Genomic DNA, 144,179 nt, shown 5'->3' with positions numbered 1-144,179 from the left:
TTAGGTATGTCACTCTTTTAGGTATATCACTTTTTTTAGGTATAACACTCTTTTAGGCATATCACTCTTTTAGGTATATCACTCTTTTACTAGGTATATCACTCTTTTAGGTATATCACTATTTTAGGTATATCACTCTTTTAGGTATATCACTCTTTTATGTATATCACTCTTTTAGGTATATCACTCTTTTAGGTATGTCACTCTTTTAGGTATATCACTCTTTTAGATATATCAGTCTTTTAGGTATATCACTCTTTTAGGTATATCACTCTTTTATGTATATCACTCTTTTGGGTATATCACTCTTTTAGGTATGTCACTCTTTTAGGTATATCACTTTTTTTAGGTATAACACTCTTTTAGGCATATCACTCTTTTAGGTATATCACTCTTTTACTAGGTATATCACTCTTTTAGGTATATCACTATTTTAGGTATATCACTCTTTTAGGTATATCACTCTTTTATGTATATCACTCTTTTAGGTATATCACTCTTTTATGTATATCTGTCTTTAAGGTATATCACTCTTTTATGTATATCACTCTTTTATGTATATCACTCTTTTAGGTATATCACTCTTTAAGGTATATCACTCTTTTAGATATATCACTCTTTTAGGTATATCACTCTTTTAGGTATGTCACTCTTTTATGTATATCACTCTTTTAGGTATATCACTCTTTTACTAGGTATATCACTCTTTTAGGTATATCACTCTTTTAGGTATATCACTCTTTTCGGTATATCACTCTTTTAGGTATATCACTCTTTTAGGTATAACACTCTTTTAGGTATGTCACTCTTTTATGTATATCACTCTTTTAGGTATATCACTCTTTTAGGTATGTCACTCTTTTAGGTATATCACTCTTTTACTAGGTATAACACTCCTTTAGGTATATCACTCTTTTAGGTATATCACTCTTTTCGGTATATCACTCTTTTAGGTATATCACTCTTTTAGGTATAACACTCCTTTAGGTATATCACTCTTTTAGGTATGTCACTCTTTTATGTATATCACTCTTTTAGGTATATCACTCTTTTAGGTATGTCACTCTTTTAGGTATATCACTTTTTTTAGGTATAACACTCTTTTAGGCATATCACTCTTTTAGGTATATCACTCTTTTACTAGGTATATCACTCTTTTAGGTATATCACTATTTTAGGTATATCACTCTTTTAGGTATATCACTCTTTTATGTATATCACTCTTTTAGGTATATCACTCTTTTAGGTATGTCACTCTTTTAGGTATATCACTCTTTTAGATATATCAGTCTTTTAGGTATATCACTCTTTTAGGTATATCACTCTTTTATGTATATCACTCTTTTAGGTATATCACTCTTTTAGGTATGTCACTCTTTTAGGTATATCACTTTTTTTTAGGTATAACACTCTTTTAGGCATATCACTCTTTTAGGTATATCACTCTTTTACTAGGTATATCACTATTTTAGGTATATCACTCTTTTAGGTATATCACTCTTTTATGTATATCACTCTTTTAGGTATATCACTCTTTTAGGTATGTCACTCTTTTAGGTATATCACTCTTTTAGATATATCAGTCTTTTAGGTATATCACTCTTTTAGGTATATCACTCTTTTATGTATATCACTCTTTTAGGTATGTCACTCTTTTATGTATATCACTCTTTTAGGTATATCACTCTTTTAGGTATGTCACTCTTTTAGGTATATCACTTTTTTTAGGTATAACACTCTTTTAGGCATATCACTCTTTTAGGTATATCACTCTTTTACTAGGTATATCACTCTTTTAGGTATATCACTATTTTAGGTATATCACTCTTTTAGGTATATCACTCTTTTATGTATATCACTCTTTTAGGTATATCACTCTTTTAGGTATGTCACTCTTTTAGGTATATCACTCTTTTAGATATATCAGTCTTTTAGGTATATCACTCTTTTAGGTATATCACTCTTTTATGTATATCACTCTTTTAGGTATATCACTCTTTTAGGTATGTCACTCTTTTAGGTATATCACTTTTTTTAGGTATAACACTCTTTTAGGCATATCACTCTTTTAGGTATATCACTCTTTTACTAGGTATATCACTATTTTAGGTATATCACTCTTTTAGGTATATCACTCTTTTATGTATATCACTCTTTTAGGTATATCACTCTTTTAGGTATGTCACTCTTTTAGGTGTATCACTCTTTTAGATATATCAGTCTTTTAGGTATATCACTCTTTTAGGTATATCACTCTTTTATGTATATCACTCTTTTAGGTATGTCACTCTTTTATGTATATCACTCTTTTAGGTATATCACTATTTTAGGTATATCACTCTTTTAGGTATATCACTCTTTTAGGTATATCACTCTTTTAGGTATATCACTCTTTTAGGTATGTCACTCTTTTAGGTATATCACTCTTTTAGATATATCAGTCTTTTAGGTATATCACTCTTTTAGGTATATCACTCTTTTATGTATATCACTCTTTTAGGTATGTCACTCTTTTATGTATATCACTCTTTTAGGTATATCACTATTTTAGGTATATCACTCTTTTAGGTATATCACTCTTTTATGTATATCACTCTTTTAGGTATATCACTCTTTTAGGTATATCACTCTTTTAGGTATATCACTCTTTTACTAGATATATCAGTCTTTTAGGTATATCACTCTTTTAGGTATATCACTCTTTTATGTATATCACTCTTTTAGGTATGTCACTCTTTTATGTATATCACTCTTTTAGGTATATCACTATTTTAGATATATCACTCTTTTAGGTATATCACTCTTTTATGTATATCACTCTTTTAGGTATATCACTCTTTTATGTATAACACTCCTTTAGGTATATCACTCTTTTAGGTATATCACTCTTTAAGGTATATCACTCTTTTATGTATATCACTCTTTAAGGTATATCACTCTTTTAGGTATATCACTCTTTTAGGTATAACACTCTTTTAGGTATATCACTCTTTTATGTATATCACTCTTTTAGGTATGTCACTCTTTTAGGTATATCACTCTTTTAGGTATATCACTCTTTTAGGTATATCACTCTTTTAGGTATATCACTCTTTTAGGTATATCACTTTTTTTAGGTATAACACTCTTTTAGGCATATCACTCTTTAAGGTATATCACTCTTTTATGTATATCACTCTTTTAGGTATATCACTCTTTTAGGTATAACACTCTTTTAGGTATATCACTCTTTTATGTATATCACTCTTTTAGGTATATCACTCTTTTAGGTATATCACTCTTTTAGGTATAACACTCTTTAAGGTATATCACTCTTTTATGTATATCACTCTTTAAGGTATATCACTCTTTTATGTATATCACTCTTTTAGGTATATCACTCTTTTAGGTATAACACTCTTTTATGTATATCACTCTTTTAGGTATATCACTCTTTTAGGTATATCACTCTTTTATGTATATCACTCTTTTAGGTATATCACTCTTTTAGATATATCACTCTTTTAGGTATATCACTCTTTTACTAGGTATATCACTCTTTTAGGTATATCACTATTTTAGGTATATCACTCTTTTAGGTATATCACTCTTTTATGTATATCACTCTTTTAGGTATATCACTCTTTTAGGTATATCACTCTTTTATGTATATCACTCTTTTAGGTATATCACTCTTTTAGGTATGTCACTCTTTTAGGTATATCACTCTTTTAGATATATCACTCTTTTAGATATATCAGTCTTTTAGGTATGTCACTCTTGTAGGTATATCACTCGTTTAGGTATATCCGTCTTTTAGGTATATCACTGAATGTACTTTCACAATTTCACAACATTGTTCCTATATATATACATCTTACAATTGCCTTTCATGCAGAGAACAACCACCGATATTTACAAGGGAACTCTATTCAATATAGCAGACTTGTAAGTCTGAGACAGATTACTTTAATGATTAGGTTTAAAAAGCCTTTTACCAACGCGACAGCAACCAAACCAATCTGATTTAAATAAGTTCTCATCACTTGCTCCTCGATTTTTTATATGTCACACGGCGACATATAAAAAATCGAGGAGCAAGTGATCAGTGTATGTAAAGTGCGGATCCTAAAATATCATTTTTACTGTATATGCCATAAATGTCTAATGTAGAATGATAAATAAACAGACGAACTTTTTTTAATTTTTGAAGAAAATCAAGAAAATTAGTTAAAATGTATATGTTCAGAAATACATAATTCTAATAAAACAAAGTAAGAGATGCGAGCGGGGTTTTATCGCGCCTAAAGCCATCCAGCTGTGAAATATATACCAAAATAGGTGAATATTTAGGACATTTCACGAACAGATCGTGCAGGTGCTTTATAACTAATAGGTTAGATGTTGTTGCAGTAAAAAATATTCATTTTAATATAATTATTAAAGTTGTATAACGTAGAATATGTTTTGTCATTCAGTTTCTTCATATTTAACTAAATTCCACTATGATGATTTCGTAATGCTAGTCATGTTTACTGTCGAATAATGATACTATTCTTTCATTTTCACTATGGAGCGAATCATTATTATTGTATATGCGGTGCATTTTCACTGTATAATTTATTTATTTTTTATCTATTTCAGCTCATTTCTTTGAGCATGTAGAGCAAGACTTTAGTTGATTTGCTTGCTTTTTTTTATTGGATAATCATTATGATAACACCCAATTTAATTCAAATACTAAAAATACAGGTTAAACTATGCCTATTCATATTGTTTAAAAATGTCAATCTTATTTACAAAGTTTGTATAAACAATTATACAAACAAAGTAAGCAAGCCAACCAAAGTTTTGCTTTACATGCATTAGGAAATTAGCTGTTAAGCCTTAATTTAGCCGACTTGCTCAAACAATAGATAAAGTAAGAGAAAGATTTGATAAAATTTAACTTACGGAGGAAAGTTTGGTTTTAAAACACTCTAATAAATTCAATAGAAATAACATTTATTTCAAATGTATTCCATTTAGTTTCTTATAAAGCGTAGAGGGATCTTTATCCTTATTTTTTTTTTATCCATTTCCATGACACTTCACCACTAATTACGTACATCTTGATATAGATTGCACCTTTGTTTTCCCGTTTAAAAGGTTTACACTGGAGCCCTTTATAACTTGCTGTTCGGTGTGAGCCAAGACTCCATGTTGAAGACCGTATTTTGAGGTATAATGGTCTACTTTTATAAATTGTGACTCGGATGGAGAGTTGTCTCATTGTCACATACGACATCTATATATGGCTCAAAAACGAGACGGGATAAAAAGGGATAAAAAAACCTACGCTACTTTTTTAATATATTAATAATGGGCCTAATATGAGTCAAAATAGAGTAAAATAGTGGGTCGCATTTGGGTATAAGCGTCACGCCGGATTGCCGATTTTTTGCAAGCGTGACAGGTGAAAGTCAACTGATTGTGTAGTGAAAAACGGGAAATGAAGTCTAGCGGGACACGGATAAAAATTGGAACTGCATAGTATAAGCGGGATACTGGAATCTGACAAAACAATAAACTGAATAATGAGACCCAAGAATAAGATATTTTTGTATATTCATTCTATTGTTGCAGTAATGCCTTCAATAACAAATGTATCCGATGCATGCATTTTTTTTTTACATTTTTGGTCCCTTTTTCAATTTTGTGTGGTCCAAATTTATAGACAAAAGTCCTTTAATATAGATATTTGGAATTCGTTGACATGCTGAATCTAACCGTGTATCAAGTTTGGGGATTTTTTGCCTAGTTGCTGATATAGCCCACATAGAGTTCCAAAGGGTCTAAAATCAACAAAAATGAATTGTAGCATGCATTTCGTGTACAATAACCCAAATGTGCATGGTTTTACCTCTGCGGCAGTATCCATTCGCGGATCTAGAATTTTTCATAAGTAGGGGCCCACTGACTGCCTAAGAGGGCCCGCTGCTGTCACCTTCCAGTGATTCCCTATATAAGTTAAAATCAAGGAGAAACGTAATCTGAAGAATACAATATGACATTTTGAGAATCGCTTTTGTTACAAGTTTGAAAAGCTATATATTTGATGAAGAATGAATGAGGAGTTTGTAATTCAATTTGAAAATACATGTATCATAAATCCTAAAGTCATCAACTAAGTTTTTTTTCATTTGTTGCAAGTACATTTATCACATAATTCTACAATAAAAATTCCTCGCATCTTTGAAAATTCTACATTAATAATGACTGCACTAACAGTGATAATTCATCGCATCTATTCACGCCTGGTAAACCATCTTATCACAACCAAAATGTTGAGACGGAAAAAAGTATTCTGGCACTTCCTGTTGAGTCTTTCTGGTTCAAAATATCCAAAATAAACACAGGGTAGGTCGACTTTTCGTCATAATACTGAAAATCGATGACTTTTTTGTAAAATAGGAGAATGTCATGCCATATATAATTGAACTAGGATTTGTTTCGTGTATAACACGGACCAATATGATTTAAAATGACATCGGAATGACTTTTCTCCTGCAGGTAAATGTGGCCAGTGCACTCGGCTATTGACAAAATGACAGTGAAATCATTAATAAAACTAACGTATATATCAGTAAATAAGTATTTTTCTAAAACCTCTTAAACATAAAATTACAGTTTGCTCTTTTTCTTTACTAATATAATTTCATTAAGCTAAATATGTTATAAAGTATATCATGTTGAGATTTTCTGGTATCGGTTGAGATATTCTGGAACAATGTTGAGATCTTCTGGTGATTGAAATTTTCAACTAGTTAAGTATCAATTATACATAAAAAATGTACAACCACCAAAATTCCTAAGCTTGCCGTATACTGTTTGACATTTCAACTGTCATCTCAATCTTGTCTTTTTCAACTGTGATTTTGTATCGTGTCTATATAGTTATGGCAGCAGCTTCTTAAGAGACTGTTGGTTGTAATAAAGTAAATACTGGTAGTGAATAGTGAATAGCTGTGTTTTTTCTGTATTTCAGTTCTAGCGCTGGAATCTAATAGTCTAGTGCTGAATATTAATAGTCTAGCTCTGGAGATTAATAGTCTAGCGTTTGATAAGCAGTTTTGCACAGAAGCTATAAAGTCAATAATGTTGTGATTGATATCTCCAGCTCTAGAATTTATTCATACAAAGCTTAACTTGACATCTCAATAGCTAGCTTTTCAAAATCTACATCGCTATACTTTACCTTTGCAGTGCTGGGGTTTACATCAGTACTAAACTTTATCTACAGAACTGAGTTTTAAAACTGGACAATTTGCATCCCCTGTGCTATATTTACATATTCAGTGCTTAACTTTGAATCTTCAACTCTAGACCTTTATTCTGCCTCATACCGTGGTAAAGGATTCCTTCTTTACAAAGAATACATAGACGTACCGCAGGAATGGGTCTCTTTATTCAAAGATTAGTCAAATTATATATCAACTGGTAGCAATTTCACAAAGTAAAATGTCAGTGGGTCAGTTATTTTTCAATTACGTTTTTTTCTATGTTTATAATCAACAAGAACAGGAGTAAAACTGTGCAGATTGTAGTATTGATGGTTTAATGAGTCATTAAAATACTCATTGTTTAACTAAATGCATATTCAGGACGAGTACATGAAATGTAAACATGAATGTTATATGAACATAAACCCTCCTTTGTACTAGATTGACACGTGTGTGCTTTTGAAATGAAATTGATATAAACGTCCTCTTGTATTTTTTCTCAATCTGATGAATTAAGCATTTTCCAACTGATTTTTATAGTTTGTTCCTATGTTGTACTGTTATTCTACTTTCCAATGTTAGGGGAGGGTTGGGATCCCACTAACATGTTTAACCCCGTAATATTATGTATGTATGTACCAAGTTTAGAGCTTGTAATTCAGTGGTTGTCGTTTGTTTATGTGTTACATATTTGTTTTTCGTTCATTTTTTTATATATAAATAAGGCCGTTAGTTTTTTCGTTACAATTGTCATTTCGGGGCCTTCTATAGCTGACTATGCAGTTTGAGCTTTGTTCATTGTTGAAGGCCGTACGGTGACCTATAGTTGTTAATCTCTGTGTCTTTTAGGTCATTTGTGAAGAGTTGTCTCATTGGTATCATGCTTCATTTATATATATAAAAATTATATTTATAGTATACATATAGATTCTTACATTGATACCAGTGGATTATCGGATTTATCCAATCGAGATAGTTAAATTATCAATTTTAAAGTCCGAGCCGCCTCGGCGAGGACTTTAAAATTTATAATTTAACTATCGAGATTGGATAAATCCGGTAATCCACGAGTAACTATGTAAGAATCTGTTTCTCTAATGATTAAAAAGACATTTTCTCTTTTTGTTAACCTAAAATCCCCTTCGAGTGCCTTTCACATCGCACGAAGTTGTCAATTTCATTAACACCTGTAATCAAATTTTGATTCATCCAGTTAGCTAAAAAGGTCATGACCCTTAAAATCATCCAATGATCTTTTGAGATCACCAGCAACCACACGTTGATTAAATTTTTTTATACAATGGGTTCGGAAAGGGATAAATTTCAATAGAATTAGAGAAAAGGTATTACTTAGTATCCCGCAGTTAAGATTTGTCACTTTTTAAGAACGCATGCACATCCGTAAAAAAAACCAGACGACTACCGGACGTGCAACGGACACTTCATCCGTTGAACGTTGAAGTTTTGAACATGCTCGAAATTGTCCACCGGACAGAAGGGTATATCACGAATGTTTAACGGACATGAAACGAAAATTAACGGACGTCTTACGTACATGAACAGATTGTAAAAAGTAATCCGTTCGGCGTCCGTTTGCGCTATCCGTTAAGGTGTAACATGTGCTTAAATCTCCGGTCACACCTTACCAGATAGCGCGAATGGACGCCGAACGGATATTTTTTTTCAATCCGTCCGTTCTGTGAAACGAGTGTTGTTATCCGTTAGACGTCCGTCCATATCTGTTTTTATATCGTTCAGTATCCACTTTATCAGTCGACGTCCGGTTGGTCCCGTGGAAAAATTTGAGCATGTTAAAAACCTGTGAACGGACTCGTCGGATTTTTTTTTTCAATATTCGTCCGTTTTGTGTTCGTTTTGTATCTTTTACTTGTCCGTTATACATCCGTTGGAGGTCCGGTAGACAGGTTTACTAACGGATTTTATCGGACATATAAAGGATAAAACGGATGTGAGACGGACATGCACAGAAGGATAACAGAACGATAATTGATTATAAAACGGATACATACCAATTGAAAATCGCGTCAGAAAAAACAGTTATTGGTATGTTGGTTTCCTTTAGTAACATGAATATTTATGGCTTTTTATAGCTGACTACATGTATGCGGTATGGGCTTTGATAATTGATGAAGGCTGTATGGTTACCTATAGTTGTTAATTTCTGTGTCATGTTGGTCTCTTGTGGAGAGTTATCTCATTAGCAATCATACCACATCTTCTTTTTTGTATGATTTTCTAAATCATAATCAGGCAAAGTTATTGGCTTTTTATTCTGACATTTAGTTCTTTTTCACCCCTACCATTTTTCGGCATACTACACGTCCGTTTAATTTGTTCATAACATCGCGGACTCCTAACGGATGAAAATGGAGTAAATTGAAAAGTTTTGTCCATCCTTTCGGTGTCCGTTCAAGCTATCTGGTAAAGTGTGACCACAGTTTTAAGCAGGACTTGCATGCTTAGCATAGACACACACACATATGTTTAGCCTTTTTCTGTATCATTGGAACAAAAACATACTAGTAGAAGTAGTAGTAATATATATATAGTGGTAGAGACAGAGGTCCTCGGGCGTTATCCGCCTGATCCAGTAAAAATGTTGGACCGACCAATCCAACCTGAATCACAACATATTGCTGGTCAATGTAGATTAAATAACGATGTTTTAATGAAAGATAGTTGAAACGACACAATGAAATGTGTAATGCATGGTTGGGCCCATTGGAAAAAAGAGACATTATGTGAATTAAGTTTTTTATCCTCCATTGAACTTTTGATGTTGTCCCTTAGACATGATTTCGCAACGACATATCACGATTGTTTTGAACATGTTGGCTACTATCAATACGAACTGCAAGACCTCAAGACCGTACCACGACAATACTGCGATCTACACAATCGACACAATCGCAGTACAATCGTCAAAAGCATTGTAGAGATCGTAGTGCGATCATGGCCTAGTGTGACGGGGCCTGGATTATACTATAAATGTTGCTGAATATTACCAAATATTAAGGATGTGCTCTGAATGCAGTTGTGAACAAACAATCTAAGTTATAATCATTTCAATACAATGAGTGCGAATACACTAAGTTGGACGTCACTTTATATAGTACTTGTGTAAAGCAGTTTCAAAATCGTAATTTTTTTTTGTGATAAGTAATATATAATATTTTACTGATAATTAGATTATCACCACCATTATGAAGTCATCCTGTATGAAAAATTAAACCTAGAAAAGGGTTCGAAAAGTTCGATTGTTTAGATTGTAACTATTTTCTTTCTTATAAAATTTTAATGTAAGCATTTTCGACATTAAATAAAGTCTGTTACAGTTAGGAATCGAAATCATCTGAATAAAAACATAATAATAAATAAATATTATAAAATAATCTTATTTATACTTATAAAGCATACATTTTTCTATCGGCAATTCTAGAAATTGTATCAGTATTTAGATTTTAACTTACCACATACAGAAAACATATATCAGGTGAACTGCAAAAAGGTAAACTCGAATAGTATCGCTCACTGATACAGTTTCGTTGTTCATTTTGGGAAAAACAACATTTATTTTTACAAAAGAAATTACATTTAATTATTTAAATTAAACTTTAGCATAGCTGTTTTAGTAGTTTTTGTCTTTATATAGTAATATTATAAAAAACCACAAATAATTGACATATTTTCTTGCTAGGTCATTAAAACCATAGCAGTTTTATCGGATTCAAAGAAAGTAAACATGATAATCCGTAGGAGAAAAGTGATTGTGACTTCAATTTCAGATATTTTGAACCAAACAGAGACATATTAGCTACAATTGTCATTTATCTATGGCATGACATTCTCCTATTTTACAAAAAAGTCATTGATTTTCAGTAAATTGACGAAAAGTCGACCTACCCTGTGTTTATTTTGAATATTTTGAACCAGAAAGACTCAACAGGAAGTGCCAGAATACTTTTTTCCGTCTCAACATTTTGGTTGAGATTAGATGGTTTACCAGGCGTGTATAGTTAAAATGGATCGCTTTCAATAATCGATATGCTATATTATGATGCTTTTATAACACTTATTTGAACTGTAATGCTATGTTTGTATATTATAAAGACATATCACAATGAAAATATGTTAAAACTTAACTTAAAATCCTTTAACTTGATATTTTCAAAACGTAAACAAATACAGTTTTCCCATGATCCTTTATTCTACAATAGACATACCCGCATATAACAGTAAAAATGAACTAGATGGATTCGCACTTTATATACACTGGTGATGAGAACTTATTTTAATAAGATTGCAACCAAACGACATATATACAGTGTAGTACAACTTCCAGTCTTCGACAATAGCCAGATGTTTATGCAGTATGGAATCTTTACACAGTACCGAGTCAAACAATGTGAAACTGATGCGGAAATAATTGTTTACATTTTTATCAAATAACGTACTTTCACAAGTTCACAACAATTGTAGAAAATACTTGAACTTTGACAATTGTTTGATTTTAATATGAATGAAAATCCCATGACAGAAAACAATTGAAATCACGAGATAGTACTTATACACGAGGGTCTGATGGGGTTAACAGAATAAAGGATGATTTGGCAAATCTACAGAAAAATAAAGAATAGAGAAAAATATGGCAAAAATAAAAAAAAATTAATGAAAATAAAAAAATGTAGAAAAATTTGCGGCTATAACATAAAGAATAGTGAAAAATGACCTAAAAATTAAGAATACAGAACTGAAGGACACTGGAGCCAGACCCTCAGAGACGGATACAGAACTGAAGGACACTGGAGCCAGACCCTCAGAGACGGATACAGAACTGAAGGACACTGTAACCAGACCCTCAGAGACGGATACAGAACTGAAGGACACTGGCGCCAGACCCTCAGAGACGGATACAGAACTGAAGGACACTGGAGCCAACCCCTCAGAGACGGAAATGTTATAAGTATTTATCTATAATGAATGACAAAAATAGAATTCAATAAATGTTACATATAAGTCAAGTATCGAGAACAGATGTATTAACTTAAACTTAATTCTAACAAAACAGACACCAATTGAAAGCTAATGTTTGCTACAATGTATCTGAAAAAATGGAGAGCTTATTAATGTTGTAACATTTATTTAAATAGGGGGAGGTTGACTTTGTTTTTGTTCTGTGTGTTAGTCCTTTCCGTATCAGCCTCAGGTTCAAGTAGTCTATCATGAAGGTGTGGTCACATCCACTTGAAAATTTAGAACAATTGTTCATTATAATGTGAACTTTTCAGATGGTATAGCAGATGACGATTTTGATCCCGATTACATGGTTCACTGAACTAAGAACTGTGATAGTTTGAAATTAGTACACTCTCAGGTTAAACTTGAAACTTAGTACCAAATAAAATCATAACTTAGTTTAGAGCTGATTTCACGGTTCACCGAACATGGACACAGGATAGAGTTATGGGGCATTGTGTCCTATAAAGACATATTCTTGTAAATGTATACCAATGTCAATAAACCGTACGTATTGCTATTTAGTCCAATACATAGACAACTTCCTGTTGGGGTCACGTGTTACAAAAACAAAGGTCATCAGTAATGAGCTGTTTGCGGAAAATGTTTAGAAAGAGAACATTTTGAAATTTTGATAGTTTATGAACCAATTGTTTTTTTAAAGACAGATTCAAGTCCTAAAAAAGCACCTCCTGTCAGTGTTTTTTTTTTATGTTTTTCTGCTTTGCATCGATCTGATGAGTTAAGCCTTTTTCAACTGATTTTTATAGTTTGTTCTTATGTTGTGTTGTGACACAACTGTCCCAGGTTAAGGGAGGGTTAAGCGCTCACAAAAATGTTTAACACCGCCACATTCTATAAATGCCTGTCCCAAGTCAGGGGACAGTAGAATTGTTTGATATTTTTCATGTCGAGGTCTTTTATAGCCAACTGTACGGTATGGGTTTTCCCCATTGTTGACGGCCGTACGGTTGCCCATAATTGCTTACATCCACTTCATTTGAACTTTGGTTGATAGTTGTCTCGTTGGCAAGCATACCACATCTAATTATTTTCATATTGTTTAAAGTATTTACGATGGTTTAAATATTTCTCTTTTTTAAATTTTATGCACAGCACAAAGAGAAAAATTGTCTATAGTTATGTTTGCTTTGGCTTTACATTATTCATGTCAGAGCCTTTACAGCTTGGCTTTCAGTGTGGATTTTAATCATTATTGAAGGATGTGGTGTGTTCTATGATTGCATGTATCCACTTCTATTGAACTCTGGTTGAAAGCACTCATAAGCAATCATACCACATCTCCTTATTTTTGTATGGCTACATACTAATATCAGCTTGTTTTCCCCCTACCTAAATTGGTCTCTGGTGGAAAGTTGTCGCATTAGCAATCATACCACATCTCCTAATTTTTATATGGTTACGTACTAATATCAGATTGTTGTCCCCCTACGTTAATTGGTCTTTGATGGTTAAAAGTTGTTGCATAAGCAATCATACCACATCTCCTTATTTTTATATGGCTACATTCTAGTATTAGATTGTTGTCCCCCTACGTCAATTGGTTTCTTGTGTAAAGTGTCTTATTAGCAATCATACCACATCTCCTTAATTTTTATATGGTTACATACTAGTATCAGATGGTTGTCCCCCTACGTCAATTAATCTCTGGTGGAAAGTTGTCGCATAAGCAATCATACCACATCTCCTTATTTTTATATGGTTACATTCTAGTTTCAGATTGTTTCCCCCCTACGTTAATTGGTCTCTGGTGGAAAGTTGTTTCATTCGAAATCTTACCACATCTTCTTAATTTCTAAATAAAACTCGTGTCTCCAGTAACAATTTATGATATGACGGGATGAGTCATGACCTCAAGTAAAAAAAAATATGGTGAAGTAGAAAGGTCTTTATATCAATGCATCTAATATTATATATGGTTTAAAGTGGGGATCTGGTGGAAAGTTGTCGCATAAGCAATCATACCACATCTCCTTATTTTTATATGGTTACATTCTAGTTTCAGATTGTTTCCCCCCTACGTTAATTGGTCTCTGGTGGAAAGTTGTTTCATTCGAAATCTTACCACATCTTCTTAATTTCTAAATAAAACTCGTGTCTCCAGTAACAATTTATGATATGACGGGATGAGTCATGACCTCAAGTAAAAAAACATATGGTGAAGTAGAAAGGTCTTTATATCAATGCATCTAATATTATATATGGTTTAAAGTGGGGATCTGAACTATTTTGGGGATATTCAACTATATGTTATATGAGGGTGCGGGGCATGATTTCCAATGCCAAACCCTTATAGTTAAATTGAAAAGGTCTTGCCATAGCAATTAAGCATAATATATGATTTTTGGTGTTATATAAAATAAAATAATTTATTTGTCAATGGTAATGGTCAGAGATAATCTTCAATGGTAAACGACACATATATAGTCTTGATATGTTGCCCCCAAATATAAAAAATCATATGTAAATATAAAAAAGAAGATGTGGTATGATTGCCAATGAGACAACTATCCACAAAATACCAAAATGACATAGACATTAACAACTATAGGTCACCGTACGGCCTGCAACAATGAGCAAAGCCCATACCGCATAGTCAGCTATAAAAGGCCCAGATAAGACAATGTAAAACAATTCAAACGAGAGAACAAACGGCTATATTTATGTAAAAATGAACGAAAAACAAATATGTACATGATGTAACACATAAACAAACGACAACCACTGAATTGCAGGCTCCGGACTTGGGACAGGCACATACATAAATAATGTGGCGGGGGTAAACATGTACGTGGGATCCCAATCCTCCCCCTAACCTGGGATAGTGGTATACAAGTTCTGGACATGGAAATAAAAAATGAAATAATCCCGTATTTTGATATAGAGGTCAAAGGTCAAACAAAGTCACACGAAGGTCACGATGATATGCAACATTTCGTCTTAAAGTACTACACGTTCAAGCCAAATATCTTGGTTAGAAGCAAAATAATCCTGGCCGGACATGGTTGTACAAATGACCAAGACGAAAAGAGAAAAAACCTTTTGAATAATACGAAAGCGTGGAAATAATATTTTTTTCTAAAATATCTAACCCCAAACCACTCCATCGTCTTAAAAATGAATGTTATATTTGCTACTGGACCTTCAACCAATCAACAAACGCACTTCAATCTGAAGGATAATGGGATAACATTAATTTCATTAGTGGTCAACAATCATGAACGTTCACAGTTTTTTCGTTGTGTTTGCCAAGAGCGTGTCGTCGATTTGAAAGAAAAACACTGGTCAAGGAGTAGAACCTCTTTGAATACAACGTAAGAGTTTTTATGGCGAATTTTCGTTGTAAAGTTTTAGTATTCGCTTAAATAAGCTTTGAATATTTGTCACGCAGTGGTGACATTCATGCTCCTATCACATAAATCAGCTTTGAATAGTCAAAACGACCAGTACACTTTGACCGGTACTAAAACAAACAAGCTTAAGACAACGAACCGTAGTGATTGAAATTCAGAGGTCAGTCTTTAAACATCTGTAAAAGAATTACAACAACGGATTTATCATTCGTTGTTACCATCTTAAGGTGGCACCCTACAGATATAGCAATTTTTTTCCCCCCATTGATTTTTTTTTTAAATTTGCATACATATACTATGCAATGGCCTCTATAAAAATTTGAGTTAAAAATAGTATGTCACCAGACTCGTTTCCATGGTAACGGTCGCCAAAGTTGGTATATCACGTGTATGCATAAAAACATACCTGATGTAGAAACTCTGGATTTTTTTTAAGCCTTTGAAAGTATTTTGAAAGGTTTGTTTTACATTTATTACAAAATTATTATTTAAAATGAAAATAAAACACAAATAATGGCAGTTTTATTCATTTTAATTGATTTCAGCTCCAATTTCATCAACATTGCACCACCAAAAAAAACACAGATTTTGTTAAAAATTTCTATTTTTCTTAAATTTCCAAAAAATGGTCCAATGAATATTTTTTTAAATTTGACATAAGATGGTCATTACAATGAGCTTTGAAAAAAAATCAAAAAAAATATGGGTCACCAGACTATTTTTTGCCCCAAAAACGTTTTTGTGACCCCTAACGAAACAGTGATCAACAGCAGTTTTTTGTATATCATTCATCATCGGTGACCAAACTTCACCAAAGTGTGACATATGTTGTCATATCCTTTGTTAAACTTTCACAGAATAATAGTTTCACAAGGCAATGAAATGAGAACATTTATTTTGTTTCTATGAACAACGGTTACCATGGCAACAGGACACGAAGTTGGAAAATTCAAGTTTGTGCATTGTTCTGATGTGCAAGAGTTACAACCAAACAGACAATAGAAGATCAAATCCCATGATTTTAGAGCAACAACACATGGCTTCTATGAAAATGTGAACAAATACTATGATACATTATAATGCAGCTTACATTAGCATTACTGTGGTATTAAATGAGCAAAATAAATTAGTCAGAAGTTAGCAAAAATCACCAAATATTATTTTTTTTAATTTATTGAGATAACAGTCATGCAAGTAAATGGATAAAAAGACTTTGTCACCTTTTCCACAATAAATGATTTAAGTTGATGAAGCATAATGATAATACATTATATATTTCAGTTGTCATAGTAACATAACCAAAAAATTATGAAATTATAACTTTTTCAAAGGTTTTTCAACTTTCTTTATTTTGAATGCCTCAATAATCAAGCAAACATATAATTGTTATATTTACAAATATGTAAATAGTTTACTCCTCTGATTCAGTCAAGTATTGATTGATAGTCATAGCATTATTAAAGTTCACTTTGTTCTCAGTCAAAATTGTCAATCCTTCTATATTGAATAGTACATGTTGCTCCCAGTCAGATATATCACATTACTATTAGTTGCAATTCTTTTTTTTTTAAAATCTTTGTTTTCTGGTTATCTGTAAGTGTTTTCCTCTCTAATTTCTTATTCATACTTTCCCAAACTCTCTGGGTAAACTTTCCTGGGGAATATTCTGATGCTGCATTTACCTGAAAGGTTAATTTATTTATTTGTAATGAAAAGGTGTAATATATACAAATAAACTACTTAATCTATATATTATTTCAGTGAGTGCAAAATTAATCCAATCATGCATTACATAATCAATTTAAAAAGATTATATTATACCTGACTAACAAAGGTACTCCCTAAGTGTTTTATACATTTTGTAATATGAGATATGGCCAGGTTTTTGAAGTGATTGCAATAATTAGGTCAGCTGATGGGTATGCATTTTATATTGCTTCTGCATATGATGGACATCCTTTTGAGTGGTTTTTGTTATGTGTACAATGACACTTTGGACACTTGACAATATATATGCTATAGGCAGCATTATAGTTTCCAATGCAAATTCAAGGTCTGCATGTATATTAAATAGGTGTGACCTTTACTGTCTACCTTAAATCAATACAGTTGAACTGTTCTTTTTGGTATAAATTTACATATACAGCATGTGACAAAGTTTGTGATAAACATAAGTAATCTACATCACATAGTTATCTTCATTTTCATTATTTTGGCACATAAGAACCATTGGCAGTCTTGATAATATACTTTGTATTTGAATTATAAAATACAGTACAAATCAATAGTGTAAAATGTGAATCATTGTGACCTTCTTTTGCCTGGAAGCTGAGTTACTAACTGAGACTCTGAGAGTGTATATATAAGTTTGCATGATCTGACACCTTTTAGTTGCTGAGATATACATTTGTTGTATATGAAATTGGATGTTTAATGTTACCAAAGTCAATGAAGTGGAAAATGTAGGTCAGTGACATATGTGTACAAGTTTACATGATCCTTCATTTTATAGTTGAGTCTACTAAATATATTGTCCAAAAAGAAATGTTATAAATGCCTGCAAAACACCATTATTAGATTAAACTTAAAGTATCAAATGAAATCTCAAGTTTTTTCTCAAAGGTAACTACATGTAATCATCCTAAAATGTATGTATTTACCATTGACAGCCATCCTTCATTTTTCTGCATAACTGCTGTTAAAAACCTGCTGTTAAATGATTACCATGGGACCTACAATTGATAACAAATATAAAAAAACTTAAATAAGTAAATTTATATTATATAGATTTATAATAAGTGAGAGTTTTAAATTACTTGTTATCAATGTTGGTTGTTCAATATCAAAATAATGAAAATAATGATAAAAAAAGCCATTCCTTTTAATGAAAAAACTATTAAAATAAATCCACTCACATTGAAACTCAATATCATATTCAATTATATTCCATATAATAACAAGATCATTGCTAAGTATGGCATCCTCTCACCATAGAAGACTGTTGCTTTCACATGGTTGTTTAGAATCTACAATGTCCACTTTCACCTTGACATTTGGGAATATCTTTTCTATTAATAAAGTTTAAGCCTAAATTCTTTAAATTTACCTGTATCACTTTCATAGTTTCAACCAGTACCAAACATTTGCCATTCTGCAACAAAACTAGCTTCAACCTAATGAAAAAAAGTAGTAACAAAATTTACAAATATATATAAATGAAAGTGCATGCAGTGTTCAAATACTATAGCTGAAACATATTACATTTAAAATTAGCTGGAAACTCAGACGGTTAACAATGAAATTTGTAATAATAATATGTATAAAGGCTTTCAAAACCAAATAGGTTTCATTAAATTTGTTGAAATTATACATTAACATGATTAATATAGATTTCATTTAATAAATACAAATGTTACTAATTCTAGTTCAATATTTTTTGTTGAAACAAATTCTGACATGTTTTATACATAAAAGTCTTTAAGTATATATATAACAATGCTTTTCCACAAAATTGATTTAAAAAATTTACCCTAAACTTGAAATTATTTCCAAGATCTTTTAAATCATTTTTATGACTGCTTAAGTGCAAATATGAATATAATTATGGTCCTCATTATACTTTATATCCACTTAGGAAAATTATAAAAAAAACAATTTTGAAATTATATGACTAAAGATTTAATTACCTTCCAATTATTCATTAAATTAACCATGTTTAAAACTGTTTCTTCTTTTGAATTTATTTACAGCATTCTTTTGCAACTGCAAATATTTTCTTTCCAGTTTCATTCTCCTTTTTCTTTTTAAGTATGGCTGATGAATTCACATAAAGTACATTCAATCCATTAAGGAAATTGTTGAAATGTGTGGCACAAATTCCTGCATGTATCATTCCTGAAAAATATGATATGAAATGTCATTCTGCACATCATGGCACATGTATTGGTTAATTAGATAAACTATAAACTATTTAGACTTAGTTCATAATTTTATTACAATTGATTTTTTCAATTTATATTTATATAATATGATTGTGAATTCATGTTTATCTATTTTCTTATAGATCACAGACTCATATTTATTTCTAATAATGTGGAATGAGGGTGGGTGCCCCCCCCTTCTTCTTGATTTTCTTTTTTTCCTTCATGCATTATTCTGCATTCTACACATTATTCTAGGTGTTTTAAATGACTAAACATGTAAGGTATCAGACCACTTGGTCTCTGATCACATGCAAAAGAAGACTTATTAAATATGAAAATTCTGATGATAAAATAAAGAAAACTAATATTTTAAGTTTGTAAAACATTATTTTTGTGAATGAATCATTATGACTGCATTTGTTTACTTTTTCAATTCTAATTTTATTTATGGTTATATAATTGCTACCAAATAAGTATTTACAAAAGAATCCTCCCCTTTTGGATGCAAAACTAAAAAGTCCCTTATGTATAGATGTCTTTGTGTTCATTGCAAAAATGATAAATAACTTCCAGGGGCAAAATTCCAGAAAAATTACTAAGTCCAGCTTCATAAAAAATTTGAGCAGCACTTCCCCTCAAAATAAAGCTTTTTACCCTCAAACTACATAAACCCCAGACCATAATAGAGGGGAATTGAAGAAAGAAAAAGAGAGGTGTGGGGCAGGTTCATTTATTCAAGACATGAAACCATACACCTTCTCCACCCAGTAAAATTAAAATGTTTAAAGAGAAAATTGAACTCTTACCATGTACAGCTTTTGAATTGATAACAATTCACCAGTTCCATTTCTTTCCTCGTTTCAACACTGTTACACATGTATGATAAGCAGGTTACATTCACTGCAGCTACAACGATATGGTATGGACAAAATGATCCACGGCCTCCGCCTCGGCTCCTGGTCCAAGCCTTGGCGGTCGTATTTCCGTTCACAGACAGTATCCGCAGGGGACAGTTTTATATCTTAACGAACTTATTCTGCACTAGGTGATCAACTAGAGCTATCCTTCGACCTTCTTTCCAGGTTTCGTCAAACGGAGAGTCACTGTCTGTGATCGGACGCCGAATTTCTCCAACTTCCAAAAACTTATATTATATGATCTTATAAGTTGAGAATCATTTAAGACTGTGTGAACTTTCAAGATGAAGCTATTCATATTCTTTATTTTAAAAGAACGCATGCATTTCTCCTTTCTGATAAACCTTCCTTTCTTCTGAGCGATGGGCTGTAACTTAGAAGTTGTTTACACACGTTGTCAACAGACGACATTGGAACTGTTACCGTGACCTAGATATATAGGCAATATATCCTATTTTTTTTAATAAACTATAAATTAAGCATGGTACTGGTGTCGGTTTAATACAAGTACTTAGTAATATAAAATGGTTAGCAGAAAGCAATTCACTATGTTTTTAAATACATTGAAAAATTACTTTTATGCCTAGGTCACACATTCACGGATCACCTCGCCGGATCCACTACGGAATAAATATCACGGATGATCCCGGAAATGCAGTTCCCGTAGTCAGATACGGATGCACAACGGTTTGACTACGGGTTTTGACGCTAATACCATGGATAATGAAGGACAAGGGTAATTTGGCGACATGAGTGATACGGCTTCTTACGGTGAGACACGGCTTAATACGGAAATGACACGGTTTTAGTACGCAACGACACGTGTCGGGGGTATGTACTGCGGATAAACAGCGGTTTGCTACGGTATAAGCAAGGGTTAGTAAGGGTTAGTACGAATGAGAACAGCCTGAAACAGAATAGTACGAACCGCCACATTTTCTAAAAGCCGTAAATCATTTCTATAATTAAGCTTGTGATTTATCATTTCTTTATGGGAGTGAATCGTAGATTTTTGTTTTCTTTTGTTAAATAAATTATTTATCCGTCTATCTGTACCATGTATTGTTCTTCATAATCCTCGGACCAACGACATGTAGTAATTATTGATTATTTGGGACTATTCTTACAAAGTTCTTGAATGTAACTGGATTTTTCTCACAAAATTAAGTCATGAGGGGCTCATACTGGGCCTGGCCATTTTTAGGTAGACAGTCCCTAGTCCACCATCAACTCTGCCTCCGGTCACCTCTACGTCTGTCATCAACATGATCAAGTAGCTCGACCACTACCCTGGCATTTTGTGCCATATCAATATCCTAATATCCAATTAATTGCAAGCAGAAGTTATGGATCATTAATGTTGAAAAAGTTAACGTTATGTATACCTCCACGGCAAGACAAAGAATACGTTGGACCCTGTAAGTAGCAAATATTTATACAGAATACTTATGTCAGTTTTTCGTGGACCGTAATATTCCTTATCGTGTCGTATTGTTACGTAGTAAAAAGTAACAGACTGTCAGAACCCTGGCTGATCCCTGGCTATCCGTATTGCAACTTAATGAAATCCTGCCGTTCCGTGACAAACTCGTAACAAATCGTATTGTATCCTTAACGAATACATGTTGTAACCGTACTATTACGTAGGTCTCCGGAACTATAACCGTAGACATCATTCGGGCCTACGAATAAGTACGGATTAGTACGGTTTTGATAGGACTAAAACGGATTTGTACGTTCTTCTACGGTTTAGTAAGGTTTACTACGGTTGTTTTATCCGTGGTCAAATTTTGCACCACGCTGAAGTACGTTCATTATTCATTTTTCATTATTCAAAATTCAATTACGAATAATGAAATAGTTCATTATTCATTATTCACCGTTAAGTGATGAATAATGAATAATGAAATAGTTCATATTTCAGTATTCATGCTGAAAAGTGAATAATGAAATCGAAAATTTATTTTTTGACTGTGACACTATATCCCGTATATCTGAATTCGTCATTTTGGTGTTATTTAACAAATATTCAAATTATTATAAGAAAAGAAAATGAAAACACTCTTCGAAATTTTCATACTAATCTATTTAGTTTCGGAGGAAAAACTATTATTTCTACTGGATCTTTGCTATTCTTCATCCCCTGATTATAGATATAGCTTATCGATTGTGCCGCAATGCCCATTTGAGGGGTTACGGAGGACCTTAATGCCAAAATACGCGTGAAAATTAAGAAATAGCGAATTTTGAATAATGAAATGGATATTTTGAATAATGGAATGAACTGCTGAGACCCTTCAACCCCTAATTACAGATAAACCGTATACGTCATTCGAAAGCTTATCAATAGAGGAACAAAAGGTATATAGTCAATATGTCCCGCAACGCCTATTAGAGGAATTTCGGACAAGGTTGGCAAAAACGCGATCAATACTAGTATTGACCATGCCAGTGGTAAATACCGGTATTTACCGGCAAATACTGGCAAATGTCTCTATTAATTTTATGATGTCTATTTACCATGAATTTATTAACCCCAAGTTGTGGAAATCGATTAAATAATTTTTACCCTTAATTCACCTTAAAATGTTGTATTGTCGCAAGTAATGTACTTGAAGGAAGGAAAAATACGACAGAAGTATACGGTTTTCAATAAATGAATTATAATAACAAAACTTTACTCGCAGGCTGCTAAAATTGCATGGTGCATATCATCTGTCATTGTAAATTTTCCATATCTTGATTCAACCCTAATACAAATATATTCGACACTCAGCAAGTAAATAAAAACATATTTACCCTTGATTAATTTGAATTGAGTTGTATTAAAAATTTGCTTGACACATAACTTGTCGAAATACAACCATTAAATAAAACTATTTTAAGTTAAGTCAACGAAAAACGTCATTGGACATTTTTCTTTTTCCAGCTTAATATACAGCCACCGAGTCAAACGAAATTCGACAAAAGAACGGCTTTAATTTAACCAAGAACTGACACACTTCGTTGCTACTGCCAAGTTTCGGGAAGATGAGAGAATAAGAAATAGGATCACTAAATACATAAGAGATAGAACAGTTGTTCAAAAATGTAACGTTGGACATCCGTTTTTTTCACATAGTTTTGTTGTATTAATCCTCAAATATACTAGATATTACTAAGCATATGACCAAGAGCTATAGGAACATAAAGGAAAACATATACTGAATTAGTTTTTATAGTGGTTAGTGTTTGTTAACATTTTATTTTGTTTTGCGGAGGAAATTTCGAAGATTCTGTTTTAAGTCATTGGGGTTGTAGGAACAGCGTGCGTGACGTTCCATGCACAAAGATTTGTCTGCCATAGTCCCACATGTGTTCAATGAACACGATCACTGCAATGTACGATGGTGTAGATATTTAAAAAATCCAGAAAATTATACCCCGACCATTCAATTGTCAAATCTGGATTTGAAATCTAAGCATTAATCAAAATATTTCAAGAATATGTTGAAAATGGACAAACTCGTCCCTTGTGCTTCTACAAAAGAGAACGAGTCGTTTAACAACTTTTTGACAGTAAAGGCACCAAAAAATAAAAAAAAAATCTGCTTCAACAAGCTTAGACCCACGAGTAAATTGTACTGTCGCACAAAAAAATTAGTCTTTCAATTATGTATCAATTGTAAATGTAGAATGTGGGTTGTCTCCCGGAAAAGTAACAGAAAACTCAAGCAATCAACTCATTAGAAAGAGGAAACTGCATTCAAGCTATTGTAATTCCAAAGAATTTAAGAAAAAGAAATTAGATAAAAAGCGTTTAGCTAGAAATGAAAACAATGTTCTAGAGATAAGAGAAGGGGATACTTACAAAACAGAAATTGATATGCTTTGTCAAAACATGCAAGAAACAGACGTTATATCCAATCCTTTGATTATAGAAGAGCTTACTCAAGTCCAAAATATCCAACCCTCCATTCCATGTGTTTATTTCGACCTGGAAACAACTTCATTATCTCTGAACTGTGACATCGTTCAAATTTCAGCTGTAAACGATATGAATGTATTTGATCAATATATTACCCCTTTTTCAGGGATAAGTAAATATGCCTCTGAGGTAACTGGATTGTCTATATGTAACAACATACTATGTAACAATGGCCGTAGAGTCAATTCATGTTCACCACAACAAGGTTTACAGAATTGTATCATTTGGTTACAGGAAACGATACCAGAAAAATGCATGTTGATAGGACATAACGCAAAAATTTTCGATGCACCAAGATTAGTTCTCTGTATACAGAAATTTCAACTCTACTCATCGTTTGAGGAAAAGGTTCTTGGTTTCATTGACACAATACATTTTTTTCCGAAATCAGTATCCAGAATTGAAATCACATAAACAAGAAGTGCTTGTTTCTATACCTTCTTTTACAGTGCCCATAATGCATCCGCTGATGTACAAATGCTGAAAGAATTAGTTGAGTTTACCAAATGTAAACGCTGACTGACCTAAGGGGGAGCCCGCTCCAGTCATGCTTCATACATGTCATATATTCCCTATATAATCAAACAATTTGTTCCCACGAAAGGGGGGGGGGGGGGGGGCTTTGATATTTTTCATTCATTTAAAATTACTTATTTTTTGTTTACTTTTTTTATGATAAAGGCCGATCGTTAACAAAGAGAAAATGACTCCTGAGCTAGTACTAGTATATTTTATATGGTCTTTCTGGTGGTTGTAATACTAGATTTTCATCTGTGCTGTATGACTTCCTTAATTTACTTCAATCTAATTCAAGTTGTATCGCCTCCTTGTGGTTTTGACAGTGGAAGGATAAACGCACCCAAATTAATTGTTATGGTCATTTACAGTACCTCAAAATGCACCTAATAATGCTGCTATAAAAATAGAAGATTTGATATGATTACCGATGAGATAAATACATTTTTGATAATTTACTAAAGTGTTATAATTTTAGGTCACCGTACGGCATTCAACAACGAACAAAAACCCACACCGTACAGTAAACTATAATTTTAGACAAAGTAGTGTTATAGCACACCCAAAAAATTAACTGGAAAAATCAGTTGAAAAAGGTGACTTTAAGATCGGCACAAAGCAACAAAATAATTATTACCAAAAAAATAAACCTCCACTTGAGTCATGAGATATTAATGAGTTCATCATAAGGGTTTAATTAAGGGTAAGGCCGTGCGGTTGCTAAAATTGCTTACATGCACTTTATTTGAACTTTGGTGGATAGTTGTCTGATTGACTGACAACTATACCACATCTCCTTATTTTTATACTAAACCAAAGAATACCACATATATCTGCTACTTACACTTCAACAACATCTAGAAATAATGTAACGTGAACTTTCTAGTTTAGTAAAATAACACACTCCAGTAGCGCTTTCGTATGGAGTGTATATCTCTCAGTTGATACTATATTCAAAGGTTTTTATTTTCTGTCCTGAAAGAGTGTTGTTGTTCAAAAGGCAACAATGAAACCACGGTTTTCAAATGATTGGCGTGAAGTGATCCTTTTGAATGTTTTACGGACAACACTTTGATTTATTTGACCGTTATGGAAAATATATCTGTCTTAGCTGCAATTTTCTCATCAATTTTGACATATACCGCCTCGACATACCTTATGACGCGGAATTAGGGTCATAAACATCGAATTTGGCATATGCTAAAATCATTTTAGCATATGCTATATTATAATTTAGCATAAGCTAAATTCATTTTAGCATAAGCTGAATTCATTTTTGCATAAGCTAAAATTAATTTAGCATATGCTGAATTGTTTAGCTTATACATAAATGTTGACGCGGAATCAAGGTCATAAATATTATAATTAACGTTTATTTAGCATATACTTAATGAATTTAGCTTATGCTAAAATGATTTTAGCTTATGCTTAAATGAATTTAGCTTATGCTAAAATGATAAGCTAAAATGAACTCAGCTAATGCTTAATGAATAGTTTTATTCAATGAAAATGTCGCTTCCTTAACTACTTTTATACTTTGCTCTGGCATGTCTGGTATAAATAAATAACCACTTTTCTCAAATAAATAAATGATTTTCTTAATGTAAAAATTGGGGACTACGGCCCTCTGCCATCCCGCTAAATCCGCGTCTGCTACCAATTAAGCCGATTTTGTATAACAATTAAGGTTTCGCATGTTAGAAAATATTTCAAATTCTTGACACGTGTTTGGTGTTTAAATAAACTTCTTTGTGTAATTATTTATACATTGTTTTCGATCTTTCAACCCTTAACGATGCTATAGATATACAATGTGCACATTTGTTGCCGAATGCATGAATGAAAATGTCACTACTGTGTGGGATTAAAAGGTCGAATACAATGTATTATACATTAAAAAAGATGACAAGTTGAGATTGGAACAAATGATGTTTTTCAATCTTGTTCATTGATTTAGCACTATCAGAAATACAGGTAGAGGGAGCTATGGATCTTCTTGATAAGTTTGATTCAAGCTTTTGGAAGAAAAAAATGTTTTTTAAGATGAGAAAAAATCACTCGAGAAGAATAAATGCATCCAAGCAAGCGGTTCATGAGAGACTAGCAAATTTGACTTCTCGGCCATTCACGAAAAACTTTGGATCCCGTTGTTTAACTTGGTAAATGGCCAAAAACGTTCCTATTATATCGAGCGTAGCAAGAATTTTCCCCTTTGAATCAAACACTGATCAATTGATTTGTTTAAAAACTGTGCACAGTGTTGTATTGCTTAAAAAAAGATCAAGCACAGTCACTTTTTTCAGAAAAAAATATAACTGATACCTTATTTTTTTCTATCACGAGTGCTTGTGAGGCCAAGTAAATTTTCAGCTCAATTGCATTTGTAGTTTTAGATCGAGTGCTGTTTTCAATTTATGCTTTCCCCTTTTTTAGCGATATAAAAGAGGGGGGGGGGGGGGTAAATCGAGTCGAATTCAATTAAATGTACATTTTTTTGTACGTGTGAACGAGGCATTAGACAGTGAATCCTACTTAGAGCTTGAAAAAAAAACTGAAAAACAAACCATATGCAATATAAGATATGGTGAGCTTCCCGTCATTTTATGGCTTTCATCTAGACTATTGGGATATCAACAATTATAGGCGACCATACGGCCTTCAATAATGACAAAAACCCATACCGTATGGTCGGCTATATTTTGTTTTACAAAAAATCAAAAATAAGTCGACAGACATGAACCATCGACAACAACGGAACTATAGGCTTATAACTTGGGAAAGTCACATACAAAATATGCATGCAAATAGAGTTAAACATGTTTGTGAGTGTTCAACCCATCCTTGAACTTGGACAGTGGTGTACTAGTACAATATAAGAACAAACTGTAAACTCAATTGAAAATAGATTAACTTAAAAGCTCGGTACGAAACCCCTAAAGAAAACCACACTAACATTACTTTAAGCCAATAGCTATAGACACAAATCATCGAAACAAGAATATGTACAAATATAAATCAATTGCTTTTAAAAAGCAATTGTGCATGGTCTTTCCCCCTTTGAAATTGATTTTATGGGGGTGCTGGGGGGGGGGGGGTTGTTCGTTTGTTTGTTTCGGTATGGGGTCTATATTATTGTGTTACCGGAGAAGTTTCATGTTTATTTTGGAAAGTTTTTATTTTATTTTAGGTACAGCGCGCGCCAGATTGACGAGACATCACGTGACACGGGTTTATAATAACGAAAAGTTAGTCTTTTTATTTCTTTTTAGGTCGGGACGTTGAACAGACAACATGTATAGAGATGGAATGTACACAATGTAATTTCTTTTGTCATTGTAGGAAATTGACATCTTGATGACAGTTCACGGGCAGTGCATGTTTTGGATTTAATTGATCCGGTGTAACTTTATTTTCTGATATTGTACATTTTTCAGCACCTGTTTGTAACACAGATTAGTATTTCAATCTCGGAGCGGACATTTTATTGTAGGTTTTTACTCAGATTTACGGACCTAGCAAGCGATTTTTACGGCATTGCCATTTCTTTTCTGTAGGAAAAGCTTTAAAAGATATCTGCATCAAGTTTTTTTTATAAATTTTTAGTACATGTATGCCCTACTGACTGCAAATTTTGAGGTCGATTGTACTCGTAGTTTCAGAGTACATGTGGATTTTTTTTTCAGAAGTGACGCAAGAACAATATTAAATTTCAGTTTTTCATGAAACATGATTGCTTGATCATGATCATGATTGATTGATTGATTGGTTGATTGATTGATTGATTGATTAATTGATTGATTGATTGATTGATTGATTGATTGATTAGTTGGTTGGTTGGTTGGTTGGTTGGTTAGTTAAACACGTTGGATAGGGTCAATTGAAACAGCGAAAAAGAAACAAAGAAGATCTTGAGCTCTATAATAAACACATGAGACGGAAACTTGATTGATTGATTGATAATGATCATTATTGGTTGATTGATCATGATCATGATTGGTTGATTGATCATGATCATGATTGGTTGATTGATCATGCTCATGATTGATTGATTGATTGATTGATCGGTTGGTTGGTTGGCAAACACATAAAACTCTTCAAGTAGTGCCCCAAATCACATATGTACATGACCTTGACCTTTGACATTGTGACCTTTGTCAAGGTCATTGCTTCACAATGTCATTGCAAAAGACCCTATGGGTCAAGGACATTTGGTTAAAAGTTTTGCCTAAAAATTGCTTTATATAAACCATTAATGGGGATTATGTCCCTTACACAATGGTAAAATCAATACAGTCATAATGTAACAAAGTTGCCCCTTGGAGTACCAAGCATTTTTCACTATCTAAATTTTCTGTATCTATAACAATTCTAAAGTTATAGGGAAATCAAAGACAAATAAAAATCTAAAATACGACCTTGACCTTTGACCTTGACCTAAATTTCATTTTTTTGGACCAAGGATCTCAAATCAAAAGACCCTTGGTCCCTATCACTTATGGTTTTCCAGTTTAAAATACATTTCAAAATTTCAAATACAAAAGGGGGAATAACTCTCATATGGAATCTCTATACGGCTTCGGTCCAAATGAATATCCTAATCCTGAAGAAGTAACGAGCAATTTGGTAAAATAAATTTGTCGTCCTTTTTAACGGTTGCGAAGGAGTAGTGGCCACAAGAAAAACAGTGTTTGGGGAGATAACTCTTACAGCGTAAAGTATTTTGTTACGCAGTTGTAAAATTTTAAAGCGTATAAACTATACGACATCATATTCCAAATTTGTAAGCGACATTTTTTGAAACATCAATATTATATAAGCAAGAAAAAAATTTAGGCGGAAGAAAAAAAAATAAAAAATAATAATAATAATTAAAAACCAATTGTTCAAAGAACAATTGAAGGTCTTTCCACAAGTAAAGATCTATTTTATTATCAAAATATTAAAAATCAATCTAAAATGTCAGTTCCTATAACTTTATAATGTATAAATATGAATTTAAAGCAAAGGTCAAAATCTAGAACGTCCTATTAACCTTTGACCTTGACCTCAATTTCAATGTCACCAACCAAGGACCTCAAACAAAAAGACCCTAGGTCTGTAATATGTATGGTTAATGAGATATATCACTATAGGCATGATTTTAAATATAAGATGGGCGAAAACTCTCATTTATTGTTTACGCACCCTTCCAACCCAAATTTATAAGTTACAACATGTCGCAACTCACAATTTAGTAAAAAGAATTTGTCGATATCTTTCACGGTTGTTGAAAATAAGAGAAAATAAGCCAAAATCAAAATTTAGAATATGACCTTGACCTTATTTTCATTTTTTTGGACCAAGGACCTCAAATCTAAAGACCCTAGGCCTATATCACTGATGGTTTACCAGTAAGAAACACATATCACTTATATCAAATGCATAAGGGGAAATAACTCTCATATGGAGTCTCCGGATAGCTTTGGTCCAAATGAATATTCTAATCCTAAAGACATAACGAGCAATTTGGTAAAATAAATTTGTTGTAATCTTTTACGGTTGCGAAGGAGTAGTGGCCACAAGAATAACAGTGTTTGGGGAGATAACTCTTACAACATTAAGTATTTTGTTACGCAGTTGTAAATTTTTAAAGCGTATAAACTATACGACATCATATTCCAAATATCTAAGCGACATCTTTTGAAATATCAATACTACGCAAGAAAAAAATTTAGGCAGAAGAAAAAAAAAAAAAAAAATAATAATAATAATAATAATTAAAAACCAATTGTTCAAAGAACAATTGAAGGTCTTTCCACAAGTGAAGATCTATTTTATTATCAAAATATTAAAAATCAATCTAAAATGTCAGTTCCTATGACTTTATAATATAAAAATATGAATTTAAAGCAAAGGTCAAAATCTAGAACGTCCTATTTACCTTTGACCTTGACCTCAATTTCAAGGTCACCAACCAAGGACCTCAAACAAAAAGACCCTAGGTATGTAATATGTATGGTTAATGAGTTATACCACTATAGGCATGATTTTAAATATAAGATGGGCGAAAACTCTCATTTTTTGTTTACGCACACTTCCAACCAAAATTTATAAGTTACAAAATGTCGCAACTCACAATATAGTAAACAGAATTTGTCAATATCTTTCAAGGTTGTTGAAAATAAGAGAAAATAAGCCAAAATCAAAATTTAGAATATGACCTTGACCTTTGACCTTGACCTTATTTTCATTTTTTTGGACAAAGGACCTCAAATCTAAAGACCCTAGGCCTATATCACTGATGGTTTACCAATAAGAAACGCATATCACTTATATCAAATGCATAAGGGGAAATAACTCTCATATGCAGTCTCCAGATAGCTTCGGTCCAAATTAATATCCTAATCCTGAAGAAGTAACGAGCAATTTGATAAAATAAATTTGTCGTAATCTTTTACGGTTGCGAAGGAGTAGTGGCCACAAGAAAAACAGTGTTTGGGGAGATAACTCTTACAACGTAAAGTATTTTGTTATGCAGTTGTAAATTTTTAAAGCGTATAAACTATACGACATCATTTTCCAAATATCTAAGCGACATCTTTTGAAACAGCAATACTACGCAAGAAAAAAATTAGGCGGAAGAAAAAAAAAAAAAAAAAAAATTAAAAACCAATTGTTCAGAGAACAATTGTAGGTCTTTCCACTAGTAAACTATTTTGATATTGAAATATGAAAAATCAGTTTAAAATGTTAGTTCCTATGGCTTTATGATGTATTTATATGAATTTAAAGCAAAGGTCAAAATCTAGAACGTCATCTTAACCTATGACCTTGACCTCAATGTCAAGTTCACAAACCAAGGACCTTAAATCAAAAGACCCTAGGTCTTTAATATGTTTGGTTTATTAGTAATATCACTTTACGAGTAATTCTAAATGTAAGATGGGCAAAAACTCCCATTTATTGTCTGCGCACCCTTTCAACCAAAATATACAAGTAAGGACATGTCGCAACTAACAATTTATTAAAAATTATTTGTTGATATGTCAAAAGGTATTTGAAAATAATGAAAATAAGCCAAAATCAAAATTTAGAATATGACCTTGACCTTTGACCTTGACCTCATTTTTATTTTTTTGGACCAAGGACCTCGAATCAATAGACCCTATGTCTTTATAACTTATCGTTTACCATTTAGAAATGCATATCACTTAATTAAATGGAAAAGGGGGAATAACTCTCATATGGAGTCTCCGTAAAGCTTCGGTCCAAATGAATATCCTAATCCTGAAGATGTAACGAGCAATTTGGTAAAATAAATTTGACGTAATCTTTAATGGGTGCGAAGGAGTAGTGGCCACAAGAAAAACAGTGTTTGGGGAGATAACTCTTACAACGTAAAATATTTTGTTACGCAGTTGTAAATTTTTAAAGGGTATAAACTATACGATACCATATTCCAAATATCTAAGCGACATCTTTTGAAACATCAATAATACGCAAGAAAAAAAATTAGGCGGAAGAAAAAAAAAAAAAATAATAATAATAATAATCAGAACAAATTCAATAGGTCTTTCCACGGAAAGGTGGAAAGACCTAATAATAATAATCAGAACAAATTCAATAGGTCTTTCCACGGAAAGGTGGAAAGACCTAATTAAAAACCAATTGTTCAAAGAACAATTGAAGGTCTTTCCACAAGTAAAGATCTATTTTATTATCAAAATATTAAAAATCAATCTAAAATGTCAGTTCCTATAACTTTATAATGTATAAAACATGAATTTAAAGCAAAGGTCAAAATCTAGAACGTCCTATTAACCTTTGACCTTGACCTCAATTTCAAGGTCACCAACCAAGGACCTCAAACAAAAAGACCCTAGGTCTGTAATATGTATGGTTAATGAGTTATATCACTATAGGCATGATTTTAAATATAAGATGGGCGAAAACTCTCATTTATTGTTTACGCACCCTTCCAACCCAAATTTATAAGTTACAACATGTCGCAACTCACAATTTAGTGAAAAGAATTTGTCGATATCTTTCACGGTTGTTGAAAATAAGAGAAAATAAGCCAAAATAAAAATTTAGAATATGACCTTGACCTTTGACCTTGACCTTATTTTCATTTTTTTGGACCAAGGACCTCAAATCTAAAGACCCTAGGCCTATATCACTGATGGTTTACCAGTAAGAAACACATATCACTTATATCAAATGCATAAGGGGAAATAACTCTCATGTGGAGTCTCCGGATAGCTTCGGTCCAAATAAATATTCTAATCCTGAAGACGTAACGAGCAATTTGGTAAAATAAATTTGTCGTAATCTTTTACGGTTGCGAAGGAGTAGTGGCCACAAGAATAACAGTGTTTGGGGAGATAACTCTTACAACGTAAAGTATTTTGTTACGCAGTTGTAAATTTTTAAAGCGTATAAACTATACGAGATCATATTCCAAATATCTAAGCGACATCTTTTGAAATATCAATACTACGCAAGAAAAAAATTTAGGCGGAAGAAAAAAAATAAATAAAATAATAATAATAATTAAAAACCAATTGTTCAAAGAACAATTGAAGGTCTTTCCACAAGTAAAGATCTATTTTATTATCAAAATATTAAAAATCAATCTAAAATGTCAGTTCCTATAACTTTATAATGTATAAATATGAATTTAAAGCAAAGGTCAAAATCTAGAACGTCCTATTAACCTTTGACCTTGACCTCAATTTCAATGTCACCAACCAAGGACCTCAAACAAAAAGACCCTAGGTCTTAAAAATCAATGGTTAATGAGTTATATCACTATAGGCATGATTTTAAATATAAGATGGGCGAAAACTCTCATTTATTGTTTACGCACCCTTCCAACCCAAATTTATAAGTTACAACATGTCGCAACTCACAATTTAGTAAAAAGAATTTGACAATATCTTTCACGGTTGTTGAAAATAAGAGAAAATAAGCCAAAATAAAAATTTAGAATATGACCTTCACCTTTGACCTTGACCTTATTTTCATTTTTTTGGACCAAGGAACTTTAATCCAAAGACCCTAGGGCTATATCACTGATAGTTTACCAATTAGAAACTCATATCACTTATATCAAATGCATAAGGGGAAATAACTCTCATATGGAGTCTCCGGATAACTTCGGTCCAAATGAATATCCTAATCCTGAAGATGTAACGAGCAATTTGGTAAAATAAATTTGTCGTAATCTTTTACGGTTGCGAAGGAGTAGTGGCCACAAGAAAAACAGTGTTTAGGGAGATAACTCTTACAACGTAAAGTATTTTGTTACGCAGTTGTGAATTTTTAAAGCGTATAAACTATACGACATCATAATCCAAATATCTGAGCGACATCTTTTGAAACATCAATACTACGCAAGAAAAAAATTTAGGCGGAAGAAAAAAAAAAAAAAAAAATTAAAAACCAATTGTTCAGAGAACAATTGAAGGTCTTTTTACAAGTCAAGATCTATTTTTTTTTCAAAATATTAAAAATCAATCTAAAATGTCAGTTCCTATGACTTTATAATGTATAAATATGAATTTAAAGCAAAGGTCAAAATCTAGAACGTCCTATTAACCTTTGACCTTGACCTCAATTTCAAGGTCACCAACCAAGGACCTCAAATAAAAAGATCCTAGGTCTGTAATATGTATGGTTAATGAGTTATATCACTTTAGGCATGATTTTAAATATAAGATGGGCGAAAACTCTCATTTATTGTTTACGCACCCTTCCAACCAAAATTTATAAGTTACAACATGTCGCAACTCACAATTTAGTTAAAATTATTTGTCAATATCTTTCACGGTTTTTTAAAATAGAGAAAATAAGCCAAAATCAAAATTTAGAATATGACCTTGACCTTTGCCCTTGACCTTATTTTCATTTTTTTGAAACAAGGAACGTTAATCCAAAGACCCTAGGCCTATATCACTGATGGTTTACCAGTTAGAAACGCATATCACTTATATCAAATGCATAAGGGGAAATAACTCTCATATGGAGTCTCCGGATAACTTCGGTCCAAATGAATATCCTAATCCTGAAGTAGTAACGAGCAATTTGGTAAAATAAATTTGTCGTAATCTTTTACGGTTGCGAAGGAGTAGTGGCCACAAGAAAAACAGTATTTGGGAAGATAACTCTTACAACGTAAAGTATTTTGTGATGCAGTTGTAATTTTTTAAAGCGTATAAACTATACGACATCATATTCCAAATATCTAAGCGACATCTTTTGAAACATCAATACTGCGCAAGAATAAAATTTAGGCGGAAGAAAAAAAAAAAATAAAATAATAATAATAATAATTAAAAACCAATTGTTCAGAGAACAATTGAAGGTCTTTCCACAAGTAAAGGTCTATTTTGATATTGAAATATGAAAAATCAGTTTAAAATGTTAGTTCCTATGGCTTTATGATGTATTTATATGAATTTAAAGCAAAGGTCAAAATCTAGAACGTCCTTTTAACCTATGACCTTGACCTAAATTTCAAGGTCACAATTCAAGGACCTTAAATCATAAGACCCTAGGTCTTTAATATGTTTGGTTAATGAGTAATACCACTTTACGCGTAATTCTAAATGTAAGATGGACAAAAACTCCAATTTATTGTATGCGCACCCTTTCAACCAAAATATACAAGTAAGGACTTGTCGCAACTAACAATTTAGGAAAAAATATTTGTCAATATGTCATACAGTATTTGAAAATAAGTGAAAATAAGCCAAAATCAAATTTTAGAATATGACCTTGACCTTTGACCTTGACCTTATTTTCATTTTTTTGGACCAAAGATCTCAAATCAAGAGACCCTAGGTCTCTATCACTTATGGTTTACCAGTTAGAAATGCATATCACTTATATCAAATGCATAAGGGGAAATAACTCTCATATGGAGTCTCCAGATAGCTTCGGTCCAAATGAATTGCCTAATCCTGAAGAAGTAATGAGCAATTTGGTAAAATAAATTTGTCGTAATCTTTTACGGTTGCGAAGGAGTAGTGGCCACAAGAAAAACAGTGTTTGGGGAGATAACTCTTACAACGTAAAGTATTTTGTTACGCAGTTGTAAATTTTTAAAGCGTATAAACTATACGACATCATATTCCAAATATCTAAGCGACATCTTCTGAAACATCAATACTACACAAGAAAAAAATTTAGGCGGAAGAAAAAAAATAAAAAAAATAATAATAATCAGAACAAATACAATAGGTCTTTCCACGGAAAAGTGGAAAGACCTAATAATCAGAACAAATTCAATAGGTCTTTCCACGGAAAGGTGGAAAGACCTAATAATAATAATAATAATCAGAACAATTTCAATAGGTCTTTCCACGGAAAGGTGGAAAGACCTAATAATAATCAGAACAAATTCAATAGGTCTTTCCACGGAAAGGTGGAAAGACCTAATAATCAGAACAAAAACAATAGGTCTTTCATCTGAAAGGTGAAAGACCTAATTACTGAAAGTTTGTCCAAAGCATTTCATTAAGACTGAAATAAATCTTGTTCTCTAAGACTCAAGTATCAATCACTACATAACCAACATATTTAGTCAAAACAGTCTGAAGGACGCCTCCGGGTGTGGGAATTTCTCGATCTGCGTTGAATTCTCATATTAATGAGAAACGATATGGCCTTGTATTCTACAATTCAGGTTTTTGAAAATTAGTGATCCAAAGGTTTTTGACCATCGGAAATTTGCAATAAAAATAAAAGTTAGGACTAGCAGAGGTTCACAATCATCTACATATCATATACAAGACGAAAATCGACAAAATTATTGTATAGTTTAAGAGAGCCGTGGTGTAGTGGTTAGCGCATCGGACTACTAACACAAAGGTTCCTGGTTCGATTCCCGTTTGGGATGAAAATTTCAGGAACTCAATTTTCGGCTCTCCCTTGACACCATTTGCGAGTATGGTCTTGAGGAAACGATGATAGTCCGTCGGACGGGGACGATAAATGGCTGACCCGTGTTAAGAGAGAGCCATATCTCTTGCACGTTAAAGACACCCTTGTAGATTTCGAAAAAGAGTAGGCTAATGCCGCTACAAGGCAGCACTCGCACCCGCAAAGTGGAAAGGGATTAATATAAGTTGTAAAACTTGTTTCCCAATCCACTATAAATAAATATGTTTAAACTAACTAGTTTAAGACTATACCTAAAAAAATCAAATGGTCCAGGCTTGAATTCCGACTGCTTAAGCAAAATTAACTTTGGAAAGCAGAAAGAAAAAATGTCACGAACACAGCGATTTTTTCCTACCAATTGACTTTGTTTTTACACTTATGCAAAAACAGAGCACAGTTCCAATGATCATAAAGGCCCAGGTGGTACAACTCGTGTTTTGTTCTCACCATAGGTCCCAACTTATGTCTGCAGGGTCTAACATGCCTATCCCTAATTTTTAAAAGTCTGTTAAATACGTTTGAATCTTATGCAACCTTTGGGTTTATAGACATATCTGAACATAGGCTCCTTTAAGAGTTGAAACTGACGTGTCTTAATTTTCTAATAATCATCGTAAACTTCATTAATGTCATACAATATAAAAAAAATCTACAATATTAGACGGCAGATTTAATTTTCATTTTAATGATTCTTCTACAAAATATCTTTAGAGGAGTTCCTGGAGTCGCATGGATATAGCCGGGAACCAATCATTATATTGTTATCCGAGAAACGCAAACACTAAACATATTTTTTTCTGAAACATCTCAAAACATTCTGGTGACAAGTTTTATTGTGAACGAATGAAATATGCTTTAGTAGTATATAGTAGAGATAACTTCTAACCTCTCTTTAAATCAGTAAGTAACTGTCAAGAAAACTGTTCTGGAACATAAAGTAGTTCGCATGACACCTTTGTGGCACCGTTAAAGTCCACAATAATAATTTCTGCTTAACAAAAAACGCCGTTCAAGTCCACACAAAAAAAATCCACGTTTTTTGTACCTATACTGGTCACATTTCAATTTATCATGATATTTAAGAAGCGCTTCATACTGAAAATGTGCACACGTTCAACGCTTTACAACCCTATGAAGTTACAAAAAGAAGCTTCCCATACATAGCTAGGATCATGCAAACACGAATTTTATCATTTTTTTTTATTCAATTCACTTGTGCGCTTTATTGTGGGACCTCGTGTCATCATGAAGGATAAGGTTTATTGTGTAATGCAATTACTTAAGGAATAACACGTGATGTACAGTTAGTCAATCAGAATACCGCTTTTTGAAGACCGTTTTTTGAACATCGTGAAAGATCTGATGATACGAAGACTTAAAATCATTCTTCAATTATATGATTATTTATAATTGTTATAGGTAAAGATAAAAAATAAGATTTGCATGTCTAACACGGGTCTCTTTTGTTGGTGAATAGGGATAAAATCGTGCAATGCCCTTGAATAATACCACACAGACTAGGTGAATTATAGCAATATCAGTCTATTTATCTCACCTTTATAACTTTTATTTCTATAAATACAAATGTAAGATTGTTTTATTTTGTATCAATAATTTTCATTTTTCATTTTTATGCCCAGTATATTTTTAAAGCGAACAATACGGTGCTTTTTGTCTACAATTTTTTTTTCGACACTTTTGCTTTTTGTCCGTTTTGTTTTTTGTCCGATAATTTTGCTTATTGTCCGTTGCTTTTTGTCCGTTTTGCTTTTTGTCCGCTGATTTTCTCAACTTTTTCATCCAAGTCACCGGCATGTTTCTAGAATCAGACAAATGGAAATGTTTGGATATAAAACACTTTTTGGCACTGGCAGAGTTTCCGAGTGGATGTCTTTGGGTCTGCTGCTATATCCCACCTAACAATCCATCGTTCAACTTCCTTGCGAATTTGTGCATCATTGTTAACATTAAGGTCATTTATATACGTCTCAAATAATATGCTAATTGCTTCCTAATTAATCCTATTTGGCTCTGTTGATATCAAATACGGGGCATAAAACCGCTCTTCGTTAGACACCAATCTACGTGTAAGTTCTTGTATCAAGTAATCAAGAAATGGTATGAACATTGCAGTTTCATGGCCAGTACTGACGCGATGTAGCTGTCTACCGGCATCTCTCGACATGGAAAAGACACAAACAGTATCGGAACGTTTAACAAATATCTGTACATTATAGATAATAGATGCATCACTCTGTCTCTCTGTCTCTCTCTCTCTCCTTCTTTTTTTTTTCTTTCTCTCTCTCTTTTTGTTGTTTTTGTGTGTGTGTGTGTGTGTGAAAACGACGTGGATGCACGTGCTGTCGTGCCTCCAGGTAGCAACGTCCCTGATTCATCTTTGGATACAATACAAATTCTTCCGATGAATTTACGACCCAATCAGACATTGATTATTTTATTAAAGTGAAGAGAATTTATCTCAACGGAAAAGAAATGGAAAAACAGAATACCGTGTGCAATTTAAAGGCGAACCGACACAAAATGCATTATGAATACCATTCGAACAGTTTAATTAGCACACACAAAAGATAGTTCAAACAAAACAAGCGCCATGTGCAGACTAGTAGTGTATTTTATTATAAACATTATTGAATTATGTTTTGTGACGTTTTATGACAATGTTGGTTTGTTTTTCGTAATACACAGATGTCACAGATGTTATTTTGTGACAAGAAATATTTGAAGGACTAAATTCTTCAAAAGAACAATGTGTCTGGTTTTGTAAAATTTGTCTAAAAGTCCTAAAATGTGTATTTATGAATAGAAAGTAATAATTTTGTGAGAAAAGAAAAAGAAAGTAATAATTGACAGTGTAAGGGTGTCAGTTAAGCGGAAAAGGTGTTTTGAATTGATTTGTTTTACTTATAAAATATCGAGAGGTTATTTGCTTCAGTTTTGCTATGATAGCAGTTTTCAAAAGATTTCAAATTTACTGTTCTTGTATTTTTGTTGACGTTTGATTCTTCATTGTATATATGTTGTCAGTCTCTGAGTGAAGAGAGGTTAATTTAGTAGTAACAGTTTGGAATTTTAGTAATTCATTTTGTTGAATATGAAATTATATCTTAGAGATTGCTTTCATTTCTTGAAGTTTGATAAATAGCAATTAGTTGATTAGGCATTTAGGCGATAAAGAGAAAAAAGTACTGCGTTTTAATAAGCATTTATAGTGTTTTCATTTGTAACGACGGATTGTGTGCTCAATACCAGAAATAACATATTTTTATGGTTGTATTTGATGAAGCAGCGTTTCTGGCTAGTGTTTTGCTTTAATATAATTCCATTTATTAAAGTTTGCTAGATATATAACAAATTTTATAGTGGAATATGCAGAAGATAGGGGTTTTATTAGTATAATATGCAAAGATTGAATAATTGATTGAGGACGCAAAAAGCCAAATTGTTATGGCATTATTGAATTTAATTGAATTCGACTCGATTTATCCCCTCCCCCAATATATTGCTAAAAAGGGGAATGCATAAATTGAAAACAGAATAACTCGATCTAAAACTACAAATGCAATTTAGCTGAAAATTTACTTGGCCTCACAGGCACTTGTGTTAGAAAAAAATATCTCTATACGTTAGATTTAGGTATCAGTTATATTTTTTTTCTGAAAAAAGTGCCTGTGCTTGACATTTTTTCAAGCACTTCGACTTTGTGCACTGTTTTTAAACAAATAAGTTGATCAGTGTTTGATTCAGGGGGAGACATTCTTGCTAGCCTTAATATAATAGGAACAACGGGATCTTGCAACTAAGTCAGCAACCATTTGATTTTCTAGGCGGGGGGCTATGGATTTTGTTTCCGGACTACAAGTCGAAAGCAATTTTTTAGCATAACATATAGTGGTAGGTGAGGGTGAAAACACACTCAGATAATCAAATGGTTGCTGTCTAATTTCAATTTTGCATATTTTTAAAAGTTCTTTTTGGAGATTTTCTTTAGTCACTATGTTTTACTTGATTTTGGTACATTGTTATTTTGAAATCTGAAATTAATATATAGATGGTCGAAACCGGCCGGTGAGGTGGGTGGAGGTCCCCGGAGGTTTGGCACTTACCTCTTCTGCTATTACAGGTAAAAAAGATTGGCAAAAGTTAAGAACTATATCAAAAACAGAACTACTCAAAAGCTACAAATGGGATTGTGCTGCAAATAGAAATTGACCTGTATTTCTTATAGTGCTAAATCAATGAACAAGATTGAAAAACATCATTTGTTCTAATCTCAACTTGTCACCGATTTTAATGTATACATTGTATTCGACCTTTTAACACCAAACCGTAGTTAAGTTTTCATTCATGCAATCGGCAACAAATGTGCACGTTGTATATCTATAGCTCCGTTAAGGGTTAAAAAGTCGAATACAATGTATACACAATTACACATATAATTTAATTTAAACAACAAACACGTGTCAAGAATTTGAAAATTTTTCAACATGTGAGACCTAATTTTTTATACAAAATCGGCTTAATTGGTAGCAGAGACTGATTAAGTGGGATGTCAGAGGGCCATAGTCCCCACTTTTTATATATGTATTTATATTAAGAAAAACATTTATTAATTTGAGAAAGTGGTTATTTATTGATACCAGAGGAAAGTATAAAGTAGTTCAGAAAGCGAGATTTTGATTGGATAAAACAATTAATTAAGCATAAGCTGAATTCATTTTAGCATAAACTAAAATCATTTTAGCATAAGCTAAAATCATTTTAGCATAAGCTAAAATCATTTTAGCATAAGCTAAAATCATTTTAGCATAAGCTAAATTCATTTAAGCATAAGCTAAAATCATTTTAGCATAAGCTAAATTCATTAAGTATATGCTAAATAAAATTCAATTTTAATATTTATGACCTTGATTCCGCGCCAACATTTATGTATAAGCTAAACAATTCAGCATATACTAAATTGATTTTAGCTTATGTAAAAATGAATTCAGCTTATGCTAAAATCATTTTAGTATATGCTAAATTATAATATAGCATATGCTAAAATGATTTAAGCTTATGCTAAATTCGATGTTTATGACCCAAATTCCGCGTCATAATACCTTCGTGATGACGGGCTCGCCTCAGATACAGGGGCTGGTGGGTTCGATCCCTGCTCGGGTCGAATTAAAGACTTTGATTTTCCATTTAGCGCGTTCACTTAGGAGTAATAGAAAAGCCTGTTAGGCTTGGAGTTAAAATAATGTGTCCAGGTAGATGACATGTCTTTCTGATGGCTGTTACCATGTGAACTAGTACGTTAAAGATCAACGTGTTGGCCTAGTGCAAAAAAGAGTCATATGTATGTAATATTTGCCACTGCATGGATGTTACACACATATCCATCATCATTATTTTCAGCGATTGTGCCATTACCCAATGCAAATAATCACTCATAATGTACAATTCATGAGCGCCACGACGGGTACTACTAGTTGTGAAAGAATTGATCCCTTTTTCAGAGATGAATCTGTTTTTTTCTGTGTATTGTTTCGTGGATTGTTGTTGTTCATTTCGACGCCTAATTCTTTTTGGACATGGTGTTGTTCTTCTATGATTTATGATTTTTAATGGACTCCATTCTCAATTTAATTTACCATTGGCATGTTCCATCTTTTTAAGAACCTGTCGATTGGATTTACAGCTATTTATTCTCATCCTGAGTATACATGAAATACTTTCCACTGGATATATATATAAAAAAAAATCAATCAGGCAATAAAAAGATCGGGGCAATTTATCCAGAATTTATTACACAAGTGCGCCAAGGCAAATTTGAAAGGTTGTTTACTAACATTAACACAGCTTCATCAGTACAATTGGAGTTTCTACTAACATTAACACAGCTTCATGAGTACAATTGGAGTATCTACTAACATTAACACAGCTTCATGAGTACAATTGGAGTTTCTACTAACATTAACACAGCTTCATGAGTACAATTGGAGTTTCTACTAACATTAACACAGCTTCATGAGTACAATTGGAGTTTCTACTAACATTAACACAGCTTCATGAGTACAATTGGAGTTTCTACTAACATTAACACAGCTGCATGAGTACAATTGGAGTTTCTACTAACATAAACACAGCTTCATGAGTACAATTGGAGTTTCTAACACCTTTTCAGTCGCATCTTTCAACATAGATTATAGAATTATAGTTCTGCCCACTTCATTAAACGATACTACTTTTACCATCGTTCGTGTACATCGTGCAAACGATTCTACTTTAAAAGAAAAATGGCAAATACTATCAATTTGGAAAAAGTATCTGACAAGTATCAATATTTAAACAATAAATTAATATCTATTAAATATATCTTATAAATGTTTGATCAATATTTTACAATCTATCTACATTGTACTTTGAAATCAATCACTTCATTATGCGAATTTCAGCTATGTAACGTAAATTACATATAATTTATTACGTGTGTAATACTGCCTTCATCCAATTACTAGCTATTGACGATTTCTACCGAAGTATGGTATTAAAAGTTTTACTTGCAAATGCATAATGTTGATAATATTTATTTGATTTACTTCAAAAATCTGTAGATAAAAATCCAATGCTGTGTTTAAAAATATTGAAAATAAAAGCACCAAGTCTTGACCATCCCACTTTTAGCAAGACGCACGGAATAATTACGCTTTGTTCTATAAACCTTTGCCAACTGTTGGAAAACCTTTACGAAACGTCTGGTTGTCTGGACGGTAAATTTGATTCCTTGTACTGAAACACCACAGTTCCGCTTTTTTACTAATGTCATTCCAAATCTACTAACTTTAGTTTGCAGTTTTTACGTAAGTCTGGTTTAATTTTTTTTCGCCCTGAACATGACCGCACTGAAGTACGTCCATTATTCATTGTTCATTATTCAAAATTCAAAAATGAATAATGAAATAGTTCACTATTCACTATTCAGTATTTAAAAAATGAATAATGAATAATGAAATAGGTTATGTTTCATTATTCAACTTGGAGCGGTGAAAAGTGACATAAATAAAAAAAAATTGACTGTGACACTATAGCTATATCCTAAGCCGTAATGACCATTAGAGGGTTTACAGAGGACCTAAATACCAAAATAACGTGTAAAAATGAAGAAATAGCTAATTTTGAATAAGGAAATGGATAATTTGAATCATGGAATGGACTGCTAGGACCCTTCAGCCCCTAATTACAGATATATATTATAACTTAATCGAAAGCTTATCAAGAGAGGAACACAAGGTTTATAGTCAATATGTTCAGCAACGGATATTAGAGCAGTAATGAAGGACTTAAACATCGAAATACGCGTGAACATTGAAAAATAGCCAATTTTGAATAATGAATGGGATATTTTGAATAATGGAATGGACTGCTAGGACCCTTCAGCCCCTAATTACAGATATATATTATACCTCAATCGAAAGCTTATCAAGAGGGAACAAAAGGTATATAGTCAGTATGTTACGCAACGGATATTTCAGGAGTAAGGAAGGACTTAAATATCGAAATACGCGTGAACATTTAGAAATAGCCAATTTTGAATAATGAAATGGATATTTTGATTATTCAAAATATCCATTTCATTATTCAAAATTGGCTCTAATTTCCCAATGTATATGAAACATAACCTATTTCATTATTCATTATTCATTTTTCAAATACTGAATAGTGAATAGTGAACTATTTCATTATTCATTTTTGAATTTTGAATAATGAACTATGAATAATGGACGTACTTCAGCGCGGTCTGAACATGCACGAAATATTTTCCACTGACAGTTGAGCAAAACAAATATTAACCAATCAGTGGCGGATCCAGAACTTTTGACAAGGGGGCCCCTCTGACTGACCTAAGGGGGGCCCGCTCTAGTAATGCGTCAGTGATTCCCTATATAATCAACCAAATTTTTCCAACCCCCCCCCCCCCCCCCCAAACAGAAAAATAAATGAACAAATTGCTTTCAAATCGTATTCAAATCTCTTTCAAATCGTGATTCTGCGATTTGTTAGTACCATTTGCTTGCGATTCATTAAACAAATCATAGACAAATCAGAATTTCCCAATTACTTAAATCTGATTTCTATGTGATTTCTTTCTATTGTATGATTTGTAAGCCATTTGTTTCTGTTTTTGTGTGATTTCTTTATGATTTATTTACTTAGAATATCCTATGAAATGATTTGAAAGAAATTTGTTAACTTTGTTAGCTAGAACGTTGTGATTTCGTTATGATTTGTTAACTTTGAATTTCATATGAAACGATTTAAAAATGATTTGTTAACTTTCTTAGCTATCTTGTGTGATTCATTGATGATTTGCTACAATGAATAAAATGTTAATGCATTCCAGATTTCTTTGTTTATCTATCTCTCTGACTTCCGGTTGAGGTCAAATTCATTTTTCAAATACTGTCCTATATTGAAACTGAACAAAGAAGGTTGCAAGATGAGGAGTTTTATTCAGTCTATGAAAGATGACGGTGGTAAGGAATCTTTATATTTATAATTTCACATATTTAACTAATACTATTCAAATGTTAACCTTTAAAATTCAGAAAATGTGCATTTCAGTATCTCCTTATAATCATGATAGTTTAGTGCTGTCTGAATTAATTTTTAAAATAAAGATGTGTAAAAGATGTGTAAACAGATCAAAACATTTTAGGACTAGCTTCCCGAGCCAGCAGATAAAATTCATTGGCAAGTTTAGTGTTTTAATTGTTGTTTACTGACCAGGTCCCGGGCAAAATGGACAAAGCTATATATATATATATATATATATTACAATGTAGCAGATTTGGACCAAGACTAAGACCCATCACCTATTCGACATTATTCTACTAAGTACACGTGGTTGCCTATGTTTTGTTTTCAAATTTCGTTTTAGTCAAATTCAGGTAAAAGGTACGAGAAACTTCACAAAGAACAATTTGTCCCTCATCGCAACCAAAGATAGTACTCCTTTTTATAATTAGTGGAGTAGCTATGAAAGGTAAAATGAAGACACTTGCGCTTCAAAGTTTGGGGGTTTCAGGGCAGAACGTATTTTTGATCTGGATGTTAATCATATGATCTGTGAATTGATGATTGAAGCCAATTTATTTACGATTTGCTTGAGGTAGGAATATATGATTTACTTCTGATTTGTTAAAGATTTGATAACAATTTCTTAGCGATTTGAAAACAATTTGCTTTTGATTTGTAAATGATTTCAAAACAATTTCTTAGCAATTTGTTTATGATTTGTTTATGATTTGTAAGCAATTTGTTCGTGATTTGTTATTGTGATTTGTTAGCTCATTTGCTATGAAATTTTATCACTCTCAAGTCACAAAGAAATCATAAGATTTGTTTATCATTTGTTACCCTGATTTGCTTATGATTTGAAAGCAATTTCTTAGTGATTTGTTAGCTCATTTGCATATGAAATTTTATCACTTTCAAATCACAAAGAAATCATACGATTTGTTTATCATTTGTTACCATGATTTGTTCCTCAATTTTTTTTGTTTGGGGCCCCCCCTGGATTCGCCTATGTCAATCATTCTACTCTTGACGGGTCGGTCTTTTCACCATAGCATACTACCGAACACAACCGACCAATAAAATACAACCCACCAACCCATAGGGAAACAGTAATATGATTAAATAACATATTATAATATCATTTTGTTCATATATGTATGTGCATAATAGTTAAGAACCAATTGACAAAACACGTTTTCGTTTAAGATTCTGTCAAAATACTTTCCCCTGATTAACACTGTATATTATCTTTATGTTTACTTTTAAATTATAAACAAACAGCTGCGCCATGAACGCATGATATGCCCTTCGTCTTGTGTGAGAAGTCAAAATGTTTGACGGGCGTATAAAAATTAAATTATGCTAGTGAAACATTTTATATAATTTGAGATTGATAATTGTTAGACTTGTAAGAGCAGTTGAGAAAACCGTTCTTGTTGGTTATCTGATTATTAGTTCTTATTAATCTATAATGTTCAAAATATTCATCCTCGTTCAGAGAGTAAGTGAAATATATAAATAAAGATAAAAACAATATAGTTAGATGTGTGACCGTGCGAGTAAAAAAAGGGGAAACTGGCAATTACTATCTCCTAAGAATGGAATTGACTCAAACATATACTAATGATAGAAAAGAAAGAATATGGGGTATACTTCCTTCCACGACAATAATCAGTACAAAAAAAAACACAGCAAAAACACTAAAAGCAAAGGAACATTGCCTTTTTTGCTGTTCTTCATCTTAGTCACAGTGAAACCATCATCACGGTGCAAACAAACAACATAACTCTAACATCACTACAAGTTTAAGATGGCCCCTTACACCAGTTTGAGCATCCTTGGAAAAAATATCCTACACCCCCATATATAACTTTTCTTATTTTACAATAAAAAAAAATAATACATTTAGCAATACAAATTAACACACTATATTTACTGAAACAATTGAAGTAAAAAAAACCTCCCTTACAGGGCCGTTAATTAAGATTACTGGCTCTACTCCTTTGATAATAGTAACTGTCTTACTATATCAAGTTCTCTTCTCTTTCAGAGAACCATGCTGGATTTGCATTTGATATCGGCCGCTGGACTTTAAACAACTATCATGCAATTGAACATGATAACCATAAATTGTCTTATAATCCTAATTTTAAGCTTCATAACAAGTAAAAATTAGATATCGCTTGATATAAACTTAAGTAATTCAATTTCAAAATAATATTAAACGAGGCTGTGACGAGTTCATTATAACTACTTGGACTAAATAAAAAGAATTGATATCAAGCGATATCAAATTCTTACGAGTTGTTAGACCTATATCTCGTATGGTTAACATTTTCTTTGTGTTGAATAGAAAAGTCCGGTATTCTTATTGGTCCCTAGAACATGATAACCATATAATGTCTGATAATGGTCACTTCCAATAGGTCTCTATCTAGAAAATGATAGCCATATATTGTCTAAGAATGGTGATTTCCCATTTTCCCTACAACATGATAACCATATATTGTCTGAGAATGGTGATTTCCAATTTTCCCTACAACATATAATAGCAAGACATTGTCTTATAATGGTAATTTCCGATTTTCCATAGAACAGTATAACCGTACATTGTCTAATAAAGGTGATTTCAAATGTTCCCTAGTACAGTATGACCATACATTGTCTAATAATGGTGATTTTCAATCTGCCCTAGAACAGTTTGACCATATATAGTCTTATAGAGGTGATTTCCAATTTTCACCAGAATAGTATGACCATACATTGTCTGATAATGATGGTGATTTCCAATTTTCCCTAGAATAGTATGACCATATATTTTCTGATGATGGTGATTTCCAATTTTCCTTAGAAAATGATCACCATATGTTGTCTAATAATGGTGATATTTATTGATCCTGATAAAACATGACAATTATATATTGTTTGATAATGGTGATTTCTAATTGGTCACACGAACATAATAGCCAGATATTTTTTGACAATTGAGATTTCTGATTAATCATCATATCATGATAGCTATATATTGTCTGATAATGGTGATTTCTGATCGGTCCCCAGAACATGATAATCAGATATTGTCTGATATCAGTGTTTTCTGATTATTCCCTCGATTATGATAATCATATATGTCTATAACGGTGATTTACGATTGGTCCCAATAACATGATAACCAGGTATAATTGTCAGATTACGGTGATTTCTGATCGGTCCCTAGAACATGACAGCTAGATATTGTGTAATAACTGCGATTTCTTATTTTAACTAGGTAATTAGCTAATGTCTAATAATGGCGATTTCAGATTCATGATAAACGGATATTGTCTCATACTGGTGATTTTAGATTGACAATGAGACAAAGTCTGAAAAGGTCTTGACTGATATCTATTTTGCATATGACACAAATACAATGTAAATCTTCTAATTAAGAATTACACACATTTCACCTGTTTTAAGTAAATGTTAACACATGGTTAAAATAGGATTAATTGATCAACAGTCTAACAAAGTACCACTAAAACAATATGTTAATTTACACCCTTTCAAAATATTAAAAATTGTAATAAATTTATCCATTCATGGAATTTACAAAACTTTGAATTTTTCGAAACATTAAGGATTTTCTTATCCCAGGCATATATTACCTTAGCCGTATTTGGCATAACTTTTTTGGAATTTTGGATCCTCAATGCTCTTCAACTTTTGACTTGTTTGGCTTTATAAATACTTTGATATGAGCATCACTGATGAGTCTTATGTAGACGAAACGCGCGTCTGGCGTACTAAATTATAATCCTGGTACATTTGATAACTTTTACACCACTGGGTCGATGCCACTGCTGGTGGACGTTTCGTCCCCAAGGGTATCACCAGCCCCGTAGTCAACACTCCGGTGTTGACATGAAAATCAATAATGTGGTCATTTTTCTAAATTTTCTGTTTACAAAACTTTGAATTTTTCGAAACACTAAGGATTTTCTTATCCCAGGCATAGATTACCTTAGCCGTATTTGGCACAACCTTTTGGAATTTTGGATCCTCAATGCTTTTCAACTTTTTACTTGTTTGGCTTTATAAATGTTTTGATGTGAGCGTCACTGATGAGTCGTATGTAGACGAAACGCGCGTCTGGCGTACTAAATTATAATCCTGGTACCTTTGATAACTTTTATTGCTCTGTGATTTGATCAACATACAAATTTTTGAAATAATACATGAAAATACTAAGACTATATAATTCTTATAAATTATTTTGTTTTTATTTTCCTTATATGTATGAAAAAAGATAACCTAAAAGATCTCAAGGACAAGAAACTGAAAGAAATTTGAAGATTCAAATACATTTTCTTTTTCTGCGACAGACAAATAACTAGGAAATATGGCAATCGTTAAGTCGTACCAAGTAACGAAGAGCAGTGACAATATCAAACAAAAACTAACAAATTCTCTCATATACACTAGATCCCGTAAGGAAACAAAGATTAAGATAATTCATATATACATAAATACATATGTAAAACAAGTATTTATTTTTGGTACATAATTAATATGGTACAAGAAAAGATTCGTAATATTTTCATAACATTATTTACTGCATTCGATTATTGTTTTAAAAATAATACTGAAGCAGTCCAATATTGGTCAATTTTCTAACTAAAGTCCATAATTTCACTTTTGTCCACTTTTTCATCTTGCCCGTTACTGTCTGGAATTCTATGAATAATCAGCAGCATTACATCCCTACTAAAGATGATCCTTTCTATACATAAAGGATAGATTTTTCAGGGAATCTGTTGCTATGGTAGTATGTGTACTTTTCACAAAGTGCATAAATAACTGTTTGTTAGAAAAAAAACAAGCAAATAAGGTTATTTCTCTATTGTGTTGGAACATTAACCTGGTGTTCAATTTCAACTTCAATAGCCATTCCTGAAATAACACAAAATATATCACAACATATTCCAGTTTGAAATTTACGGAAATTCACTAATCAAAGTTTTAAAATATTTGGATCTGTACAAAAAGAAGCCTTAGTGATTATCAGACAATGGAACCCGAAATATGGTCAGAGTCAACAGGCATAACCAAGCTGTTTAATAAATACTAAATATATATAAGAAGATGTTGTATGAGTGCCAATGAGACAACTCCCAATCCAAGTTACAATTTGTAAAAGAAAACATATTTTAAAGTCTGCATACATGTACACTCATGTTTTAGTACACACAATTCTGGATAATTGAGCACAAAAAGAAACACAATTGAAAAAGATCAAGAAATCCAAATGTTAAAAGCATATTTACCTAATTCGTTTTCAATTGATTTCACGTCCTCTGCAGAAACTGTTTTTGCCAAAATATCATTTAGTTGATCTGTATACAGCTTTGTTGGTTTATTATGCTGATCAAAACGTTTTAAAAGGTCGGTTAATATGTTACATAATTCATTAAAACGTTTATCATCAAGTTGAAATATTCTAGAGTGTTGTAATTCGTTTCTTGTCAGTCTTATGCGCTCAATATCATCTCCAATAGCTATGTCAGTATTTTGAATTATATGCCACGGACAACCCCATGAATGACTAGGAATGTGTTTATTAAGATTTCTGTGCTCCCTGTACAAATGTGTTATATCACAATCACTTCTTGGACGTAGATTTGGTTTATCTGGTTTTAATAGGTCATATGAAGCATCAGCTAAAATATTCAACACAACAATGCCCATCTTTGTAAAATTGATTTCCTCTTTTGTGAACTAAAAAACAGATAAAAGTATAGAATTGTGATGTGAACTATGCAAAAGGTTAAAACATTTCATAATAAAGCTCAACTTCACTTTTGGTTGATTAGAGTGTCAGTAAACTTGGTCAAGAACTGAAAAAAACTTCTTGCAAATAACAATTTTTAACTTGAAAACAAAACGTGGAGATGGTTTGATTGATTGATTTGTGTTGATGCCAATTTCAACACTTAACTGTTTTATTCATGGTGGTAGATTTTTATTAGTTTAGGAAGCTGGAATGCCGCTGATAATCACTGACCTTCGAAAAGAAAACTTTTAATCCTAGTCAATAAAGATTGCTCGTTCAAGTTTCAAACTCACAACCTCAGTGTTGAAAGGTTAGTGACGCAGTTGTTCAACTATTTCGACCACTTGATCACCTAGGTCACAAGGAGATATATAGGACCTATCATTTTTGCTCAAGTAAACTTTTCAAAAACAATATTAAGGGATGCTGTCAAAGATAATTATGAAAACAAGAGTGCAGACACTGGAATGTCTTACCTATTTCACTGATCATGACTGAATTCAGGTCCTAGACAAACAGTTTTTACAACAAGTACTACTTTCAACTGATTTTATCAATCATCAATGTAAATGATTGCAATTGTTCCATACATAAATTATACATGTTATAGCTAACATATTGCCTATAGTATTTCAGAAGCAACCTACTGTTTACAGTTTCTGAGTATCAACTGTACCATGGACATAATATCACTTTACTTTTGAAACCATGAAAATGATGTAAGGGTCAGATGAACCTACCAGAAAGACATTCACATCATACAGTCATTTTACACACCAAATAGAGTTAGCCGAGAGTACACGAGAAACAGACATTTCCGTGGAGATATAACAGTGATCTTAAAGTCAGAAGAACTTTTCAAGGTAGCCACGTACACTCGTAAGTATTCCATAACCAAAAATAGTTAATATATTAATATAATAGTAGTATGTTTTATAGTATCTCAGAAACGGACTTGACCATTAAAACATAACATTGCAAAACAATAGGTATATAATATAAAATTGGTAAACAAATATTTATTTTAAGCCATTATCATGAATCGTGCGGAAATTTTGGTATTTATAAAGAGTTAGTCATAGTTGTTCTTGGGTCTCAACATACAAAACATTTTAACCACTACAAGATGTTCTCTATCTCTAATATGATACGATGTTCGACAATCAATTGTATTTGACTTAATTGTGTGTCTGTCAGTCATATAACTAATTCAAAACGTCTATAGAATCAACAACATTTTTTATGTGTATAGCTCTAAATTGTTCACCTCAAGTTTAACTTCATGAAACCCATGTATTCTTAATTGTGTATGAATCATGGCACTATTTACCTCTCTGTATGCCAATGTTCAACCAATGTGTAAGCCTTGTAGTGAAACATAATGTCCTGGGAGCAAACTATTATTAAAAATAGTACTTAGGAAGAAAACCTTACTTTAGCAAACTATGTAACACGTGTACCCTTAAACTGAAATGCAAATTCACGGACAAATAAATATGGGCTCAAAATTGTATAATTTTTTGTTTACAGTCATCAACAGTTTCCTTCATAGTTTTGTCTTTTTAGAAAAAAAGTCTAATCACTATGTTTTGTCAGAGAAGGGTAACATGTTCTCATTACTGAAATTGGTATGTAAAAAAAAGGCTTTAAGATTCAAGTCACACCAATTTGAAAGATCCAATACAATGATGTCAAACTTCAATGTAGAAAGACAGTGCACCTTATGTGTAGGCCAACTTATAGTTAATACGAAATAAGGTCCTACAATTATTTTGTACACCAATCATTGATTATTGCTTACAGTAAGTGCAAATGTGACCATATCACCAAAACTTAACCCGGTTAAGGTCAGGTGAAACCTGTCTGTTGGATATGTACACTTTGCAATATTTCAATATAGCTAATATATTTTTCATATAACTCATAATGACCATACCATATACATATAGTTACAAAAAAAATGAAAACAAAAATTAATATGAAAATGAGGAAAAACAATGGCCATATACCATGTATACTGGACAAAAAATTCAGAACATAATGGATACATGTATGTATAAATTATTAAGGCAATAAGGTATTTAACTATCTGAAATATAAAGCTTGTACAAATAGCTTAAACTCAGCTACCACCAGATAAGCATCCATTTGTTTTGCGAAAACAAATACAAATAATGAACATGATTTACAGCAACATGTATAATTTTTTTTGTAGGAGTTAATCCATTCTTCAATGATAGATCTTAGAAAAACTGTATCCATCAAATGTTGATATGCCTGTCTCATCAGATGCTGTCTTCATCTTACTGTGTCTGTAGATGATGGTTTTATATAGACATAAGATGTGGATGTTTATCCAATACTGAACACATAAAGAACAAAACATGTAATGTAAGTCTTAAAGAAATGGTGTGTGTCTTATATAATGTTTCCTAATTATTTCATAAACATCTCCGCTTTAATCAATTTCATTTTTAAACAATGGAATATGGCATGGTAAGGTTTTAAGCATGTATAATATATCTAGTTTCAAAAAAGGAAATTAGTGTGATATCATATCCATGTACCTCTGTCAAACTGCGTTTTCTTGGAGGCTCTTCAGATAGATTTGAATAATCTCTCTTAACACTAACACGCACCTGCATTTAATAAAGCATGTCTATTATAACCATTAAAACATAATCTCATGAAATTATTCAATTTTAACAGATATATTAGTAATTGTGTTGGTACTCATTATTATTTTGATAAATTTAGGAGTAAGATACTCATAAGTGTAAAATAAACTGACAATTTCAAGGCAAAAAAAGAAGAAAAAACAACAAAAAGACAAACAACAGTTCACAAAACACAACATAGAAAACTAGACTGAGCAACACGAACCCCACCAAAAAGCAGGAGTGATATCAGGTTTTCCGGAAGGGCAAGAGTAACAAATCAAATACAGAGTCTATTATCTAGTACATGTATGCAACCTCTATTTTGTTTCCTCTATTATGAAAAGAAGATAGGCAACTCGTACATGTCATAAAAAACAGTAGAATTAATAGCGGGGGTGAGAAAACATACTGGCTATAAATTCATGTTTCGCTCACCTCGATGTATAAACAGTAGTCATTCTTCAACTAGGAATGTCGTTTTTCCTGACGAAGTTAGCTATTTTGGCTAATCGGTCGTTGTCTTTTTTTCTGTGTAGTTATCTCCTTAACCCATTATGATACGTTTCATGTACTTTCGTCTATAAACAGTAAAATATCTGTTCAGCTTTAACAGGTAAGATGTTTGTGTGTCAGCTACAGATTTATTTACGAAATAATTTTAAAACTTAAAAAAAAAAGTCTTTAGGTGTCAGACTCACAACAAAAATGCAAAAATGCAAAATCCCTATGTATTCAGCCATTGGTTTTTCAAGTCTCACAGCGCCATATAGAGTTTACCTGTGTTTAACTTCAAGAAAACAATTTAAGTATATCGTACATTATACATGTATCACATTTCTATATGCCAATTTTCAAAAGATGTTAAAGTATTACATAATTTTTATTCTACCTTCACATATGTACACATTAGCCTTGAGTAAATTATGTTTATAATTCATTGTTTTATCATCACCTGTTTGTCATTATAACGCATTGATACATTCCTTTACTTATTATGTTCCTTTGAAACGAACCTTTTTGGATAGCAACAACATATACATTTCACACAATCCACTTAAAAAAGTTAGCACCCTGGTTTAAAAAAAATCTCATTATAGAATTTATAGTGTGTGATAACATTTTGTGAGGGAGGTCGAGGTTTCTATTATACCACGGTTCATTTCAATAGACGTTATGACAAAACGCTATACCAATCAGAATGATTTTTGTTTGCAGTGTTTTAAGAAAACGATTTTTTATTTATATCTTGTGTATTATTATTTATAACATGATTTAAAGGGATAATTTGCAGTATACAGTCAATAATCATGTAGACTTTTGAAGCTCAAGCTTTCAATTGCTTTAAATGCGCAAATGTCCAAACACTATAGCAATACAGACCGACATGATTTCGAATTTATAGCAAAACTTTTGGTTGACAAATTTGCATTCGTTATTCAACTAGAGGCTCTAAAGAGCCTCACGGCGTGTCGCTCACCTTGGTCTATGTGCATATTAAACAAACGACACACATGAAATCATGACAATATTGTGTTTTGGTGATGGTGATGATTTTGTAGATCTTACTTGACTGAACATTCTTGCTGCTTACAATTATCTCTATCTATAATGAACATGTCCCCGTAGTTTCAAAGGAAAATATTTTGTAAAAATTTACAAAATTTACGAAAATTGTTAAAAATTGACTATAAAGGGCAATAACTCCTTCAGAGGTCAACTGACCATTTTGGTCATTTTGACTTATTTGTAGATCTTACTTTGCTGTACATTATTGTTGTTTACATTTATCTCTATCTATAATAATATAAACTTGACTTGATTTTTGGTGTTTTATCGCCACCTTTAAGCACCACATTTAGGCTATTTTGTAGCAGTCAGTTTTTATTGGTGGAGGCAGCCGGAGTGCCCGGAGAAAACCACTGACCTTCGATAAGAAAACTGACAATCCTAGTCAATTAAGATTGGAATCGAGTGCACCCGCACAAGCGAGTTCGAACTCACAACCTCAGTGTTGACTGGCTAGTGATTACAGTAGTAACTACTTAGACCACTCGCCACTGATGCTCCTAATAATATTGAAGATTGAAGATAATAACAAAAAGCTGCAAAATTTCAGATTTTCTCTTAATGCTTTGGTTTCAGAGATATGATCCAAAAACTGCATTTTATCCTTATGTACTATTTTTAGCCATGTCGGCCATCTTGGTTAGCAGGCGAAAAAAATGACTATAAAGGGCAATAACTCCTTAAGGGGTCAACTGACTATTTTGGTCATGTTGACTTATTTGTAGATCTTACTTTACTGAACATTATTGCTGTTTACAGTTTATCTCTATATATAATGATATTCAAGATAATAATGCAAAACTGCAAAATTTCCATAAAATTACCATATCAGGGGCAGCAACGGGGTTTATGATTCATCTGAAAATATGAGAGCAGATAGATCTTGACCTGATGATCATTTTTAACCCGTCAGTTTTGCTCTTAATGCTTTATTTTAAAGATATAAACCAAAAACTACATTTTACCCCTATGTTCTATTTTTAGCAATGTCGGCCATCTTGGTTGTCGGGCGGGGTCATCAGACACATTTTTAAAACTAGATACCCTAGTGATGATTGTGGCCAAGTTTAGTTAAATTTGGCCTAGTAGTTTTAGAGGAGAAGATTTTCGTAAAATTTAACGGACGACGGGTGCCAAGTGATGAGAAAAGCTCACCTGGGCCTTTTAAAAATGAACTTACAATATGTTTCATTTTCTCATTACCCGGTTTACCTCTATTAATAATTATGTCCCAGGCTTGACAAAAAAAGCAACACAAATCCTACAATCGTTCTTATAGATTAAACAATTTGTATTTCTTATGATTTATGACATTATGCAAGTCTTTCAACACAGCTTGATAAATCTAGATAAACACAAAACATTCACAGTAGAGGTCAAAATAATGAACTATTCACTGGAAAATGATAAATCTTTGGAAACGTCGCCATGCGACGTCCACAAAAGTCATCTTTCAACGTAAGCAATATGTTACAGGCATCCATTTCTTAAAACTAGAGGCTCTAAAGAGCCTGTGTCGCTCACCTTGGTCTATGTTAATATTAAACATTGTACACAAATGAATTCATGACAAAATTGTGTTTTGGTGATGGTGATGTGTTTGAAGATCTTACTTTACTAAACATTTTTGCTGCTTACAATTATCTCTATCTATAACAGTAGTTTCTGTGGAAAATGTTAGTGAAAATCTACAAATTTTGTGAAAATTGTTAAAAAATGACTATGAAGGGCAATAACTCCTCAGGGGGTCAATTGACTATTTTGGTCATGTTGACTCATTTTTAGTTCTTACTTTACTGTACATTATTGCTGTTTACAGTTTATCTCTATTTATAATAATATTCAAGATAATAACAAAAAAACAGAAAAATTTCCTCAAAATTACCAATTTAGGGGCAGCAACCTAACAACCAATTATCCAATTCATCTGAAAATTCCTGGGCAGATAGATCTTGACCTGATCAACAATTTTAACTCTGTCAGATTTGCTCTTAATGCTTTGTTTTTTGGGTTATAAGCCAAAAACTGCATTTTACTCCCATGTTCTATTTTTAGCCAAGGCCGCCATCTTGGTTGGTTGGCCAAGTTACCGGACACAATTTTTATACTAGATATCCCAAAGATGATTGTGGCCAAGTTTCAATTAATTTGGCCCAGTAGTTTCAGAGGAGAAGATTTTTCTAAAAGATAACTAAGATTTACTTAAAATGGTTAAAAATTGACTATAAAGGGCAATAACTCCTACAGTGGTCAACTGACCATTTTGGTCATGTTGACTTATTTGTAGATCTTACTTTGCTGAACATTATTGCTGTTTACAGTTTTTCTCTATCTATAATAATATGCAAGATAATAACCAAAAACAGCAAAATTTCCTTAATATTACTGATTCAGGGGCAGAAACCTAACAACGGAATGTCAGATTCATCTGAAAATTTCAAGGTAGATAGATCTTGACCTGATAAACAATTTTACCCCATGTCAGATTTGCTCTAAATGCTTTGGTTTTTGAGTTATAAGCCAAAAACTGCATTTTACCCCTATGTTCTATTTTTAGCCATGGCGGCCATCTTGGTTGGTTGGCAAGGTCACCGGACACAATTTTCAAACTAGATACCTCAATGATGATTGTGGCCAAGTTTGGTTAAATTTGGCCCAGTAGTTTCAGAGGAGAAGATTTTTGTAAAAGTTAACGCCGGACGCAGGACGACGACGGACGACGGACGCCAAGTGATGAGAAAAGCTCACTTGGCCCTTCGGGCCAGGTGAGCTAAAAAAGGAATGGTAATCATAAAATATTGTCGAGTTGTTTTAAATATTTGTAGAAATTATACAAATCTTCATTTATCCAATTTTTATGGAAGTGAATTTAAGCATGGATGCAATTTGGGTACTCCACATTACATAATCATGTATAGTTTAGAGTCGGTTCCAACCAATTATTCTATGTATGGATTCATATTTAAAATATAAAATTAATGGTGATACATCTACAAAATGGTAACTTGTGTCTGAATCATAACCTTCGATCGGATCCTTTTGAATATATATAATTTCATCTATGTGTGGTTAATATAGGCTGTGTGGTATAAGAAAAAGAAAAATTAACCGACACGACACCAATGGAGGGCCAGGTGAGCTAAAAAAGGAATGGTAATCATAAAATATTGTCGAGTTGTTTTAAATATTTGTAGAAATTATACAAATCTTCATTTATCCAATTTTTATGGAAGTGAATTTAAGCATGGATGCAATTTGGGTACTCCACATTACATAATCATGTATAGTTTAGAGTCGGTTTCAACCAATTATTCTATGTATGGATTCATATTTAAAATATAAAATTAATGGTGATACATCTACAAAATGGTAACTTGTGTCTGAATCATAACCTTCGATCGGATCCTTTTGAATATATATAATTTCATCTATGTGTGGTTAATATAGGCTGTGTGGTATAAGAAAAAGAAAAATTAACCGACACGACACCAATGGAGGGCCAGGTGAGCTAAAAAAGGAATGGTAATCATAAAATATTGTCGAGTTGTTTTAAATATTTGTAGAAATTATACAAATCTTCATTTATCCAATTTTTATGGAAGTGAATTTAAGCATGGATGCAATTTGGGTACTCCACATTACATAATCATGTATAGTTTAGAGTCGGTTTCAACCAATTATTCTATGTATGGATTCATATTTAAAATATAAAATTAATGGTGATACATCTACAAAATGGTAACTTGTGTCTGAATCATAACCTTCGATCGGATCCTTTTGAATATATATAATTTCATCTATGTGTGGTTAATATAGGCTGTGTGGTATAAGAAAAAGAAAAATTAACCGACACGACACCAATGGCACCCTCACAACAATATAAAAAATCTCTACAACACATGTGGGAAAAAACGTGCATGGTATCCAGATATCAAGACCAATACTGGTGTGATGAAAAATTTCCTTGATCAATGAGCAGTTAAATTTCAAACTTACAGCAAACAAAAAGTTGATGTACTTTAGATCTAACAAGATGTATTGAAACGACATGAAAATCTGTTACAGCAGAACGGAACATAAACTCATCGTGGAAGACTCACATTTACAAAAATCAGCTGAAAAGCTGAATGCATATAGAAAAAAAGTCTGTATAACTGTGATTTTCATCACCAAAACCCATAATTTTAGCAAAAATCATCAGAGCGGAATTTGACTTAAACTCAATCTGCAAAACATCATGGTTAACTTTCATACCCAAAATTAGCCCAATATCTGAAGGCTTTTAGAAAAAAAGTCAGAACAATTATGATTTTCAACAATTTATCCAAAGCCCGTAATTTTGGCCAAAAATAGCAGAGCGGAACCAAATTTAATATGTAACTCAGCATGGTTAACTAACATACTAAAAAATAGCCTAATATCTGCAGGCGTTAAGAAAAAAGTCCTGTGTAACTCTGATTTCAACAATTTATAAAAGTCCAAAGCCCATTATTTCGGCAAAAAATAACAGAGCGGAACGAAACTTAAACTAGATCTGTAACTCATCATGGTTAACTCACATACCAAAACACAGTGCAATATCAGAAGGTGTTTAGAAAAAAAAAAATGGTTTGTTGCAGAATGATTGATTGATTGTTGGTTGCTTTACGCCGCATTAGCACTGTTGCAGAATGACCGAGAGACGGACAAGGGTAACACTATATGGCCCCGATAATTTGTTGCGGATAAAAGACACTGATAAATGAAGAGAAACTAAATTCAGGAATGACAGAAACCAGACGCAAAGTCAAATCAAGATCACATGGTCAGATAAGCTATAAATGCTCATGTGAAACAGTTTGATTCATATTAGATTTATATGATTGGACTCAGTTGTTTTCATTTCAACAGCAATCGATAGTTCACAATCATTGTCACAATAGCCCTTATTAATTTAAACAAAGATGCTGGAATTGACAAAATAATGGTGTGTTGTATAAGTAATACAAATGATCATAATTAATCTATAACATCCAACATCTTTACCTAATAATATTTGCAAAATAATTAGCATAATGCTTACTTATATATTCGTATTAAAAACAGAAGTTTGTTACCTTTGTAGAAAAAGCTGGATTCTGACTAAAGCTTTCTATGTAAGGGTCCGATCTTTGCATTTTTTCAGAACTCTGTGACACCTACAAAAATAGGTTGCAAAAAAAGTTGTTTTTGAAAGATCACCACTGTTTTAAAAAGACAGCATTCTTCTAGGTTTAAGATTTAAAAGTCTCTAATTGGTTATCAAAAGTACCAGGATTATAATTTTATACGCCAGATGCGCGTTTCGTCTACATAAGACTCATCAGTGACGCTCTGATCAAAATAGTTAAAAAGCCAAACAAATACAAAGTTGAAGAGCATTGAGGACCCAAAATTCCAAAAAGTTGTGCCAAATACTGCTAAGGTAATCTTCTCCTGGGGTAAGAACATCCTTAGCTTTTCGAATAATTCAAAGTATAGAAGCCCATTCAGCCAGACCAAAGACATATATCGAGATACACGTAGTTTGACTCAAACGAAAACCAGCAGTTTGACAGCCAAATGAACACCATTCTTGCTTAGCTTGGTCAGACTAAAATAAATCTGGGTGAATATGGGTAGGGAATCGATACTCAGTCTCAGGTCGATGTATTTGTATGTTAGGGTCTTTTTTAATCATAATACTATTGTATGTCTCTTTTTTTTTATCTTTTTGTACAGTGACCATTTGTTTCCTTGGCTAAATATAGTTGAAGCAGATAAAACAATCATTTTATCCCAAAACAGTCTTTGAACATGCTAAACTAAGAAAAGAAGAACAATGGGCATATGTCATCTCCATGCACAATGTGGATTATGCAGTTCTTATATATATATTGAAATATCAAGTTTAGGACATCATGGCAGAATTAGGATACATTTTTTGCTTTCAGTTTTCAGCAGAGATGAAATTGAAATGTGAGTCCTTTAATTAAAAACAATACTCTGCTAGAAATATTCAGCTATCTGAATGCTGATGAGAGGCAGATTTTAAAATATGCCACATGGTTCACCTCTTACCCTCTCCACCCATCATACAGGGAGTTGTTATTGAAACAGTACTCAACTTGCTCAAACTGATACAGCTGCACAACAAAGAGTTCAATTGTGCAATTCATTGACTCATAAACCCTTTATATGTGTGTTTTACAATAATATGGCAGTTAAAAATTGGAAAACTGTAAAAAAAAAACCCAGCCAAAATCAGGTTCGGTCGGAGTCATTTGTTGTAAATCATAATAGTAAATATGAACGGCCTTTACAATTAAGACCGTTCATATTTACTATGTATCCCTAATGCATTCTTAAATAGTTTAGAAACACAAAAAGGTAAACGTACAACATGGTCAGATACATTTTTGTCTGTTAAAACAAGGTCACTGTTTTGTTAAAAATCTGTAACAAGAGTGCACAGGGTGAAATGTCTTGATTACCTTACTTAGAGTGTATGGTTTCATATTAATTATCCTCAAGATTAAGTTTTACTACAAGTATCACCTAAACTCAACTGTATCAAATATCCATTAAAAAGAGGTCAAGGTCATATAAACCAAGCCAGACATTAATGTGCATCTTACAATTATTTCATACACCAAATATCATTGTCTTATAGTAAAAGAACCAAACCAAACCATAAAAACTTAATTTTGAACAATGAATCATTAAAAGACGGTCATCATCAGATAAACCCGGCTAGACATACACTTACACCTTACAATTATTCCATATATCCCATACAGTTGACTTTGTGACTTATAGTATCTTAGAAACAGACTTCACCATGACAACAATAACATTGATCAATGAACCAAGAACATGGGTCAGATTAACGCAGTCTTTACAACTGTTCCATAAACCAAATATAGGTGACCTACTATCTAGTGTATCTGAGAAACAAACATAATCAACTGTAATCTTGAATAATGATCTACAACATGAGGTCTAAGACAGGTAAACCCTGTTTTACGGACATGTAGACCTTGCAAGAAACTCATAAACAAAACATCCTATAACTCATAATAAGGGAACAATTTACATTACAAAAACATTTTTTTAAGCATCTACATGAGTTACTGAACCATGACAATGAAGTCAAGACTCAAAGACAACGGAAACATGACAGATAGGAATGTCAGACATGAGGTATCTATATGCAAGATATGGAGATTCCATGTCTTATTTCCTTTAAAAAAAATAGCTCAATACAAATAGTTTTCGTCACCACTGGATTGTCATTCATATTTCTCGCATTATTTAACTTTCTTTGCAAAATACAAAACAACAAAAAACCAGTCCTGGCTTGACAGTAATGTTTTCCTAAGACAATAAAGTCTCTTTTAATTCCTGTTAACATGAATGGTTTGCTGTAACTACATGTACAAGGTTATAACTTAATAATAAAGAAACACAAGAATGTCAATGTATCCTTTAAAGTTCTAATGAACATTGAATAAGAGTGCACATGCTGAAATGTCTCGCCTGCTTTACTAATCGTTAAAATGTGTCCTAAACATAAAGTTTTCCTAAAAGTATCACATAAAAATTAACATTATCCAAGAAATTGAGGTCAAGGTCGGATAAACCAAACCGGAAATACATGTACACCTTTAAATCATTCCATACACCGATATTGCTTATATTTTCTAAGAAACAAACTAAACCATAAGAATTTAACATTGACCAATAAAACAAGAAAGTAAGGTCAAGGTCAGATAGAGATGTACACCTAGCAACCAGTCCATTCATCAACAATAGTATCCTATTGCTTATGGCAGTCAGGGGTGCTACTTACATTGACTTAAACAAGTGATTTCATAATGACCTATTTCAGTGATTTTTTTTATATTCAGTTATCACATACATGACATATATTCAAGAGATTTTGGTGTTTCCTTTAATCTTCAAAAGCTAATTTCATTAATTTTCCATCTGTTGACAAACTTCTCTATAATTTTCCTACATTATTAAGATCAATTATCCCTTTATCTTTAGGTATCAATTTCACCAGTGCGCTTGGGCAGTAAGTTAGTGCGCTAAAGCTTTTAAAGGTACCCGTAGGAATTGTTCTGTAATCAAATATTCATTAACTACTTCTCTTACTATCAGACTAAGAGTTAGAATGATCTTTTTCAAGGTTATGTCTTGTTTTGCAAATTATTCCAGTTTTTGCATATTAAAATAAACTGTAAAAACTGACAGGCTTATCAAGCAATAGACAATTTCTGTACTTACATAGTTGTTTTTTCAATGGAATCCTTGTCTTTTTATCAATAAAAAAAGTAAACTTGAGGGAAAAATATCAAAAAAATGTTATAAACACTTACATGACTTATTCAAGTGATTATACATTCTAACTACTTAAATTACTTTTTTCAGTGATCTAAAAAAGTTTGTGTGAAAATTCTTAATATTTCACAGCCCAAAATCACTCAAAGAAGTGAGTCTGAATCACTTGTTTAATTAGTACCCTGACTGTATGGCATCTAAGAAGAAAACATAACAAGGAAAACTCAAAATTAATAAACATGAACATGAGGTCAACGTCAAATGATACCTGTCAGATAGACATATACACCCCACAACCATTCCATACGCCAAACATATTGCTTTAAGTTAAAGACAAGAGTACACGTTGATATATCTCTTTGCTTTACTGACCATTTTATGTTGAAAGTCTTTAAAATTTTACTACAAATATCATAAAAACAAAATTTCAACAGATTCATGAAAATGAAGTAACGTCAGGTGGACATGCAATTGGTTATATCCAGTTTTGTAAATACCAAATCTCCTTATTCTAATATGTACACTTACACCTATACAATACATCAAATATAAGTAACAGTTGTCTGATGGTTATTGACAATAGTTAAAACACAACAATTTAACATTGACCAATGACTATTGAAAATTAGCCTAAGGTCAGATGATACCTGCTAGACCGACATTCACATGTTACAATTATCATGATTATGCCATACATCAAATAAAGTTGCTTTTGCTTATAATACTTGAATGATAGATAAAAACACAATCTAATTTTGACTTATGAACCAAACAAATGATAATAAGGTCAGATGATACCAGCTAGACGGACATGTTCACGTTACAATAATTCCATACACCACCTATCATGCCTATAGTGTATATAGTGCTTATAGTACTTGATAAATAGAGCAAATCACAGACTTTTAACATTGACCAATGAGCCATACAAATGAGGTCTAGGTCATACAAAACCTGCCAGACTGACAATTACAAAAATTGTAACCATTGCAATCATTCCATACACCACATATTCATTGATATTGTTGATTTTAGTATCTGTGAAACAGGTCTTAATTTTAACCTTGATCACTGATCAAGGTTAGGTGAATTCATTATGACAGACATGTAGTCATTGCAAGGAACCCATATATTGCATTGAACTACATGACTGTAAATTAACTATGTGTAAATATCTGTTTTGATTGTATTGTAATTTGTATTTGAGGGCCTCAGGGACGATTAGTTTATTGTAACTAACTCTTTAAATAAATTTTTATTATTATTATATACAAAATATATTTTTCCTTCTACTCGCGATCAGTGAGAAATTTGCATGACAACATTTTTTTTTCAGACAGTCACAGAACCATGAACACGAGGTCAAGAACAATGGACAGATGACAGATGAAAACTTCGTAATATAAGGTATCTGTATACAAGGTATGAATCATCAAGGTCTTCTATCATCTGAAATATAACGCTTTATACAAATATTTTACATCGCTGACGCTGATAATAATACCTATGTCTTGCATACTGCGACTTTCTGACGAGACAAACATCACATTTTCTTGAAAGTCTCTTAAATACATTGATGCAAATAAGTGTTAAATTACATGTCTGCCATTTATAGTAGTCTTTACTATTCATGACAAACTGTCTTAAGTCTCGGGTGTCTTCCTCCAGCTTGGATTTTGAAGTAGCAGATAACAGTTGGTCTATTTCTTTAAATAAATGTGCAAATTTTGAAAGTAGTATGCAATTTATGTGTAAGACCTTTGATATAAATATAGAAAACTATCTATTACGGCTGTAATTTCTAAAAGACACCATATTTGTGTTTGATTAATTTTTTTCAACTTTGCAAAATAAGGGGAGATAACTCAGATAGTGGGGGAGATAACTCAGATAAAGTAATGTTATAATCATGATAATAGAAAGTGTTGTGAATATACCTATTTTAATATGCAGCAAGAAAACAAGTTAAGTGACCCCATTTTTTCTTTTACTTATCTGAAAGCATGTTACAAGGGCTATCTTCTCACATTTTTTTTTAAATTGTACAATGTATCATGTAGTTTTCTTTTTATTACACATAATTTGATTTTCCTTGCATTACCTATACAATACAAAACCTAACAATTTTGCACAACCTGTAGCACGATAAAAATTCCAGTGACTCATACTTTTTATTATATTTTTGAAAAAAGCACGATTCAAACTTTATTTTGACAAATTATTAAAAAATTCTATGGATTCTAATTAAAACGCCCCAGCCTCCTTAAGGGGAGATTATTCAAACATTGAACAGAAAATTAAAATCGAAGTAAATAGTTCTTAAATTGTCAAGTAAATAAACATGAGATGTATTAGAAATATCCCTGACTGACAATGCCTATTGTGTTTTTGAAAGTTACTAGCTAATATGTTTATATTACATTTAAATATTTCACTTACAGAGAGTGCTTTATTTTGTTCCTCTGACCATTCACCAATAAATTTGTGCGGTGTTATACATGTCTCACAGAAATATTCTGTAATCTCCTCTCCACTAAAGTCATTACAACCTGTCACAAACTCAGGTTTTGTAAGGCCACATTCCCATTTTTTATCAAATTCAACATTTGACATCTTGAATCTTTTAAGTATTATATTTTCTAATTCCAACTTAACAAAGTCAGCAATGTCTTTGTACAATTCTTTTTCCATTCCTTTCCCAAATTCCAAAACCTGAATCTGAATTGAGTTTGGACATGTCGAAACAAGCAATTTTCTCAATTTCGTCTTCTGTAACTCAAAGACCGCACTATCCTTAAAAAGGGCAATTTGTCGTTTCTTATTTTCAGGGACAGCAACTTCTGCGATATCATACTTCCTGCACAGTGTAGCAATCAAATGATGCTTAAGATGTGGCGGTAGAAACTTAAATTTGAAACACAACCATGTCGATCTGTTACGGGCATCTTCTGGCACTTTAAACATTTTGTAAATATCCTGCACAGGTTCTGCTTTAATAAGGCAAGGTACATAGTAACATGGCTTTTCACCAGAACCCTCACTTTTGTTTGGGCATATAACAATATCAAATTTCTCCATTACGTTAAGGATATAGTCTTTATGTTTATTTAAAATGTTTTTCTCATTTTCAAAAATATCTTCTAATACTTCTTTATCTAATTTTCCTCTGTGGTAAAATTCTTCCCAGCTTTTTTGATTTCTAATATTGGCAGCTCGAAATTTTTTGGCCGTTACTATACATTTAAAAGCATCAGACAACCATTGCGTATCTAAAATAATATAATCTGGAAGATCTTTAAAATAAACCAAAGCTCTTATTTCGTGGTGAAAATCCAAGAATAACCTCAGTTCTTCCTCACTTAGAGGTTTTGGAGTAGCAGTAGACATGTGCATAATTTCCTGATAGGAAATGATTGGTAACTCCTTCTTCTTCTCTTGCAGTCGTTGTTCCAGCTGAATGAATTTCAAAGGATAATCTGTGTTCCATGTTCTCATTGATCTGGCTAAGTTTAAAATGTCTTGTCGTATTTGCAGGAAAACATGGTTATCATCTTTTTTATTTGAAATAAAGTATTTACTTCTTATATGTCCACGTTCATCTTCTGACAGATTCTCGGTATACTGCCAAAGGTTTTCATGGCATGCATTCTCAAGCTACAAAATACAATATTTTCTTTGTTTACCACAATAAAATAGATAAATGAGTGCTATAAATGAAATTATATCTATGATTTTATATATAATATGGTATTTTTTGTTGAACATGTTGAAAGAACACAGTTTCTATTTTAGATGATACTGAACACATTGTGTTTGGATTTGACTGTCTTAAAATGTTTTAGAAAATTAATCTGATGATTCATTTGATATTTTAACAAGCATTCTAAGAGTATTTCATGGCAATACATAGTCCCCTACCGGTTAAAAAATCATTGTACTGGAACAAAATGCAAACTTTGATCTATAACTTGACATGGTGTAAACTATGTAACAAATATCAAATCAAAATCTTCATAAGCATGATGGAATAAATTGTGGAAAAAATTTATTATTTGTCTTAAGGCTGCAGAAAACCAATAACACTGCAAAACAAGAGTGCACACACTGAAATGTCTCGCCTTCTTTACTAATCATTGATATTATGTTGATAGTCCTAAGTATAAAGCTTTATTACAACTGTCACATAAACTTAACATTAACCAAGATAGCTAAACAAAGACTATGAAAATGAGGTCAAGGTTAGATGAACCATGCCAGGCAGACATGTACAGCTAACAATGCTTCCATACAACAAATATAGTTGACCTATTACTTAAAGTTTTAGAAAAACAGACCAAAACACAAAAACTTAACACTGTGCGATAAACCGTGAAATTGAGGTCATGGTCAAATAAAATCTGCGGGACTGACATTTAGATCATAATATATTTCAGTACACCAAATATAGTTGACCTTTGGCATATAATATTAGATAAAAAGACCAAAACTTAAAAAAATAACTTTGACCACTGAACCATGAAAATGAGGTCAAGGTCAGATAACATCTGCCCACTAGATATGTACACCTTACAATCATTCCATACAACACATATAGTAGACCTATTGCATAAAGTATGAGAAAAACAAACCAAAACACAAAAACTTAACTATAACCACTGAACCATGAAAATAAGGTCAAGGTCAGATGACATCTGCCCGCTAGACATGTACACCTTACAATCATTCCATACAACAAATATAGTAGACCTATTGCATAAAGTATGAGAAAAACAGACCAAAACACAAAAATTAACAATAACCACTGAACCATGAAAATGAGGTCAAGCTCAGGTGACACCTGCCAGTTGGACATGTACACCTTACAGTCCTTCCATACACCGAATATACTAGCCCTATTGCTTATAATATCTGAGATATGGACTTGACCACCACAACTTAACCTTGTTCACTGATCCATGAAATGAGGTCGAGGTCAAGTGTGAAAACTGTCTGACGGGCATGAGGACCTTGCAAGGTACGCACATACCAAATATAGTTATCCTATTACTTATAATAAGAGAGAATTCAAGATTACAAAAATTCTGAACTTTTTTTTCAAGTGGTCACTGAACCATGAAAATGAGGTCAAGGACATTGGACATGTGACTGACGGAAACTTCGTATCATGAGGCATCTATATACAAAGTATGAAGCATCCAGGTCTTTCACCTTCTAAAATATAAATCTTTTAAGAAGTGAGCTAACACCGCCGCCGCCGGATCACTATCCCTATGTCGAGCTTTCTGTAACAAAAGTTGCAGGCTCGACAAAAATCATCCAAACTGAACATAATTCCCATTTATATAGTGAATATCAAACCAATATATTTCAGTTTGAGGAAAAAAGCGCAAATCATCAGACAGGAACAAAATTTAAACTTGATTAAACTGGCCATAATTGAACTATATGAAAATATAAAACCAATTTATTCAAACATGAAGAAATAGAAAAGAAAAAAAAATTGCTGGAATGATGGATAGACAGACAGACAGACAAGTGCAAAACAAACATAAAGTTCCCTTCCACATAATGTCGGTAGGGGACTACTAATACTGATATGAAATTTCTACCATGACCAGTAGGACAACCAGAAGGGTCTGAGTAAGGATTTCGGTGCTCAGTGATATGATTCAGATGGACGACGATGTGAACACGAAATGGCGGCCATTGTTTGACGTTGGATTTTGCATTCCACATTGTAAAGTTGCATTTATGACATTCTAGGATTCTTAAACTTTATGCCACACAATGGTAAAGGCTTATTTCAGATATTCAGTTCATTATTTTCAAATAAATTTGAATTTATATAGGGTGAACCAACACCTGAAGTGTTAATTCTGCGGTTGGGTAATAGCGGTTGGATACCATAAGGTATTCACAGTTTTCTTTCACTATATAAGTAAAATAAATGACAATAAAGACAACAACACCCTATTACCAACGCAATTGGAAGCAGTACCTCCCTTGGAGCAAATTCAGTTCAATTGGTACGGGATGGCTAGTGGGGTGTTGTCCAATTTGGAAATGAACTGACATTTTATGATCTACTTTCATCATTTCTACAATAATACCACTAGAAACCTCCATGAGAACAACGACACAGACGTGTGAGGAAAGCAGCTAACCACATCATTAATAAATTTATTGACTTCACTTCTAACTTAACTAGATTATTTTACTTTCACTTTCTGTTTAGATCTATAACGTCATCATCACAACCTCTATTGTTACGTTACTTTCGGCGAACCACACAACCGCAAAATGTGTACTTCACTGTTTGATTCCATATGTAATATTGTCCTGAAGAGGCCATGCTTATTGGCGAAACATGTCGACCACATTAAATTAATACCTTGCGGTAATTGATGGGTGTTGTTGTCTTTATTGTCGTTTATTTTCAAATAAGTGTTATCCCAAAAAATTATTTAAAAGCCAATAAAAGGTGTTAAATGATATGAAACATAAAAATTGAAATCCCATTTTCATAATTTTTGACATTTCCTATTCATATATTGAATCCATCATTGACACCAACCACTGATGGATAACATTCGGATTTTGGTCTTAGGTACCTGCTCTGTCTCCGGAAAAATGATAACCACACAACTTCTGAACAAAAGACTACTCTCTACCAGATACTAAAAGACGAAAAGGTTAATGAGTGACGGCCTTCAACTAAGAGCAATAACCAATACAGCATAGTAAGCTACATGTATAAAAGGCTCCTAAATAACATGACACAAGACAGACTGAAAATTAATAGGCTGCATCTGTATGCCAAAGTGAAAATATATTTAGAAATAAAAGCATTTGTATATGTAGCAATGGTATTATGGATGCAAATAAATTAAGTTTATCCAGAAAAAAATCTTACTACCTCCCATGTTATGACTTATGCGGTTTATTCACAAAATTGTCAACAAACTTTTACATACTTTATTCAAATAATTTACATCAAACAAGACAGCTAAACAAAATAAAAGAACAGGGTCAATGGGTATCAGGGCAAAATAACCCAGGGCGAAGAGGTACTAGTGCGAACGGACCCGGATCCCCCTCCCGCCACCTACCTATAATAGCAAATTGTATTACCCCTATGCATAGATATATCAATATTCATGCCACAAGAGATGGAATGCTTACAAAGTAAAGTCATAAAGAATATAAACTAGAATACAATGTAATCCTAAAACTTGGAATAAGTTATATGAATTGAATTGATTTTCAATTAACGATTTCTTGCTGTTAAACAATACACTGTGCAATTGCGCAATACTTAGTAAATCTGTTGTCAGACTAGGCCACCACCGACCCAGTAGAATCGCCACGAGTCGAAAATTTTTTATTGGCTATTCTTGTCCAAAATTTTTTTTTTGCTATGTTGGTTTTTGGTGATATCTTTCCGATGCTGTAGTAAACGTGCATTGGTTTTTTGTCATACCTTTCCGATGCTGTAATCAACAAGCGTTTTATATCAAGGCATTTTTGCATTGAAGCGTCTATATGATTTGGAATCAAGGAAAACAAACTGCCTTGCTACACGATTTGTGTGTTGTGTGCAAGGGTGATATTTGAAAATAAAAAATCTGAAGCATCTTTCAACTCACTGAGTGCACCTTGATTGGCTTTGTCTTTTACCTCTGTTCCTGTTTAAAGGATAAAATCTTTCAGTAAAAATAGTCTGAATCGTGTTTTGAAATCAATCTACTTTGTCTTACTTCGAACAGGTTGGGCACAAGTCAGAAAATGTTGGATACGTAAATTCCCTGCTTTCACCTCTTGTGTAAACAAGACCAGTTTAAAAGTGTTTGTATTTTTCAATTTATGGCATAAAATTTACAAAAGGGCACGTTTTACGTTATTACTGCATCAGTTGAATTTGTACATACTTAAAGTATTCTAGAAACAACAAAACATATAACTGAAGCCTTGTTTTTTTCTAGAACTCGAAAAAACATACAAATCTTTTGTTTAGGAATTTATTGACCAAGCTGCATGATCCAGGTGCAACTGAACATAACTGAATTATGTTCACTTCTATTGAAAATTTTTATACATTAAATTTTAATTCCCAAGTCATTAACATATCTTTTTGTCATTTCATAATTGATGATCAAGGTATGAATTGGTGAACACAGGAATTGTTTTGTTGTGAGTTATGCATCAAATTAGACTTGAAATAAGCTTGATTTTTAACTAATTAAACACTTGCTTTCATTACACATTGTTATCACATGAAGGATGTGTGCTTTTGTAGATTTCATACCATAAAATGAATAGGAAAAAGGAGGTCCCAGTGTATACTGTTTTTAACATCAGAACACTGGGGTGTACACTGAATACAGGGAATACCCCACTTTTCTTGACTTATCTTACCTGTTGAATTTTGTAAAAATTCAATATAGAAAAATTAAATCAAGAAATGAAATAAAATAATTTGCCTACCTACCTACCCATACCCTGATAACCTCAGTCGGGGAGGGGAAACAAAGATATTTTTAATGATGGCCCTATAAACAAATAAAGTTCAATTAATTATCAATGTCATATCAGAAATTTATGAAAATGTAAAGGGAGCTTAAATTAATAAATATTCACAATTCATGAGCATTGCTGACAGCATTTTTAAGTGATTGTCGGAAAACTGGAAAATCCCCCCCCCCCTTTTTAATGAATAAAACCCCATACCTCAAAAATGTAAGATGTAAGATTTATAAAATTCGAAACGGAGCTTACAGCAATAGATATAAACAATTCACCAAAGTTGCATAAGAACTGCTGAAAGCATTTGTTTGATTTTTTGTCCAAAAACTTGAAAATCCCCCTTTTTTATGAATAAAACCCTGTAATTCAGAAACGTAAAATCTAAAATATATAAAAAAAAACAAGCTCATGTCAGTAGATATAACAATTCACCAAAGTTTTATGCAAATTGGTTAAAGTGTTTTTGAGTTAATGGCCGACATGTTCACGACGGACGGACAGGCGGAAAACGGTATACCATACTACGTCCCGTAAACGGGCGTATAAAAAAACGATCAGATTCAGAGTAGAAGTTCATTATAAACTCAAAGGCCAGTAACAATATTTAAGGAATAAATATGGATCCCGAAAGAACGATCTCAAAGTATATTGGTTGATGTAGGCCTAAAGTTTTTTTTTTTGGTGTAACGTTGATATGGATTCAACATATCGCATGACTTTCTTGGCATTAAATAAACAACATTTCCACAAAGAACAAAAAAATCCACATTTCAATGACATTTAATATTGACATTTTCAGTGCCAGAAATTGACAACGTTGATCAATATCCTGAAACAACTTTGGTTTAGGTCAATTATGGCAATTCTGTTTCAAATGATCACTGGCAGTTAAAACTTATTATTCCACTGCATATTGGTTTTGTTGGTGAAATCAACATTTGATTGGTTGAAACTATCACAAGTGACGTCAAACAAAACTTCATATTCCCCTCTGAAGATCGGGACCTCGTAGTATGACGTTACGACATATAAAATAAAGATGTCTGTTCCCCATTTCAACTCGATAGAAGTGCCTAATATTTTCATAACATATACATGATGTACCAAAGATTAATATATTAAAGTATCCACAAAAAAAAAGGATGAAATGTTTTAGAAACAGCAAATAATTATAGCAAACCAATAGACGTTATAGAAAACTAGAGGCCCTAAAGAGCCTGTGTCGCTCACCTTGGTTTATGTGAATATTAAACAAAGGAAGCAGATGGATTCATGACAAAATTGTGTTTTGGTGATAGTGATGTGTTTGTAAATCTTACTGTAATAAACTGTCTTGCTGCTTACAATTATCTCTATCTATAATGAACTTGGCCCAGTAGTTTCAGTGGAAAATGTTAATAAAAATTTACAAATTTTATAAAAAGTGTTAAAAATTGACTATAAAGGACAATTACTCCTTAGGGGGTCAATTGACCATTTTGGTCATGTTGACTTATTTGTCAATCCTACTTTGCTGAACATTATTAATGTTTACAGTTTATCTCTATCTATAATAATATTCAAGATAACAACCAAAAACAGCAAAATTTCCTTAAAATTACCAATTCAGGGACAGCAACCCAACAAAGGGTTGTCCGATTCGTCTGAAAATGTCAGAGCAGATAGATCTTGACCTGATAAACAATAATATCCCATGTCAGATTTGCTCTAAATGCTTTGGTTTTTGAGTTATAAGCCAAAAACTGCATTTTACCCCTCTGTTCTATTTTTAGCCATGGCGGCCATCTTGGTTGGTTGACCGGGTCAAGCCACACATTTTTTAAACTAGATACCCCAATAATGATTGTGGCCAAGTTTGGATTAATTTGGCCTAAAAGTTTCAGAGGAGAAGATTTTTGTAAAAGATAACTTAGATTTACACAAAATGGTTAAAAATTGACTATAAAGGGCAATAACTCCTAAAGGGGTCAACTGACCATTTCGGTCATGTTGACTTATTTGTTAATCTTACTTTGATGAACATTATTGCTATTTACAGTTTATCTCTAACTATAATAATATTCAAGATAATAACCAAAAACAGAAAAATTTCCTTAAAATTACCAATTCAGGGGCAGCAACCCAACAAAGGGTAGTCCGATTTGTCTGAAAATTTCAGAGCAGATAGTTCTTGACCTGATAAACAAGTATACCCCATGTCAGATTTGCTCTAAATGCTTTGGTTTTTGAGTTATAAGCCAAAAACTGCATTTTACCCCTATGTTCTATTTTTAGCCATGGCGGCCATCTTGGTTGGTTGACCGGGTCACGCCACACATTTTTTTAAACTAGATACCCCAATAATGATTGTGGCCAAGTTTGGTTTAATTTGGCCCAGTAGTTTCAGAGGAGAAGATTTTTCTAAAAGCTAACGACGACGGACGACGACGACGACGGACGCCGGACGACGACGCCGGACGCCGGACGCCAAGTGATGGGAAAAGCTCACTTGGCCCTTCGGGCCAGGTGAGCTAAAAATGCGAAAATGGCGCCTTCTTCAATTTAAAAAAAATCTATATAACTTGACAAGTCATTGCATTTTTGACACATATTGTTATTTTTAAAGTGGTTGAAATTCTTAGGATTCACCTTTTCGTTAAAGTTGCAATTGAATGAATATTCACTTTCAAATTAAATTTCACTTTAAAATTTTAAATATGTCTTATAAGTTGAGACTCCTATATTAATGGGTACACATTTTTGCCCTATCTTACACACCCCTTTTCTTTACAGATTGCCATGCCTAAAACTAGCAAAAATAGGATGTAAAACAACTGAGAAAATCAAAGGATAGACATTTTTTGTAAATAATTTTACAATCGCTATTTAATTCTACAGTGCAGAAAATCAAAATCCGAAATTCACTGTTCAGATATAATAAGATTAACTTTTTTTTCTACGTTTGAAAATGAATATAATATTTAAACTCATATATTTTTCTCTACAAATTGTGTTTACCATCAACATTATTTACTGTTTGTACTATGTGGTAAACGGATGAAATTTTTTAACAAAGACTCACCATTTTTCAGTTGACGTTAGCTGACGCATTATACATGTTGTCCAATGTTGAGTGTAAAACTACTGAGAGTAGCCAAATTACAGTTTGGCCATGAAGTCACATCCTGTTGTTCTACTGGACCTACGGCCTAAAAATAGTCGTCAAACTAATATTTACTGATAGTAATGCCAACTTTAAGAAAATATCATTGACCTATCACATGTATAGTGCCTATCAAACTTACTTGGGTAGAGCACCTTGTTATCGCCATCGTCGCCACTGTTGTCGGAAAAGCAATCCCTATGTCTAGCTTTCTGTGACTTTCATCGCAGGCAAGACACAAACTGAAGCAATGTGATTAATTTTCTTTATATTATACCTCTTCTATTCCACAGGTAACAGCATCTTTCCAAGTACCAATGACAACTACTGGTGGATCAATGCGATTTGGAAATTTGTTGTCATCAGCTTCATTTTTGTCCTGTTCCAGTCTGCAGTAGCAATGTATCGAGTCAATCCATAAACGGAATAAATCTGCAAAGAAATAATGCACTGATTTCATAGGTGTAATTTAGGTTGTAGTTTGTTGTAAGAAAGATGTCTAGAGAAGATAGATAGATAAGAGGGTACTGGTACAAATTAAAGGGATGATGAAAATCTTCAAAATATATCATTCTTCCTAATAGCACATTGCATTATTATATGTCCCTGTGCTGTAGAAGCAAATATGAGTTTATGATATATTGGAATAATCCAATGGTAAAGGAGTAAATACTTTTTATATTCCTTGGACGCTAGATATTTCCTAACGGATAAATGAATCCATTCATTTTTAAACAAGAGTGCACACGCTGAATTGTCTCACTTTCTTTTAAACCCTTGCAGAAATAAATCCTGACATTTTTTTTAATCAGGATATCTCAAGATTATCCTGGGATATCCTGAAAATATCCTGTAGAGCATTTAGCACTTTTTCTAGGGAAAAAAATCATGGGAGAATTTCAGGAAATGTCAGTACTTTCAAATCAAGCAGCTTTAAACTAGGGGAATTCTCAGGATATCTCAAGACTTTAAAACATAAACATAATATAGACCAGGATATGTCAGGACTTTTCCTTCAACATTCATCCAACTTTCAGATACTTTACAAATTCTTTCTGAATGCAAAAAAAATTGAAGTCCTGGATGATTCCTGGTATTGAGACTTAAGAAATAATATAATCTATATCACAAATTCAACTAAATAAGAAAGAAAATCTTTGGGATTAAAATTATCTGTTGTTTGTTAAAAAAAGTAAATATTCACATGAAAAAGTGTTTTAGGCAGGATTTGTGTAGGGTTAGAGAATAGTCATTAGTGGGAAGAAACTAAAACTATTTTGTCAAACAATTTTGAAATACACAAGTTATTAATGGCATAGTGCAAAGATTATTGGTGTTAATTAAAGATATTAAACATATTTTGACAGTTAACTTATTTACACAGTTACTGCTATTCTTCCTGTTCATGGAAGCATAACGAGGACAATATTCCTAAGTAATAGATTTTTGCAATAAAAACGGCAGGGTGTCCGAGAAACTCCAAAGCTTGTCTATCATAACAGCCAATTTACTTCAGAGTAATCATTGGTCTATTAGCCTAAGCAGGTTAAGATTATAATTTAAATGACACATCAATAATAAATCACATTCCGAACTATTTTGGAAGTGTTGAAAAACACATAATTTAGTCATTGCCGTATATATGCAAAGTGTTGGGTTTTATTTACAATACTGGTGGTACATTTTATTGTTTTAAAACTGGTAACACTGCGTGTGGGACTGTCACTGCTGTTACTGGTTTGCTGCCAGAAGTTTTTTTTTACTCTTCCTTTCCCTAAACTGCTAAAGATGTAAATTCGGATTTTCTCCAAGTTCACATATGTGCCTTTCTATTAATTGTCGTCCGGCATATAAATAAAAATATCAGATCAATGATAGATAGGCCCAACGACAGACGTTTCTCAACGTATGTACAATGTAAACAAACCTTGACCTCGTGGTTTTAATCGTTCTGAACAGTTCGGCCCTAAAAATACCTTCCAAGTGAGTCCACTTGTTTATTCACATGCACCATGTGCCGTTTAAACTAAAGATTTTTTTTTATTATTATACTTAATAAAACTGCATATTAATAAATATTTGTTTGCGACATCCTTGATTTATTTTCATACTTCCGTTACGGCACAGATCAACTTCTGGCCGATATTATCTGGGGCGAGATTGTCACAGTCTCAACGTCAGCGTAAGTGCACTCTTGGGTAATACGTCACCAAAATGAAGATTACGCTGATGGAAACACGGAAAAGACATTTCCAGGCAGAAAGATTTCAGATAAGTGCATTACAAATTTAATTTAACATGACAGACATGTGTATATTATTATAAAATAAAATTTGTTGAGGAAATATGATTTTTTTTATGGTTTCTTTGAGCAAAGCAACATCAGAAAGTCTGAAAGCATATTTGTAAATTTATTTTTAATTATATAAACAAAATGAATAATTGTTTCCACATATGATTATTGGTAGTTACCTAAAATTTATAGTTTTTGAATTGTTTGAATTGTTCTTTTGTGAAAATAATAAGTAGCCAGTTTTTTTAATCTTCAGGGGATAAAAAGGGGGAGGGTTTTGAAATGAATTTGATTCCTTAACAGCTTCCGATGTAGTGTATAAACAGGCAACAACATTTCAATTGAATTTTATTGCTTTAAAACATCTAGAACAATTGATTCTTTGTGGATTTTTTTTTATACTTTTAAGGGATTGAATGATTAAATATCAAAATGGAGCTGCCAGTTTTGATAGTAAAACAGATTCCGTGGAGATTTTAGTTACATTTATTCAGCGATTCTACTTGGAAGAACAGAGACATCAAAATATTACAGAAAGAAGCAGAAACTTTACATGTATCCTTTTATATTATTATATCTGACGCATAGTTACTTTAGTTTTAATATTGGGTGGGTACAGGTGCAGATCCAGCCATTTTAAAAAAGGTGTGGGGTTCAAACTATGTACTATAAACCCTTTCATATGCATTGATCTTGCTAAAAAAGGGTGGGTTCCAATCCCCCTCAGAATCCTCTCCTTGACAGTAAAACCTCGTTCGACTCACTAAACAAGCCCCTGTGTACCAAGGCAAACATCTATCTTATCAGTGGCATAATCAGGGGAGGGTTCTATTTTTTTTTTGGATAATCAATGCATTTGGATAGGGACATATAGGTGGCACGGTAGTATTTGCTTTCCAGAATTTAGGTTGCTCTTTTGTGTACCCTACTTAGGTAAATGTATCTAAACAGTGTGATTGGACAAAAAATACAGTATCAACTGAACATACTTTCCCAAACTGAGTGATGAATCAGGTGTAGAAAAATATGAAATAATTTTATATACAGATGAAAATGAATTTTTGAGAATTTTTTAAAATTTTGCATTCACTGCACCATAAAAGACCTAAAAGTACTAGTGGCCTTAGGATTTTAAAAATAGCAAAAAAAGTAAACAGTCATGGTACATATCCAAATTCATTTCTGAATGGTAAAATGAAAGTACTTCAGTTAACTGTGAATGTAGAATTTTTTGCAGTGTTAGAAAGTGGTGAAAATTCTAAAAAGGCTATCATTATCCCTTATGGCCAGGAAATACTACCGTGCCACCTTAAGGGGGATATATATTTTTACACTAAATCAATAAAGGAACTTGTTTTACCTATGCAATTTGTAAGTTTATCAATACAAAGTTGATTAAGGGCAACTATGATAAAAACAAGCCTTAAATTCCACCCCTGAGAGTAAAAATTGCTGATTCAGCAAATTTTGCCTGATCTGTAGGTAATAATGTAAAAATTTACCTAGAAAGTAGAAATTCATTTTTTTTATGTAACTTGCACTTAACATTTTTAATTATAAATGCTCGCTTTGACTTTTCGCAGTGTCTGACACATGTGCAACCACTGGAATTTGAGACGCGACATTCTTCGGTTGTATGTACATCCTTTTATTTTCACCGAAATAAATAAATTGCATAATTTCTTATTTTTTTCAACACAAGTACAGCTATACTAGTTTTCTTGAGGTTTAATTTGTAGTTCTGATGTAACATGACACCAGTTGGAGCTTTAGGGGAACTAGTAAGAGGTTAAGGGGTCCTTACTTATTCATTAAGCTCTTATACTGGTCTGAAATAGAGATAGAAATAGGGGTTTCTTTACATTGAATATACCTTATTTTTGACAAAGAATGTATTTATGATGTTATATCAGCAAGTTTAAATGGTTTATTCATTTTCCATGCAAATACCATTAGTTGTTAAGATTTTCTGACAGTGAAAAGCACAATAAAGGCAAATTGATTATGTAAGGGGACATAATTTAACTTAATGCATACTGTACATGAGAAATAGACAAACAGTCCACTTAGAGATGTGTTCTAGTACTTGTATTGTCAAACAGATTTTGGAATAATAGTTAACTGCAATCTAAAGACTCTTGTTGTTTTATTCTCACAATCTGAAAATGTTTGAAGTAATATAAGGCATGCTGTAAAATGTGGAATGGACTTTAATACCAGTTTTCATGATTTGGTGCTAAAACTGTTTCTTTCAGTCAGATTAACCATAAACAGAGTTGGCAATCCACTAATTCCTCCTGAATCATCATGTTTGACTTCTGTGTTGATTTGAAACATCATATATTTGGGTTTTGTTCACTCCTTAAGTAAAAATGGTAAGATGAAAAAAAAAGTGAAAATCTGCCAGATGGGGTAGGGATGTAATGTTTCATTTTTTTTTGGTAAGAAATGAGTGCAGACTAGTATTCTTTATTGTAATATGTTCCAAAATAAGAAGTCTTTGCATCATAGGTGTCATGACTGGTTTCAAGTTTGCTATGTCTTGGTTAAGGTGGCACGGTAGTATTTGCTTTCCAGAATTTAGGTTGCTCTTTTGTGTACCCTACTTAGGTAAATGTATCTAAACAGTGTGATTGGACAAAAAATACAGTATCAACTGAACATACTTTCCCAAACTGAGTGATGAATCAGGTGTAGAAAAATATGAAATAATTTTATATACAGATGAAAATGAATTTTTGAGAATTTTTTAAAATTTTGCATTCACTGCACCATAAAAGACCTAAAAGTACTAGTGGCCTTAGGATTTTAAAAATAGCAAAAAAAGTAAACGGTCATGGTACATATCCAAATTCATTTCTGAATGGTAAAATGAAAGTACTTCAGTTAACTGTGAATGTAGAATTTTTTGCAGTGTTAGAAAGTGGTGAAAATTCTAAAAAGGCTATCATTATCCCTTATGGCCAGGAAATACTACCGTGCCACCTATAGCTGGATTCCCCTTTATCATGGGTTTGAACCCCCCTTTTTGAAATGGCTGGATCTGTCCTTGATTAGAATAAGTAAATATGGATTTAAAATAATTTAAGAAAATATTTGCAACAGAAAAAAATGTGCATTTAAAAATGATACCAGGGCAAACACCTACCTTATCAGTTGTGTATTCAGGGGAGGGTTCTGTTTTTTTTGGGTGGACAATCTATACATTTGAATAGGGACATATAGTTGAAACCCCTTTTATTATCCAGGGTTGGGAACACCCCTTTTTGAAATGGCTGGATCTGCCCTTGTTTAAAATAAGGAATATGGATTCAAACTAATTTAAGAAAATATTTGCAATAGAAGAAAAATGTGCATTAAAAAAGGATTTTACTCAAATTTTGTAATTTCTTATAAATAGAATTCATGCAAGACATTTATTGGTCCTGAAGTAAGGACATTCTAAGGATATTCACAGGATATTCTCAGGATATACCAGGACCAACTAAATGTAAGCAAATCTAATCCTGACAAATTAAGGACATATTGTCAGGATATTCACAGGATATACCAGGATTATCCCAGGGCTTACTCAATGCAAGCAAATCTGTAAATCCTGACATCAGGATAATTTCCTGAGACCAGGACCTGAGGAATCCTGAGCACAGGATTATCACAGGATTTTCTACTAGGATATTTATGGTCTGGACTGTCTCTGGATATCCCTGGAATATCATTGTTCCAATACCGTCCCATGTTTAACCCTATCTCAGGATCAGAATATCTCAAGATTGCCCTGTGATTTTTCTCAAGATTATCCTGAGATATCCTTGGGATATATTGTGATATCCTGCACCATTTTCGCAAGGGGACTAACCATTGATATTATGATGATAGTCTTAATATAAAGCTTTACTACAACTATCTCATAAATTAAACATGATCCAAGAAAATGATGTCAAGGTCATCAAATATAGTTGACCTTTTGTACATCTAAGAAACAGACTTAGCCAGGAAAACTTAGATTTCATCATTGAACCCATAAAACGAGGCCATGGTCAGATGAACCCTGCCAGACAGACATGTACATCTTTAAGTATTACAGGCTTCTTAATGTAGTTGACCTATTGCATATAGTATCTAAGAAACGCCATGGTCATGTTCAGATGATGACTATCAGTCTGACAAAAACACCTCAAAGTCATTCCATACACCAAATTAAGTTGACATCTTGTTTAGAGTATTAAAAAAACATTGAAAAAAAAAAAACTTAACACGAAGCAATGATTCGTGAACATGAGGGCAAACCCACAGACTGACATGTATACTGTAAAATATTTTCATACACCCAATCAAGTTAACCTTCAGCATAGAGTATCAGACAAACAGACCGAAACACAAAAGCTTAAAACGTTACGTTAACACGTGAACCATGAACATGAGGTCAAGGTCAGATGGCACCTGCCAGTTTGGACATGTACACCTTACAATAATTCCATACACCAAATATAGTAGACCTATTGCTTACAGTATCTGAGAAACGGATTTGACCACAAAAAAACTAGACCTTGTTCATTGATCCATGAAGTGATGTTGAGGTTAAGTAAAAACGGTCTGATGGATGTGACCTTCAAGGTACCGAAATACCAAACATAGTTATAGTTATCGTATATCTGATAATAAGACAGAAATTAAGAATACTAAAGTTCTAATATTTTATTAAAGCAGTCACTGAACCATGAAAATGACGTAAAGGATAATGGATATATATATGACAGACGGTAACTTCATTACATAAGGCATTGTTATATAACGTGTGAAGAATCCAGGTTTTCTACCTTCTGAAATATTAACATTTTAATAAGTTAATAATTTTCTCATATATATTACATTTTTTAAAATATGTTTTTTTTAAAATACATTTAAAAAAATGAAAATAAAATGTGCAAATTCGGTAGATTGTCATGATTGTTACCATAAATAAAAGAAATAAAAAAATATAGACACACACTAACTCATGTATAATGTATAAAACCAGTTAATCTTCATCTTTCTTTTATAATTCTTAACGTTAGGAAAATTCATCATCTAGTAACACAATTATTTAAAATTGTACATTGAAGGTCCAGTTCATTAAAGAACATTATACTAAATAAATCATATTTTAATCATTTTATGTACATGTACATGTATCAACTATTTTGAATTTTTAATAGGGCTTTACAAATGAGATAATATCGGATAAGTTAAATTTACAAAAAAATAAAATGATCAATGAAATAATTTTATCAAAAGGTCTATTTAAGGACAAGGGTCTACATGAATATATCTTTAAATCTTAGAAAACATACCACATATCATTGTATTAATTGATGATTGATCTATATATATGAGAAACATACCTTTGGCTTTAGGGTCATCAGCCTCATTCAGTTTTGTAACAACAAGATAAATTGCATCTGGTGAGAGAAATGTTTGATGTGTGTGGTAAAATTCTTCATCTCCTGCAAAATCCCATAGCAGTAATGTGGCATACTCCTCTTTGTCGGTTAGATCAACTTTGGACTTAGCAGTTTGCATGGCTTCATAATCCCTTCCTGCTTGTTCAAGTGATTGGTCTGGATGCTGGTTAGTAAGTGGCGGATCTGCTGATTTTTGAGATTTCATTATTTCAGGCTGCTGATATACTGTCCTTGATTTCTTTGTTACATCAAAACTCGTTGACGGTGTGTTGTCATTAATTGCAATGAGGGATTGTATTGGTTTTTCAACTGTTCATTTGTCCTGAAGTTTTCCCTCGTATTCTTTCAAAAGTCTTGCTTGAGGTTCAGTTTCTTCATGGTTTCCTATCATTTAAAAATCAAATATTTTTTTTTCTGCCTTTCTAATACTCTGCTGAAGGTAGATCAGATGTCTTTCTCCATCTTATATTGTAAAATAGCAATACACAATTGGTCTACATCTTTTTTGAATTATGCAAATTTTAAAATAGGAGTGTAATTCATTTGTAAGATTTCTATTCTAACAAGGGGCTGTCATAACGACAGCAAACCGGATTTATTAACATTTATTTGTGTCCTGGCAATATCACAAGAACCATTACTGATGATTGGTGAAAGTGAAAATCGTCAATATCAAATTTGACCTCTATTTTGTCATCAGTATCAACATCTTAAAATTTGAAAAGCTTAGATTGAATGGTTCGTGAGTAATTGCAACAACATGGAAACACCATTTTACGATCTTACTAGAACCATAACTCCTGAACGGTAAAAGTCAAAATCGTCATTATTGAAGTTGACCTCTATTTTGTCATCAGTAACAACATATTAAAATTTGAATGGTTCATGAGAAAATGCACGGACACGACTGGAAACACCATTTTTTAATCTTTCAAGAACCATAACTCCTGAACGGTAAAAGTCAAAATCATCATTATTGAACTTGACTTCCATTTAGTCATCAGTAACAACATATTAAAATTTGGGAAGCTTTGGTAGAACAGTTCATGCGTAAATGCACGGACACGACTGGAAACACCATTTTACGATCTTTCAAGAACCATAACTTATGAACGGTAAAAGTCAAAATCATCATTATTGAACTTGACCTCTATTTCGTCATCAGTAACAACATATTAGAATTTGAATGGTTCATGAGAAAATGCACGGACACGACTGGAAACACCATTTTTTAATCTTTCAAGAACCATAACTCCTGAACGGTAAAAGTCAAAATCATCATTATTGAACTTGACTTCCATTTAGTCATCAGTAACAACATATTAAAATTTGGGAAGCTTTGGTAGAACAGTTCATGCGTGAATGCACGGACACAACTGGAAACACCATTTTACGATCTTTCAAGAACCATAACTACTGAACGGTAAAAGTCAAAATCATCATTATTGAACTTGACCTCTATTTTGTCATCAGTAACAACATATTAGAATTTGAAAAGCTTTGGTTGAATGGTTCATGAGAAAATGCACGGACATGACTGGAAACACCATTTTTCAATCTTTCAAGAACCATAACTCCTGAACGGTAAAAGTCAAAATTATCATTATTGCACTTGACTTCCATTTAGTCATCAGTAACAACATATTAAAATTTGGGAAGCTTTGGTAGAACAGTTCATGCGTAAATGCACGGACACAACTGGAAACACCATTTTACGATCTTTCAAGAATCATAACTACTGAACGGTAAAAGTCAAAATCATCATTTTTGAACTTGACCTCTATTTTGTCATCAGTAACAACATATTAGAATTTGAAAAGCTTTGGTTGAATGGTTCATGAGAAAATGCACGGACATGACTGGAAACACCATTTTTCAATCTTTCAAGAACCATAACTCCTGAACGGTAAAAGTCAAAATCATCATTATTGAACTTGACTTCCATTTAGTCATCAGTAACAACATATTAAAATTTGGGAAGCTTTGGTAGAACAGTTCATGCGTAAATGCACGGACACGACTGGAAACACCATTTTACGATCTTTCAAGAACCATAACTACTGAACGGTAAAAGTCAAAATCATCATTATTGAACTTGACCTCTATTTCGTCATCAGTAACAACATATTAGAATTTGAATGGTTCATGAGAAAATGCACGGACACGACTGGAAACACCATTTTTTAATCTTTCAAGAACCATAACTCCTGAACGGTAAAAGTCAAAATCATCATTATTGAACTTGACTTCCATTTAGTCATCAGTAACAACATATTAAAATTTGGGAAGCTTTGGTAGAACAGTTCATGCGTGAATGCACGGACACAGCTGGAACACCATTTTACGATCTTTCAAGAACCATAACTACTGAACGGTAAAAGTCAAAATCATCATTATTGAACTTGACCTCTATTTTGTCATCAGTAACAACATATTAGAATTTGAAAAGCTTTGGTTGAATGGTTCATGAGAAAATGCACGGACATGACTGGAAACACCATTTTTCAATCTTTCAAGAACCATAACTCCTGAACGGTAAAAGTCAAAATTATCATTATTGAACTTGACTTCCATTTAGTCATCAGTAACAACATATTAAAATTTGGGAAGCTTTGGTAGAACAGTTCATGCGTAAATGCACGGACACAACTGGAAACACCATTTTACGATCTTTCAAGAACCATAACTACTGAACGGTAAAAGTCAAAATCATCATTATTGAACTTGACCTCTATTTTGTCATCAGTAACAACATATTAGAATTTGAAAAGCTTTGGTTGAATGGTTCATGAGAAAATGCACGGACATGACTGGAAACACCATTTTTCAATCTTTCAAGAACCATAACTCCTGAACGGTAAAAGTCAAAATTATCATTATTGAACTTGACCTCCATTTTGTCATCAGTATCAACATATTACAATTTGAAAAGCTTAGGTTGAATGGTTCACGAGTAAATGCACGGACATGACTGGAAAAGCCATTTTGGAGCTTATAATTTTTGTCATTTGCTTCACGAATTTTTCTCGGAGTTGGATATTTTTTTTATTCCACTGTTTTCAGACGGATATTTATACTTTGCAATTGTTCTATATACCAAATATAGTGGTTGAATTACTTATAGTATCTAGGACTAGAAGTAATGTTGACCAAAGAACAATGAAAATGAAGTCAACTTCAGATGAACCCTACTAAAAAGAAGTTGACCTGGTAGCTTTATTATCTTAGAAAGGGATATAATCACGAAACAGCAGAGCCTAAAACATCATACATATGCCAGACTGAAACCTCAGATCATTAGGCATCAGTATACCAGATAATGACAAACTTAACCAGCTCAAATAACCTTTTGAAATAAGAAGCTTTATAAATGTGACCACTGCTACCTGGAAAGCATCCTACTTTCTGATTAGGGACAATAAGGCCTTAAACTTTTATAAGACATGGCATGGCTTGTTATTCTCAATTGCATATACAGATGTCCACATTTAAAGTTACATTTTTCAATAAAGATTTGATCTTAAAAAGAAGTATATTGGAATTGTTTGATTTATCGTTTTAACACATTTGTTGTAATTGTCATTAACTATAAAAAAAAAAATCATACCATCTAATTTATTCCATATTCCATCATCAGATTTTGCTTTGCATTTAATTTTGTGAATTTCTATTCCATTTGTACTGGTAACATCTGTAATGTCTTCACCAAACAATCTTTTAATCAATGAAGTCTTTCCTGCCCCTTTCTTTCCAACTACTACCAAACGTATGTCCCTCTTTTTCTCAGATCCTGACTCAAGTAATTTAAGGTACAATTTAACAGATCTTTTGTCAGTCATTAGTTTTATTTCAGTTGGAACTTCATCTACAAAGTAAAAAATATGAAGTTATTTTTATGAAGAAGAAGAACAGTATCTTACCCAATTCATTATGATATAATTATTCTGTTGTGCACCTTTTTCATTGTTTGAAAATATCAAATATTTAGTTTTTTTTTAGCAAAATTAGATAATTAAACAATAGTTAAGGGGCCTTTTGAACCTACCGTCATGTGAGAATTTTTGTTAGAGGCTTCATTGTGACTTTGCCGATTATGTCCTTTTCATACGTAATTTACTGTAAAGTTATCTAATTTTAATTGGTCTCGAAGTTACCATAAATTTGCAATGGTTTTCCCATTTTACAGTGAAATTGTTAGGCAATTCATGATAGTATTTGTATTTTTGTTAAATATTGAAGGCATCAGTGTGAAATGAAGAACAGCAATAACAGTGTTGTTTTATCAGGTGCAGTGTTGATTTTGTGTCATTTGATATACCATATACTTTTTTTTCCAGTATACATGGTATAATAGGAATACAAGCATAAAGCATGGATATAAAGTAAAACAGTTGCAACAGTAGAGAAAGATACAACATTTGTATATGCATATTAAAATGGTTGCAAGAATCAAATGAAAAACTATAGTCATTAAATAAGAATCATTTAAAATTAAAGAACCTAAGGGAGCACGCTCACATACCCCACGTCCCCACATTGTCATTGGAGAAATTAAATAAGTGTTAGAAAAAAAATTGTATAAGAACAAATATTGAATAATAATTTCCTGTCAATATGCACATATACATAGTATATGTATTATCTACAACATTTCATGAAATTCTGTTGTGTGGTTTCAGAGGAGTTGTGATGACAAACTGTTGCAGTAGTACATTAAAGTAAATAAGTTCAAAGGGGCGTAACTCCTAGAAAAAAAATTGAATCGCAATTTCCCTTCGATATGCACAACTACATAGTATGTCCTTATTATGTGAAAAGGTTTCGAGAAATTCTGTTGTGTGGTTTGAAAGGAGTTGCGATGACAAACTGTTGCAGTTGTACATTTAAGTAAATAAGTTCAAAGGGGCGTAATTCTAGAAAAAAAATTGAATCGCAATTTCCTGTCGATATGCACAACTACATAGTATGTCCTTATTATCTGAAAAGGTTTCGTGAAATTATGTTGTGTGGTTTGAGAGGAGTTGCGATGACAAGAAACAGGACTGACGGACGGACTGACGGACGGACTGACGGACGGGTCAATAACATTATACCCTCCGCAACTTGTTGCGTGGGGTATAATAAAAGTGCATATAGTTTACCTATTCCAACAACCATGTAAATGAAATAAAAACTTTGCATATTTATGATCAAAACTGCTTTCATGAATTTACCTTCCTCAGCTAGTGCAATGCTTAAGTAAAGTGTAAACATGGTAAAGAGTTAATTGATCCTAGCAAAGTGAGTTAATTCACAACATATAACATTTACATATTTCGTTAATCTAGTCAATTCCAATAACTCTAGTATGAAAAAGTTCATATTACTAATAAGCCAGAAATTCATGTGTTAAACAATATTTTTAGCACTGGCTGAACCATTAAAATGAGGTCAAGGACAATGTACATATGGCTGACAGAAATTTCATAACATTTAGCAGCATCTTTATTTAAGCTTTGAAGCATGAAGGTCTTCCATCTCCTAAAATATGAAGCTTTATTCAAATGATTTACACCTCGCCATCATCACAGACCGGTAAAAAAAATTAGAAACTATACTAAACATGATTTAGAAATCCAAATATTGAGCAACACTTAAACCAACAAATACAGAGATGACGTCTGGTGATCTTGGAGGTTATCCAGGTCCTGATTCACATGTGGCATTGGTGGTGTTGCTCTTGCAAGATGAAATCAGGGCATAATTGGGTAAGGGTTACAATAGAGAGAATGAGGAAAACAACTAGATATCATTGAGATGGAAGCCATCTCTGTAGGCCCCGCTGTCAATAACGTTGGGTAAATAAATATAGTTTGAATCAAAATTGTAAGCGATGGACAGACCAACAGAGAGACAGACCTTTGACCTAGGAAGTTGTACATACATCATGACACGCCCTCTGATGGTGGTTAAAACGGATGTCAAGTATAAACTTTAAAATCATAAAGGTTATCCAGATATGGAGCGGACACGATCTTCATCACAGGACACAGAATTGTCAACTGAAACCATAGTTTTTGACCTTGACCTTTGACCTAGGCAGTTGTACATACATCATGACACACCCTCTGGTGTTGCTTAATAAACATGTTAAGTATTAAGTATAAAATCATAACGGTTATCTAGATATGTAGCGGACACGATCTTCATCACAGGACACAGGGTTGTCAACTGAAACCAAAGTTTTTGACCTTTTCCTTTGACCTAGGAGTTGTACATACATCATAACACACCCTCTGGTGTTGGTTTAAATGGATGTCAAGTATAAACTTTGAAATCATAAGGGTTCACAAGATATAGAGCGGACACGATCATCACCACAGGACACAGGGTTGTCATCTGAAACCAAAGTTTTTTTTACCTTGACCTTTGACATAGAAAGTTGTACATACATCATGACACGCCCTATGGTGGTGGTTAATAAACATGTAAAGTATAAAGTATGAAATCATAATGGTTTTCTAGATATTGAGCGGACACAAAGTTAAAGTGTTACGGACGGACGGACGGACAGACGGACGGACAGACGGACGGACAGACTGATCACTATAGGGCGACCCGACTTTTAGTCGGGGCCCTAATTAAATGATAACAAGGGAGCCTACTTTTAACAATTCCAACAATAGACTAGTGTATATCTCAAATAAGTCAAACTAAGTGTATTTATTAAAGTAAATGCACAACATGAGCAAAACTGACATACATCTGACGTATAGTAACTATGGAACGACAGACAAACACATTTTTTGAAAATCAAAGTAAAGATTTATTCCATCGATTCAAATATTGCATAAATATTTCATTAAATGTTATTAAAGCATTCTCCAGACAGACAGGGCGAACAGAAAGAAGGACAAGGGTGTACCATATTACATATCGACTATGAAAGGCACATAAATTAGAACAAGCATTCTGAGAGTATTGCATGGCAATATATATAGTCCCTTATCGATTAATAAACAGCTGCGCCATAAGCGCATGATACGCCCGACGTCTTGTGTGGAAGTTTTATGCAATAATCATAAATAGTTTCTGAGAAAGTTTTAAGCAATAACCATATATTGTTTTTGAGACATGGCGGGACATGTGAAACCTCCAACCCTGTTTTTTTTACAAAAAACTAAATATCACGAAAACAAAATTTTGAATCAAAACCAAAAAGTATACAGATCTTTAGATTAATATAACAAAGAAGTGTGTAAAGTTTTAAGCAATAATCATAAATTATTTTTGAGATACGGCGCGACATGTAAAAAAAAACCTCCCCTGTTTTATAAAATACTCAATAACTCAAAAATGAAATTTTGAATCATCACCAAAAAGTATACAGATCTTTAGATTAATATAACAAAGACATGTGTAAAGATTTAAGCAATAATCATAAATCGTTTTTGAGATATGGTGCGACATGTAAAAAAAACCTCCCCCTTTTTTACAAAATACTCAATAACTCAAAAATAAAATTTTGAATCATCACCAAAAAGTATACAGATATTAAGATTAATATAAATAAGAAGTGTTTTAAGTTTTAAGCCATAATCAAGAATCGTTTTTGAGATACCGTGCGACATGTGAAAAAAACACACCCCTGTTTTAGTTACAAAGTGCCGTAACTCAAAAAGTTTAAACTTTATTTTCACCAAAAAGTATACAGATCATTTGACCATCATAATAAACAACTATGTTAAGTTTCATGAAATTTGGATAAGTCGTTCTCAAGTTACGGTGCGACATGTTTACGCAGGACAGACGGACGGACACCGGACATTTGTATACCATAATACGTCCCGTCAAAATTTTGACGGGCGTATAAAAATGCATTGCACTGGAACAAAATGCTTACTGAATTGGTAATTGATGATATTTTCTGTATAGCTATATAAATGATTTATGCTCCACAGGACGCAGCTTGATACAACTGCAGAGGTCCAGCCTTAAACAGTTAAGGCAAGTATAGATACAACATTCAAGATTGATACAGCTCTGCATGGTGATTAAACATTTAACACAACATACACAGTAGTCTACAGCCGTGTTGGACTTTTGTCTTTTCCTTGCCCTTCCGGTGGGCTTGGGCATTGGATGGACATTTTTGGTCCACGCACGCTCACGGGTCCACAGTAAAGAGTGGAATTCACGCCCACTGCTGTCCATGGAAGATTGGGTAGGCGCAAGGTGTCCAATTAACATTATATTACGGTGAATTAACAGCTATACATTATTGATTTGCAAATGTATTGATCGCAGATTTTACACTTCATATACCCATCTAAGAATTGTGAATTTTTTTGCATTGTTTTGTAAATAAATTTTTGTGCATTAGCTTATTTATTTATATAAAGTTAAGTTTGTATTGGTTTTACATCAATGGGTTTACATTAATTGAAATTATGTCCAGTTGTCAATTTAAAATTGTTGTCGTATATACTGATCGGTGATTGACATGTAGATACACTGTACAATAACCAAGGTGACACTGGATGTATGTCAACAGACTGCATAGACAGTAGAAATCAAGCCAATGAAATAACATGTGATGATTAGAGGCATTTCTTGTCATGTTCTTAAAAGTCATAAGTTGGTCACTACATCCTTTACGTCATATTCATATGATCCATTTGTCACACAAAATTGATTCAACTCGAACATATTAAACTGTAAATAATTCATGTTAATTATAGAAAAAAAATTACTGCTTAGGCCATAATAAATAATAGGTTTGTTTGCCCAAACGCTACCTACCCAGAAAAAAGCTGCCTTCTCAAATTCTTTTATTGTCCTGATTTGAAGATTTTTTTTTTAATCAAATAGGCATGAAGACTAATAAACATCTGATACTTCAATTTCTTTTTTTTTTTTAAATAATGCCTACCTACCTACCGACTGTCTCAAGCTTTGAGTAGGGTTTGGGCAAACTAAAATATTTTTAAGTGTGACCTTATATAAAAATTCTGTTATGAAATTTCTCTTATTCGCCAATGAACCACAGTGATTTTCATTCAACATGTTTTGTCCGTATGCAGAAGTTTTAACAATACTTCGGTGATTTTGTACCTTTGATAACAATAAAGTGTTAATTCATTCAAGAGAGTAGTCATAAATCAAAGAATCACAATCGTGCTATTTGATAGATTACAACATTTCTTCTTGCGTAATAGGAAATTCCTAAAAGACCTGTTGAATTTAAAATTAACCACACATCCAACCCTGTGCCCTCAAAACAGATGGTTTCTTTTCTGAATTTTTCCCAATTTGTTGTGTGCACATGTATACACCTCATACGGTCACCAATATGAGCAAAACAGGGCTTCGTTTGTAGAAAAATATATTGATGATTATAACACAATGTTGACTGCGGTACCCCTATTTTTGTCATTTTTAACTATTATGTCTGTTTGTTTTCTTCACACCTCGTTGTCAATATAATGAAATGACTGTCATACAAGGGAGAGGTTTAGGTAGCTACATGTATAGAACCAGGTTTAATCCACCATTTTCTACATTAGAAAATGCGTGTACCAAGTCAGAAATATGACAATTGTTATCCATTCGCTTGATGTGTTTGAGCTTTTAAATTTACCATTTGATAAGGAACTTTCCGTTTTGAATTTTTCACGGAGTTCAGTATCATTGTGATTTTACCTTTTATCTGTTTTCTTGGACACTTCTGACATGTATTTGGGCCTTCATATGAGGGTGTGGATAAAGTTTACAAAATGGAGAAAAATGGCCAAAAACTAATGAATAGAGAAAACTAGAGGCTATAAAAATAGCCTGTGTCGCTCACCTAGGTGTATGTCCATACTCAGCAATGGACTCTCTCCAACATTGTAGACAAGAATAGAATTTATCACAAACATTTCTTTTTTATTGATCTTATATTGGTGATAATTTTGTCTGTTTAGTGTCTCTCTATCTTCAAACAAAACACAAAAAAGGGTGAAATAAGAATGTGTCCATAGTACACGGATGCCCCACTCGCACTATTTTTTCTATGATCAGTGGACCATGACATTCGGATCAAAACTATAATTTGGCATGAAAATTAGAAAGATCATAACATATGACACATGTGTACTAAGTTTCAAGTTGATTGAAATTTGGGCCAGGTGAGCTAAAAAAGCTAAAAAATCAGAACAGCTCTCACCATGAAAAATTCCTAGTGAGAACCCTGCTATATGTTTATTGAATTGTAAATGAAATGATATCAACTTGTATCAGTTTCTATACTTCATGTACCCATCTGTTAATAAAGAATTGTTGAATTGTTTGCATAGTTTTGTGAATAAATTAGTGTGCCTTTGCTTAATTGTGTATCTTAAGTTCAATTTGTATTGATTTCACGATGAATGGGTTTTTCACTCTGTTTTCTCGGAAACTCGTGACATATATTTATTTGTCTTATTTATATTCTATCAATCAAGTAATTCTTTCCATCAGTAGTTTTTTTTCTATTCGTTTAATTGTTAATATTGCTAAAATCTAATGTTGCACATTAATTTGGAAAAAAAAGGTATATTCTATTCTATATATTAGATTTACTATGGACAGACTAGTAAAGAAATCAAGCTTATTTCGAATATAATTGAAATTACAATAGTCAATAGTAAACGCAAAAGGTCTATAGACATTAGAAATTATTTTATTTACCAATCATGGGCCTTGTCGGGCAAGATACAAAAAAGTCTATATATAAGGGTGTGAGTGGAGTATACAGAATAGAGAATAATGGTCAAAAAAGAATGAATAGAGAAAAATAGCCAATAAAATATTCCGCAGGGCGCAGCTTGATACGACCGCAGAGGTCGAACCCTGAACAGTTGGGGCAAGTATGGACACAACATTCAAGCTTGATACAGCTCTGAATTTGGATTGTGATCAAATATTTGACATATCATAGGTTTCTGACACAGAATGAATGTATTCTAAGATCTTAAAAATTATAAATTGGACATTTACCTATTATGGTCCAATATCCAAAATATAAATACATGGTTATATAGTTTCACCATATCAAAGAACCCCAAGAATTCAATTTTTTATGAAATCAGAGAAAGTTTAATTTTGGACCCTTTTGACCTCAATGTTGACCAATTTGATAAAGGGGCCCATAAAATCAACAAGAGGCTGTCACAACGACAGCATTGAGAGCCGTGGTGTAGTGGTAAGTGCATCGGACTACTAACACAAAGGTTCCTGGTTCGATTCCCGTTTGGGATGAAAATTTCAGGAACTCAATTTTCGGCTCTCCCTTGACACCATTTGCGAGTATGGTCTCGAGGAAACGATGATAGTCCGTCGGACGGGGACGATAAATGGCTAGCCCGTGTTAAGAGAGAGCCACATCTCTTGCACGTTAAAGACACCCTTGTAGATTTCGAAAAAGAGTAGGCTAATGCCGCTACAAGGCAGCACTCGCACCCGCAAAGTGGAAAGGGATTAATATAAGTTGCAAAACTTGTTTCCCAATCCACTATAAATAAATATGTTTAAACTAACGACAGCAAACCGGATTTATTAACATTTATTTGTGTCCTGGCAATATCACAAGAACCATTATTCCTGAACGGTAAAAGTCGAAATCGTCATTATTAAACTTGACCTCTATTTTGTCATCAGTAACAACATATAAAAATTTCAAAAGCTTTGGTTGAATGGTTCATGAGAAAATGCACAGACACGACTGGAAACACCATTTTTCAATCTTTCAAGAACCATAACTCCTAAACGGTAAAAGTCAAAATCGTCATTATTGAATTTGACCTCTATTTTGTCATCAGTAACAACATATTAAAATTTGGGAAGCTTTGGTAGAACAGTTCATGCGTAAATGCACGGACACGACTGGAAACTCCATTTTTTAATCTTTCAAGAACCATAACTCCTGAACGGAAAAAGTCAAAATCGTCATTATTGAACTTGACCTCCATTTTGTCATCAGTAACAACATATTAAAATTTGGGAAGCTTTGGTAGAACAGTTCATGCGTAAATGCATGGACACGACTGGAAACTCCATTTTTCAATCTTTCAAGAACCATAACTCCTGAACGGTAAAAGTTAAAAATCGCCATTATTGAACTTGACCTTCATTTAGTCAGTAACAACATATTAAAATTTTAAAAGCTTTGGTTGAACGGTTCATTTGATTGCCGACCGCCCGCCAGCCCGACCAACCGCACGGCCGGCCGGCCGCCCGCTGTACATCCCCAAATCAATAACCGACATTTTTGTCACAAAAATCCGGTTAAAAATCTAAATACATGGTTAGTTTCGGCATATCAAAACCCCAATAATTCAATTTTTGATGAAATCAAACAAAGTTTAATTTTGGACCCTTTAGACCTCAATGTGGACCAATTTATAAACAGAACCCAAAAATCCAAAAAATGTAATACACGGTTAGATTCAGCATATAAAAGAATCCCATATATTCAATTTTTGTTGAAATCAAACAAAGTTTAATTTTTGACCCCAATTTGGACCAACTTGAAAACTGGGTCCATAATTAAAAATCTAAATACATGTTTAGATTCAGCATAATATCAAAGAACCCCAAGAACTCAAGTTTTGTTAAAATCAAACTAAGTTTAATTTTGGACGCTTTGGACCTTAATGTAGACCCATTTGAAAACGGGACCAAAAATTAAGAATCTAAATACATGGTGAGATTCGGCATATCAAAGAACCTCAATAATTCAATTTTTGATGAAATCAAACAAAGATTAATTTTGGGCACTTTGGACGTCAATGTGGACCAATTTAAAAACGGGGCCCAAAATTCCAATCTTAATACGCAGTTAGATTTAGCATTTTAAAAAACCCCAAGAATTCAAGAATAAAAGAAGAAAAAAATAGTGGAAAGGGCTTTAACTGAACAAGGGGAAAAGCTAAAATCGTGAAAATCGAACTTGACCTGTAACTTGTCATGATAAAACAATACACTAAATATCAAAACAATATCTTCAAGCATGAAAAAAAAATCTGGAAAACTGATTTGCTGGACTGACGGATGGACAGACAGACGGACAGAGTGCAAACTTAATGTCCCCTTTGACTTCGTCGGTAGGGGACTAAAAATCTGAAGGGTTATTTCCCTTTGAACATAACTATGGTTTACCATAGCATTCTAACATAACATATATAATTATTAATAATGTAATTAACTTCAAACTGTCTAATAATATTAATTATAATCATCACCACTTAAAAAATAGAATTTTTTTCAATAGATCTGTCACTTCAATTTTTATTGTAAGATAAGATATTTACCTTTAGCTTAGTCATAATATGATAACAATAAAACACGAGTGCACACACTGCAATGTCTTGCCTTTTTTACTAATCATTGATATTATGTTGATAGTCCTAAGTATAAAGCTTTATTACAACTGTCACATAAACTTAACATTAACAAAGATAGCTAAACAAAGACCAATGAACCATGAAAATGAGGTCAAGGTCAGATGAACCATGCCAGGCAGACATGTACAGATAACAAAGCTTCCATACAACAAATATAGTTGACCTATTACTTATAGTTCCAAAAAAATAGACCAAAACACAAAAACTTAACACTGTGCAATGAACCGTGCAATTGAGGTCATGGTCAAATAAACCTGTTGGACTGACAAATAGATCATAATATATTTCCATACACCAAATATAGCTGACCTTTGGCATATAATATTAGATAAAAAGACCAAAACTTAAAAACTTAACTTTGACCACTGAACCATGAAATGAGGTCAAGGTCAGATGACATCTGCCCGCTAGACATGTACACTGTACAATCATTCCATACAACAAATATGGTAGACCTATTGCACAAAGTATGAGAAAAACAGACCAAAACACAAAAACTTAACTATAACCACTGAACCATGAAAATGAGGTCAAGGTCAGATGACACCTACCAGTTGGACATGTACGCCTTCTAGTCCTTTCATACACCAAATATACTAGCCCTATTAATTATAGTATCTGAGATATGGACTTGACCACCAAAACTTAACCTTGTTCACTGATCCATGAAATGAGGTCGAGGTCAAGTGAAAACTGTCTGACAGGCATGAGGACCTTGCAAGGTACGCACATACCAAATATAGTTATCCTATTACTTATAATAAGAGAGAATTCAACATTACAAAAATTCTGAACTTTTTTTTCAAGTGGTCACTGAACCATGAAAATGAGGTCAAGGACATTGGACCTGTGACTGACGGAAACTTCGTAACATGAGGCATCTATATACAAAGTATGAAGCATCCAGGTCTTTCACATTCTAAAATATAAACCTTTTAAGAAGTTAGCTAACGCCGTTGCCGCCTGATCACTATCCCTATGTCGAGCTTTCTGCAACAAAAGTTGCAGGCTCGACAAAAATATTTAAAATACCCCTTTTGGATATCAAAAATGGCAATAACTCAAAAAGGAGAAATGCTAAAATCGTGAAAATTAAACTTGACCTTCATTTTGACACAAGAAACAACATATCTAAAGGAGTAGGTTCAGTAAGACAACTTTTTGCCCCAAAATATAGCAGTTTCACAAAATTGTTAAAATGTGAACTTTAAGCCATTAATTGGAAAGAAGAATACTACTGTAAACATAAATATGGGCCGTATCGGGCACTAGCATCATACAGTCATGCTAAAATACTGAAATCTTTACAATTTTAGAATTTAGGTTAATTTTTAGACAGTTTCCGTCTTAAACGGGAGTGGCCGCATTTGTGTTCATTCTTAATATTTAAATATTAGTTGTATTTGATGATAATACATAACTTATAACGGTATATTTGATAGATTTTTAGTATTTAAGCTTGAATTGAGCATCTTTGATGACTTAATCAATTAAAATATTTCATATTAACTAATTGAATCTATTAAAGTAGACACAAGAGTGTTAAACTAAAGGCTCTTAAGAGCCTGTGTCGCTCACCTCGGTCTATGTGCATATTAAACAAAGGACACAGATGGATTCATGACAAAATTGTTTTTTGGTGATGGTGATGTGTTTGTAGATCATACTTTACTGAACATTCTTGCTTCTTACAATTATCTCAATTTATAATGTACTTGGCCCATTAGTTACAGAGGAAAATATTTTGTTAAAATTTACAAAATTTACAAAATTATTAAAAATTGACTATAAAGGGCAATGACTCCTTAAGGGGTCAACTGACCTTTTAAGTCATGTTGACTTATTTGTGGATTTTACTTTGCTGAACATTATTGCTGTTTACAGTTTATCTCTATCTATAATAATATTCAAGATAGTAACCAAAACCAGCAAAATTTCCTTAAAAATTTTCAATTCAGGGGCAGCAACCAAACAACCAGTTGTCGGATTCATCTGAAAATTTTAGGGCAGATAGATCGTGACTCGCAAAACAATTTAACCCCCATGTCTGAATTACTTTTAATGCTTTGGTTTCAGAGTTATAAGCCAAAATCTACATTTTACCCGTATGTTCTATTTTTAGCAAAGGTGGCCATCTTGGTTGGTTGGCAGGGTCATCGCACACATTTTTTAAACTAAATACCTCAATGATGATTCTGGCCAAGTATGGTTTAATTTGGACCACTAGTTTTAGAGAAGATTTTTGTTTTGTAAAAGATAAGAAAAATTACGAAAAATTGGTAAAAAATGACTATAAGGCGTAAATTAAAATATTGTTTGCTTGACCAACCGACCCTATAAATTCCTTCCGCTTGAAAATCTTTTATTTGTATTTATCAGCAAGATTTTATTTTATTTTATTTTCCCGTTCCTACAATAAATCTTATATTTGTATTATCTGCTCAAAACTTTTTTACCGGAATCCTCTGGTTTTATCTTTCCCATATAAGGTCTAGTCCGTTTGGTATCACGTGAGGGTTTGACATGAACACTTGCATTTAGAGTTTCAAAGCATTCGTTTCAAATCGATGTCCAAAGCTTTGAAATCATGATATGACGAACGTTACTCTGTGTCTTTATACTTGAAGAGTAGAATTCATTCAAAAAAAAAGTTCGTCCAATACAAAATTATCAACGTGTGTACAATCTATTTTGTAAACAGACGTTGTATCCTATGTAGGGATCGCCTTTGGTGATCCGTTGATCAGGATGATTATGTTAACGATGACTTCGACCAGCATTGAAATATTATTTATATCTGACATGAACCAAAGGTCTGTTAAGTGGAGAATATTTTGCAGTAAAATCGCCAAGTTTTTCCATACAGATCATTTATAAATGCGATGTTAAATACGTGACAATTGAGTTTCGAGTCTTGTATCATTTTCATTGGAAACTCAGGCACACACGAAAATTTAAACACTCTAGGGACTTTTTCTACTTGTAATGTATGTCTCCCCGGACATATTTTACCAGGACAAAGTTATCTCTTATAGAAAACCTTTAGGTCAAGGTAAGCGTACAAGGTACGTAGTACAGAATATTAGTGTTAGTTAAAACTCTTAAAAGTTCCAGGCATATAAACGTTGAAAATATGCCGCACAGCCCTATAATTTTATATTTGAAATAAAATTAGTAGTGCATATGAATTAATTTCATATTCTACATGGTCCGAGACCACAATTATTTCGTAGTGCATTTCTTTTAGAACATAAATGAAAATAAAAAAAATCACACCTGCGCTTTCTCAAAGAAACTTTAACAGTGTGTTGTACTACGTTTGGGACAAATTATAGAAAAATTATAGAAAACTTCATCGGCTCTAACTCAAAATATGGACAATTTTATGTTAAGGGCGTCTTGAAATCTTTTGACAGCTTACGAAGTGCTAATTTTTAACCTTTTTCAGCTGGACCAAATCACTACTTTCCTTTAAAATTCTGGACCCAAATTTCCTTACAGTGTAATTTTACCCCCTACTTGCAATTTGAGGCATTAAACATAGAGAAATAAATTTAGAAGGTGTATAAAAATTATTGGCAAGTAACCCACTGTCAACAATGGTGACTATATTTGTGAACAACGAAAATAAAGGGACGAAAATTGTGGTCTCGGACCACATGATAATTTTTTTTCAAAACTTCCTGGGAATTTATACTAATAGTCCAAAAAAACTTATTAGCAAAAGCATACTTAAACATAAATGCAATACAGACAAAAATGACGTCATGCAGATTTTGTATCTATAAAATAAAATATTATACCTACCTGCCTACCCATGACAAAAAATGTACCTAGCTAAGTTATTTTTTGGGAAAGAAAAAGAAAATATTTTACCTTCTTACCTACCCTGTTTCAAAACATAGGGTCCGCAAAGGGCAAACAAACAATATTTTAATTTAGGCCTAAAGGGCAATAACTCCTTAAGGGGGTCAACTGACCATTTTAGTCACATTAACTTATTTGTAGATCTTAATAATTACTTTGCTGAACATTATTGCTGTTTACAGTTTATCTCTATCTATAATAATATTCAAGATAATAGCCAAAAAACCGGTATAATTTCCTCAATCCAGGGGCAGCAACCAAACAACCGGTTGTCCGATTAGTCTTAAAATTTTAGGGCAGATAGATCTTTACCTGATAAACAATTTTACCCCGTGTCAGATTTGCTCTAAATGCTTTGGTTTTTGAGTTATAAGCCAAAATCTACATTTTACCCCTATGTTCTTTTTTTAGCCATGGCGGCCATCTTGGTTGGTTGGCAGGGTCACGCCACACATTTTTAAACTAAATACCCCAATGATGATTGTGGCCAAGCTTGATTTAATTTGGCCCAGTAGTTTCAGAGGAGAAGATTTTTATAAAAGCTAACGACGGACGACAGACGCCAAGTGATGAGAAAAGCTCACTTGGCCCTTTTGGCCAGGTGGGCTAAAAAGTGTCCAAAATCTTTCATCAGCTCAACCTGAAGATTTGGCCAAAATCGCCACTATAAACCTCTCATTTCAAAAATTCTAGCTATTCTAACTCTTTAACATAGTAACAATACTCCAATAAGCAGTTTGTATGTGTTTATCATTTTTACTTTGCCATGGTATTTTGACCCCCCCCCCCCTTTTTACCATAGCCATGCCTACAATGGTATATTGAACCCCCTACTATAGACCTTTAATTTTAAAAATTCTAGCTACTGTAACTCCTTACGGATGAATCTTTTGTAGACGAAACGCGCGTCTGGCGTATATACAAAATTTAGTCCTGGTATCTATGATGAGTTCATTTACAACCACTGGGTCGATGCCACTGCTGGTGGAGATTTATATCCCCGAGGGTATCACCAGCCCAGTAGTCAGCACTTTTTGTGCTGACATGAATTATCATTGAAATGGTTATATTTATAAATTAACTGTTTACAAAATTTAGAATTTTTGAATTACTAAGGCTTTTCTTCCTCAGGCATAGATTACCTTAGCTGGATTTGGCAAAACTTTTAGGAATTTTGGTCCTCAATGCTCTTCAACTTCGTTCTTTAATTGGCCTTTTTAACTTTTTTGGATTCCGGCATCATGATGAGTCTTTTGTAGACGAAACGCGTGTCTGGCGTATATACAAAATTAAATTCTGGTATCTACGATGAGTTTATTTACATAGTAAATATACTCCAATTACTGGTTAGTATGATTTTACTAGCTTGAAAAGATGTTTCGAAAATTTTACTTTTTAGATTTAAAAAAAAAAACCATGGTAATTTGACCCCCTCCCCCTTTTTTACCATTAAAAATTAAAACTTAAGTCTGCCATTCTATTTAAATGTTTCCAATTTCAAATAATTGTTCAAGCTACTTGATCTAGTTATAATGCTTTAAGAAGGTTTTTTGAATGATATTTTGTTGGTTAAGACTTCAGAGCTTTTAAAATACCAAGCAAATATTTCTCTTTAAACCAAGTGTGGAAAATTTACCTCCCGTTTTTGTATGAATGATTTTTAATCTTTGATTAGCTTTTATATAATGTAAAATGTTTTATTTCTCAGTTACTAAGTAGAATGAAAAAAACAGGGGGGTTCAATTTTCCATACAGGGGGGTGGGGTTCAATTTACCATAGCGGTATTTTGACCCCGGGGTCAATTTACCATGGGATTCAAAATACCATATTACACCGGACCTACTCCTTTGAAAAAAAAACTCATCATAGCGTTTTCATATTATCGTGCAGAAACTGTTTCGCAGCCGCCTTCCCGCCGTATATCCGCAAATCAATAACCTTAATTCACTTCGAAAATCTGGTTAATAAAAGTACTAAAATAGATAATTTAAAACCAGTGTAAGGGAGGTGATCCAAAATTGTACAACATTGTACAATTTTGTTTTTGGATTACTTCCCTTACACTGCTTTTAAATTGTCCATTGACAAGGAAACCCTTATTTTCCCCCTTTGTTTGCCCCTAATTCCTAAATGGTTTGAGCCATAACCCCCAAAGCCAATTCTAACCATCCCTTCGTGGTATGGAAACTTGTGGAATAATTTCAGAGAGATCCATACACCGTTCATCAAGTTATTATATATAGGAAGATGTGGTGTGAGTGCCAATGAGCCAACTCTCCATCCGAATAACAATTTATAAAAGTAAACAATTATAGGTCAACGTACGGCCTTCAACAGGGAACCTTGGCTCACACCGAACAACAAGCTAGAAAAAATGCTTATTTGAGCCTTTTGTTTGCCCCTAATTCCTAAACTGTTAGGACCATAACCTAATAATTTACTTATACTAAAGTGCAAATACCAACTGTCTTCGGACGACGACGACGACAACGTGATACCAATATACGACTGCAACATTTTTGCAGTCGTATAAAAAATGTATAACTAAGCACCACTTTTACAATTCTGCATGTTAAATTAGCTCAGATTTGTGTAATGTTGGAATCGTTTTAATTGCCATTTAATAATTTGTAAATGATAACAAGAGAAAGGGTCATTACACTTACTGTTAAAAATATTTTAAAGATAAAAATAATGTTAAATTTGAAGGGCAACTGCATAACGTCTGAAAATGACAATTTTTGGAACCCCAATCTCACTGGTGTTCAAAAACTATTCAAGATAGAATCTTAAAATTTTGATAGAGATTAAAACAATCAATGTCAAATATTGAAAACAGAAAATGGCATTCAAATGTACTTAAGTTAGCTGTAGAGCTTACATAACAAAGACCAATTGTAAAATATCCTGTGACTGGGGGGCAAGGCAAAATATTCTCCATGGAAATAAGATGTGCCAAAGCTTAAACAACTGAATACCAATTAACATTGGCCTACCACTAATAGGTTGACCTAATCACAAACTAATACATGATTATGATAAATAAGAAAAAAATTCAAAGTCAATAGACCCCCAGGGCGGAGATAAACTATCTCCATGGAAAGGAGTTTTGCCAATGCTTATACAACTGCATACCAAATATCATTGACCTACCACTTATGGTTCCCCATAAACTGACCTAATCTCAAACTAATACATTAAAAATAATCAAAAGTTTCGAAGTCAATACACCATGACTGAGGGGGTAGGGCCAAATAATCTCCATGGAAATGAGATGTGCCAATGCCCATACAACTGCATACCAAATATGATTGACCTACCACTTGCCGTTCACCATATTAACTAGACCTAATCACAAACTAATAAATTGTTGACGCAGTCGCCGTCGCAGCCACAGCCACCGACGCCGGAAACAGCATACCTATGTCTCGCTTTTTGACTCTGTCAAGGCGAGACAAAAATAACAATGACCAATGAACCATGAAAATGAGGTCAAGGTCAAATGAAAACCTGCCAGTCTACCCCTTACAATCATTACATACACCACATATAGTTGACCTGCTGATTGTAGTATCTAAGAAATGGACCTAATCATGTGCCTTTAACCTTGATCACTGATCCATGAATTGAGGTCGAGGTCAGGTAAATCCTGTTTGACGAACATGTAGACGTTAGAAGGAACCCATATACCAAATATAGTTATCCTATTACTAACAAGAGGCTCTCAAGAGCCTGCATCGCTCACCTTATTTTTTTTGGTTAAATCTCTCATCAATGATTATTTTGGCTTTTCAATTTATTTAAATGTTCTTTGAATCGTCCTATTTTCTTCAAAAGCAAAAAAAAAAATCATTTTCTCCTATGTTCTATTTTAGCCATAGGAGCTATGTTTCTGTCATACAAGGAAATGAAATATGAAATTTATACTAGATACTCTGAAACTCATTTAGCCTAAGTTTGGCTGAAATTGATACAGCAGTTTCAAAGGAGAAGATTTTTTAAAGTAAGTCAGTTTATCTGTATCTATAATAATATTCAAGATAATAACCAAAAACTGCAAAATGTCTTTAAAATCATCAATTCAGGGGCATTTTACCTGAAAAACCAGTTACCCAATTCGGCTGAAAATTTCAGGACAGGTAGACCTTGACCTAATGAATACTTTAACTTCTTGTCTTATTTGCTCTAAATGCTGGAGTTTTTTAAGATATAAGCCAAAAACTGCATTTTACCCTGTGATCTATTTTTAGTCATGACGGCCATGTTTTTTGACGAAATAGAAAATAAAACACAAACTTTTTTTTATACACCCTACTGATCATTCAGTTGAAGTTTGGTTGAATTTGGTTGAGTAGTTTTAGAGGAGAAGATTTTTTAAAGTTAGCAAATATGATGAACAAATTGTGAAAAATTGTCATTAAAGGACAATAACCCCTTAAGGGGTCAATTGACAATTTTGGACATATTAACTTATTTGTAGATCTTACTTTGCTGATCATTTTCGCTGTTTACAGTTTATCTTTATCATAATAATATTCAAGATAATGACCAAAAACTGCAAAATTTCCTTAAAATTACCAATTAAGTGGCATCAACCCAACAATGGGTTGTTTGATTCATCTGAAAATTTCAGGGCTGATAGATATTGACCTTATGAACATTTTTACCCCATCTCAGATTTGCTCTAAATGCTTTCGTTTATGAGATATAAGCCAAAAACTGCATTTGACCCCTATGTTCTATTTTAAGTAACGGCAGCCATGTGTTTTGACGGATCAAAAATCGAAGCACACACTTTGTGCAGGATAATCTAAGGAACAATCATGCTAAGTTTCATTCAAATCCATCCAGTAGTTTCAGTGGCGAAGATGTTTGAAAAATTGTTAACGACGACAGACGATAACGATGACGGACGCCAAGTGATGAGAAAAGCTCACATGGCCTTTTAGGCCAGGTGAGCTAAAAATAAGTGACAAATTCACACGACAAAAAAACTAATATTTTTTTTCAAGCAGTCGCTGAACCATGAAAATGAGGTCAAGGACAATGGGCATATAACGGACGGAAACTTTGCAACATAAGGTATCTGCATACAAGGTATAAATCATCTAGGTCTTCTTCCTTCCGAAATATAAATCTTGATACAAATAGTTTATGCCACCGCCGCTAGATAGTAATACCTATGTCTGGCTTACTGCGATGAAATTAATGAACACCATACACTGTGACATTTCAAATACCAAATAAAGATCACCTAATGCTAGTAGTTCCTGAGAAACAAGTCTTACTATGAAAACTAAACATTGACCAGTGAAACGTGAAAATGAAGTGAGGGTCAGATGAACAGATATATGATAAGTACAACTTGAAATCATTCCATACTCCAAATATATAGTTAATATATTGCTTAAATTACAATGTATCTAAGAAAGGGACTTAACTTTGCAAACATTACATTGACCAATGACTTATGCAAATGAGGTCAAGGTCAGATGAGTTATGCCAGACAGACTTGTTCACCTTACCATCACGATCTCGAATACAAAATATAGTTGACCTATTGCTTACAGGATCCAAGAAACGGACTAAAAAAAACTCAACATTGACCAATGAACCATGAAGATGAGATCATGGTCAGATGAAAGCTGCCAGACAGACAAGTTCATCTTACAATAATTCTATACATCAAATATAGTTTACATACTGTTTATAGTATCTGAGAAACGGACTTGACAACAGAAGCTTTACCTTGATGACTGATGCATGACATGATTGGAGTGTTCATTCCATGTTTCACTTTCTATGACTTAGGTCGCAAGTGAGCCAAAAATAAATGTTTTCTAACAGCTATTATGTCAGTGTGTCGTCTGTACAATGGCTACCTTTTTTCTTGGGGAAATAGTTCAAGCAAAGTAGAATATTGCTTGTAATTGCAAAGTACGAATAAAATTGTATTATAGCATCGTATAGAAGACCATATATTTGATGGTACTTGCTATGTGGTGTATTTCATATATTGGAAAGCTGCTTACACTATATAGCTCCATAGTTTGTTATTATCTATTCTATAGTGATAAATCTCATCAATACATTGCAGTTAATTGCATGACGTCGTACAAAAAAAAAAGTTGTTATTTTGCAATTCCTAGCTAGAGTATTATTAATAATAAACTAATAAAAATACCTTCTATTCCTATTCCAGCATTCACGCCTGAAGATTTCTCTGACATGACAGTCTGAAAAATTAGGAATATGCACTGTGAATATATCTTTACTCATGTCACTAGTTGCACTATAAAAATTCTAAAATATCAACCCCCCCAAAACATACTTTATAAAACAAATGTTTCACATTATATAATATTTGTATCGAACAAATTTTCATATTTTTTCAGGAAAAAGGGTAGCCCAGAGTAATAAGAGATATATAGTTTAAAGTGTAAAGGTGGTTTTTGAATTTGGAACATCCCCTTGTAGACATAATCTCGCTTCATGTTGATTTGCAAATGCATTTTGAATGCACCTTTAAATTGAAAATTGTTCCAACTGTAGAATATCCCAATATTCCGCAGTGATCTCACACTTGTTATCATTTGTCTTGATAAAATGTATCCGTTCACTTTTGGATAACCTCCATTTTAAGCATCTGTAAAATCGAGTAAATCAAGTATCTAAAATTGTTCCATCATATAAAAAAATTCTCCTTAGATATATTTATGGTATAAACCAGCTAGAGGCTCGAAGGTGTCTGGATATCCCTCATCTGTCATGTTTGCGCCAAACATTATACAATGCAATTAGGCATTTTGCCAAAACAAAATAAGATTGATTGATTGTTTTAAAACATCTAAATCCCAGCCTGCCCTTTAATATATGGAAGCTTAGGGTACAATTTCAGAGAGATCCATACACTTACACATAAGATATTATCCAGAAACTACAAAAATGTTTGTTTTTGGCCCCTATTTGACCCCTTATTCCAAAACTGTTGGTACCATAACCCCAAAATCAATCCCAGCCTTCCTTTTGTGGTATTGAACCTTCTGGTAAAATTTCATAGAGAACCATTCACATAAACTAAAGTTATTGTCCGGAAACCAAATGTGTCTTTGGACGACAATCACGACATGATAGTATTATAAGAATGCATTTTTTTGGCGGTCGTATAAAAACCTGTACCATAAAGTCAGCTATAAAAGGCCATGACATGAAAAATATGAAATATTCAATTGAGAAAACTAACAGCCTTACTTAAATAAATATGACAGACATTCGTTTCAGAGGAGATGATCTTTGAAAAATTATAAGATGGACAAAGAAAATTGGTCAAAAATCATTGTTTAAGGCTGTTACCATGATTACTGCTTTTAAAGGAGTTATCCAATTGTTTTGTTAGTATTAGCATTTTTGTGGATCTTGCATGCCTGATTTTTTTTTCTTTCAAATAACATTTTCTATCTATCTAAAATAGTTTTCAAGATAATAGACAACAAGAATGTGTCCATATAGTAAATGGATGCCACACTCGCACTATCATTTTCTATGTTCAATGGACCATGAAATTGGAGTCAAAACTCTTATTTGGCATTAAAATTAGAAAGATCATATCATAGGGAACATGTATTAAGTTGCAAGTTGATTGGACTTCAACTTCATCAAAAACTACCTTGACCAAAAAGAAGATTTCTTGCTATTGCCCAATACTGTACAATTGAATATTTATTGCAGTTGCGCAATACTGTGCGATTCAATATTTCTTGCTACTGCGCAATACTGTGAAATTGAAGATTTCTTGCTATTGTGCAATATTGTGCTATTGGATATATTTCTTGCCATTGCGCAATACTGTGCAATTGAAAATTTCTTGCTATTGCGCAATACTAAGCAATTGAAGATTTCTTGCTATTGCGCAATACTGTGCTATTGAATATTTCTTGCTATTGCGCAATACTGTGCAATTGAAAATTTCTTGCTATTGGGCACATATACACCTTACAATCATTCCATACACCAAATATAGTTGGCCTATTGCCTATAGTATCCAAGAAAGAAACTTAACCATGAAAACTTTATATTGACCAATCAAAAATGAACATGAGTCAAGGTCAGGTGATACCTACAAGACAGACATATACAACTTACAATCATTTGATACACCAAATATAGTTACAGTTCAAGAGAAATAGACAAAAACACTTAACACTGAGCAATGAACCATGAAAATGAGGGCAAGGTCAAATATACCAGAACTAACCTACACATTTGTGATCAGACGTCACCAATTTTATTGTAGAGATTTGACCAGGAACCCCACATGCAATTTCTAGGATCTATCTGCTACCTAGTTACTCCATATCTACATATAAAGACTACTCAGAAGATTATTTCTTGGAACAAACCACAACAATATGTTATTTAGAAATGTATATTTACATGTAGTGTTGTTATAAGTGGTTTCTAATTTATGAACATTTTTGTTTTGAAAAGTAATCAAATTGTTAAAATATTGTAGAAAAACGTGAATGTATATTCTATTCTTTTTAGTTTCAGCAAATTAAGTGCTATATTTATGATAAAATATATATACACTAGAACACACCACCGAAATCGCGGGCATATACAGCTTGTAAACTGTTGTAGGATGATTTTTTTGTAAAAGATATTATGTATGGAGAATTTCATAAAAGGTATCAAAATCCCTCTCCCTTTTTCCAAAGTCCGATATTTGTGTCCTTCTGTTAAATTAAATTATTTTCATGTTTCTGGCCTCAGACCACAATTATTCTTCTCCTTTGCTAAAATGCACATTTTGGTAAAAGTCAAATTAAGTTAAAAATTTGCACCGCTTCAACTGAACATGAAATAAATGTAACTGCTTATATATAGACCATAGTCCTATAACATAAGACTCTGGAGGTTCATATCATTTACATTCAACGTTTTTTATCGGATAATTTTTTTTTTTACTATCAATGTTGAACCCCAGAGTCTTATAAAATTTGTCATTTTTTCTCATTTTTAAATTAATAATCCACTGCCAAAACAAATAAAAGTATTAGGAACAACCTAAATATGAATGAAAGTAACTTCTTACCGTATTAATTGTTAAAAATTATGTTCCTAATCCATCACTTTTATCCTGAGTTGACAAACAATTTTTTTCACGCCATTTTATTTCAAATATATGTGCCGATTCTTTATTTTAAGGATTTCGCGAACGAAACGAATTTGACGATAATATTTAGAACCAGTATAGAACAACGTACGAAAACACGACCAATTGTAATGATGTGGCAGACTGTATTTTATAGGTTTTACAGTAATTGTACATATTTTTATATTTAGTTTATTGTGTTATATTTTGTCATGCAACTATTGAGATAACCATTGTGTTATATTTTGTCATGCAATTATTGAGATAACCATAAAAAGTGCTAAGAGATTACGAATGGGGTTAACAGAATAGAGAACAATCGGCAAAAAACATAAAGAATAAAAAAATATGGCACGGTTCTATTTTTATCCCCCCCCCCCAAACCGTTGAAAAGATCAATGTCCAAAATGCAGTTATAATGTATCAACAGATTAATAAAAAATATGTTTAAACATTAATTATAGGTATAACTTATTCATTAAGCGAGTCGGTTCGTACCCAATAACTGTCCACTTTTGCCGACTTTCAAATGCAAATTCGCGAGTTCAATCACATAACGGGGTCGGGGGAAAAACCAATCGTCTTTCACAAAAAGTTCTCTACTCCAAGTTGTTTATTGAGCACCAACAGAAATTATGGGCGAGTTGTGAGAGCGGGCGAGGTTATAAATGTCTTTGAAACTATGAGTTCATGTAACGGAGGCGTGCGAGCCAAATTCACAAAATAAATGTTCTCTAGTCAATAGAACGGGCGATGCGATGAATTTCTTTCGAAATACGAGTTCAAATGTTCATGAAATCTGCTAGCTGCTAACGGTATGAAGTTGCAATGTTCCATGAAAGTGCACCAGTGTGAGAGCGAGCGTGGCAATACATGATTTTACAAGTACAGCTTCATAAAACAGAGGTGAGCTATTCACATTCACCAAATGTTCTTTAGTAAGTTGTTAAGCATCACAAGATATTAATTTCAAGTTGTGAGAGCGGGTTATACATGTCCTTCAAAATATGAGTTTATACAACGGAGTGAGCAAGCCAGTTATCTTGTCCAAGCTGTTAAGAATGAACATAAATCAATTGCGAGTCGTGAGAGCGGGCGAGGCGATGATCCTTTAAAATACGAGTTCATACAACAGTGAGCGAGCCAATTCTCATTCATCAAAAGTTCTCTTGTCCAAGTTGTTAAGCATCAGTAGAAGTTAATTTCTAGTTGTGAGGGCGGATGAGTAGATAAATATCTTTCAAAATACGAGTTCCAACAACGGGGGTGAGCGAGCCAATTCTCATTCACCAAACGTTTTCTTGTATATATCAATAGAAATAAATAATAGCTGGCGAGACAATATTGTATTGCAAAAATCGAGTTGTTACAAAGAATAATAGCAAGTTGTTAGAGTAGAAAGTTCTAGAAAGAATGCAATTTAAATCTCTGTGTGTTTTTAGAAACTTGTCCACTAAATTTGCTCCTTTCTCGACAAGTACAGTTGCACAACATTTACAAGAAGGACACCGACAGTGCTGAAAATCGCATCCTTCGTCTTTCATTGTATCTGATTTATCTTCTATGAAGTTGTCTGCGGTCAATGCATTTACAATTAAACATCCGATACAAGTGCTGGTGCAGTTTATGATATCGCTTATATATTTGCCGGTGTCTTTAAGCGACAAAGTAAAGCTATCATGATAAAATAAAACTGAATCCATCCCTGGCACATCTGTCAGTTTATTGCCAATATAATAGGACAACACTGATTTTGGACATTTGATATTTAAACTTTTCATCCATGTATGTTGATCTCACAATTTTACCTTAGTTTGTTTTTTGTGTGATGTCTCATTGAAGGGCTTAAAGTATTATTATTGTTTGAATATGACAAGAAGAAAATAAGTTTTTTGGAAATAGTACATGAAGTCGTTTAAAATTATAAATAAGAAAAAGAAAGGGAAAAGTGGCCGCCAGATTAACAGCACAAGAAACATGAAAGATATTGTAATGCATAAATTCAAATTTATAAAATTATTGGTTTCCGTAATTTGTGTAACATTTATATCATTTGAATCACTTTTTAACATGTTACACACTACTGATAGAATCACATTTTACAGTTTATTTATTTACATTTGACCCCAGACTGCCTATAACCAGAGGCGGATTTAGGTTAGGGGGGCAGGGGGCCCGCCCCCCCCCCCCCCTTTTTGGGAAAAAAAATGGTTGCTTATATAGGAAATCACTGAAGCGTGACTGGAGCGGGCACCCTCTTAGGTCAGTCAGTGGGCCCCCACTTATGAAAATTCCTGGATCCGCCACTGATAACCGGTGAGCTATGTATTAAATGTTTTAAATTAACTAGATATACATATATTTTGAATTAATATGTGAATCTTTTTACAGAGCTTATGTAGCAAGTCGACCAAAGCTTTACTCTACAAGCATTATGCAATTAGCCATAATCAAAATTGCAAGGAGATGTGGTATTGAAGCCGATGAGACAAACTAATGTTACATCAACAAGAGTTTAAAATGAAGTTGATTTAAGCAGTTTATACCACATGGCCTTCCGCTAAACTTAAAGGAAAAAAACCCGCTGTAATGCAAATCTCCAACATGAAAAAAAATCTGTAAAGAAAGTAAATCGAGAAAGCCAACTGCCTTATTCGTGTATGTAATAATAGTCACCATTTCCAGCTTCGACCATTATTTTCGAATTCATTACACAGGTTTTTTTCCTTTCAATAACTCTTTGTAGAAATTATCACCGTGTAATTCCTGTTATCATCGGGATATAGCATTCATTTATACAACCATCCTTTACCTTTTTATGAATACTAAATGGACGCCTCTTAAGGGTATAGAAAGATTTGATGGTAAGCTTCCTTTTCTATTGATGACGAAATAAAATCATTTCAACAGTTTTAATCATCTTAAAGTCAAAACAAAATTCGTTTTCCAAAGAATATTCTGGAATATGTACAACTGATTAACATTCGGAAAGACCTGCGGAACTTCTCGTACTTGATCCGCTTGACAATTTGAAATAAGGGGGGACAGTTTGAAAAGTGGTTAAAAAAAGGATATAAATCCAACATATGATAAGGTAAGACATTTTATTTATTATTTGAGATGTTCACTTGAAAGGATAGTGACATAAGTAAACTTAAAACTTCCGTAAACATTGTCAAATTGTCGTTCAAAGTTCCCACAAAAATTCGTTGGGAATCCACTACGAGAAAATGGATACTTGTTATAAGACTCTGGGGTTCAACATTGATAGTAAAAAAAAAATTATCCGATAAAAAACGTTGAATGTAAATGATATGAACCTCCAGAGTCTTATGTTATAGGACTAATATAGACCATTATTAGTCTAATAAAATATGCTTCTAGGACAATCCATCAGTGGTTTTTCTTTTGAGAGCCTTATTAACATGCCAATGGTAGAATTTGAATCTTGTATAAATGACTAAGACCGACTGAGGCTTATTTGAGGGGTGGTCGGAGGGGTCCTGATCCCAAAATCCCAGGCATTAAAAAAATGAAATCCCGAGATGCAGAATTTAAAGAAATTCATATCCAGAAATCATAAAATATGTTCCCGGATCCCGTAAGGATCAATACCCAAATTCTGAGCTTAAAAACACCCGATCCCGACGTCCCGAAAAAGGTCCTGCCCCCCTCTAATCTCTTCCCTACTTTCATTTTTGCCATATCACCACTTTCACCAATATATTTTTATGCCCCATTTATGAGCATTATGTTTTCAAGTCTAGTCGGTGCATCCGTGCTTTCGTTATTTCGTTCATCCGTCCGTCTGTCTGTCCCACTTCAGATTAAAATTTGTGGTCGAGGTAGTTATAAATGAAGTTGAAGTCCAATCAACTTCAGTAGTAAATATAGTGCCGATGTGGCACCCGTGTACTATGGACACATTCTTGTTTCCACATGTTTTACTTATTTAATATATATATGCAACTGGTACGATCCCTTAAATAGTAAACATTTCAAAGAAATCAGTAGACAGAATACAGAGATGCTCTATTTATCAATTGAAAGTAGTATAATCATATAATCGTAGTTTACATGTAGATAAACACGAAAAATAATTGTCCACTACTTTAAAGGAGATGATTCTTGCGACCTAAACATCATGATATGTGATAAGGAGAACGCTCTGATTAGCTTATTTATTTTTCAGTTTTGTTATCTATCATATGATTGGTTGTACTTGTGCATGTTTCAAACCAGAAGTCTTTCCTATGACTAAAAAAAGGTCAAATAAACCTGCCAGACTGACATGTACATCCTAATTTACTTCCATACACCAAATATAGTTGACCTATTGCATATAATATAAGAAAACAAGAAAATAAGAACAACACAAAAAATCAAATTACACCACTGAACAATGAAAATGAGGTCAGATGACACCTGTCAATTGGACATGTACACCTTACAATCATTTCATACACCAATTATAGTAGACTTTTTGATTATTGTATCTGATATATAGACTTGACCATGAAGACTTAGCCTTGTTCACTGAACAATGAAATAAGATTGATGCCAAATGAAAACTGTCTGACAGACATGGGGACCTTACAAGGTATGCACATACTAAATAAAGTTATCCTATTTATTTAAAATGAATAAAAATAGGTTTATCCAAGACATGAAATATTTAATTTTTTCATATTGAAAACAAACGCAATTTTAGAATTTTTCATCAATTTAATCAGAATGTAATACATTGTTTAATTAAAATCAGGATTAAAAGATATTTTGCAAAGTAATTGATTAAATTAAATTATTTGTAATTTTCGGTTGATTAATAATAACCATGATTTCAATGATTACTCAAATTTTTTTTAAATTATAGCCGACTGATGCTTTCAATTCCAATTACCCCAAACCTGATCTGAGATAAGACAAGTTAACCATGAAAATGAGGTTATAAACAGACTGTCGGTGTAAGAATCTCAAATAGAGTTTGCAAAGCTTGTTTTCGCCTTAAACACTCTTGAATGTAATAAAAGACATCTACTAATTGTGTTTATTATTGAAGAAATCACAAACCAATTATTTCTTGAATTCAAAAAGTGCCATAACTTTGTGAAAGGCCGGTAAAGCGTTGAATTTAGCCTCTCAAATATATGATTTTGTCCAATCAAAATCGTAATAACAAATAAATTGCATTAGAATTTGACATTTTTAATTCAAGACATAAAGAATGTCACCTGGAATATCCTGGTTTTGTACCTGAGTTATTCTTAGGGTAAGCATTTGTAATTCAAAAGTATATGTACCTGTAAGTATTCCATCACTTCTTTATAATGCCCCTTTTTTCCTGCTGCTGCTAGATCGTATGGAGTCTTACCCTGAAATACAGACAAATCTTTATATTGCTTTCATCTGTTAATTACAAAGAAGACTTTTGTTACACATATCATACAATAATCAAGACCAGTAGAAGCTGAGTGGTGTGTTATTTTGTTTTTACAGGTGCTAACCATATTATTTTCAATTATAAAATATAACTCATGAACATTTTTCTGAATATTTTAACTTTTTCTGTAGCCTTTAAGAAGGCTTTTAACTTTTTTTTTTTAAAGCATATGAAATAATCTCAATCTGTAAGCATTAAATTAGTCTTTGTATTTTTTGTACGTGTTTTTTTTTTTAAATCTGTTAATGCCTCCTTATGTCTAGATGGGGGTTGTAAGATTTGGGGGTCTTTTTAACTTTTTATTTTTATATTTTAGCACCCCATTTTTCTTTATTCTTTATATTTTTGCACTCCATTATTTTCTATTCGTCATCTTTTTGCCCAATTCTCTCTATTCTCGACGTTTTTTTCTATCATTCATGATTTTCTACTCTGTATACCCTATCCATATCCTCCTATAACTATATATTGTTATTTTACAGATTTCATAGTTTTTAGTTTTATCACTGACATCGTATAAATAAGGAAATAAATAAATTATAGCACAGTTGAGAGTTTTTTCTGCAACTATTCCAACTATATAGCTTTTAAAAACAAGAATTTGAAGAAATTTGCAGTCTTAAGGAGGCTGCGGTGTCTTCCTCCATATTGGATTTTGAAAAAAACGGACAACAAACAGTTGAGATCTTTTAAATTAATAAAATGTGCAAATTTCGAAAGTTGTATGTAATTTATGTGTAAGACTTTTCATGTTAATATAGAAAATAATGTGATTTATCATATTTACTGCTATATTTTACAAAAAAACAGATTTATTATTTTTTTTAAACTTTGCCATATAAGGGGAGATAACTTCGATATAAGGAGAGTTAACGTAGATAAAGTAACTTTTACAATAGAATATTTTTTTAACTATTTAATCATAAATATATTATGAACTTGTACGTCTGACGTATTAAATTTTTTACCTGGTACCTTTTGTTGGCTATTATTTATTTGTTTCTCTGTCCTATATTTTCTCCAATTTTTTTGTATTGTAGTCCTGTCAACTAATGTTGTCAGTTCAATGTTATAATTAACATCGCCATTAAAGTGGGAGGTTTGGCATGCAACAAAACCAGGTTCAACCCACCATTTTTATTATAAAATGCCCTGTAACAAGTCAGGGAAATTGCCATTGTTATATTATAGTTCGTTTCTGTGTGTGTTACATTTTAAGGTTGTGTTTCTGTTGTGTCATTGTTCTCCTCTTATATTTGATGCGTTTCCTCCAGTTTTAGTTTGTAACCCGGATTTGTTTTTTTTCTCTATCGATTTATGAATTTCAAACAGCGGTATACTACTGTTGCCTTTATTTAATGTATTGCTTTTTTGATACGATCTAATAATTTTGTTATCATTGTCACGACAACAAATTGGTGTATGGGTCTTTTGACAGATTGTTTGTTTACAGTTTGTTTAATAACAATAAGTGCCATATTCAGGATATTGCCAGGTCTAATTTTGAATCAATACAAATTATTATTTTTGATATCAAAAATTATTTTATCCATTTACTTATAGGTTATTACTATTGCTTGTTTTCCCTAAAACTGAGATATTCATATAATTTGGGTAACAAATTATGGAATTATGGAATAATAAAATTATCCCCTTTTAGTATAACTAATCACCCAAAATGTGTTAGTTGTCTATAAACACAGTCATTTTAGTTTAGAAGATTTTGAAGAAAAAAAAATGATTTCTTTTATATGATCGTCTATGTGCATGTGTTTTATAATAAAATTTAGCCATCTAAGTCTATAAAACACTTTCATATTTTTAGTTCAATTTTAAGGATCATATGACATACTTTAACCTTGAGAAAAACGTCCATTTGAGCAAAAATATCTTAAACATCATTTTAGTGATGCATAATTTACTAGTTGAATACTGAGCATATTCTGTAAAATATTACCTCATGTGTTTTGACCAAGGGACTGAGACCTCCTTGTTCTACAAGACATCTTGTGGTCTGTAGATGTCCCCACTTAGCAGCCAGATGTAAAGCTGTGTATCCATCACTCTATAATAATACCAAATAACAAGTAAATATTATGGACACTATTTTCTCAATGTCAATAATATCCTACAACTGACATAAAACGTGTCTGATAAACTGGATAATGTTGTGTAATAAATAAAAACAAAATGTATATCACATGAATCAGTGGTCAAAACTGAATAAATGACCAGTCACACTTGTATTTGTATTGTACATAAACAACATGTTTTTTTGTGGGATGTCAGAACTTCTATCAGAAATGTCATGTTAACAAACATTTTTTTTCAAGAAATGCATAAAATATTTATATCAATTGATTCAGTGAAATGCACAGAGATAAATGAGATCTCACTTTATATAATTCTGGCGAGTATTTGTTGATATTATTATAAAATTTGTCTTATTATTATGGTTCAGAATAATGATCAATTAAAAAAAAAAACTTTTTCAAAGATATATGAAAAATAGTTACATTTCCTGATTTAGTACGAGGAGACAAGAAAAATTTGTCTTATTATTATGGTTCAGAATAATGATCAATTAAAAAAAAAATTTTTTTCAAAGATATATGAAAAATAGTTACATTTCCTGATTTAGTACGAGGAGACAAGAAAAATGAGACCCCACTTTATGTAATTATTACAAACAATAGTTGTCCATTAAACCTGTCTTATTAACAACTTTATGTTGGTTAACAGTAATGTGATCAGACTTAGTAGATAACATACATTAAAACTGTCTAATTAACAACATGATTTAGTGTAGATCCAGTAGTAGAATCATAAATTTTAAGAAAATATTTTCTTTAAAGAAAAATGAAAAAAGTTGTATTTTCTGATTCAGAACAATACTATGAGTAAAATGAGACCCCATTTTATATAATTATTACTAACAATATTTGTTCATTAAACCTGTCTAATTAACATGATTTTGTGTTGATTAAAAGTAATGTGATCAGATTCAGTAGATAACATACTGATGTGATATCTGTTTTACATCTGTTCTCCAGGAGAAGTTGACTCACTTCCACACGTCCTTTACCGGCTGCCCACATTAATGCTGTCAATCCACCATCCTGGAATAATACAACTGACATCAAAACTTGTCTGATAAACTGGACAATGTTGTGTAATAAATATAAACAGAAATGACCAGTCACATTAATTAAAACTGTCTGCTTGACAACAGAATTTAGTGTAAATTCAGTATGATCATAAATTTTAAGAAAATATTTTTTTAAAGAAAAATGAAAAAAAGTTATATTTTATGATTCAGAACAATACTATGAGTAAAATTAGACCCCACTTTATATAATTATTACAAACATTAACTGTCCATTAAACCTGTCTAATTAACAACATGATTTTGTGTTGATTAAAAGTAATGTGATCAGATTTAGTAGATAACATACATCTGTGATATCTTTGTTACATCTGTTCTCCAGGAGAAGTTGACACACTTCCACATGTCCTCCATAGGCTGCCCACATTAATGCTGTCCGTCCACTACCCTGGAATAATACAACTGACATCAAAACTTGTCTGATAAACTGGACAATGTTGTGTAATAAATGTAAACAGAAACAAAAAGTCACATTAATTAAAACTGTCTGATTAACAACAGGATTTAGTGTAGATTCAGTTGAATCATTAATTTTTAGAAAATAATTTTTTTAAGAAAAATGAAAAAAAGATATATTTTCTGATTCAGAACAATACTATGAGTAAAATGAGACCCCACTTTTTATGATTATTACAAACATTAGTTGTCCATTAAACCTGTCTTATTAACAACATGATTTTGTGTTGATTAAAAGTAACGTGACCAGATTTAGTAGATAACATACATCTGTGATATCTTTGTTACATCTGTTCTCCAGGAGAAGTCGACACACTTCCACATGTCCTCCCCAGGCAGCCAACATTAATGCTGTCCATCCATAACCCTGGAATAATACAACTGACATAAAAACTTGTCTGATAAACTGGTCAATGTTGTGTAATAAATATTAACAAAAATAAATAGTCACATTAATTAAAACTGTCTGATTAACAACAGAATTTAGAATTTTAGTGTATATTCAGTAAAGTCATTAATTGTAATAAAAATATTTTTTTCAAAAAAATATGAAAAAGATATATTTTCTGATTCAGAACAATACTATGAGTAAAATGAGACCCCACTTTATATGATTCTAACAAATATTTTTTCATTAAAACTGTATAATTAACAACATGATTTTGTGTGTAAAAAGGATTTAGTGTAGATTCCATTTAATCATTAATGTTAATAAAATAAATTATTCAAAAAAGCATGAAATAAGTTGTTTTTCCTGATTTAGTACAACATAAAGAAAATGAGACCCTCTTTAAATAAAGATTATTATTATTATTATTATTATTATTATTATTATTATTATTATTATTATTATTATTATTATTATTATTACTATTATTATTATTATTATTATTATTATTATTATTATTATTATTATTATCCATACAAGCATTTGTTGTTCATTAAATATGCCTAATTAACAACAGGATTTAGTGCAGGTTCAGAATAATCATTAATCTAAAAAAATAAATAAAAGAGTAGTATTTTCAGATGCAGAACAATTATATGAGTAAAACGGAATTACATTTTATATGAATCTAACGACTATTTGTCCTTTTTACAAGATGTTTCTACATTAGATCTTTATACATATCACTATCTGATCAAAGTTGTTAACACAACACCAAGTAAAACCTTAGTGTAAAAAATTGTTTCTTGTCAAGAAGCAAAATAAGAACTTCACCATCCATAACTTAAACACAAACAAAAATATTTTAAAATCAAACCCTGATTACATTTTTTTCCATTAAAACTGTCTATTCAAATTCAGAATTTTGATTTAATGATGATTCAGTATAATGAGTAAGTATCAGTTAACAAACAGATCAATGGTATTTGAACAGTGCAGGGTTTATTATTCTGTGTTTTATTTTTAATACGAATGGTCTAGATAGGCCAAGGGGGAATTTTACTAAAGCAAATATGGTTTAATCTCTCCAAATTTTGTGCCTGTACCAAATCAGACAACCCGGACCATGTATTGTTTGTTGTTATATTTGTCTATTTACTCTGAGTAGTCAGGTCCAGACCATGTGTTGTGTGTTGTTATATTTGTTTGTCTATATACTCAAAGTAGTCAGGTCCAGACCATGTGTTGTTAGTTGTTATATTTGTATGTCTATTTATTCTGAGTAGTCAGGTCAGGTCCAGACCATGTGTTGTGAGTTGTTATATTTGTTTGTCTATTTACTCTCAGTAGTCAGGTCAGGTCCAGGCCATGTGCTGTTAGTTGTTATATTTGTATGTCTATTTATTCTGAGTAGTTAGGTCAGGTCCAGACCATGTGTTGTGTGTTGTTATATTTGTTTGTCTATATACTCACAGTAGTCAGGTCCAGGCCATGTGTTGTTAATTGTTATATTTGTTTGTCTATATACTCACAGTAGTCAGGTCCAGACCATGTGTTGTTAGTTGTTATATTTGTATGTCTATTTACTATGAGTAGTCAGGTCCAGACCATGTGTTGTTTGATGTTATTTTTGTTTGTCTATTTACTCTGAGTAGTCAGGTCAGGTGCAGACCGTGTGTTGTGTGTTGTTATATTTGTCTATTTACTCTTAGTAGTCAGGTCCAAACCATGTGTTGTGTGTTGTTATATTTGTCTATTTACTCTGAGTAGTCAGGGTCAGACCATGTGTTGTGTGTTGTTATATTTGTCTATTTACTCTTAGTAGTCAGGGTCAGACCATGTGTTTGGTTGTTATATTTGTTTGTCTATTACTTTGAGAAGTCAGGTTCAGACGATGTGTTGTTTGTTGTTACATGTATATTTGTTTGTTTATTTACTCTGAGAAGTCAGGTCAGGTCCAGACCATGTGTTGTGTGTTGTTATATTTATTTGTCTATTACTCTCAGAAGTCAGGTCCAGACCTTGGTTGTGTGTTGTTATAATTGTTTATTTACTATCAGTACTCAGTAGTCAGGTCCAGCCCATGTGTTGTGCGTTGTTATATTTGTCTATTTACTCTGAGTAGCTAGTCTCAGACCATGTGTTTGGTTGTTATATTTGTTTGTCTATTTACTCTGAGTAATCAGGTCCAGACCATGTGTTGTGAGTTGTTATATTTGTTTGTCTATTAACTCTGAGTAGTCAGGTCCAGACCGTGTGTTGTAAGTTGTTTTATTTATTTGTCTATTTACTCTGAGTAGTCAGGTCAGGTCCATGTATTGTGTGTTGTTATATTTGTTTGTCTATTTACTCGGAGTAGTAGGATCAGGTCCATGTATTGTGTGTTGTTAAATTTGTTTGTATAATTACTCTGAGTAGTCAGGTCCAGGCCATGTGCTGTGTGTTGTTATATTTGGTTGTCTATTTACTCTGAGTAGTCAGGTCAGGTCAAGACCATGTGTTGTGTGTTGTAATATTTATTTGTCTATTTACTCTGAGTAGTCAGGTCCAGACCAGGTGTTGTGTTGTAATATTTGTTTGTCTATTTACTCTGAGCAGCTAGGTCCAGACCATGTGGTGTGTGTTGTTATATTTGTCTATTTACTCTGAGTAGTCATGTCCACACCATGTGTTGTTTGTTGTTTTATTTTTTCGTCTATTTACTCTGAGTAGTCAGGTCAGGTCAAGTCCATGTGTTGTGTGTTGTTATATTTGTTTGTCTATTTACTCTGAATTGTCAGGTCAGGTCCAGACCATGTGTTTGGTTGTTATATTTGTTTGTCTATTTACTCTGAGTAGTCAGGTCCAGACCTTGGTTGTGTGTTGTTATATTTGTTTATTTACTCTCAGTAGCTGTATATAAAGTCAGGAGCAGACCATGTGTTGTTTGTTGTAATATTTGTCTATTTACTCTGAGTGGCTAGGTCCAGACCATGTGTTTGGTTGTTATACTTGTTTGTCTATTACTCTGAGTAGTCAGGTCCAGACCATGTGTTGTGTGTTGTTATATTTGTTTGTCTATTTACTCTGAGTTGTCAGGTCAAGTCCATGTATTGTGTGTTGTTATATTTGTTTGTCTATTTACTCTCAGTAGTCAGGTCAGGTCCAGACCATGTGTTTTATGTTGTTATAGTTGTTTGTCTATTTACTCTGAGTAGTCAGTTCAGGTCCAGGTCATGTGTTGTTAGTTGTTATATTTGTTTGTCTATTTACTCTGAGTAGTCAGGTCAGGTCAAAACCATTCGTTGTTAGTTGTTGTATTTGTTTGTCTATTTACTCTGAGTAGTCAGGTCAGGTCCAGACCATGTGTTGTTTCTTGTTATAGTTGTTTGTCTATTTATTCTGAGTAGTCAGGTCGGGTCCAGGCCATGTGTTGTGTGATGTTATATTTGTTTGTCTATTTACTCTGAGTAGTCAGGTCCATACCATGTGTTGTGTGTTGTTATATTTGTTTGTCTATTTACTCTGAGTAGTCAGGTCCAGATCATGTGTTGTTTGTTGTTATATTTGTTTTTCTATTTACTCTGAGTAGTCAGGTCTAGACCATGTGTTGTTGGTTGTTGTAATTGTAGGTCTATTTACTCTGAGTAGTCAGGTCCAGACCATGTGTTCTTATTTGTTGTATTTTTATGTCTATTTATTCTGAATAGTCAGGTCCAGACCATGTGTTGTGTGTTGTTATATTTGTCTATTTACTCTGAGTAGTCAGGTCCAGACCATGTGTTGTGTGTTGTTATATTTGTCTATTTACTCTGAGTAGTCAGGGTCAGACCATGTGTTATGTGTTGTTATATTTGTCTATTTACTCTTAGTAGTCAGGGTCAGACCATGTGTTTGGTTGTTATATTTGTTTGTCTATTACTTTGAGTAGTCAGGTTCAGACCATGTGTTGTTTGTTGTTATATTTGTTTGTTTATTTACTCTGAGAAGTCAGGTCAGGTCCAGACCATGTGTTGTGTGTTGTTATATTTGTTTGTCTATTACTCTCAGTAGTCAGGTCCAGACCTTGGTTGTGTGTTGTTATAATTGTTTATTTACTCTCAGTAGTCAGGTCCAGCCCATGTGATGTGTGTTATATTTGTTTGTCTATTTACTCTGAGTAATCAGGTCCAGACCATGTGTTGTGAGTTGTTATATTTGTTTGTCTATTTACTCTGAGTTGTCAGGTCCAGACCATGTGTTGTAAGTTGTTTTATTTATTTGTCTATTTACTCTGAGTAGTCAGGTCAGGTCCATGTATTGTGTGTTGTTATATTTGTTTGTATAATTACTCTGAGTAGTCAGGTCCAGGCCATGTGCTGTGTGTTGTTATATTTGGTTGTCTATTTACTCTGAGCAGCTAGGTCCAGACCATGTGGTGTGTTGTTATATTTGTCTATTTACTCTGAGTAGTCATGTTCATACCATGTGTTGTTTTATTTTTTCGTCTATTTACTCTGAGTAGTCAGGTCAGGTCAAGTCCATATGTTGTGTGTTGTCCAGACCATGTGTTTGGTTGTTATAAATGTTTGTCTATTTACTCTGAGTAGTCAGGTCCATACCTTGGTTGTGTGTTGTTATCTTTGTTTATTTACTCTCAGTAGCTGTATATATAGTCAGGACCAGACCATTTTTTTGTGTGTTGTAATATTTGTCTATTTACTCTGAGTAGCTAGGTCCAGACCATGTGTTTGGTTGTTATACTTGTTTGTCTATTACTCTGAGTAGTCAGGTCCAGACCACGTGTTGTTTGTTGTCATATTTGTCTATTTACTCTCAGTAGTCAGGTCAAGACCATGTGTTGTTTGTTGATATATTTGTACGTTTATTTACTCTGAGTAGTCAGGTCAGGTCCGGACCATGTGTTGTGTGTTGTTATATTTGTTTGTCTATTTACTCTCAGTAGTCAGGTCAGGTCTAGACCATGTGTTGTATGTTGTTATAGTTGTTTGTCTGTTTACTCTGAGTAGTCAAGTCAGGTCCAGGCTATGTGTTGTTAGTTGTTATATTTGTTTGTCTATTTACTCTGAGTAGTCAGGTCAGGTCCAGGCCATATGTTGTGTGATGTTATATTTGTTTGTCTTTTTACTCTGTGTAGTCAGGTCAGGTCAAGACCATTCGTTGTTAGTTGTTGTATTTCTTTGTCTAATTACTCTGAGTAGTCAGGTCAGGTCCAGACCATGTGTTGTTTCTTGTTATAGTTGTTTGTCTATTTATTCTGAGTAGTCAGGTCAGGTCCAGGCCATGTGTTGTGTGATGTTATATTTGTTTGTCTATTTACTCTGAGTAGTCAGGTCCAGACCATGTGTTGTGTGTTGTTATATATATTTGTTTGTCTATTTACTCTGAGTAGTCAGGTCCAGACCATGTGTTGTTTGTTGTATTTGTTTGTCTAATTACTCTGAGTAGTCAGGTCCAGACCATGTGTTGTTTGTTGTTATATTTGTTTGTCTATTTACTCTGACTAGTCAGGTCCAGACTATGTGTTGTTTGTTGTATTTGTTTGTCTTTTTACTCTGAGTAGTCAGGTCCAGACCATGTGTTGTGTGTTGTTATATTTGTTTGTCTTTTTACTCTGAGTAGTCAGGTCCAGACCATGTGTTGTTTGTTGTATTTGTTTTTCTATTTACTCTGAGTAGTCAGGTCCAGACCATGTGTTGTTAGTTGTTATATTTGTATGTCTATTTATTCTGAGTAGTCAAGTCAGGTCCAGACCATGTGTTGTTTGTTGTTATATTTGTTTTTCTATTTACTCTGAGTAGTCAGGTCCAGATCATGTGTTGTTTATTGTTATATTTGTTTTTCTATTTACTCTGAGTAGTCAGGTCTAGACCATGTGTTGTTGGTTGTTGTATTTGTAGGTCTATTTACTCTGAGTACTCAGGTCCAGACCATGTGTTCTTATTTGTTGTATTTTTATGTCTATTTATTCTGAATAGTCAGGTCCAGACCATGTGTTGTGTGTTGTTATATTTGTTTGTCTATTTACTCTTTAGTAGCCAAGTCCAGACCAAGTGTTGTTAGTTGTTATATTTGTTTGTCTTTTTACTCTGAGTAGTCAGGTCCAGACAATGTGCTGTAAGCTGTTGTACTTGTTTATTTACTATGAGTAGTCAGGTCCAGACCATGTGTTGTTAGTTGTTGTATTTGTGTGTCTATTTGCTCAGAGTAGTCAGGTCCAGACCATGTGTTGTGTGTTGTTATTTATGTATTTTTATTTACTCTGAGTTGTCAGGTCGAGACCATGTGTTCTTAGTTGTTGTATTTTTATGTCTATTTACTCTGAGTAATCCAGTTCAGACCATGTGTTGTTAGTTGTTGTATGAGTATGTCTAATTACTCGGGAGTAATGAGGTCCAGGCAATGTGCTGTAAGCTGTTGTACTTGTTTATTTACTATGAGTAGTCAGGTCCAGACCATGTGTTGTCAGTTGTTGTATTTGTTTGTCTCTTTACTCTGAGTAGTCAGGTTCAGACCATGTTTTGTCTGTTGTTATAGTTGTTTGTCTATTTACTCTGAGTAGTCAGGTCAGGTCCAGGCCATGTGTTATGGTATGTTATATTTGTTTGTCTATTTACTCTAAGTAGTCAGGTCAGGTCCAGACCATTCGTTGTAAGTTGTTTTATTTGTTTGTCTATTCACTCTGAGTAGTAAGGTCAGGTCCAGACCATGTGTTGTTTCTTGTTATTTTTGTTTGTCTATTCACTCTCAATATTCAGGTCCAACCATGTGTTGTGTGTTGTTATATTTGTTTGTCCATTTACTCTCAGTATTCAGGTCCAGACCATGTGTTGTGTGTTGTTAAATTTGTCTATTTACTCTGAGTAGTCAGGTTCAGACCATGTGTTGTTTGTTGTTATATTTGTTTGTCTATTTACTTTGAGTAGTCAGGTCCAGACCATGTGTTGTTATATTTATTTGTCTGTTTATTCTTGGTAGTCAGGTCCAGACCATGTGTTGTTTATTGTTATATTTGTTTATCTATTTATTCTGAGCAGTCAGGTCAGGTTCAGACCATGTGTTGAGTGTTGTTATATTTGTATGTCTATTTACTCTGGGTAGTCAGGTCAGGTCCAGACCATGGGTTGTGTGTTGTTATATTTGTTTGTCTATTTACTCTGAGTAGTAAGGTCAGGTCCAGACCATGTGTTGTGTGTTGTTATATTTATTTGTCTATTTACTCTGAGTAGTATGGTTAGGTCCAGACTATGTATTGTATGTTGATACATTTGCTCGTTTATTTACTCTTAGTAGTCAGGTCAAATCCATGTATTGTGTGTTGTTATATTTATTTTTCTATTTACTCTCAGTAGTCAGGTCCAGACCATTTGTTGTGTGTTGTTATATTTGTTTGTTTATTAACTCTGAGTAGTCAGGACCAGGCCATGTGTTGTGTGTTGTTATATTTGTTTGTCTATTTACTCTGAGTAGTCAGGTCCAGTCCATGTATTGTGTGTTGTTATATTTGTTTGTCTTTTTACTCTGAGTAGTCAGGTCTGGTCCAGACCAAGTGTTGTTTGTTATTATATTTATTTTTCTATTTACTCTGAGTAGTCAGGTCCAGGCCATGTGTTGTTAGTTGTTATATTTGTTTGTATATTTACTCTGAGTAGTCAGGTTCAGTCCATGTATTGTGTGTTGTTATATTTATTTGTCTATTTACTCTGAGTAGTCAGGTCCAGACCATGTGTTGTGTGTTGTTATATTTGTTTGTCTATTTACTATGAATAGTCAGGTCCAGACCATGTGTTGTGTGTTGTTATATTTGTTTGTCTATTTACTCTGAGTAGTCAGGTCAAGTCCATGTATTGTGTGTTGTTATATTTTTTGTCTATTTACTCTGAGTTGTCAGGTGCAGAACATATGTTAGTATTAATTTGTCAGTCTTATGCCGTAAACTTGATGCTCCGCAGGGGGCAGCTTTATACGACCGTAGAGGTCAAACCCTGAACAGTGGGGGCAAGTATTGACACAACATTTAAGCTTGATACAGCTCTGAATTTGGATTGTGATTAAATAGATGACACAACATAGGTTTCTGACACAGAATGAATGTGGTCTAAGAACTTAAACTTAAAAAAATATAAAAATCTTAATTGGACATTTTCATATTATGGTCCAATATTCAACATGGTTAGATTCAGCATATCATAGAACCCCAAAAATTCAATTTTTGGTGAAATCAAATAATTTTCAATTTTAGACCCTTTAGACCTCAATGTGGACAAATTTGATAACCGGGCCCAAATATTAAAAATCAAAATACATGGTTAGATTCAGCGTATTGAAGAACCCCATATATTGAATTTTCGGACCCCGATTTGGACCAACTTGAAAACTGGGCCCATGATCAAAATCTAAGTACATGTTTAGATTCATCATATCAAGAACCCCAAGAATTCAATGTTTGTTTAAATTAAACTCAGTTTAATTTTAGACCCTTTGGACCTTAATGTAGACCAATTTGAGAACAGGACCAAAAATTAAGAATCTATATACACGGTTATATTTGGCATATCAAAGATCCCCAATAATTCATTTTTTAATGAAATCAAACAAAGTTTAATTTTGGACCCTTTTGGCCCCTCATTCCAGAACTGTTAGGACCAAAACTCCCAACTCTATATCTATAATTGTGTCCGTTCAGAAACATACACTTTATTATTCCGATGTATATATATTTTTTTCTTCTTTCGTGTGTGTCACAAACCTTATTATATGTTTTTTTCTTCTTTCCATCTAGTGTAACATTGTTATTTTTTATAACATTTTACCCTTTGAGTATTAAAATATGAAATGTTCTTATTAGGAAACGGATTAATATAAGCTAAGAGCTTGTTTATGAATCCTATTAATTATTTCACTTGTATTATTATGTAAATGCCTATGTATGTACCTGAATATAATTAATAAAATATGTTTACACTAAAACTCCCAAAATCAATCCCAACCTTCCTTTTGTGATCATAAACCTTGTGATAAAATTTCATAGATTTCTATTTACTTATACTAAAGTTATTGTGCAAAAACCAAGAAAAATGCTTATTTGGGACCTTTTGTGGCCCCTAATTCCTAAACTGTTGGGACCAAAACTCCCAAAATGAATCCCAACCATCCTTTGATGGTCATAAACCTTGTATTTAAATTTCATAGATTTCTTTTTACTTATACTAAAGTTATAGTGCGAAAACCAAATGTATTCGGATGACGACTACGACACCAACGTCATACCAATATACGACAATTTTTTTTTAAATTTTGGCAGTCATATAAAAATGGTATGTTTCACATTTAGTGCAGTACTCTGATTACATGTATGTTTTCAGTGTTGTGTCATGATGTGTCTCATTTTCTGTGTGGAACATCAGTGGTGTGTCATGATGTGTCGCATGTTTTGTGATGAACATCAGTGTTGTGTCATGATGTGTCATGTTTTGTGTTGAACATGAGTGTTGTGTCATGTGTCTCATGTTCCGTGTTGAACATCAGTGTTGTTTCATGTTGTCTCTCATGTTCTGTGTTGAACTTCAGTGTTGTGTCATGATTCCTATTCCTATTGAGTTAAACACCATGGTTGTGTCATGATGTGTCCCATGTTCTGTGTTGAACATCAGTGTTGAACATCAGTGTTGTGTCATGATATGTCTCATGTTTTGTGATTAACATCAGTGTTGTGTCATGGTGTGTCCGATGTTTTGTGTTGAACATCAGTTTTGTGTCATGGTGTCATATTATGTGTTAAACACCAGTGGTGTGTCAAGATGTGGCTTATGTATTGTGTTGAACATCATTGTTGTGTCATGATGTGACTCACGTTTTGTGTTGACCATAACTGTAGTGTCCTGATGTGTTACATGTTCTGTGTTTTACACCAGTGTTGTGTCATGATGTGTCGCATGCTCTGTGTGTTGAAAATCAGTGTTAAGTCATAATGTATCATGTTTTGTGTTGAACACCATTGTTGTGTCATGATAAGTTTACCTACTATGTTACAAGTTTACCTACTTGATATTCAATGTTACATGTTTACCTACTTGATATTCAATGTTACAAGTCTACCTATTTGATAGTCAATGTTACAAGTTTACCTCTCGATAATCAATGTTAGCTCCGTTTGCTAAGCAAAGCTTCAATTCTTCTACTCTTCCTTTTGTAGCAGCTTCAAGGAGTTTCTGTAAATAAGAAATGGAGTTTACATTTAATAAAATGTAAAGAGTGTATTAACTTAAATGTTTTTCACGCTAATGCCAGACAATAACTATACTTTAGAATGACTGATTTTGATTGGTTAATACAAAGGAAACATTGTAGTCTTTGGTATACAATAATGTGACAAATAATAGTTGGGGGGGGGGGGGGGGGGTGAATTGAAAGTGGCGAAAAATATAGTTTTGTCAAAAGAGGTAGTGAAAAAGAAAATAGACCCAGGGGAAACCCTGCTTATGATTACATTGTATACTGTTCCTAAGTTTTGAAGAAGAAAAAGATTTTTTTAAAAACATTTCATTCTCACATGAAAAAGCTTATCTGAGTGAAAATTGTGTTTCAATATTTTCAATATAAACATGCAATATTTTACAACTTGGAAAGGAGCAGTGTAATATTTGTATATTTAATGATATAATTTGTTTGACAGATTTACTTTGAATGTCTCTGAGCTTACTCTGTTAAAGAAATAACAGTGTTGTTTTTAATATTTTAGCCCAAAAACATATTTTTAATCAAGAAAAAGAAATCAATAAATAGTGACTATTCAATGATCAAGTAGCCTTTTTGTCAGTGGGGACATATTTGACATTATGTGTGTTTACAGGAGTTAATCACTATTTCCAAGTTTTATGACAAACAATAGGTAAGCTTGGGTGTTTAAAATGAATAGACCTCTTTTGAGTTCGTTGCATTTCCGTCAAAAACTTTTTGTTTTAGTGAACATCATTCATGCGTTTAGGGGTCTTCGTCACTTCTTTCCCATGTTGAGCTAACAGTTAAAAATATAATGCTGTATTGCACGAGATATAATGATTACAGTATTTTGTTCATAAAAAAGCTTCTGTCCAAGTTTCTTAAAATTACATGAAGTTTTGACAATAAAAATTGATGTCTAAAAAAAATATTTAACAACAGAATGAACCTTAATGTTGACGCCCTCGAGGGAATCTAGGATCACATTGTCTCGCTTTCGCGACATAAATGTTGCAGGCTAGAAAAAAATCACTCGACTGTTTGACTATAAAGAAGAAAAAATCTTACCTTATTCCAATTTTCCATATTTCCTAAAATAGAAAAATAAATGTATAAATCTGTTGAGTAATTATTGCCAGGCTAATTGTTACTGCTAATTGAAAATTATCAACAACCACAACTCTGGAATGGTAAATCCTGAAATGAGTTATACTGAGCTTCGCCTGTGTTTAGTGCTCAATAACATACCTTTAACATTTCATAATGTATATACCATTTCAGTTGTTTTTCTTTATCATCCAGATACCAAAAAATCTTTTAATTTTCCCAATGATCAAGGACCATAACTCTAGAAAGAAACAACCCAAAATGACTAAATAAAATTTCATCATTGCTTAAAGGTTAAAAAACTTACTGAAAAATTTAATAAAGTGGTTCCCTTTTTACCATCTGGAAACCCAATTCTGGTAAAAAGAAAGAAAGACTGCCTACCTTCCCAACATGTGCTAGTTTAGTTGTAAATAAATCATGGTGAATGAATATGAATTTTAATTTGTTAAACTAATAACTTTTTACAGAATGTGTCATAAATGTGTCCCTATTACATACCATATGTTTATAAACACTCTGCTTTTTTGTGTCATTATTACGTACCATATGTTTATAAACATTTTGCTATTTTGTGTCCTTATTACATACCATATGCATGATATGTTTATAAACATTCTGATATGTTATGTCCTTATTACATACCATATGATTATAAACATTCTGATATGTTATGTCCTTATTACATACCATATGATTATAAGCATTCTGATATTTTGTGTCCTTTGTGCTAATTTAATATACCAATGTGCTCCCTTATTCATTATTCATTAAGCAGGTCTTTTGTTGGTAATCCTACAGATTAGGAACTTCACCAAATACAGCCAAGGAGGGGGTTTGTTTAAAAAATTTGGCGCTACGCTGGCAAAAAAACATCAACAACTGATAGTCTCTTAAAAATGTACATTGTTTTTTTCAATGTGATATCAAAAAGAGTTGGCCTTCCGTATTTTAACACTCTTTTTTTTTTTATTAAAGTCTGACAATTCATTCATACATTAAAATGTTCAAACCCGCTGCTATTGTTTGCACCTGTCTCAAGTCAGGAATTTGATGTTCAGTAGTTGTCGTTTGTTGATGTGGTTCATAAGTGTTTCTCATTTCTTGTTGGTTTCCACGGTTTTATACTAGTAATTTTTGGGGCCCTTTATAGCTTGCTGAGTGGTGTGAGTCAAGGCTCTGTGTTGAAGACCGTAATTTAACCTTAAATAATAATGGTTTACTTATAAATTGTGACTTGGATGGAGAGTTGTCTCATTGGCACTTATACCACATCGTCTTATATCTATATTCGGCAATACTATTTGTGTAAGAAAAAACATTCACACATCCTACAGCTCATCAGTCTTACAAAAGTCAGACTATTAAAGAGCGTATGGTACTTTGACAAAAGGACAAGTTATTGCACAGCTTTCAACAATGAGAAGTGAAGACCTTAGTTACCTATACCTTTTTATCTTACATGTGTACTAGTATTCAGAATATTTTAAGTCTATACAAAATTATATACTTATTTATCATGAAATCAACAAAGTATTAAACAAAACAATCCATATTTGAATTATAAACCATCTGAGCCAGGTTTTTAACTGTTGACTTCAGCTTTATCACGATAGAAAGGCAAAGCAGCAGCAAATATATTTTTTTTAATTATGGGTTAACTGGACAATGGCATCAGCCTCCCAAACATGAGACAGATTTTTACAATTTGACAAAAGATAAGATGTTTTCAAAAAGGCAGAATCATTCAAAACCCAAAAGGAAATAGCAAATAATTTATAAATATATCATGTGTCTGGAAATTTATTTGGGAGCTCTTGTCCCTGGGGAAGTATAATTGTAATTTTAATTGTGCAGAAAAAAATTTACCTGCCCTGAATTTCCCAATAAATAATGAAAGTAATTCAATATAAGCTTGTATTGAAGCAAAATAAATGATATTTGTAATATTTTTGTATATATAAAAGGAGGTATGGGGTTAAACATCAATGACATTTCTTCACTGGAGAGCCAGGGGAAATTTATAGACTACAACGTCTAGAATTCTTGATTCTGTTTTCTTTTTTATATTGCCGGTCTTTCTCTGCCTGCATTTTCTGTTTTTTACTCGACTCATCAAAAGTATTTCCGTTCCTTTTGTCTTGATTACCCGATGTATCTGTTTTTAGCAGGTTTTATCCATCTCGATAGAAACTCAGTCGAGAAAAATTAAAATGACACCTGTGGTGTCACCTCCCTTGGATAAGGCATAAATCTTAATAGACGATTACTGGTAAATGGTCAAAGATAACGTAATGTTTATGATAACTGGGATTGCATACTTATTATTTTTTTATTTTGGTAATTAATCTACTTCCTGATTTATTTAATTCAAGAACATTTTTTATTAAATTAAATTTAGTTCAGTGTTATTTTTTACTTGTCCAAGGGCAAGCCAGACAAAAAACTTTACTTGTCAGGTTGTTCAAATATACGAGCTGGGGATAGCATTTCAACATCCTGCCATACATAAACATGGTGAACACCCCCAACTTAATTAAAAACAAAAAGTAAATTAAATAAAATAACATAAATAAAGTATGAACTTTTGCAAATGTTTTTCAACATAAGATAAGATGTGGTATGATTGCCAGTGATGCATGTCTCCACCAGAGACCAAATAACATAGAATTTAACAACTAAAGGTCACCTCACAGCCTACAATCGATAATTTACAAGGCATAATATGTATTATCGTTTCGTGTGTATTTGAGTCCTGACGGCATTCAAATAAGAATCGAGTTGACCTCCAAAAACTGCCGACGGTCATGTAAGCGATATTTATAAACATTAATATAGATATAAATAGATAGATAGCGAATTCATGCCCACAGCCATTTTCTATAAGTACGCTTTAAAATTTGCTTAAAAGAATGTTAAGTCCTGGACCATGTAGACCATTTGAATTTTCAAGTGAAAGGCCCTCCTCAAATAATGGTACTGAAAATAAGCACTAACGTAAAGGATTGGGGGCAGGTCTTGGACATTTGTTTTCCAATTTCAAAGGTTTCCTCTCAGAAATGAAAGGGCCCAGACTCTTGGGCCCAAACAAATCAAACCCCTGAAAAGTATGTAATGGTGTGTTATATTGCTATAAAGGCCTTCACTTAAAGCCCTTTTCGAATATGGCACTAGCCTATGCTCTGAGACCCTAGCGTAACTTGGACCGAGACAAAATTACATGTGTCGTTGCATGCAAATACTGTGAATTCACAAAACACAGGAAATAGGTTATAAAAGGGCAATAACTCAAATAAGGAGTCGTCTGATGATTTCAGTCATGTTTGACGTATATGTAGATTTGTCTGTCTGATAATTTTTGCTTTTTAAAGTTCCTGCCTATCTATTATAGTCTGGACAATAATCGGCGGAAAGAAAAAAAAATCAGTAAATTTGACATTTAAGTGCAATGACTCCTTTAAGAAGTCGTCTTTTTTAAAGTTTTGATGTAAATAAACAGCCGGCAGTTCTCAACATTAGGAAAATTTCTGTCCTTTTTCAGATTTTCTGTTTGTAAGGCATTTTTTCAGATGATAGACACAACTTATATTTTACACCAATGTTCTATGTTTAGCCATGTCCGCCATGTTGGTTTGCAGGCAGGGTCATCTGACACATTTTTAAAGCTAGATACTCTAATGATGATTGTGGCTAAGTTTGGTTTAATTTGTCCTAGTAGTTTCAGAGGAGAGGATTTTTGTAAAATTTAACAACACCAACGATAGACAACTGACGCTAAGTGATGAGTATGCCAGGTGAACTAAAACATATATATGATACAATACATACTAATTTGATGAAAACTGAGGTCAGCTATATTTATCAATAAGAAAGTGCCATCATCTAAAGCATCTCTGAAAAATATTTCTAAATCATATTTACTTGTTTAAGCCTGATATATGTAAAATATATGAATCACTTCAAATTACTTTACCAGTACTTCTTTTTTCAGTAACTGTTGTGATATATATGAATTTTTCTATATCTTATAAACATATCAATGTTTGTGTTATTTCCTGTTTCAACAAAATAACTATGAACAATAAAGGTATATTTATTAATTATTTCATTAACAAATGATTAACATGAATAAACCCCTAATTTTATTGCCAGCGTCATGAAAATCTAGACCTTGTCATTTGTAGATATTTTGTATTTATTGACTATATATTGACCTCTACATATTTCCTTGCTTTATATAGTTCTTGATTTGTTGGGTTGTGTTCTCATAGGTATATACTGTTGAAATATTGCGGGAGTTATAATGTTGTGTTGTATCTGTTTAATATAGGGTTGATATCAGTGTGATGTACACAATGTAGCCTTAGCACTTACTTTTTTTCTATCCTTTACCCATAAGTTTAATCTATCTATTTTTAAAAAAAAAAATTTTGCAATGATTTCATGTTCGTGTGTGTCTCATTTACTATAAAATATTGGTCTTGGGTATTATGAATGTTGAAACTATTTAGTTGATTATCTCCCCTTATAGAGTTTGAATATTTTACATTCGAAACAAATTTCAGTATTAAAATGATCCTATATAGTTCATATATGATGTACTTACCTATAACAACAGTCTGACTGAACAGGGATCAAATCGACTGGGCAAGGATCAACTTGACTGGACAGGGAACAAATCCACTGGGCAAGGTTCAACTTGACTGGACACTTAGGATCAACTTGACTGGACAAGGATCAACTTGACTGGACAGAGATCAAATCGACTGGACAGAGATCAAATCGACTGGACAGGGATTGAAATGACTGGACAGGAATCAAATAAATACTGATAATAGATGTTTAAAATGAGAATATGAATGTTTCTATTTCAGGTTGAAATATAAATATAATATATTATAAAGATGCTTGTCTATTGTTTGATACAAATTTGACCTCTTTCATTGATTGGTTGCTGTCTCATTGATATAGACCTCTAAACCTTCACTTTTACAAGATGTTTTAGGGTCTTGTTTATTACATAAAAAATTAAAGAACCTTAGTGAGCACGCTCACATACCCAACGTCCCTACATTGTCATTGGAGAAATTAAATAAGTGTAAGAAAAAAAAATTGTATAAGAAAAAATAATTTCCTACCAATATGCAGATCTAAATAGTATGTACTTATTATCTACAAAATTTCATGAAATTCTGTTGTGTGGTTGCAGAGGAGTTGCGATGAAAAACTGTTGCAGTAGTACATTGAAGCAAATAAGTTCAAAGGGGCGTAACTCCTAGAAAAAAAAATTGAATCGCAATTTCCCGTCGATATGCACAACTACATAATATGTCCTTATTATCTGAAAAGGTTTCTTGAAATTCTGTTGAGTGGTTTGAGAGCAGTTGCGATGACAAACTGTTGCAGTAGTACATTAAAGTAAATAAGTTCAAAGGGGTGTAACTCCTAGAAAAAAAATTGAATCGCAATTTCCCATCGATATGCACAACAACATAGTATGTCCTTATTATCTGAAAAGGTTTCGTGAAATGTTGTTGTGTGGTTTGAGATGAGTTGCGATGACAAACTGTTGCAGTAGTACATTTAAGTAAATAAGTTCAAAGGGGCATAACTCCTAGAAAAAAATTGAATTGCAATTTCCTGTCGATATGCACAACTACATAATATGTCCTTATTATCTGAAAAGGTTTCTTGAAATTCTGTTGAGTGGTTTGAGAGCAGTTGCGATGACAAACTGTTGCAGTAGTACATTAAAGTAAATAAGTTCAAAGGGGTGTAACTCCTAGAAAAAAAATTGAATCGCAATTTCCCATCGATATGCACAACAACATAGTATGTCCTTATTATCTGAAAAGGTTTCGTGAAATTCTGTTGTGCGGTTTGAGAGGAGTTGCGATGACAAGAAACAGGAATGACGGACGGACGGACGGACAGACTGACGGGTCAAAAACATTATACCCTCCGCAACTGGTTGCCTGGGGTATAAAAACTAGTTGTGATATTTTGAATGTAGAATATATCTGTTAATTATTTATCTCCCCCTGTCAGAGTTAAAATTCTACATTCGCCTCTTTTTTTAAACAAATTTCAGTAGTAAATGATTCTATCTAGTTCACATACAATTAAACTTACCTATAATAGGAACTCAACTGGCAAGGATCACATTGACTGGACAATAGTCACACAGACTGAACAATGAACACAAAGACTGGACAATTATCAAATAAAAAAAACAATAAAAGACATTATAGATATCATGTTCAAACTGAAAATATACATATAATAAAAACAACACGTTACAGACAATTATCTATTTTTAAATAAAATGTAGACTTCTTTTGTTGATTAGTTGCTGTCTCATTTGCATAGACCTCCCATCTTACAATCATAAAGAACAATTTGATTTCTACATGTTACAAGTTAACAACTCTTTTTGTAATGCTTGCAATGTTTAATTAGTTTCAACTTCCAAGTACAATTAATTTTGTAATTGTGTCATTTTATTTTAAGTGCAAATTTTAAACTTGTTCTAAAAGAATTAATACAAACACGGGTCTAATCATGCTAATGCTATTTAGAATGAATCCTACAGCTATGGATTATCTCCCCTTTAATACAAACACGGGTCTAATGCTATTTAGAATGAATCCTTTAGCTCTGGATTATCTCCCCTTTAATACTAACACTGGTCTAATGCTATTTAGAATGAATCCTATAGCTCTGGATTATCTCCCCTTTAATACAAACACTGGTCTAATGCTATTTAGAATGAATCCTATAGCTCTGGATTATCTCCCCTTTAATTCACATTTACAATTTCAATATATTTCTGATTTTCATTTGATAAAAAAATCATTAAACGTTCCAATACAATATCAATGTAATGTTCACTTACCTATAGAAAGTAATAACTTGACTGGACCTTGAATCAATAAAAATTAAGAGTAGATCTTCAATCTGAAAATATAAAAAATACATGTAGCTCAATTTCAGTTCGTTTCACATTGATATAAATACTGGTAAAACTTTCCCTGAATTTTTATGTACCTGTCATGAATTAAAAAAAGAAAAGGTACATGTACCATACAAAGCTAATTAGTGGAAAAGTTTTTAGGACATATTCATTATAGCATGACATTATTCTGTGTCCTGCTTATCTAACATTAATACATGTAGTTAACCTTTTAAATTGGAATATTAAGTCTTTGTATATGTGTAGTTTCACAAAGAGAAACTTCGATTGCATCTTCTTCACTGGCTATTAATCGGTCAATTATATTTATTCCTTTTGTGAAAAACTACTAACTAAATATAAATAAATATTAAGAAATCTAAGCATAATCCGTTGTGTTTGTGTGCCTAAAAATAGACAATCAAAACTGACCTTGAAACGTTGCTCACGCAATTAATTTTGCGAAACTAAACCTAAGTTAAAAGCCCATTACCATCAGTTTGTTTTCCTTTTGTTTCATAATTCCGATGAAATGGACCCGTACAAACATGAAAGACGTCAATTTAAAAGTAACAAATATCCATTAACAATTTGGAATGCTATTGTTCATAGATTGAATTTTATTTTTCGTTTGTTTGGATTTCAAAAGCGAGATTGCCTGCCAAAGGATGAAACCGATATTCATTAGAGAGTCTACTTCGTTTATGACATGGATGGTCAAGTTTTATTTTTCGTTCGCATGTTTGCAACTTTTATTTTACGTGTTTTCATGCTTAAACATGAGCTTATTAATATGTTTTCTGAAAGTTGATAAAAAGCAACCAGAAGCTGGTCTTTTATTTGTTTGTTCGTGAAATGACCAATTATTTCCTGATTGTCCGTGGACATACCCCATTTTACAAACCTATGTGGCGATGGTTTGCATTGTTCGTTTAAAACAGCTGCACAATAATGTTTGGAACTGAAAATTAAGATGCAGCGTACTAAAATTATTGAAATACTTATCAAATTTGTGCATATTTTTCTGTCTTGTAAGAATTTTGTTTCTTTTTTGTTCTGACCGACAAACCTGACATTTTCACATGAAAAATTCGTAAACCAACAAATTATACAACCCTGTCCTAAGAATACATCATTATTTCAAATGGTTTATTGTAATATAGCCACATTTTAGCTGAGTGCAGTAAAGATCTTTACTAAATGTAAACAAGAATGTGTCCATAGTACACAAATGCCCCACTTACACTATCATTTTCTAAATTCTATGTTCAGTGGACCATGAAATTTTCTAATTTGACATTTAAATTGGAAAGATCATATCATAGGGAACACATGTATTAAGTATCAAGTTGGTTGGACTTCAACTTCATCAAAACTACCTTGACCAAAAACTACCTTAACCAAAAACTTTAACCAAAAACTTTAACCTAAAGAGGGACAGAGGGACGGACGGGATGGACTGCGAACGGAGGTACAGATCAAAGTGGGGCATAATAAGTGAGGCATAAAAATGGCACTAACATATGCTGTAAGACTCCAACTTTGAAAAATATATTTTTTTTTTATTTCAATAAAAGGCTTCCCTGAGCGCAACCTGATACGACCGCAGAGGTCAACCCTGAACAGTTTGTGCAAGTTTGGACACAATACTCAAGTCTGGTACCGTCTGAATTTGGAATTTGATCTATTTTTTTTTTACATCATATAGGATTCTGACAAAAAATTAATTTGGCGAAAGATCTTAAAAATTTGAAATGGGTTAAAATATTTGTATCTATTTTCAATTAAAGGTTTCTTGCTATTGTGCAATACTGTGATATTGTGCATTACTGTGATATTGTCCAATTCTGTGAAATTGTGCAATATTGTGATACTGCGCAAAAATGTGCAAACGGAGATTTCTTGCTATTTCACACTACTGTGCAATTAGATATTTCTTGCTATTGTACAATACTGTGCAATTAGATATTTCTTGCCAAAGTTAAGTACTGTTAATTAGGTATTGCCAAGATTAGGCTGAGCTTGATAATTAAAATTTGTACTCAACATTACTGGTTGAGAAAAAAAATGGTCTTTTCAGACACTGAGTAGTGAATGTACTCAAAACAGTTAATATGATTTTTGTTTATTGCCTGATAAACTGCATTTAGTAATTCGTCACATTTACAGTTTACAGCTACAGTGTATGAATATTTCAACAACATTGATATGAAATAGTGTATTGCTTTATGCTCGACACAAAACATAATTATAGCTAATAGATTTATCATTAAAAATGTTTTGCATGGTCAAAGGCTTAAATAGTTTTTATATATGCCACTTAGATCACTTTTCTCTGATCTGTAGTAAATTAAATCATTAATGGCTGATTTCATTATAAATTAATACTGTTTATATATAAACACATGATAAAGGTTCATAATACTCTGAATTAACTGCACAATTTACCTTAATCACTTTCCTCCTTTTTATATAACAGATCTATGTAGGCCACATGTATATATCTAACAGGACATTATTTTTGTTATGTTTCTGTTCTCTTTTCTTCAACGTTTTAGACCTAAAAAAAAGAGTATATTGAGTTGAGTATAAACAACATTTTGTTTGTACTGAAGAAAAAAAACAAATATAGTCCCAGTTTCAATTCTAAAATAAAATAGTTACCCCTTTATAAACACATTAGACATGTGTCTGTTTCAAGTCAAGAAGATTAATGCAAGTTGCGGGGCCAAATATTCTCCATGAAAATGAGATGTGTTAATGCTTATATATATGCATACCAATTAACATTGGTCTACCACTTGTGGGTCCGCTTGAACTGACCAAATCACAAACAAATACATGTAAATGAAGCAAAAGTTTTAATGTCAATAGACCATTACTAAGGGGGCAGGGCCAAATAATCTCCATGGAATCTGTGTTTTGTAGTGATAAGTCATGTAAGTATTGTAAAATTGAGAATGGAAATATGGAATGTGTCAAAGAGACAACCTGACCATAGATAAGACAACAGCAGAAGGTCACCAACATGTCTTCAATGCAGTGAGAAAAGGAGTCCTTCAGCTGGCCCCAAAACAACTATACTAGTTCAGTGATAATGAACGCCATGCTAAACTCCAAATTGTACACAAGAAACTAAAATTAAAAACAAGAGGCTCTATTTGAATCTTGCTATTTTCTTCAAAAGCAAAAAAAAAATAATTTTCTCCTATGTTCTATTTTAGCCATAGGAGCTATGTTTCTTGACATACTAGGAAATAAAATATAAAAGTTATACTAGATACTCTGAAACTCATTTAGCCTAAGTAAGTAAGTCAACATGATGAACAAATGGTGAAAAAAGTCTTTAAAGGGAAATAACTCCTTAAGGGGTCAATTGACAATTTTGGTCAAATTGACTTATTTGTAGATCTTACTTTGCTTAACATTTTTGCTATTCACAGTTTATCTGTATCTTTAATAATATTCAAGATAATAACCAAAAACTGCAAAATATCTTTAAAATCATCAATTCAGGGGCATTATACCTGAAAAAGCAGTTACCCAATTCAGCTAAAAATTTCAGGACAGGTAGACCTTGACCTAATAAATACTTTAACTTCGTTCTTATTTGCTCTAAATGCTGGAGTTTTTGAGATATAAGCCAAAAACTGCATTTTACCCTGTGTTCTATTTTTAGCCATGATGGCCATGTTTTTTGACGAAATAGAAAATAAAACACAAACTTTATTTTATACACCCTACTGATCATTCAGTTGAAGTTTGGTTAAATTTGGTTGAGTAGTTTTAGAGGAGAAGATTTTTTAAAGTTAGTAAATATGATGAACAAATTGTGAAAAATTGTCATTAAAGGACAATAACCCCTTAAGGGGTCAATTGACAAATTTGGTCATATTAACTTATTTGTAGTTCTTACTTTGCTGATCATTTTTGCTGTTTACAGTTTATCTTTATCTATAATAATATTCAAGATAATGACCAAAAACTGCAAAATTTCCTTACCAATAAAGTGGCAGCAACCCAACAATGAGTTGTTTGATTCATCTGAAAATTTCAGGGCTGATAGATCTTGACCTAATGAACATTTTGACCCTTTGTCAGATTTGCTCTAAATGCTTTCGTTTTTGAGATATAAGCCAAAAACTGCATTTTACCCCCATGTTCTATTTTTAGCCATGGCGGCCATGTTTTTTCACAAAATGGAAAATAAAACACAATCTTTATTCTAGATACCCTAAGGATCATTCAGCTAAAGTTTGGTTGTAATTGGTTCAGTAGTTTCAGAGGAGAAGATCTTTGAAATAGTTTACGACGACGACAGAAGGACGACGACGACGGACGACGCCAAGTGATGGCAAAAGCTCACATTTCCTTTTAGGAAAGGTGAGCTAATAATACAAGACTAACAAAAGCCAGAGGCTCCTTGTGTATACATTGTAAGTTTCATAACATTTGGTTTAGGCAAACTTAACCTCCTATGTGCCATAGGGCTGATTTGGCCGATCTTGTTATGCTTCCTTTGAGTGCCAAAGATCGGCCCAGCCAAATGTTTGAATGTGGTTTATCGTCTGGGGAGGGGAGGGCAGAATGATTTTTTACTGTTTTATTATTCATTTCATTAAACCATTTGGTCTGTATTTTGTGGTTATAAGCATTGTGTATAAGTTTCATAACACTTGGTTGAGGCAAACTTAAGTTAGAGAACAGAAACAAAAAAATCAGCTTTTGTAAAGGGGCATTACTCTAGAACGGTTAAACTGACATCACAAAAATTCAACTAGATCTGTATTTTGTGGTAATAAGCATTCATAACATTTGGTTGAGGCAAACTTAATCTTGAGAATGGAAACCAACTTTGAGACGTACTGCATGATGTACATACGTATGGACGGACAAGGGTAAAGCTTAATGCCCCCTCTGCTACGACAGGGGCATAAAAACGGAGAGGTAGAAATACAGAGAATATGGAAAAATTAAAAAGAGAATTTGATTGATTGATTGATGGTTGCCTAACGTCCAGTGGCAAATATTTCATGCATATTCAGGACGAACAAGAATTTGAAAAGTCATGCTTAACAAATTTCCCCTGCCCTTGACTCTCCAGTAAACATGGTAAAGACACTTCTGAAATAAATTTAATTTTTGCACAATTTGTAGAAAACACCCACATCTTGCTAATTAAAAGTATCTACAAATTATTACAATGTATTAATTTGTTGTCAATTTAATCATGTTAAGAGATAAATGGGAGACTTAATCATTTATTATAAATACATGTATTAATTAGTCATTTCTTCGCTCGTCTCAAATCTTATAAAATATCATGGATCTATCTATACCATGTATACTGGCTATCATTCAAAAAACATTGCACAATTGCCCTTCAGATGTCTTTTGGTTGTTTTGCTGTTGGGTTTCTGTCTTGTTGAAGTTAACCATCCTACATCCTTTTATTCATACACACAGGACATATAAACAAATATCACAAACATACTTTTTTTTGATACAGTTAAAAATTAAGAATCATACAAGCTTACAATAAATTACTTCAATATTTATTGGGAAATTCAGGACAAGTGACTTTTTTCTCGACAAGTAAAATTTAGTTTTACTTGCATAGGGACAAGTTATCACAACAAATATTTCCACAACCCTGTTCATTTTTGTCAATCATATTTGTTTTTCATCAATTGTTTTGTTATAATTCAGGCCGTTTGTTTTCTCCTTTGAATTTATTGTTCCACATTTTTCATGTCGGGGCCTTTATAAGCCAGGTATATAGTATGGATATTTTTCATGTCGGGGCTTTTATAAGCCAACTATATGGTATGGATTTTTCTCATTGTTGAATCCTTACCGTTGCCTATGTTTGCTGACATCCCCTTCATATGAGTGTCTCATTGGCATTCAAACTACATCTTATTTTCATATTATGACATTATCCTTTTATAACAGTTAGTCTACGTTTATATCTCCAGTTAAGGGAACGACCATTTAAATTCAAGGGGGGGGGGGGGGGGCTTATGGTTTTTTCCTAGATCCCAAATTTGATGAAAAAACATCAAGCAGATGACAAAAAAAAAATATTCTGAATCCAGATTTTCCCTGATTTGAAAGATAGCATTGAAAAACATGAAAACTAAATAAAATCAGGCTTTGCTCAGAAGGACTCAGACAAAAACCCATGCCCCCCCCCCCCCTATTTTTTAGGTTGAATAGTTGCTACATTACATTTTTAAACAACAACCCTTTAAAAAATGACTTTAATGCATGTGTCTTGATCATTTATTTACCCTCAATTTGTTGCCCTTTTTCAGCTCTTACCAGACCATCATATTCATATTCAAAATCATCCTGTCCCCTACCCCACCCTTCAAAAAATAAAGATCAAATGGTTTTCACCTTATTTATCACAAGTTTAAATTGATTGATCGATGGTTGGTTATTTTTAACGCCCAGTGACAAATATTCCATGAAGGTTCAGAGCTGTCACTGATGGAGAGCTGTCTCTAATGGAGAGTTGTCTCTGATGGAGAGTTATCTCTGATGGAAAGTTGTCTCTGCGGAGAGTTGTTCCTGATGGAGAGTTGTCTCTGATGGAGAGTTATCTCTGACGGAAAGTTGTCTCTGCGGAGAGTTGTTCCTGATGGATAGTTGTTTCTGATGGAGAGTTGTCAATAATGGAGAGTTGTCTCTGCGGAGAGTTGTCCCTGATGGAGAGTTGTCTCTGATGGAGAGTTGTCTCTGATGGAAAGTTGTCTCTGCGGAGAGTTGTTCCTGATGGAGAG

At 32.8% G+C, this 144,179-nt stretch overlaps 2 protein-coding genes and 2 long non-coding RNA genes across 5 annotated transcripts; all 4 read right to left on the bottom strand.

Annotated features, from left to right (window-relative positions):
- Positions 1–16,322: 16,322 nt before the first annotated feature.
- LOC134702296 (uncharacterized) lies at positions 16,323–20,714 on the bottom strand. The gene is made up of 5 exons (XR_010104382.1): positions 20,382–20,714; positions 19,339–19,546; positions 18,759–18,825; positions 18,313–18,384; positions 16,323–17,334 (listed from the first exon to the last, which is right to left on the bottom strand). It is a non-coding gene; the product is annotated as an uncharacterized LOC134702296 (long non-coding RNA).
- Positions 20,715–49,552: 28,838 nt separating this feature from the next.
- On the bottom strand, positions 49,553–83,462 carry LOC134702300 (uncharacterized). Of its 2 annotated transcripts, XM_063563282.1 has the most exons (7): positions 83,198–83,462; positions 75,801–75,955; positions 66,298–67,512; positions 60,612–60,692; positions 53,857–53,928; positions 50,784–51,234; positions 49,553–50,409 (listed from the first exon to the last, which is right to left on the bottom strand). In XM_063563282.1, the coding sequence occupies exons 1-7, from the start codon at positions 83,460–83,462 to the stop codon at positions 50,357–50,359; spliced, it is 2,292 nt and encodes a 763-aa protein (XP_063419352.1). In that variant the 3' UTR covers positions 49,553–50,356. The 2 variants fall into 2 exon arrangements, with proteins under 2 accessions (XP_063419352.1, XP_063419353.1); XM_063563283.1 differs by lacking the exon at positions 53,857–53,928.
- A 10-nt stretch (positions 83,463–83,472) lies between these two features.
- LOC134702301 (inversin-A-like) lies at positions 83,473–118,658 on the bottom strand. The gene is made up of 7 exons (XM_063563284.1): positions 118,578–118,658; positions 118,143–118,241; positions 117,080–117,187; positions 114,983–115,054; positions 106,713–106,764; positions 86,865–87,122; positions 83,473–83,641 (listed from the first exon to the last, which is right to left on the bottom strand). Exons 1-7 carry the CDS (start codon positions 118,653–118,655, stop codon positions 83,571–83,573), a joined length of 738 nt encoding a protein of 245 aa, XP_063419354.1. The 5' UTR covers positions 118,656–118,658; the 3' UTR covers positions 83,473–83,570.
- Positions 118,659–119,068: 410 nt separating this feature from the next.
- LOC134702294 (uncharacterized) lies at positions 119,069–134,334 on the bottom strand. Its single transcript, XR_010104380.1, has 4 exons — positions 134,268–134,334; positions 130,401–130,423; positions 129,239–129,322; positions 119,069–119,111 (listed from the first exon to the last, which is right to left on the bottom strand). It is a non-coding gene; the product is annotated as an uncharacterized LOC134702294 (long non-coding RNA).
- Positions 134,335–144,179: the final 9,845 nt, after the last annotated feature.

This window comes from Mytilus trossulus, unplaced genomic scaffold (genome assembly GCF_036588685.1).
Source record: "Mytilus trossulus isolate FHL-02 unplaced genomic scaffold, PNRI_Mtr1.1.1.hap1 h1tg000429l__unscaffolded, whole genome shotgun sequence".
Taxonomy (NCBI): domain Eukaryota; kingdom Metazoa; phylum Mollusca; class Bivalvia; order Mytilida; family Mytilidae; genus Mytilus; species Mytilus trossulus.
This window is presented reverse-complemented; position numbering and strand designations above follow the sequence as displayed.

Excerpts from the sequence above, each read along its gene's own strand:
- LOC134702300 (XM_063563282.1), bottom strand. The coding sequence starts at position 83,462 with ATGAAATCTCAAAAATCAGCAGATCCGCCACTTACTAACCAGCATCCA. Across the intron at positions 75,956-83,197 it reads TGATGACCCTAAAGCCAAAG|ATTTATTCCGTTTATGGATT; the intron begins GTATGTTTCTCA and ends ATTTCTTTGCAG. Across the intron at positions 67,513-75,800 it reads TTACCTGTGGAATAGAAGAG|CTTGAGAATGCATGCCATGA; the intron begins GTATAATATAAA and ends TGTATTTTGTAG.
- LOC134702301 (XM_063563284.1), bottom strand. The coding sequence starts at position 118,655 with ATGTGGGCAGCCTATGGAGGACATGTGGAAGTGTGTCAACTTCTCCTG. Across the intron at positions 115,055-117,079 it reads CCTTGGTCAAAACACATGAG|GGTAAGACTCCATACGATCT; the intron begins GTAATATTTTAC and ends TCTGTATTTCAG. Across the intron at positions 106,765-114,982 it reads AAGTGATGGAATACTTACAG|ACTGTCATGTCAGAGAAATC; the intron begins GTACATATACTT and ends CTAATTTTTCAG.